Below are 110000 nucleotides of genomic sequence, written 5' to 3'. Positions count from 1 at the left end.
AACTAATACAGTGTAGTAGTTAACCCCTTAAGAGAAGAATTGCTTTGTATTGTCAGTGTTGTTAGGTGTATGAGGACAGAGGAGAATATGTAAAGAATAGGCCAGACTTTTCGATGTATGTGTAAGGTTAGGGAAAGTAAACCGTAACCAGAGAGTAGGATCCAATGTAGTACTGTCTGGCCGGTCAATGGACCCAATAACTCTCTAGCTGTAGTATCTCACTGGGTGGCTGATCCCTGGCTAACCTACTGCTAGCAGGTTGTACATGTCTGCTCCTTATTTTCTGTAAATTGCACACTTAGAAATTTGCATTAAAAAACGGTAAACGTCTGGCGACATTTATTCCAGGATTTTTACCCTTTTAGAAATTAATATATGGATGTAAAGGAGTGAAATTACGTTCACCAACCCGTAAAATATAAGAACAAAGTATGGTAAATTTCAGTCGCATGTATTTTACTGAAATACGACTGAGAACTATATTTTTAGAGAGAATTTCATATTAGAATTAAGTTTTTCAAACAGTGTAGTTAATCTTTTCAATTATTATTTCCAGATGAGGAGAAGAGGCTATTAAAGAAAGAGGGAATCACTCTACCAACGCACTATCCTCTGACCAAACACGAGGAGAGAGAACTAAAACGTATCAGGCGTAAAATTCGAAACAAGATCTCTGCCCAGGATTCCCGCAAGAGAAAGAAAGAATATATTGATGGATTGGAAGACAGGTGAATGAGTTCCCCTCTTCAGTTTTTTTTTATTATTACCATAATAAAATATTAGGGTCTCTCGAATTAGTATAAAACAAAATTATACATTTGCATTTGTCTCTTGTTTTATGTCGAGAAACTCATGATCTGATTAACTGTAATCTTGTATTTAAGTGGCCTAAAATAGTTCTTTTTTGTAATTAGAAACTTACTGCGTCTTTTTCTCAAAATTGCTGACAATGCCTCTTTTCCACAAAATAGCCAACATTGCATTTTCTCCCAAAATGGTTGAAATTGCCTTTTTTTTTTTTTTTTTCAAAAAATGGCTGACATTGTTTTATTCAATATGTCTGGCATTGCCTTTTTCCAAAATGACTCGACTTCCTTTTTTTTCCCAAAATGGCCGACCTTGCCTTTTTCGAAATGGCCGACATTGATTTTTCAAAATGGCCAACATTGTCTTTTTTCAAAATGGCCAATATTGCTTTTTCCAAAAATGGCTAACTTTGCTTTTTTTTCAAAATGGCTGACATTGCCTTTTTTCCTAAAATGGCCAACAAAATATGTTTAGGTAGTGAAGGTAACATAGAAATTGCCTATCTTTTCCAGAGTTAAAGCCTGCACAGAAGAAAACCAACAGTTGCAGAAGCGTATCCGCAGTCTAGAGGCGCAAAATGAATCCCTGTTGGTGCAGATGAGAAAATTCCAGAACGCCGTTATCGGCGGCAGTAATAACGGGCGTTCACAAGTGCATGCCTCCACGGCGCTTATGATGCTGATACTTTCAACGGCGCTATTTGTAGTCCCCTCTCTTAGGCAGGATACAAAGGTTTCAGACAGTGAACTGTCGCTGCCCTCAACTAAAATATCTAATCCAGGTAAGAAAAAACTTTCTCCTCTTGTTTTTAAGGTCCTATTTTCAAGAATTTGCAATATGTTACCATACAATATTGTGGTACTCTTTTACTATGTAATATCTTAAATGTTGGATTTTCAAGAATTTACAATATTTTACCATACAGTATTGTGGTACTCTTTTGCTGTGCAGTATCTCTACTTTTTGCCAATTGTGTGGAATTGTTCAGGTCCAGGAAAGTTTAAGCTCTGAACTTTCATAATTTAGAATGTTATTTGTGCTGCACAAATATTTTGTAATGCATTTTTTTTTTTTTTCTTTTTGTTATAAAGCAAACTAATGACTTCTCTTTTCAGGCCACCGTACTTTATTGGAAGCTGGAAGTGGTGCTATTGTCCCCAGTACACTAGAGGCTTTAGAGACTCTTGACGATGAAATGGCCTCTGATTTAGACAGCCCATTGGTTCAAGCACTTACCGATCATGATTACACTCCCGCCACAAAGCGCCAGCGTACACTCGCCAAGAACAACGGATATTACGTGCCACCTCTCGACGACTTTCCACCCCAGTTCACCAAGACCGATTCTGGTGGAGGTTTTCCACCAGATGATGGCTCTGGCTCTAAGATAGCAGCCAGAATAATGGATGCAGTCGTGGATCGCTCTGTTAATAACTTCTCCGATCCGGGGGGCAAGCACGGCAACCCACATACTGTCGTGGTAAATCTTGGGAAGGCTCAAAAGAGACTCAGAGATGATTTTGAACTGGAGTGATGATTTACTAAATGTAAGGTGCATTATTGTGTAATCAAGGTATTTTATCACCAGAGATGGGTGTATTCAACTTGGGTCAAACGTGTACCCAGTGAAGATTACCCTGTGTGCTGGGTGGGGGGAACCTGTCACAGCCACAGTCGCTGCCACCACCCTAGAAACCTCTCCAGGATGTTGGACTGGTCTAAGCCATCTTCAATTTCTCTATTGGAGGTCATTTTGTGTCGATCGGGGCAGTACGTATTTCTTTACTAAACTTTTGCAAGTTAGATGTTTCTAAAGGCTAAAGGGAGATGGCTGGCTTATGCAGACTCGTGGTATATTGTTTAAGCTGCACTGTGTGTGGGTGGTTATACAATCCCTGTAGTATAGTCAGGTGAAGGCTGAGAACTGGATGACCAAGGGCCTCGAGTTGATGCCCTTCCAAGCTCAATGGGAAGTCAAGAGTAGATCGTTTATGTCATGGGTTTTTTTTCGCTTTACTATTAAGTTAATAAGTTCCCTTTAATTTTTTTTTTTTTTTTGTATTTGTAAAGGTTTTTATTTTTCAAGGAGGAGTATTGGGTGCTGCTTTTGAAGACTCTGGTAAGCTGTATCGTTTATTTTTTTAAATTTTGTTAAATAATACTTAAAGCCTCTATGAATTCAGATGTTGAAGACATTGTTTTTATCAAGTTGAAATATTTTTAAAATTGTAGGTTATTTGATTTGTTAAGAGTACATACTGTATTTATATATATAAAAAAAGGATTTATTTGATTAGGAATTAGCATTTTATCACTACAGTATATTGAATTGTCCCAAGTTACAGAATTTAAAAGATACATGGTATTTCAGATGCATTTTTCCTCGTAGACATTTCATATTTTACTCTGATATGCAGAGCCTTTCCCATTTTTTTTTTCTTGCTACTCGCTACTTTTTGGTAGGACCAATGCCATGTTATACATCACATTCATGTTATCATTTCATTATTTGTTAAATTAAATGACATTTCACCATCATGTGCTAAGGAATCATATTTTGTAGATAAAATTGTAAAAGGAAATAAAATATATTTTAAGCAATGACAGAAGTGTGTTTCATGTCCTAATACTGATAAATAAAAGCTGGATGCTAATGTATTAAGCAAGATCCTTGAATTAGGTAATTTTGTTTGAATTACTGTATGTGTTAATTTCCATATACAGTATTTGATTCAAGGATATATCAAAATAGTTATTTTTTACCCTAGAGGTTCCATTTAGAAAATGGAGGGTACTATGTTCATTTTTATGAAGAGAAATTTTTAAAATTTATGCCTATTTATGCTGATGTTTACATGATCACGTCAGTTACTTGCATGTCACTCTACACTTTGATCCAAACATTATCAATATTTAAAGAATGTCAGGTAATAAGGAAAATCTAAAATCCATTCAAAAAAAGATTGTATTTTATGAAAAGTAAATTATAACAATGTCAGTGTTCACAAGGTCTGTACATTAGGCGTGAATTGTATTACCTATCATAGTTTAACATACTATTTAATTCAATCCTATTTATTTCTCATTACAATTATCATCAATTTAATGTTTTTTTGTAATAATAATCAATAATGAAAATATTTAAAATTATCCATTGCATTAACTCTGTGAAAATGAGTGCTGATAACTGACTCATGTTATTTTTCACAAACATTAGATTTTTGTGAATTGTCAGTCAACTTTCATTCTACATACATACTGCATAGCTTTGTATCAAAAGTACATTGTTTAACAAGGAACAAAATACTGCACAGTAGGTTTACATCTGAAATATGAAATGTAACCTACTTGTAGACTAAACACAACATATTTAAGGGTTAAAAATCTTTCTTGCTGAGAGAGAGAGAGAGAGAGAAAGTTTTGCCTATCTAGTATTTTCGTAGTTCAAAACACTTGTGTGGATCTACAAACCGTACATGTGTTGGTGCCCCCAACTACTCATTATAATCACAACTGCGTTCAACATAACCAGGTGGTCAGCTATAGCCTTTCCTTTCACACCACTCCTCTTACATTTACAGTAGTTGCCTTTTAGAACTCCATTGATTTTCCTCAATCTCAGTTTTTCCAAAATTTTGACTGCATTATCATGAACAGTACCTTCCTGTTATCCAGATTTTATTTGCTTCCTTTTCCTTTATTTACAGATAATACTCCCATAATGTTCCACTCCTTTGGGGCATTACCACTTCATCCTCCAATTTTATTGTTTTCAGGTTTTCCTTTATATCTTTTTGCTGTATTCTTGAGTATCTTGTTACTAGCTGATTCTCTCTCTAGTATTATTGTCTTTTAAGCTCTCCAGTGTATGCTAAAACTCTTCCGTGCTAGTCTTCTCCACTCTCCCCCTTTGACTGATGTGCTTGTTTTCCAAACTATTTAGGCCCTTCTACACAGAGGCTAATGAACGGCAGGCAGACACCACTACCAATTTTGTTGTATGGGTGACGATCACGAGTGTAGATGACACCATAGACGAGGTAACAATGGGCAAACCATCGAAGTGCCCATGCCCAACATTGAGGCACTGGATGGGTGCCTGATTATTGTCTTTTACAACTCTGACTACCCTCTTCCCAGCATCTGGCCCAAGTCATACGCTCGCCTGTCTGTGCCTATTGTCTGCCTTGGACTGTTTGATCTGGTAACACTTTCAAAGGGAAAGAATTACGGGCAAGTCAGGGTGCCCGCCCTGTATTTGCCCCTCGTGTGGAAGGGCCTTCAGTTTATTGATTTCCTTTGAAGTATTTCCTTCTGTGGTGCAAATCTCATCTTCCAAAAACAGGTCTATGTAAAATTTCACAATTTCACGCTTTGTAGATACTGTATTCAGTTAAATCCCTGACATCATGCTGGACTGCATACTCAATGGTTTCTTTATGTCCATCCATCTTTCTAAGTCCCAAAAGGCTGCTGCATTTACTATTTTCTCTTAATCCATTCTACTAGATTCTTATCTCCTTGTTTTCATGCCATTTCTGTGTAACATTCTTCTATTAGCTTTTCCTTTTAACTTTAATGGCCTTCTATTTTCCTTGAGTCTGCTAATTTTAGTGGTCTTTTTTTATTTCATCAACTGTTCCATACTCTTTATTCCTTGGTTTCCTTGTTTTCTGGGTTTCTTTTTGTGTGTAGCAATGATTTCACTGACTTTTTGCCAGCTTGTACAGTATACCTGTTCTTTACGCAAGCGTTTTCTTACACTATTTCAAATCATTCTACTTATTCATTTCCCTTTCAAATCTTTGATGGTCGAGTATGATTTTCTTATTGACATAGTCATTACCCATTCTAACTGTCCAATTCATGTCAATTCATTTTAAATGGCCCCTGTAGCATCCAAAACACCTGCTGGAGACATGTTAGCGTAATGCGTATCACCATACCTGGCCGTAGGTTGAATAGAGCACCAACCACCCATTGATATACTACCACTAGAGGGTTATCAGGTCCTTTGACTGGCCAAACAGTAGGCTTCACCCCCAACTCGGACCATCGCCAAGTCGGACCCTTACTAACTCGGACCGTACCTCCACCAACTCGGACCATTATAACCAACTCGGACCACAATATACCACCTCGGACCACAGTAGTGAACCAACTCGGACCAGGTTGATAAGATTATAAATTAGAACAATTGGTAAAAATAAATTGAGAACAGTGAAAGTCACACATATTTATTATTAGGAGAGTTATTAAAAACATGCAAATGTAGAAGCAAAAGACAAAGTAAAATGTTCAATAAAACATATTCAAATTAATAATCATACATTCACAGCAATGAAATGGGAAACAGCTTTTAGAAGGCTTTTACCCGATCTATGACCTAGAGAAAACTCCTCCCACAGTACGACTAGTCTTCCATGTTGCTTAGCATACTTTGTCTTTTGGTGGCGCAACACTTTTCCATCCTTTAAGAAATTTACATATAGTGGCACAAGCTTTGCTTCATTATACAAAAGAGATAGGAGAATGTAGAAATTAAGTTGACCTTTTCGTGATTTTCTGTTTAGTCTGTGGTGCCACCCTTCCACGTCGTTGTTTGTCCTGACACTCCTACCAAAAACACACCACGCTTTGGGTGGCCACATTTCGGAGGAAATCCAAGTATTGTGAATGTATTCTAAAAGATTTAAAAGTTGTTGTGACCCAGCTGCTTTTCTATAAAATCTTAAAAATAGTCCTTCTATGTGATCATCAGGTACGTATGGTAGAGAAAGAAGTTGTCTCACAAACTTATATGTTTTGGTGTCACTTGTGTATGCAGACTGAAGGCCAAATTCTTGGGCCTTCCTCCACACTGCTTGTCCCCAGTGAAACGCACAACCACGCATAACTACATCTGGGAACACATCTGGGATAGCCCGCCAAACACTTGCCTCAAAATCTAGAATTACTTCTTGTACTTTTAATTGTTCACCTAGGATTTCCTTAATTCTACTAAACACCTTTTTGTAATCTTTGCGTCTCTTACCTGACATTAAAACAAATACAAGAGGCATTTGTTTCACATTCCCATCATACTTCATGAATGCATGAATGCTAAAAAGTTGTGTGAAGGGTTGCCTAACAACTTTGAATGTCCCATCGACATACCACCTTTTTGCTTTAGCAAGTAACTGACACTGTCCTTCTGTTGCAAATACTAAGTGACGTCTATCCCCTACATGTATATCAAATTTAAGAAAGTTAGGTGGTATGTGTTCCTCACTAATCGCAAAACTCAAATCCACGGGTTCAGCAGGTCTGTTTGCTTGCCGCTTCCTGTTTGCTTGACGAGCGAGATTTATGGGGGCAGGTAGTGAAGCAGTAGGCATTGTTGGATCTACGTTTTCAAGGATTACTTCCTCCACGATTTCTAATGCGGGCCGAAACACATCCTCCATTGCTTTATCTTTAATTAATTTTGAAACCTTACTTGTGGTAGCAGGGCATGTTTCCGGTGGATGGGAATGTTCACTGGGCCCTCTGATAAACGAATTATTCACTTCCTTTATTATCATTCCACACTTAACATTTTTATTCCTAACTGCGCAACGCCAATGAACACCAACTGTTGTTTCTCTTTTGAATGTATATGAATAACCCTGACTGTCTACAAGTTTCTGTTTTCCTCTTTGTGATGACGCACACACTTTTTCATAAGTAATACATTCTACCAATGCTTGTGCCTGATCCTCGATTAAACATTCACCATTATTTACAGAGTCCTCGTTGATAAGATTATCCACCAACGCTTCATCAGGTGGATGGTCAGTGATACAGTCAGCAGTGTTGCCTAGTTTGGCTGTTAGGCATACTGTTTATTTTGGTTAGGCATACTCTGTTTATTTTGGTTGTTACAGCTTTTGGTGGTAATTATGCAATTATCCTGTAAAACAAGCTTGAGACAAACACAGAGAGAGAGGGAGAGAGAGAGATAATGCGTTGAGAAACAAGCTCTCTCTCTCTCTCTCTCTCTCTCTCTCTCTCTCTCTCTCTCTCTCTCTCTCTCTCTCTCTCTCTCTCTCTCTCTCTCTCTCTCTCTCAAAAGGATATAGTCCGTTTTAATCTTTAATTCCCCATCTTTTAAAAGAGGACAAATTCCTTTTGTTTTCATAAATTTGGTTGTTACAGCTTTTGGTGGTAATTATGCAATTATCCTGTAAACTTTAGATTGCGTGTTTGCTCGATGGTCCGAGTTGGTTTACATGATGGTCCGACTTGGCATTTCCAAAGTTTTTGACGGTCCGAGATGGTCGAGATAATGGTCCGAGTTGGTATTTCAAAATGGTCCGAGTTGGAAATGGTCCGAGTTGACCCTACCCCAACAGTAGTACATTAGACAACCCCCCCCCCCTTTGGTTATGGCTCATTTTTCCTTTGCCTACACCTACACTGAATAGTCTGGCCTATTATTCCCACATTCTCCTCTACCCTCATACATCTGACAAAACTGAGGTTACAAAACAATTCTTCTTCACTAAAGGGGTTAACTACTGCACTGTAACTGTTCAGTGGCTACTTTTCTCTAGGTAAGGATAGGAGAGAGACTTTAACTATGTATGGTAAGCAGCTCTTCTAGGAGAACACTCCAAAATCAAACCATTGTTCTCTAGTCTTGGGTAGTGCTATAGCCTGTCTACCATGGATTTCCACTATTTTGGTGTGTTCTCTTGCTTGAGGGTACACTCGGGCACACTTTCTCATTTCTTTCTCATACTATTCTTAGTTTTTAACTTGATATAATATACATGTAAGATCTAATTTAATGTTGTTACTGTTATTAGAATATTTAAAATTGTTCAGTACTTTTCTTAGTTTATTTATTCATTTATTTCCTTATCCCACTGGGCTATTTTTCCCTGTTGGAACCCTTAGGCTTATAGCATTCCGCTTTTCCAACTAGAGTTGTAGCTTAGCTAGTAATAATGATATTGAAAGAGTGGATCAAGTGGAAACCTTCCCAAAGAGTGTAACAGAATGGGCATATCGATAAACTAGACAAGCACTTTGAGGGTGCAGATCTCCGTGGCTTATTTCTCGAAACCAGCTCGCCTTTTCGAGAGTCAAGTTAGACCATAAGCATATTTTTCGGTCGACCTTGACCTTTGACCTAGGACTTTCAAAATTTGATAACTTCCACGTCTAAACATTGTTGCCAGGAAGTTGTTCACAAACAAACAGGTGAAAATGTAAAACTCTCCCAACTTCATTGGTGGAGGTAACTATGGGGTTGCTGTACTATTATATGTTGGCTAATATTATTCAACAAGTACAACATATATGTGTATATATGTATATATATGTATATACTGTATGTATATATATATATATATATATATATATATATATATATATATATATATATATATATATATATATATATATATATATATATATATATATGTGTGTGTGTGTGTGTGTGTGTGTGTGTGTGTGTATCTGATAGATTGCAAGAATAGTGTCATGAGAGATACCCCATAGTGAAGAAATTGTAATGCAATATGGAAGTGAATGTTACTACACTGTCCTGTAATTAAAGTGGTATTAATTTCTCTTAAATGAGAAATCTTCAACACGACACGAAATGTATTGCACGGGAAGATTGGACGAGTGAAAGAAAAAGTTTGATTTAAACGAAAACTTCATACAATGACAAAAGCACTCTGAGATAAGTTGTCAACCTTTTGCTTAACCTTAACCTTTGACCTAGGACTCTTAACATTGAATCATTTCCACGCCTCAATATAATAATTAATCCCTGAAAGTTTCACTATTATGAGTAAAATTGGGGCCAAGAGGTGATTCACAAACAAACAGGCTAAAACATAACCACCTCCCAACTTCGCTGGGAGAGGTATAAAACACTGAAAGTGCAGAACTCCGTCACAGCAGCTTATCTCTCGAAACCAGCTTGCATTTTCTAGCATTGATTTAGACTGTAGATGTATGTGAACTCTGTGACTACTATGTGCGAACTTGGGGTTAGGGTTAATTCTGTTGACCTTTGACTTTCAAAATTGAATCACTTTCACGACTCTACATAACAATTACCTGAGAAAGTTTCACTACTCTATGAGTAAACGCAAGAGCAATGATTGAAAGCAAACCAATGTTAATAAATATGAACATCTAACTGAGGCCCATTGTGTCAATAGGCGTAGAAGGAGATGATGATGAAATATAAATGATCCTACTATTTTCTTTAAGTCTTGGGGTTGTAGATCAATTAATTAATCTTATACTTTTGGCAAAATAATAGAGGATTAAATCTCCTTTATTGTTTAAAGAAAATACATTTTACACTCTTCTCTTTGTATCTATTATAATTTTCAGTCATAATGTATTTATTTTTATCATAACAAGGAGAAGAAACAACACAGAGGAGGCGTTACATAGGTTACGACTCGAGGTACCAAACACAATGCACTATTGTGTTTACAGGAAGAAACTAGACGCCACAACTATTAAGTTATCTACCAAGAATAGGAAAAACTAGTTTTAATTAATTTAAAGTTATTTACATCTTACTGTAGTTTTGAACACCATGCTTCAAGACGATGATTACGAGTCTGACACTAGTGATGAAGATTTTGTACCCGATGGTAAGGACAGATCAAATTTAGCGTAGGGTAGTCTACCGTATTAGATCCCTAAAGGTAATTGCTAACAATTTTTATTGATTTGTGTTACATCACAGTTACTGTAGCCTAGTGTTACATAGAACACTAGGACTTTATTATAGTTCCGGTGTGACGGTCTGAACGATCCCCTGGTCCTAGAATTCTCCTTACCATTGTATAATGGTTTTTTTCCGCCATTAGCTCGCTTCGCTCGCATGAAAATAAAAAATCAAGCTTGTATGTCTTGGTAAGCTTATATTTAACGTTGGTAATGTTAGCGTGCGCAGCTCAACATTACCGCTTGCCAGTACATATGAGCTTGATGTTTTATTTCCATGTGAGCGAAGCGAGCTAATGGCGGAAAAGAACCATTATACAATGGCAAGGAGAATTCTGAGACCGGGGGATCGTTCAGACCGTCAAACCAGTCAGGGAAACATTTTCTAATAAAACATAATAGGAATGTTTAGATCGTTGGGTCACTAATAATGCTGCTCGCATAGAAAACGACAAAAGGTTTTATTTTAGTGTTTTACAGGGCAATGTAACCTAGGAAGGAACCTTCTTCCGTTCGTAACTATAATAAAACCGTATTTTCTTTTTGAATTAATGTTGATTATTCACTTATTGGTCTTCGCTCTGCTGGGGTTCGTTGCTCTCACAATTAAACATTTGAGGTGTATGCATGATAGCGGCCACCTGTAGTTATGATGTCGGCTGACTAAGAATAGGCAGTGTGGGGGTGTCTCAGGGGGCATTAGCCCCCCCATTAGGTAAGTAGGTAAGGACATGCCTTGTAGGTTAGGTTAGGGGGAAGTACTGTTTAGGTTAGTTGGTGTTCATTTTTTATGCACGTGGGAGGAACTGGCCGCCAATATACAAAGGCTCCAAAAAAATTATATGATACAGTAATTTCAAGTGAAACTGAAATTCACTGTAAGAAATGGATGAGTGCTGGCTAGTTTGTCATTATTCTTTGTATGGTTAATGGGGTCTGGAGCATAATAACCTATGTAGTGATTGATTAAAATAACATCATTTCAATATCTAAGTCCAGTGTTTACTTTTGAAAATATGATGGTGGGATGTATGTATGGTGATGGTCTTGCTCTAAGTCCCTTATTTTCAACCCTATTGCTAAAAATATAGCAATCTAAGGGGTCTCGCAGCAAGCCATTAGGCCTCCCGTCAGCTAAATAGGTAGGGACATGACTTGTAGGTTAGGTTAGGTGGTGTTCTATGTATGTGTGTCATTTTGCAAAGGCTCCTGATGGTGTGGTCATGCCATGCATGCGTTGTATGCATAATATTTCCCCAGCACTTCTGTTTTTTGCATGATGTTTTTTTTTTTTTTTTTTTTTTACCAATTAAGAACTTCGAAATATTATGCACTATTTCCAGGATATTGTTCTACAGCAGCCATTTTTTTTCATTCCGCTTCAGGACCATCATAACTACTGTTGCAAGAAGACATCTCCAAAAGTGAAGTTCAGTCTATTTAAAAATTCAGTATACAGCATTTAATCAGAGGAAAATAGGGAATGCATTCCCTCTGTAGTTAACTTTTATGTGTACTATCAATTAATTCATAATCATTTAATTGCGCTACGTTAAGGCTTAATGTATTTAGCGTAGTTATTGATACAGTATCCGGGAGAGTACGTTGATGCCTTGGCTAATTTGGTCTTTTGACACATTCTTTAGGCCCTGTTGTGGCCGCCCAACAGTTGGTATAAAGACTCCTGCCCATACAGAACATCTAGCTTTGTGCTTTGGGTCACATTATCAGTTACATCTATCCTTTTGGGTTAAGCGTTGAATGCCTGATCTATTTCTCTTTTCCTATTCTCCCTTTCGTGGGAGTATCTTCACTGATTGGACACTCATGCAGATAAGCACACCATTACGGTTGATAATGTAATTAACAATTCCATCAGTCATATACTTTTGGCTGATCTACACGATTAAAACATTTCTCATGGGGCAGTGACACATTTTACTATTCATGAGCCACAAGAGGATAGAATGTCATGTTCCTTTTTCCTTATCAGGACTGGTCACGATTCACTTTGGGGACTTCCTCCCTCCTATGAAAGACTCCCCAATTAAATGACGAAGGTTTGTATCTGCTTGGGAATATGCTACAAATTTTTAATATAGTTTTTATTTTTCCTAGCCATACAAACTTGAGTCATTTTGGTTATATTACCCACCTCATTCACCCGGCAAGTCCCGACCAGAGATAGAGCGGGTGATCAGCCACATACATCAATGCACCAGTCTGTGTAGAAGGTCAGTGATGCAACCACACTAGATTGCCAGACCCCCGATAATTCTTCAACTGATCATAACAGGCTGAGTCAGAGATAACCTCAATTTAATGCCTCTGGTTTGTAAATTTATATCCAAGTAAAACATAAATTATATTAAAAATATGTAGTCTTGCTAGTTTGCATAAGAGCAGGGATACAGGTAAACTGGGGTCACTTGTATGCTAAAACCTTTGCTTAGGATGTGTCAACAACGATGGCTGTGCGCATCCCAGCCTTACTGATTCTTTCACATCGCTTGATCCTTAAAATATTTTATTTTTCCTTGTTTCCTTTCCTCACAGGGCTATTTTCCCTGTTGTGGCCCCTGGGCTTATAGCATCCTGCTTTTCCAACTAGGGTTGTAGCTTAGTAAGTAATAATGATAATAATAATCCTGTTCTGTGTCCAGGGCAAAATTTTTTTTAGAAATATCAATTGATCACCAATTTGTTTAAGTTCTGGTGTATTTTATCCTTGACTTTCTACTGTATTGAAAATTACTTATGAAATACTTCATCTGGAGCTTAAGAAAGTCAAAATCCATGAACACAGGCTATATCCAATGGGCTTCAAAAGGGTAATGTGATCAGGTCATTCAGTGTTTTGTTTTTTTTCCAGGTGCTGAAAGCGACCATGATGACCTTGGAAGTGAAAATGATGAACCTGAAGACTTTATTGTGAACGACGAGTCACAGTCGAGTAAAGTTCGTAAAAAGAAAGTTACCAAGAAGAAGAAAAACCCTTTATTGGCAGAGCTAGAAGAAGCGGATGAAACACAGTCGATCAAAGCTGATAGTAAAGAAGATGATAAAACTAAAGAAGTTGATAAAGCTAAAGAAGATAATATTTGGGCAGGTAAGGCAATTCACAGTATGAATTATTGTAGTGGTACATTTGGTAAAAGTTGGTAGGTATATGGTGATCAGTTGCAATTACATATTAAAGCCTAGAAACATTTTATTTATTGTGGTGGTAGAAGGGAACAAATGTCTATTAGCTTTTTAATGACCCAAGTTTGGTACTTGCACGTGTTGGAGCAGGTGAAGTTATGGCCTCTGGGGTTATGGACAGGTCAGGGATTTGGTACTGCAACAATTATAGTTATTCAAATGCCTTAAAATGGGTTACTAGAAGAGAGACTATTTAGCTATGGTAATCCCTTTGATTGAAGGTCATCCTTGATAAGATCCAAGAAAACTGAGTAGGTATGGTCATGTCATGAGAAGAGATGAACAGTATATTGGGAGGAGAGTGATGGAAATGGAGGTACAGGGAACGACAAGGAGAGGGAGACCAAAGCGAAGGTGGATGGACTGTATCAAGGATGACCTTCAAAAAGAGATTAACTGGTGATGAAGTGTGGGACAGAGGTAGATGGAGAATGCTGGCCAGTAACATCGACCCCACATAAAAGTGGGAAAAGATGGAGACAAAGAAGAAGAAGCAGTTCTTCTAGGAGAAGGACACTAAAATTAAACCATTGTTCTTTAGTCTTTTAGTAGTGCCATAGCCTCTGTACCATGGCCTTCCACTGCCTTGGATTAGAGTTCTCTTGGTGGGGATACATTCGGGAATGCTGTTCTATCTTGTTTCTCTTCATTGGATTTTTGAAGTTTTTATAGTTTATATGTGAAGGATTTAATTTAATGTTGTTACTGTTCTGGAAATATTTAATTTGTTTATTATTCTTTTATAGTTGATTTATATCCTTGTTTCCTTTCCTCACTGGGCTATTTTTTTCGGAGCCCTTGGGCTTATAGCATCCTGCTTTTCCAACTAGGATTGTAGCGTAGCCTAGCTTGTAGTAGTAATAATAATAATAATAATAATAATGGATAGCAATGTATGGTGATAAGTCCTTGGTGTTGAGTGCATAAGAAGACTGCTTGATATAGCGAAGGCATGCACTCTACCGAGTGTCCTTCTAGTTCTCTTTCTGGATCATGCATATTCTGAAGAAGAACTTTTAAACAGCATGCTGAGAGAAAGGGATTTACCATGTTTAATCCCAGGAGTTGCCAATGCTTAGTGTTATTGTTGCATCAACAGTAATTTTACTTGATTAGCAAAATGAAAACCAGGTACAGTATATTAGTTTGTAATACAAAATGTACTCTTAATTTTCAATATGCTTAAAATTTCTTATAGACAGCTAGTACCCGTGGCCACCTCCTACCCAGCGTCTGGTTAGGGTTACCACCTCGCACCAAAAGTTTCATTGGTTACCTTCCAGCTTTGCCGAAAAAATACATTGGATCCTTCTTTCTGGTTACGGTTCATTTTCCTTTTGCCTACACATACACTGAATAGTCTGGCCTATTCTTTACATATTCTCCTCTGTCCTTATACACCTGACAACACTGAGATTACCAAACAATTCTTCTTCACCCAAGGGGTTAACTACTGCAGTGTAATTGTTCAGTTGCCACTTTCTTCTTGGTAAGCGTAGATGAGACTCTTTAGTTATGGTAAGCAGCTCTTCTAGGAGAAGGACACTCCAAAATCAAACCCTTTATCTGTAGTCTTGTGTAGTGTCATAGCCTCTGTACCATGGTCTTCCACTGTCTTGGGTTAGAGTTCTCTTGCTTGAGGGTACACTCTGGCACACTATTCTATCTTATTTCTCTTCCTCTTGTTTTGTTAAAGTTTTTATAGTTTATATAGGAAATATTGATTTTATTGTTGTTACTGTTCTTAAAATATTTAATTTTAAATATGTAACTTCCCTGGTAGTCACATATATATATAGCTTAAATCCCGCGTTTCGATGCGGCACGACAGAAATTCAAAATTCGTGGCGATCGCCGCCATGACAGTAGGTGGTCATACATGAGCGCCATCACTCGTAGGTTATTAGAACCATTCCCAACATCTTCAGAAATTCTCTGTCGATGATCGTGTCAACACCTCGGGAATTCTTTTCGTGGATATACAGTGAACCCTCGCTACTTCGCGGTTCGACCATCGCGGATTCACCACTTCGCGGATTTTTTTCATAACCCATGTATATACATATATCGCGGATTTTCCAGAAATATCGAAAATACCGCGATGTGACCGATGGTGCGAGATTGGAGAAAGTAAGGAAAATTGAATCGTGATTGATTTTCAATATAAATGAAACTTTGAGGAGCAACAAAGATATCATTTGTTAGAGAGATAGAGAGAGGTAAGGAATGGGAGGTAGTGAAAAGTAGCCCACAGAGAGAGAGAGAGAGAGAGAGAGAGAGAGAGAGAGAGAGAGAGAGAGAGAGAGAGAGAGAGAGAGATAGAGGGGGGTTTAAATGTAATAAACAAAAAAATTTGATAGGTTATAACACATTGGTGCTTATGTAATATCAACTGTATACTGTAGACGGTTTGAATAAGTTAAGAAATGGTATAAATGATACTTTGTTAGTGTATTCGTACACACTCAAGAGCGGCAGCTAGATGACAGCTGATCTAATCACAGCCAAAAGTAAAAAAAAAAAGAAGTCAACAATAATCGATTTTTAAAACAAACCCGAAATTTAAAAACAAAAGTACACGCTTTCTTAATGTGCAATTAACTATTTAAAGAGTGGCAATTTTCTAGAATAAAATGATATTTCCCAAAAAATAGTGGTTTGCTGATGAAATCGGATGCCGTATTTTTAGCTATGATTGAAATGGATGTAGACTCGGCCTAATTATTTCGTTTCGTATTTAATTGACACTAAGAAAACTAATTTTAGTTTCTTCATCTAAATGTAAGTATTGTATAACACGAAGAGAGAGAAAGAGAGAGAGAGAGAGAGAGAGAGAGAGAGAGAGAGAGAGAGAGAGAGAGAGAGAGAGAGAGAGAGAGAGAGAGAGAGAGAGAGAATCAGCTGTTGTACTCAAATGGCGTGTTTTTGTTTCGTGAGAATTTCATCGCCACGACTTTAACAACAACATACTGTACTGAACTTTACAGTATTATACAGACTACTGTAATATGATAAAGTAAAATATTTGTAATCTATTTTATATGAAATGGGGCTATTTTTTTTTTTGTTTAAAATTTACATTTACGTATGTAAAACAACACTCTCTCTCTCTCTCTCTCTCTCTATCTCTCTCTCTCTCTCTCTCTCTCTCTCTCTCTCTCTCTCTCTCTCTCTCTCTCTCTCGTAGATTGTTTTCCTGCTTTGCTACGTATGTATGATTTTATATAGATACGGTAAATAATATTTGTAATAACATTTTATTAAAGCTTTTACTGTAATATCATTATTTATCACTTTCATCATGCACGTTAAATTCCTTAGTTTGTTTACTGAGCGTACTTTATGACGCCGTCGTTTCAGGCGGCGTCATAAAGAAAAACATTTCATTTGGAAGTCCTAAGAAAAATTAAGTAAAACATTAGTAATAACCAAATCAACATACTGTACTGAATAATCAATATAATCGATGCAAAAACTAACCTATACACAGATGTGTACACTAAATGCATTTGTTTCTTCATTATGATCAGAGATAAACGTAAACAAAACATTGGTTGCCATTTTTTATCGTGCTTTTTGGCGTGTTTAGGAAACGCATGATATAAAGTCGCCCTTAATATTTGTGCCTGTTTTAGTTTAGGGTACGTTAGTACATGCATTGAGTGTTCTGTACATTAAAGGGTAGTTTGTTAACAGTACTACGTACAGTACAAGGGAAGGTTTTAAAAGTCTGAATATACATGTTAAATAAATAGGTAAATATGGTGTCACTACTTCGCGGATTTTCACCTATCGCGGCCGGGTCTGGAACCTATCTACCGCGATAAACGAGGGTTCACTGTATTACTTTATTCTACAATTTGGTGAAGTACCTTTTGTCTGATTATTGTTAATAGCTTTCGCTGCCTTTCAACTATCGAAGATTTTATATAGGATAATTTTTTTGCGGGTCCAACTTTGACAGTTTAAGTGAACTTGATTTCATACAAAGATGTCCAGACCCAGTAATGGCTCTTCTGTTGTTAAACTTTGGTTGTTGGGCTAGACCAGCTTTCGAGCTGCTCTTTCTTCCCGCACTGTAATTAACAGGGAGCATGTATGTATTTGTTTTCGTTCCTTGTATTGAGGGATCAAATTTTTCCCCCCCTACTTTATTAACGAACAACTCTTAAAGTTATAATGGAAGGAAGACATTTTCTACATTAAACATTGTGATGTTACTATTTTGTAACGTAACTCTTAGCAGAGTGGAATGTGATTACCTTGTAGGAATTCAGTCCTTCTTGGTGATGAAGTCACAGTCATGTGACGTAATCCGTTTAGTATAACTTGCATTTTATGAATTATTTTCTTTCTTGCAAGATATTTTTAGAATATTAGCTTTCTAAGCATAAGTATGTTTATAATGTAAGGAAATATATTATTTTCAAGTATATATTTATCCTATTAGTATATTTCGCTTAGTTAATTTTCGATTTAGAGTTTTCTCGAGCGTACAGTCATTTTACGCTCGTAGTACGACTAAGAGAGATGTCCGATATTAAACGATCATTTTTGTTTCACAATACTTGTATCGTTATTTAATATTTCGCTTTTGAGAATACTATTATTATTCATATATCCTATTGTATATTCATTCTGGCCCTTGACTAAAGAGAATATTCTCTCACAACTGGCAGATCTATTATGATCTAATGTGAAATAGTTTAAAGAGCTAGTGTTCAATGGCACATATATTACGCAATGCAGTCAAGCAACGATAAGTAATACTCTTGTCAATCGTTTTTTGTTTTCCCAATTACTGGTATCGTTATTTTATATTTCAATTTTGAAAATACTAATATTAATCATATATTCTATTGTATTTTTTTTCTAGCCCTTGACGAAAGAGTATAATCTCTCGTACGGGTAGGTCTATTAAGATCTAATGTGAAATAATTAAAAGTGCTAGAATTCAGTGTCAGTGCAGTGGAGGGTGCGTTCGTTCGTGTCCGTCATAATCCCAGCCGGGGACCTCTTCCATGCTCCCCAACCCCTGGGAGAAGGAAAGTCGAAAGGCAAAAGGATATGGCAGAACTTGATAGCGAACGAACGTCCCCTCGAACGATCATGTTAACAATGTACAGATCGCTCCATCTTAATAGTAAAAACGAGGTTAAAAATGTATGCGTCTTCATCGAACGCAAAAATCGCGACGTGGTTGGAGCCAACCACTACGTTCTAAACCACGCAAGAGACGTGTGTCTCCTAATGATCCCTCCTGCAGTGACTGTGTTCACCGGAGGTGTTCCTTTCGGACTAAGACTACGTGACAGCACCGAAACAATTGCGTAAGACGCATTGTCCGTCGGATAAAGAAGGTGCTCAGCTCTCAACAATCGATACACGTAACTCGATTCAGATCGCGCACTAGAAGTATCGACAGTTGACGATACCTCTCAGCGATCACTACATAGTTCAGTTAAAACACACGACGCTCATTATGTATCTGATTTGTCAGTATTAAAGACTTGTATTTCGTCTCTGTTGACGCTTACGATTCTCGGGTACACAGCGATAGACCAAGAAAACGGTTTTCCTATAGTATCGGACACCATAGTTCTCCGATACTCAGCATTGCTCCCTCCCAGCGATCAGCTTGCGTTGCGGCAAGCGTGAGGATGGATGCATGCGGCAGTCTGGTCTCATCCTCACGGCAGTCGCAGACTCCAGTCTGGTGTTTCCTTCACGGCAGACACAGACACCAGTCTGGTATCTCCTTCACGGCAGACGCAGACGCCAGTCTGGTCTCTCCTTCACGGCAGACGCCAGTCTGGTCTCTCGGGAGAGATTTCTCACAACAATCGATACATACAAGTATCGACAGTTGACGATACCTCTCTGCGAAACGCTCCCTCGCAGTGATCAGCTCGCTTTGCGGCAAGCGTTAGGACGGACGCATGCGGCAGTCTGGTCTCTCCTTCACGGCAGACGCAGACGCCAGTCTGGTCTCTCGGGAGAGATCTCTCACAACAATCGATACATACAAGTATCGACAGTTGACGATACCTCTCTGCGAAACGCTCCCTCGCAGTGATCAGCTCGCTTTGCGGCAAGCGTTAGGACGGACGCATGCAGCAGTCTGGTCTCTTCCTCACGGCAGATGCAGACGCCAGTCTGGTCTCTCGGGAGAGATCTCTCACAACAATCGATACATACAAGTATCGACAGTTGACGATACCTCTCTGCGAAACGCTCCCTCGCAGTGATCAGCTCGCTTTGCGGCAAGCGTTAGGACGGACACATGCGGCAGTCTGGTCTCTTCCTCACGGCAGTTGCAGACACCAGTCTGGTCTTTCCTTCACGGCAGACACAGACGCCAGTCTGGTCTCTCCTTCACGGCAGACACAGACGCCAGTCTGGTCTCTCGGGGGAGATCTCTCACAACAATCGATACATAGAAGTATCGACAGTTGACGATATGCAGCAGTCTGGTCTCTCCCTCATGGCAGATGCAGACACAGACACCACGGCAGACACACATGCCACGGCGGACGCAGCAATCTGGATGCATGCAGCAGTCTGTAATCTCACAGCAAAGTGGATGCATGCGGCAGTCTGGACATATACTAGACGCATACAGTCAAGTTTTGTCACATGTCACCGTAGACAAACATTTGTCTCTTCTTTGCGATTGACTGGACGTGTTTCCTTGCCGCTCGCGGAAAACTCACGGCATTCGGTACTCATGCATTAGACTGATACCTCTCGGAGAAACATACAACAGTCTCAAGCGAGACCCATGATGGACTCATATGGTCGGGACTTGTCCTTGCAACAGGATAGACAAGTTTTTTATCTCTCCTTCACGATTTTCTGAACCCACAACTAACGCTCCCTCGCTTCACGCTGTTGACATACAACATGCTGGACGCATGCGTTCATAGATTTTCCCTCACATAGGTTTACAGATGTTGTTGCTCCCTTACAGCATGATGATCTTATGCTAGAAGCACTAGAACCTGTCTCTCCCTCGAACTTAAATGTGATACTTCTTCGCAACTGGACGATATCCGTCACGAGATTTCTTCCAGACAAGATGAATTATTTTGGAAGATAATAACTGTCACAATAACGAGGTTTTGTCCCCTACTCATTCGAATCAGAGAATCGATGTTCCATTAGCCGAATTAGAAGACGAATCTCAGGATTCATTACAGTCTACTAAAAAAGAAAAAAAAAAATGGTTCTGGCTAGATGGGTTAAGAGAGTTTTCTCAACCCTCAACCAATGGACGTTTAAGAGAAGGTTCTAGGGAAGGCCTACTTTTTCTTTTCCTCACTCAGGTCAACCATGAGCAAGTCGTAGTTTGTGGTCCAATTTTGAAATAGACCATCGGCTGAAGTAAACTTTTAGACAATAAAAATCTTCAGCCGTATGGACTGGACTCTCGGAACTCTCGCAGAAGCCACAGTCCCTAGGAACAAGACTCAGATGCATCTGTTTGCCTGTTTGGTTAAGGCCTGGAGGGATGTCCCCATCAAACTTTCCGCCCTTTTCATGGCAGGAGTTCTTAAAAAGAGACCTCGGAGGATTGCGACTGGAGATCAAGCTCGTAGATTCTCAAGTCAACAAACCGAATAGAAAAGTGAGACGTTTTATGCCTCCCATGTCGTCTATACCCCTAGAGCTGGCAACAGTCCACTCAGGGGACAAGGCAGCAGCTCTTTAAGAACAAGTGAGCCTTATGCTGTCAGCTTCATTCATAGTAATGTAGAGGTCACCTCATTGGAGAGGTCTTTACATCATACTTTTCCTAGTTCCGAAACACTCGGGAGGGATGAAAACCTGTTCTGGACATCAGTCCATTGTACACATAAAGGGAGTAAGGTTTCTTCTTTGTACCTGAACTACTGATCACTCAGAGCAGAATCACAAGTAAAGTGTCTGGTGGCTCTTCAAAGGTTAATGCCCTTAATGCAACAGTTAGGTCTGATGGTAACCTGGCCAAATCTCAACTAACACCCTCACAGAATTTAATTTTTCTTGGGATGATAGTCGATTCAGTTCGCGTTCAAGGCGCTCCGGAAATGTCGCAAGGACTTTCCCCTGGTGGTCACCCGGCTACGGTCGACGATCCCTCGTAGCAATCAGCACACGGTTTAGTTCGCGCACACGGCGCGCTTCATGTGTCTGGTCTATCTCAACTAGAGAAGTCGATTTCGTCCCTGTTTGACACTTACGATTTGCGACAAGGATCCTTGGATAGAGTCTCAGAGGAAATGACACATAAATATCAAAGATCTAGTGGCCATTCACCGAGCCCTGATTACTCACTTCATAGAAAGAGAGAATAACGTCAGAAGGGATCTTCTCAGCAGAAGGCAAGTTCTTACTGCAGAATGGACCCTACATCACGAGGTGTGCACCAACCTTTGGATGATTTTGGGGTCAACACTCGTTAGACCTCTTCGCCTCACAAATGACGTAGAGGTTTCTGGTATTTTGCTCTCCAGTACCAGACCAGGAAACAGTCGCACTGGACGCTTTTCTTCTGAACTGGAGAGGTCTAAATGTGTACCGTATATACTCGTGTAATGTTCGATTTTTTAAGGTCTATTTTTCAGTTAAAAAAGCAAGGGTCGAACATTACATGAGATATATATTTGAAAAAGTAAAAATTTCTGGCCCACCGGTAGGTAAACATAAGCTAGGCCTACGCGAACATTACCCTTGGCTATGCTACCTACCGGTAGGTAATCGTAGCTATGCTTACACGTATATAAGGCTACCTACCGGTAGATAAACATAGGCTAGGCCTATATATACAGTACTAACCATGTTCATTTAACAGCACGCATATTATTAGCATGGAACATATTTCCTAAACCATCATAAATAGTTTTTTCCGCTACGAGTAATGACTTTACCATAACGCAGCAGATTTGAAGCTAGCAAACAGTCGGGTTGCGTATGTTATAACGTGATATGGTTAATGAAAAAAAAAAGAATTCTTAAATAAGTAAATAATATGATATCCTATACTGTATGTTATTATTATTGTAATTAACACTTGCATTAAAATTACTGAAAGGTTAGCGAAAGAAAAAGTTGCTAACAACGCAACCAATACTCGATGTTTACATTTTCTCAGCTGTGCTCGTATGGTTAAAAGTTGGAATTATTCCTCGAATTTATCATTTATACCCTTTTTGTAGATATGCCAATAATATATACGGTAAAAATAGTTTCATTACTTTCATTATACATTTATATATTAATGTAAATCATTTCATGTGTGTCGGTGGTTATCGCACCTCAACCTAGACTAACCTACTGATAAACCAGACATAGAATTCAAGGCGTGATATTTATAACAGTAGTATAAGACGACCCCCCATTTTTAATGGTCAAATTTTGGAATATAGGGTCGTCTTATACGCGGAAATATACGGTAATTGATATTAATAATAAACCCCAACAAAATTTTTTAATTGAATCTACATTTTTTTCCTCAAAGTTCGAAAGCTAGTTTCGGTAACTCCAAACATTTTTGCGGCTTGAATGTTATTTGTCATTTCAGCGGCTGCAATAACTTGAAGCTTGAATTTTGCAGTAAATTTTTCTTATTTCTTGGTAGACATCTTGATGGGTTATGAGTAAATTCTTATTTATATATACTGTGATGAAAAAAAAGGATCAGCATAACGGGTAATTATAATTACCGTAATTACTGACAATTACTGGTAATGGTAATTTGTTACGCAAAACGTTTAACTAATTTTGTTTGCTACTTGTAGTGTTTGCTTGTTTTTGATAGCTATTAGCCGGTGATGATAATCGGCTGTTCGCAACTAAAGTGTTCGCTAGAAAATTTATGCTGAATACTCAATTGTTATTGTAAACAGATGTTAGTATTTAGTTGTTGTTCCAATTTGTTTTATACAATTGTTTGTCCCACTTAGGCATAACCCCTACTTTGTTGAGAATTATGGTATGCTGGAAATAAAAGACCATTGAGGCATAACCTCTAGCCTACTGCCAAAATCAAGACTCGAACATTACATGAGGTATATGATGAATTCATGATTTTGAAGGCAAAATAGGGGGGTCGAACATTACACGAAGTCGAACATTACACGAGTATATACGGTACTCTTTTCCTCCATTCAAGATCCTGGACAGAGTCCTGAAAAGATTCAGGGATTCGGCCAACGTCTGCATTACCATGATAGCTCCTTTTTTGGTCTATGATACATTGGGTTGTGGAGATGATGGAGTGGCTGGTAGATACCCCCAGATCATGACCACTATTAGGGTTGATTAATCTGAGTGGTACATATTTAGAGTGCGGTGCAGGAATAATAGATTTTCCTCTACCAATACCTCTATAACCAATATAGCAGAGTTTTCTGTTGTATCTACGTACAAAAGAGAAGCTAGCTATGCCTTGCATCAAGGGTTACCTCAGCATATTAACTTCTGTCTTTCGTAACCGAAACTTTGGCGTGTCAGGTAACAAGGACCTCTCAGATCTCATTAGATCTTTTGAGACAACCAAGAAGAAGGACAATCCAACCTCCTCGTGGAACCTAGATGTAGTCCTGGCCTTTTTAACCTCAAGTAGGTTTGTACAGTTGGACAAGTCATCTTGGAAGTATCTTACCAAGAAGACTTTTTCCCAATTTCATTGGTTTCAGTCAAAGAAGTAGGAGTGTTTAAAACCATCAGAAAGAAGATGGGCTTTAATGGAGACAATGCAATTTGCTCCCTTCAGCTAGGCTTTCTTTTCAAACATGAGACAGACAGCCTATGATGCTCAGTTAAAAAGCCCTCTTTCCCTTTATCAAAGAATACCCTGGCTTTTTCATTAAGGATTTAATAAGGGAAACTCCAAGATTGTGAGTAGGAAGTTTTCTCTATCCTTAAGGTAAAACCACACGAGGTTAGAACTGTCGCAATTTCTATGACTTACAAACACGATAGGTCAATGAAGTCAATTTTGGAGCATATTTTCTGACGAAGTAAATCAATCTTCACAGACTGCTATCTCAAAGATGTCCAGACCCAGTATGAGGATTACTATTCCCTGGGTCCGTACGTTACCTCCGTCTTCTTAGTTGGAGAAGGGTCTACTGCCTCTTCCCTATAACTTAATGTATACCCTTGCCTTTTTTTTCTTGTACTTGTTCATAGTTTGTTTGCGAGGGTTGTCGCAGCCTTCCGTCAGTTCTGATGCAAGTCAAGTTAGTTTTCATGCGTTCACAGTTATCTGTGAAGCTTGTTGCAGCCTTCCGTCAATCTGGGATGCAAATCAAATTAGTTTTAATATGGAGTAGGTGGTCAAAATCAGTATCCTTGGCTATGCCAGGTTTGCAAGGGTGGTGGTCTAGCTACTCTAAGGGTCGTGGACTTTGTGGCAGCCCCAAGAGACTTTTCAGCCCCCTGAGTGGATCGCTGAGTCTCTTAAGGAACGCAGGCGAAATGAGGCAGTATCATTGTGAAGCCAGCTTCCTTATCAAGTTGTAACGCCAGAATCAGTGTCCTTGGCTATGCCAGGTTTGCAAAAATGGTGGTCTAGCGACTCTAAGGGTCGTGTACCTTGTGGAAGCCCCAAGAGACTTTTCAGTCCCCTGAGTGGATCACTGAGTCTCTTAAGGAATGCAGGCAATATGAGCCAGTATCATTTTAAAGCCAGCTTCCTTATCAAGTTAGAACGCCAGACTCAGTATCCTTGGCTTTGCCAGGTTTGCAAGGGTGGTGGTTTAGCCACGCTAAGGTCGACGACCTTGTGGCAACCGCAAGAGACTTTTACAGCCCACTGAGTGGATCGCTGAGTCTCTTAAGGAATGCAGGCGAAATGAGGCAGTATCATTGTGAAGCCAGCTTTCTTATCAGGTTAGAACCAAATTGTTAGTACTACTATTGTAGTTATTAATAATTTTACGAATTCCCAAGGGGATGAGGTTTTCAACCCACCTCCAACTGTGTGAATCAGCTATATATATGTAACTACCAGGGAAGTTACATATTTAAAAATGGTATTTTTATTATAAAATAAATTTTTAAATATACTTACCTGGTAGTTACATATATAAAAGGGCCCTCCCTCCTCCCCTCTGAAAACAGAGACATCAAATTTCTGAAGATGTTGGGAATGGTTCTAATAACCTACGAGTGATGGCGCTCGTGTATGACCACCTACTGTCATGGCGGCGATCGCCATGAATTTTGAATTTCTGTCGTGCCGCGTCAAAACGCGGGATTTAAGCTATATTTATGTAACTACCTGGTAAGTATATTTAAAAATTTATTTTATAATAAAAATACCATTTTTCCCTTCTTTCCTTTCCTCACTGGGCTATTTTCCTTGTTGGAGCCCCTGGGCTTATAGCATCCTGCTTTTCCAACTAGGGTTGTAGCTTGGCAAGTAATAATGATAATAATAATGATAATAAGTAACGTAAGGTTTGTGTTAGTTAGGGAAAAATACAAATTATCTACAAATTTTTTATAATTGTATTTGTAATATTTTTTATTACAGATTTTCTAGCAGATGTGGATGAACCTCCACCACCACCCAAACCAAAACCTTCTAGTTGGGCATCATTACTGGGCAACAAAAAGGCATCAAGTAGCTCAAATTCTGTTACAAGTAAGTCCTTATTCAAATTCTGAAAACATGTATTCCTACAGGATAAGGTAAAATCAATATTTAGTGAAGTCTAAGTTATCAGAATACATTGAAAACATAATTTTAGACTAATTCGTACAGTATTTTTACTCTAGGTTTGTTTTTGTTGGGGAGAAATACAAATTATCTACGAATAAGGCAAAATCAATATTTAGTGAAGCCTAAGTTATCATAATACAGTACATTGAAAACATAACATTAGACTAATACATACAGTATTTTTATTTCAGGTTTGTATTAGTTAGGGGAAAATACGAATTATCTACGATTTTGTCACATAAAGAATTAAGAATGACTTTTTCATGATAGTCACTCATCTCCCATTTGTCGTCAAGTCGACACAATTCTGCTTCCACCTTACTGTCGATGCCACATTTACTAGGGAAAAGAAGACTGCTCTGTAGGAACAACTTCAATGAGAGATTAATGGATGAACACAAACTTGCTAGTTTTAACTCATTCCTTTAAAGTTCAATATAAATTTTTTTCCATCTGAAAGTCCCTGAGAAGGTGATACTTGGGGAAAAGCCTTTCCTTTTGTTAACCTTACTACAAGTAGAGTGTCTTGCTGCCATAGGCACTTAATATGACTCAGTTTCTCTTAATGAGAGATTTCTTCAGGATTTGTAGTTTATTTCAAAGCCAATAGTGGGAGTCATATACCCAATAATGTTTGGAACCTAAAAGATACTTATGTAATTGACATATCAGTACTTTGTGGCCAAAACTATTTCAGTTATTAAACTGTGGATGTTAGGAGGTTGGCTGATAACTTCTTGAAAAAGAACTTACAATTGTTAGCCAGTAAAATTTGAAGAAAATAGATAATAATTCAATCAATATATAAATAAGGGATTGACATCTTCAAAAACACAGAGCTATGAAATAATAATTCAATCAATATATAAATAAGGGATTGACATCTTCAAAAACACAGAGCTATGAAATAATAATTCAATCAATATATAAATAAGGGATTGACATCTTCAAAAACACAGAGCTATGAAAAACACGTCTGAACCTTCGCTGGTGCTAAGGAGGAATGATGGGAGAAGCATGGGTCGTGGTAGTGGTGGTGGTGGGGGAGGGGTGGGGGGGGGCAGTAGCCGTAGAGAACGGCACCTCGTAGTAACGGGTGATGTTGAGGAAGGAGAAGACTAATTGGTAAGGGACCTCTGGTAGTGGTTTTAACACGCCCCAGTTATTATACAGACACCCTATAAGAGTGAGCGAGCTGCGTATATTCCTGGCATTCCATGCAACTTTTTTCTCTGGTATATTTAGCAGTATTTATACCTTAGAAATGGAGCTATAAGGAGCATTTCACGGAGCGACACAGGTTGAGCCCAGAAATATGATTTTTTAAATTCATAGCCTGATTAGCTAGCAATTGCAGGAGGAAGGTGGGGGTGGGTTGCGAGGTGTCTAACCCAAATGATGTCAGACTAGCAAACTTTTAAGCTTTTGGGGCATGTCTGGTTTGTATAGTGCTTGGTTACTGTAGCCTACATGTGTGTATGCACAAGAATTTATATGCTTGTGTGATGCTCATCTTTTCAACAACACAAATTTTTTCTATGCGTGGATGTAATTCTCTTATATTCATTTTGATAAAATCTCTAGTGTGCTAGTTAACATTCAACTTATTTTACAGTAATTTATCCAAACAATTTTATATAAGGCTTTTCCACACATCATAGCCATAAGATTTTACAACCTATTTGATGAACAAAGTTAGAGAAAATTCTTGCCATTCTAAACAAACTTGTTTAAAAACTAAAGTGAAGTTGGATCACATTAGAAATATTGAAAACATAGCAGGAATTTATTTTAATCATAATTTATTGCTCGTTATAGAGGAAAGTTGCTTTAAACAATTTTATCAAAGGAAAATTGCAGTTTCTTGAGGACATACTAAAAGAATCTCTCTCTCTCTCTCTCTCTCTCTCTCTCTCTCTCTCTCTCTCTCTCTCTCTCTCTCTCTCTCGTTATAGAGGACAGTTTCTGTAAACAATTTTATCAAAGGAAAATTGCAGTTTCTTGAGGACAAACTAAAAGAATCTCTCTCTCTCTCTCTCTCTCTCTCTCTCTCTCTCTCTCTCTCTCTCTCTCTCATATGGAGGATATTTTCAAAAACACGTAATTTTAATCTATGCGTAGATGCTTTTCTCTATTTCATTTTTGAAATTTGATCAAAGTGAATGATAGGTGTTCTTAACAATCTGCCATATGCTAATATTGTTTACTATAGAGCACTATAGATGGCATGTACAACCATAGCTTACTAGGGGAAAGCAATTGGAGTGAGTGAGTGGAAAGTGTTTTAGATTTTTAATGATATACATAAAAAAGAGACCGATGTGCCAAGGAAGGTAGATGAACCGCTGGTAAGATTTTGAATGAAGTAATTAATTTATGAGCATGTTAAACTGATTTAACTTTCTGTTAAAATGTATTTATACTTCATGAGCACATTGTTTAATGTAATATGCTAAATTTTTGGAATATTAACATTAATAACAGAAAATAAGATAAAAACTGATTAAAAATGAAAGAGTATCACTACAACTGTATACTAAAACTTTTCTTTACAGTATCAGTACTGCATTATTATAATTGATAGGGATTATCAACTGATTACTTGTAAAAAGACCATACTAATTAGATGAAGATTTCTGTAATTTTTTATGACTAATATTGATACTTTGTAAATGTTTTACTAAGTGTGCCATATCCTCTGTACCATGGTCTTTCACTGTCTTGGTTTAGAGATCTCTTGCTTGAGGGTACACTCGAGCACATTATTCTATCTTGTTTCTCTTCCTCTTTTTATTTTCAGCTTTTTATCCTCTTGTTATTTTCAAGTTATATTTTATATAGAAAGATTTATTTTTCAATATACTTACCCGATAATCATGTAGCTGTCAACTCTGTTGCCGACAGAAATCTACGGTCGGGATACGTCAGCGATCGCTATATAGGTGGGGGTGAACACCACAGCGCCATCTGTGGTCAGGTACTCCAGTACTTCTTGTCAACACCACCTCAATTTTTCCTCTGTCGTGCCTCCGGCTAGACCTACATGGATACGCTGTTGATTCTGGAGTTATTGCTCACGATTTGGTGATGTATTTGCTCTAGAGTTTAGCCTTCGCTATTCAGGAAGCTTTATCATTAGCTTAGCAAGTTTTTGGAATTAATTTGATTTAATTTTTTATTTAATTTTGGTGACGAAGAGAGTATGAACTCTCTTTCGCTTTTAATGGCCGACCCTTCCCTTAGACGGAAGTGTTGGTGTCGAAGAGAGTATAGACTCTCTTTCTTAATTTTGCTTAACAAAAGTTATAGATTTATTTTATTTCTCTCCGCCTTTTATAGGCCTCTTCGATTACTTCCTTTTATTATAAACTTATTAAAATTAATTTTTATATTTGTTTATATTCGACCTTTCCTAATAGTAGGCGGTCTTTTCTTGGAACCGAAGTTAATTAACATTGAGCCCGTCATTTCGTTTTTACCTGTTAACATATTATGCTATTTTAATATTTTTGAAAGAATTTCTTTGATAGTCTCGTACTGTTTTCAAAGTTGAACTAACGTTTTGTTTTGTCTCTGCAGTTGTTGATGTTCAGAACGTTCAACTTGCGCTCTATCGTTACGATAGAGAGAGAGTATTCACGGTGTCACGTTGCAGTAAGAGTAGAACGATTCTAGCGTTTTGTTCATTCTTTCTTAGCTTAAATGGTTTTAATTCTAATAAAGGAACTTTTTATTTGGGAAATCTTTCAGTTTTTTTCCTTTAACAATAATATGTTTTAACGATATATATAATTGGGCTCATCTCTCAGGTTCTAAGTCAAGAGAGAGAGAGAGAGAGATAGAGACGGAGGGAGAGAGAGGAGGATAAACGTTTCGTTCAAGCGGGTAACGTTGTTATCGTTTTTGCTCTTCTCCCTAGTCTCTTTAGGGGAAGAAGGTAAACGTTTCTAGAGTTTTATTCTTGTTCTCAGGCTTTATGCGGTGAGAGATTTTAAACGTAGTTTATTTGATCTAGTGTTTAGTCCCACTGAATTATTTATCTTTCATTATGTTTTTCTGTTACATTGTAATACTGTTTTCGCAATTACTAACTTTTAATGAAGGATAGAATTGCGTGTTTCAGGTACAAACCACTTAAAGTTTCGAGTTCAGTGAAATAAGTGCAAACAGAAAATCAAAAGTGATAAAGTGATAAGCGCAAAGTGTTACAGTGTTGCGTTCGAGGGTTCGTCTGTTCGTGCCAGTTGTTCGCCTAGTCTGGGACCTCTTACAAGCTCCCAAGCAGGGGAGAAGTAACGTCGAAGGACTTATGGGTTCATCAGGCCTTGATCGACGAACAGACGTTTCCCTCCGTGGTTTCGGGTGTAACCAACTCACGTAGCCGACGTGATCACCCCACCCACACAAAGACGAGAGAGCCCTTTTATTCCTCGTCTGCGGAAGAGGTTTCTCGCAGAAACCATGGACCAAATCTTGCAGCTTTTAAGTGCAAGTCGGTCCCTTCCGCGCAAGTCCAACTCCTAGGTGGTGCCATTAGCACTGGGTCAGTTCGGACTTGCTGCAGTACGACAACTGCACACCTCCCAGAGAGGCAAGGTGGTATCGCAACAGGCAGTAACTCCGTCTGTTGCCGCACCAGCTGTTTTAGACCCTCAGTCTCAACGGACAGTAGCTCCGTTTGTTGTTGTCTTTCTTAAACTCTAGTGGTCTATGCTGCAGACAATGCAGTCTCAGCTTGCGGTGTTGATGCAGGAGTTTCAGGCAGAGAAGGTTAGCACACCTCCTCCTGCGAGCGCTCCTCCACCTCTGCGCAGTCCACCCTGCCAGACGTATGATGTTGAGGCTCCTCCTGCCTCCATGCGTGAGCTGCCGCATTGGGAGTTGCCAGGTACCAGCGCTATGCAGCAACCTCCACTTTCCTTGAGGCAGGAGCCTCATGCTATGCGGCAACCGCCTCAACTCTTGAGGCAAGAGCCTCAACTCTTGAGGCAAGAACCTCAACTCTTGAGGCAAGAGCCTCAACTCTTGAGGCAAGAACCTCAACTCTTGAGGCAAGAGCCTCAACTCTTGAGGCAAGAACCTCAACTCTTGAGGCAAGAGCCTCAACTCTTGAGGCAAGAACCTCAACTCTTGAGGCAAGAGCCTCAACTCTTGAGGCAAGAACCTCAACTCTTGAGGCAAGAACCTCAACTCTTGAGGCAAGAACCTCAACTCTTGAGGCAAGAGCCTCAACTCTTGAGGCAAGAGCCTCAACTCTTGAGGCAAGAGCCTCAACTCTGGAGGCAAGAGCCTCAACTCTGGAGGCAAGAACCTCAACTCTGGAGGCAAGAACCTCAACTCTTGAGGCAAGAGCCTCAACTCTTGAGGCAAGAACCTCAACTCTTGAGGCAAGAACCTCAACTCTTGAGGCAAGAGCCTCAACTCTTGAGGCAAGAGCCTCTCTCTGCGCAGCCACCTCCTCAACCCTTGAGGCAGACGCAACTCTTGAGGCAGGAACCTCATGCTATGAGGCAGCCGCCTCAACGCATGCAGCAACCGCATTCTTCACAGCATGAGCCTCTCTCTGCGCAGCTACCTCCTCAACCCTTGAGGCAGACGCAACTCTTGAGGCAGGAACCTCACAGGAGCCTCATGCTATGCGGCATCCTCCTCAAACCATGAGGCAGGAGCCTCATGCTATGCGGCATCCTCCTCAACCCATGAGGCAGGAGCCTCATGCTATGCGGCAACCTCCTCTACCCATGAGGCAGCCTCATGCTATGCGGCATCCTCCTCAACCCATGAGGCAGGAGCCTCATGCTATGCGGCATCCTCCTCAACCCATGAGGCAGGAGTCTCATGCTATGAGGAGCCTCATGCTATGCGGCATCCTCCTCAAACCATGAGGCAGGAGCCTCATGCTATGCGGCAACCGCCTCAACCCATGAGGCAGGAGCCTCATACTATGCGGCATCCTCCTCAACGCATGCGGCATGAGCCTCATCCCTTGCAGCATGAGCCTCATCCCATGCAGCATGAGCCTCATCCCTTGCAGCATAAGCCTCATCCCATGCAGCATGAGCCTCATACCATGCAGCATGAGCCTCATCCCATGCAGCATGAGCCTCATCCCATGCAGCATAAGCCGCACGCCATGCAACATGCTCTGCTTACCTTACAGCATGCTCTACATACAGCATGCTCTGCATACAGCATGCTCTGCATACCTTACCGCATGCTCCTCAGTCACACATCTTTGGTTGTTGCCAACTCACTAGACTGTCAAGCAGTTTCATAACGTTGCCTTCTAGTCTGCTGCTTTTGCACCAGTGAAACCCTCACTGAGAGAACTTAGCTTTTCTCGGATATGGTTCCTGTAGATGAGAAAGTGCTATTCTCCCTCCTTCTGATATTCCCTTGAGGACTCTGTCATTTGGAGAGGAGCCTTTAGCTGCTTAGCCTCCTATGGACCTTTGTTTAAGCATAACATGCTTCCAGGGAGGGTAATGGTTCCACTTCAGTCGCTAACCCCGTCTGTTACCACACCTGCTCCCATAGACCTTGAGCTTTGTTGCAAGACATGCAGTCCAAGCTTAGTCCTTGTTAGAGGATTTTTTGTTTACGGAGTCAGTGTGTCACTGGGAAGACGTTCAACAACCAGCAGAAGTGACTTGTTGTGACGCAGTGCGGCAACCTCAGCAACCCGATAAGGAGTTGTCTGTACGACCCAGACAGTCTAGACAGCTTCGGGTTGTCGCTGTACTTCCTCGCTTCCCCATGGTTGACAGTTCACAGACTGTGCAGCAGTACCATGATCTTGTGTCCGGCTCCGTCAGACGACTAGCTTTTAAGAGCTCCCACAAGTCGTCGCTGTCTGGAGATTCTCAGATGGACTATGGATCTGACCAAGGAACTGGGCCTCCTGGTCAATTTTGAGGAGTCCCAGCTCGTCCCATCCCAGACCATTGTCTACCTGGGTATGGATCTTCAGAGTCGAGCTTTTCGGGCTTTTCCGTCGGCCCCAAGGATCTACTAAGCCCTAGATTGCATCCAGAGCATGCTGAGAAGGAAACGATGCTCAGTCAGGTAGTGGATGAGTCTAACAGGGACACTTTCATCGCTGGCCCTGTTCATCGAGTTAGGGAGACGCCACCTCCGGCCCCCTTCAGTATCATCTAGCAGCTCACTGGATAAAGGACATGACGCTAGAGACGATCTCAGTTCCTGTTTCCGAAGAGAGGAGGTCTACTCTCACGTGGTGAAAGAACAGCTTTCTTCTCAAGGAAGTCTACCTTTGGCTGTTCAGAAACCCGACCGCCGTCTCTTCTCTGACGCATCAGACACGGGCTGGGGTGCGACTTTGGACGGACAGGAATGCTCGGGAACATGGAATCAGGAGCTAAGGACACTTCACATCTATTGCAAGGAGCTGTTGGCGGTTCATCTGGCCTTGATAAACTTCAAGTCCCTCCAGCTTAACAAGGTGGTGGAGGTGGACTCTGACAACACCACAGCCTTGGCTTACATCTCCAAGCAGGGAGGGACTCATTCGTGGAAGTTGTTCTAGATCGCAAGGGACCTCCTCATCTGGTTAAAAGATCGAAAGCTCACGCTGGTAACGAGGTTCATTCAGGGCGATATGAATGTCATGGCAGATCGCCTTAGCCGGCAGGGTCAGGTCATCCCCACAGAGTGGACCCTTCACAAGAATGTTTGCAGCAGACTTTGGGCCCTGTGGGGTCAGCCAACCATAGATCTGTTCGCTACCTCGATAACCTAGAGACTCCCGTTGTATTGTTCTCCGATTCCAGACCCAGCAGCAGTTCACGTGGATGCTTTTCTGCTGGATTGGTCCCATCTCGACCTGTATGCATTCCCGCCGTTCAAGATTGTCAACAGGGTACTTCAGAAGTTCGCCTCTCGCAAAGGGACACGGCTGACGTTGGTTGGCTCCGCTCTGGCCCGCGAGAGAATGGTTCATAGAGGTACTGCAATGGCTGGTCGACATTCCCAGGACTCTTCCTCTAGGAGTGGACCTTCTACGTCTACCTCACGTAAAGAAGGTACATCCAAACCTCCATGCTCTTCGTCTGACTGCCTTCAGACTTTCGAAAGACTCTCAAGAGCTAGGGGCTTTTCGAAGGAGGCAGCCAGAGCGATTGCCAGAGCAAGGAGGACATCCACTCTCAGAGTCTATCAGTCTAAAGGGGAAGTCTTCCGAAGCTGGTACAAGGCCAATGCAGTTTCCTCATCCAGTACCACTGTAACCCAGATTGCTGACTTCCTGTTACATCTAAGGAACGTAAGATCCCTTTCAGCTCCTACGATTAAGGGTTACAGAAGTATGTTGGCAGCGGTTTTCCGCCACAGAGGCTTGGATCTTTCCACCAACAAAGATCTACAGGACCTCCTTAGGTCTTTTGAGACCTCAAAGGAACGTCGGTTGTCCACTCCAGGCTGGAATCTAGACGTGGTCCTAAGGTTTCTTATGTCATCAAGATTTGAACCTCTCCAATCAGCCTCTTTTAAGGACCTCACATTAAAAACTCTTTTCCTCGTGTGCTTGACAACAGCTAAAAGAGTAAGTGAGATCCACGCCTTCAGCAGGAACATAGTTTTCACATCTGAAACGGCTACATGTTCCTTGCAGCTCGGTTTTTTGCTAAAACGAGCTTCCTTCACGTCCTTGGCCTAAGTCGTTCGAGATCCCAAGCCTATCCAACTTGGTGGGGGACGAACTGGAGAGAGTACTTTGCCCAGTTAGAGCTCTTAGGTACTATCTAAAAAGGTCATAACCTTTACGAGGACAATCAGAAGCCTTATGGTGTGCTATCAAGAAGCCTTCTCTTCCAAGGTCTAAGAACTCAGTTTCTTACCTATTCAGGCTCCTGATTAGGGAAGCACATTCTCATCTGAAGGAAGAAGACCTTGCTTTGCTGAAGGTAAGGACACATGAAGTGAGAGCTGTGGCTACTTCAGTGGCCCTCAAACAGAACCGTTCTCTGCAGAGTGTTATGGATGCAACCTATTGGAGAAGCAAGTCAGTGTTCGCATCATTCTATCTCAAAGATGTCCAGTCTCTTTACGAGAACTGCTACACCCTGGGACCATTCGTAGCAACGAATGCAGTAGTAGGCGGGGGCTCAGCCACTACATTCCCATAATCCCATAACCTTTTTAACCTTTCTCTTGAATACTTTTTATGGGTTGTACGGTCGGCTAAGAAGCCTTCCACATCCTTGTTGATTTGGCGGGTGGTCAATTCTTTCTTGAGAAGCGCCGAGGTTAAAGGTTGTGATGAGGTCCTTTAGTATGGGTTGCAGCCCTTTATACTTCAGCACCTAAGAGTCGTTCAGCATCCTAAGAGGACCGCTACGCTCAGTAAGGAAGATGTACTTAATAAAGGCAGAGTAATGGTTCAAGTCGTCTTCCTTACCAGGTACTTATTTATTTTATGTTATTTTTGAATAACTAATAAAATAAAATACGGGATACTTAGCTTCTTTGTTAACATGTATGCTGGTCTCCACCCACCACCCTGGGTGTGAATCAGCTACATGATTATTGGGTAAGATTAATATTGAAAAATGTTATTTTCATTAGTAAAATAAATTTTTGAATATACTTACCCGATAATCATGATTTAATTGACCCACCCTTCCTCCCCATAGAGAACCAGTGGACCGAGGAAAAAATTGAGGTGGTGTTGACAAGAAGTAATGGAGTACCTGACCACAGATGGCGCTGTGGTGTTCACCCCCACCTGTATAGCGATCGCTGGCGTATCCCGACCGTAGATTTCTGTCGGCAACAGAGTTGACAGCTACATGATTATCGGGTAAGTATATTCAAAAATTTATTTTACTAATGAAAATAACATTTTAATGTTATTATTGTTCTTAAACTTCTCTTGTAGTTTTTCCTTATTTCCTTTCCTCACTGGGCTATTTTCCCTGTTGGAGCCCTTGGGCTCATAGTATCCTGCTTTTCCAACTAAGGTTGTAGCTTAGCAAGTAATAATAATAGTAATGATAATAATAATAATGATAAATGCCATGTCATCCTTTATTGTTTTCATATTGCATTATATTATTACAGCAACTGTATCTGCAGCTGCCCCAGCCAGAACACAAGCCAAAGTTCAGGAGACCCCTTCAAAGTCAAATAAAGTCAAGATTACAAAAGTTTTTGAATTTGCCGGAGAAGAAGTAAGGTCAGATCACGTTGATGTATTTTGTGGTTTTTATTTAGCACTGCATTTTTTGTATATATGCATAATATATTATTAGCATAGTTACAAGGCTAAATGGAATGATTGAAAAGAGTTGATTATAGTTATCTATTGATTAGTGATTCTACATATTGATGAATCTTACCTTTAGGTCACATTGCTTGAATCTACAAAACGTGAGGTTTCAATATTCAACATTCAACCAAAGAAATTTTTTTTTCTTATATGCCCTCTTCCCCAACAATTGCCTAATGGGTCTAACACCCCTCAATAAATTTACGCCTGAGCGAGGTTACGTTAATAATAATGTTCTAGTGGTATTGCCATTATGCCCTTTGCACTCCCCAAGAGAGAATAGTTCACCAAACTTTTAATGGGGCTCCACAAAGAACTAGAAGAGTTGGAAGACCCAGGTCTACATGGCTGAGGACTATGAAGAGCGAAGTAGGAGATGATAAATGGAGAAGTATTGATTTAAAAGCTCCAGATAGGCGTAGGAGGAGATGTCGATAATGATATTGTTTGTTATTTTAAATTACTTTACTCCTGGGATATTCAGTTATGATTTCATTCTTATTATTGCCACAATAATAGTTTTCAGTATACGATTATACAGCTGCTTCTTTCCCACCGTCCTCCATACATTGAAGGGTCGGGGGTTTGTAATTCTGCTGAGTGTTTTTACAATTGTATGCCACTATGCCCTTGCAGTTATCAAACACAGTTATTGGCAGTGAGCTTATTTTTTGACATTGATAATCCAACTGCAAGGCAGCAGTTTCCACAGTTATTGGCAGTGGGCCTTCTAGCCTTTTGCTAGAAAGCAAGACTGCAAGGCAGCAGCTGTCCTTTTAGTCACTTTCGACGACTTGTATGTATCGTTTATCGTACAATTTGGAATTCTTAAATGATTGCCTTTGTAATAATTTCTTCAGCTCATGATGATACATTAAACTGCTTTAGAAATTTGGTGACCAATGTGGTAACGTCCCTGACTGGTGATCGCCAGACTGGAGTTCGGATCCCACTCAAACTAGTTAGTTCCTTTGGTCGCTGCAACCTCACCATCCTTGTGAGCTAAGGATGGTGGGTTTGTTGAAGCCTAAAGGTCTATCTTCTGAGTCATCTGCAACCATTTCTTGGCCTTTCTTGGTCCTAGCTTGGGTGGTGATCATATGTATATGTATATATGGTCAGTTTCTAGGGCATTGCCCTGCAAGACAATGCCCTAGAGACTGACCATTTATACATATGATCAGTGCCCAAGCCCCTCTCCAACCAAGCTAGGACTAAGGAGGGCTGGGCAATGGCTGCTGATGACAAAGAAGATAGATCTATTCCCCCCAAACCCACCAACCTTAGCTCACAAAGATGGTGAGGTTGCAGCGACAGAGGAAACTAACGAGTTTGAGTGGGACTTGAACCCCAGTCTAGTGTTCACCAGTCAGGGACGTTACATTTTACTTAACCAACTGGGGTTTTAGCTTGCCACCAGAATGTTTCCCTATGGTGAGAGGAATCTTTTTAATATAGTGCACATTGAAGTGTTTATGTATGGTTTGTTTTAGATTTTGATCCTGCTGTGTGAGCAATGATCTGTCAGTAATTTTAGCCTTCGGGAAGCATTGTAAATGTTATAGATGTTGTCTGAGCAAAGATCTAACAGTATTTTTACCTTTATTGGAGCGTTGTAATCGTTATAGATGCTATTTAAGCAAAGATCTAACAGTGATTTTACCTTTCCGGTAGTGTTATAGATGCTGTCTGAGCAAGGATATAGCAGGGATTTTACCTTTCTGGAAGCATTGTTAACGTTATATTGGCTGTCTGAGCAAGGATAAAGCAGTGATTTTACCTTTCTGGAAGCATGGTAAACGTTATAGAATCTGAGTGAAGATCCTCAATCCTTATGTATGTGGTAGTCAACTATATGTAATCCTGGGAAGATTCATTGAAATGAAAAGATAAGATATAAAAATTAATTATTTTAATATCTACCCAGATTAACATGTGTTATTAGTTGTGAATATTTCTTACAAGTTTTTCCCTGACTTCAGAGATACAGAAGAATACAGTGGATTGATGGAGGTGAACATGACTGTTCTTGAAATTCTAACCTCTTGGTGGATCAATTTGCTTTTTGTTTTTATTGTCGAGAGCCATCACTTTAAGATATGAATCATCATCATCTCCTCCTACGCCTATTGACGCAAAGGGCCCCGGTTACTTTTCGCCAGTTGTCTCTATCTTGAGCTTTTAATTCAATACTTCTCCATTCATCATCTCATACTTCGTGGTTCATAATCCTCAGCCATGTAGGTGTGGGTCTTCAAACTCTTCTAGTGCCTTGTGGAGCCCAGCTGAATGTTTGGTGAAGTAATCTCTCCTGGGGAGTGCGAAGAGCATGCCCAAACCATCTTCATCTACCCCTCATCATGATCTCGTCCACATATTGCACTCGAGTAATCTCTCTTGTAGTTTCTCTCTTATGAATTATATGAAATATTAGTAAGCATTGATATAATTAATAATCAATCCTAATATAAAAATTGTGCCATTTTAAAAGGTTATTTGGTTGTCTACAGAAATGTCAGTTGTACTGTATTTCAATGTAAATATTGTTTTACTGTTTACTGTATTTTGTTTTGATTTACAGGGTAGAGAAAGAAGTTGATGCTAATTCTGCTGAAGCTGAAAATGCGTTAGTTGAATCATCAAGTGAACCTGTTAAAGAAACTGGTAAAGGTAAGAACTTCTTTTTCATACCATGTCAATAGATATACAGTAGAGTCCCGAATTATGTGAGAATTTGGTCGATTAATTACCTCGTATAAATGGAAAATCGCTTATTTCGAAACACACAACTAACAGAAATAATTCCATTGCGGCCATGGCAACCAGCAATTTGCCTATTCAAATGTGTTTACTACCCATTTCCAATACTTTCTTTGTACTATACTGTATTTCTTTATAATATCAAATTGTTCTTTTAAATAAATCAAACATTTAATATACTTTAAAGTTCTAATAACTTGAAAAATGGTTAAAATTACAACCAGGATAGGTGTAAACACCATATATTTCCCGTTATAACACGACCCAAAATACAGACAAATTTTAATGTTTGTCATATCTATTGTATAAGACAACTGGTGAATAGCAAAACCATCACTCTATAGACTAGCTTTTGTTGTATGATTGAAAATCCAGAATTAACAAAATAAAGGCGATTTTATATCATGCGTTTCCTAAACACGCCAAAAAGCACAATAAAAAACAACCAATGTTTTGTTTCCGTTTATCTCTGATCATAACGAAGAAACAGATGCACTTACTCATCTGTTAGTTTTTGCATCGACAGCAATCTAATCAGTATTGATTATACAGTATGTTGAATTTGTTATTATCAATGTTCTAATTATTTTTTATTAGAACTTTCAAATAAAGGAAATGAATGCCATTTATGAAATGTTTTTCTTTATGATGCCGCCTGAAACGGAAACCTTCCATTTGTTTACGCTCCATCTTCGATCATAATAAACAAACGAATGCATTAAACACACATGATCTAAGTCATAACTAATGATATTACAAACATTTAGTAAACATTATGTTATTACAAATATTTTACTTACCGTATCCATATAAATTCCTAAATTCGTAGCAAAGCTGGAAATTTTTTTTTCCTTATGCATTTAATCCACAATAGCAAACTGCCGCTAATGAGAGAGTGATAACTTACAATAATTCTAAACTGTTACGAAAGATAATTGTCCTTTCCATATCCAAAATACTTTTCCTAACTTCAGTTATAAGTCAACTTGTACCCACCTCAATTATGGATCCATATGCAAAAAAGGTAAAAGAAGAAAGTACTAGGCCTATTTTTAAAGTCACCGAACAATTAGGTTACCGCTATAACATTCGATGTGAGAGAGAGAGAGAGAGAGAGAGAGAGAGAGAGAGAGAGAGAGAGAGAGAGAGAGAGATATAGAGAGAGAGAGAGAGAGAGATAGAGAGAGAGGGATGGTTTTAAAGTACTGAACAATAAATATGATAGGTTATAACACATTGGTGTTTATGTAATATTAACTGTATAGATGGTTTAAATAAGTTAAGAAATGGTGTAAACAATTCTTTGTTATTGTATTCGCGCGGAAGCTAGACATCAGCTGATGTGATCACAGCCAAAAGTAAAACAAAAATAAGTTAGCAATACTCGATTTTTAAAACACACCCGAAATTTAACAACATAAGTACATGTTTTATAATAGCGCAATTGACATTTAAAGAGTAAAAATTTTCTGGAATAGAATGGTGTTTCCTAAAAAAATAGTGGTTTGCGGACGAAATCGGTTACCGTATTTTAAGCTATGATTGAAATGGATGTATACACGGTATAATTTTTTCGTTTTGTATTTAATTGACACTTCAAGAAAACCGTTTTTGGTTTCTTCATCTATTTTTAAGTATTGTATAACGAGAGAGAGAGAGAGAGAGAGAGAGAGAGAGAGAGAGAGAGAGAGAGAGAGAGAGAGAGAGAGAGAGAATCAGCTGTTGTAATTGAATGTCGTGTTTTTGTTTCGTGTACCCCCTGAAGCGAGGAATTGATCGCCACAACTAACAATATTCATGTTAATTTCATTCTTAAACTCAAGTTGCCATATGTGAACTATGGTTTTATTTCTTACGGAGAGAGAGAGAGAGAGAGAGAGAGAGAGAGAGAGAGAGAGAGAGAGAGAGAGAGAGAGAGAGAGAGAGAGGGGATTTCTGCCATCAAATCTCTCTCTCTCTCTCTCTCTCTCTCTCTCTCTCTCTCTCTCTCTCTCTCTAGATTTTATTTTACTGTCTACTCTACAAAACCAATGTTTGCAAATCAAATGTATACTGTTTAAAATATGACAAAATATTGACGACTCGTTACCGAAGTTTAGGCTATTCACTGCCGATAAACGAACCCAGTCTACTCGTGAAAACCTTGAACGCCCAGAGGGAAAAATAAGGCTTTTAAATATACTGTACTAAACAAAAATAATGCTTTAATATACCATCATTAACACTACCATTACAATTATTGTAAGGTTGGAGAAAGATAAAGATTGCCAAGAACGTAACCACATTTCTCTTTACATTTTGTCAGCTGGACTCGCACAGTTAACAGTTGATTTCATTGTTGATGTGGAATTTTATCCTTAAATAGGCTATTCATTATGAAATTATGTTAATGAAATGTAATGTTAATATTGTTTTGTAACATTTATTATAAATCACTGTATTTAGGGCTACCAATATACTTAAAAGACAATAGATTTGATACATTTTGTAGTGCTTGACTCGCAAACTTTGAACAGCCTCGCAGATACAGAAAATTTATTTTTGAAAAATAGCGATCGCGGAAAAGGGGAATCGTGTAATTCGAACACGCTTAATTCGGGACCCTACTGTACCTATGTATATAAAGTGGTGCTTTCAGTCAATGTAATTCAGATTTGGAAAGCAGTTAAGATACTTGGACTGTAATTATTGGTTTGTTAAAAAAAAAATTAAGTTATATTGCCTTTTTTCCTTGCTACAGAATCCTATTCAGATTAATTTGTACCCAGACCTTCCTATGCCATCCAATAACTCGTTGCTATTTTGTGTGGCCATGAAATTGGAGCTTTACTTCTGTGTCATTCTTCCAGGATATAGTTGGTTTTTATGCTGTCACATCCATACTTAATTCCTATTTTGTTCCGTAACCGAAATACAAACCACGCTATTTACAAAGGGTTACCTTTTAGCGTAGCTGAAATGGCGAGCCATTAGAATTTAACGAGGGTGTATTACTAGCGGGGGGGGGGGGGGGGGGCGAGTGGTAGCTAGCTACCCCTCCTCCCCCTCACACACAGGTGAATACTCACTTTCACTTTTGGCTCGGACTGTGACAGACGTCTCTGTCTTGGTCCTCTCTTGGCAGCCATTGTTTGTTTTGTCTTTACTTAATCGCTTACTTTTCATTTACTCAATATATATGTAAACATGTTTTCATGTTTGTATATATATTTGAGTATAGAAATAAGTAAGTTTCCTTTTCAGATTTGTGTGTGTAGTGTACGATATCTACGTGGAGTCCTCGGCAGTTAGGCCACCACGGCGTAATTTTATGGGTGGCGATCGAGTTTGACTTATGTCTTTCTCTCTCTCTCTCTCTTGAGGTCGTTCACCCTTTTACTACGTTTTACTACGCCCTTGTAGCTTCCTTTCCGTGTGGGGGGGTTGCTACGCCCTACGTTTGTCTCAATTAGTTATGAATCTAATTGTAGTTGTTTTTTGTAGAACGATTCCCTTCGGGGTTTTCGTTCTTTCTTTAGTGTTCAGTCTTTTTTAAATTACATTATTACATAGTTACATAATTATAATTGTTATAATTCTGTTTTGGTTACAGCTCTCCTTCCGTGAGTGTAAGTTGTTGTGAGGGCACGTGCCTGTTGTGTAATTCTTGTTCCTTTCCCCCGGGATTCCTCTTCGGAGCCTTCCTGGGGGAATGAATGTGTACTAATATTTGTTTTATTTTTTTACAGTTACCGATCTAGTTCGTTTCTGTAATATGGCAACGGTGTGAGCTGTCTGGTTGAGTCCTGGGGATTCGGCTGTTGCTGCCTCCCCCCTTGTTTTTTCGTCAGGGGCGTGTCTCCTTCTACTGGAAGTACTCCCGTGTCGACGGACAGCTCTCCAGTTCATTTTAGAACTCTCAGGAGGCTTGCCTCCTTGGGCGGGTAACTTTCCTTCCGAGGGAAGTTTTTCCTGTCCAGGCTTGAGTTTTTCCCCTTTTGGGGGGTTCTTCTCTTGCCTTTTTTTCGTGCGACTATGCTCTTGGTGCTGAGCGGTCACACCTGCAGTTTCGCTCAAGGGGCTGGGCAACCGCAGGAGCTCCTCTTCGGAGGATTGCTCCTTGTAGGTCACTGGCTGACCAGTCTCTTCCACGAAGTGTTTCTCTTTCGTTCGCGAGAGAGTACACTCATAGAGACTCCTCTTCGGAGGTTTCTTCTGTTGCGGTTGTTGTTGGCCTCCCTCGCCGTAGGCCCACCGTCTGCCTCGTCGTAAGGGCCTCTCATCTCCCTATAAGGGTGCTTGAGGCGCCTTTTTGAATCTCCGTTTGCAGCCTACAACTCCTTTTTCTCGATCTTCCGCCTTGGTGCAGATGGACAGCAGTCTGATCTCGTCTTCCGACGGGCAACGGTCTTCCCGACGGACAACGGTCTTCCCGACGGACAGCGGTCTTCCGACGGACATCAGTCTCCCGGCGGACAACGATCCCTTCGGGGCAAAGGGTTGCCCCCACGGGGATTCTTCCCTTGCGTGTCAGGGTTTCCCTGCGTGCCCTTCTGCTGTGTTCTCTCCTGCTCAGTGTTAACACACAGGCGCTCTTCTGCTCATCAGCGCTCTCCTGTTCGTCAGCGCTTTCAAGATGATCATCCCTGCTGTTCCTGTTGGTTCCTGTTACGCGCCCTATGCGCCCACGTTCGCCCTCACGATCTAGAACTTCGGTTCAGGTCGGGGTCAAGGACTCTTCTTCTATGCACAGGCTTCCACGCGTAGCCTTCTGCTCGTCAGCGATCATCAGCTCGCCAGCGATCACCTGTCTCTCGGCGATCTCCGGATCGCCCGCGCGTGTTACAGCCGGCATGCCAACGTTCTCCAACACTTCTGAAGGAACATGGTTCGCCAGCTACTAGCGCACCTGCGCATGCTGATCGCCATCGCGCGACCCTCGACTGCGGATGCTGATCGCCATCGCGCGACCCTCAACTGCGGATGCTGATCGCCATCGCGCGACCCTCAACTGCGGATGCTGATCGCCATCGGGCGACCCTCAACTGCGGATGCTGATCGCCATCGCGCGACCCTCAACTGCGGATGCTGATCGCCATCGCGCGACCCTCAACTGCGGATGCTGATCGCCATCGCGCGACCCTCAACTGCGGATGCTGATCGCCATCGCGCGACCCTCAACTGCGGATGCTGATCGCCATCGCGGATGCTGCTCGCCATCGCGGATGCTGCTCGCCATCGCTGATGCTGATCGCCATCGCGGATGCTGCTCGCCATCGCGCGACCGCCCACCTGCGCATGCTGATCGCCATCGCTCGACCCTGGCATGCTGATCACCATCGCGCGACCCTGCGCATACTGATCACCAGGCGCATGCTAATCACCATCGCACGATCGCCCTCCTGCACATGCTGCTCGCGATCGGTCTCTTTCGCATACTGCTCGCCAACGCACAATCGCTCACCTGCGCATGCTGCTCGACCATCGCGTCGGCATAACACAACGCGCCATCGCCAACCTGCGCGTTAGCGCTCACCAGCTCACCACCGATCGCTTGTTGATCCATATCGCCAGCGGTCTTCCTCGCCCCCGCGGCAGCGCGTTTCCTCGCCATCGCGGTAACGCTTGCGTTCGCCGCCTCGGACTCGCTCTCATCCACCTGCCCACCCTCGCGACCGCTCGCCTGTGCGTCCCTGCGCGGCCGCTCACCTGCGCGTCCCTGCGCGGCCGCTCACCTGCGCGCCCACACGCCCACGTGCCTGCACGTCTACGCTCATGCGTGTCCGCGCCCATGCTCTCCAATGTTCGCCCACGCGCGAACCAACGGTTTTTCCATTGCGCGGACGGATGGTGTTCCGTCACGCGAACCTACAGTGTTTCTTCGCACAAACGTCGGCTTATTTCTTGCAGTATCCATTGCTCGTCTATGGGTTATCGCTCGCCGACCACCAGCTCTCGCCCTTCCTACCACGCTCGCCCTCCTTCTGCGCTCCTTCGCTCGCCTTCGTTTGCGTTACCGCCCATGGGCGCTTCCACGTTCGCCCACGCGAAAATCTTTGAATTTCCGTCGCGCGAGCTCCAGGGCGATTGCGACCACGATTCCCAATGGGGTTTTTCGCAGCCTGGCGAGTTCTTCTGGAGCGTATTTCCAGAACACGGCCTCACCCCGTAAACGCAGAGCATGGCACTTGCAAGAATAGGAAAAACTTAAGGGAGATCTGAGCAACACTCCTCTTTCCTGAACCTGGGTTAGCCCTTCCCCGTCATTCCCTGGAAGGATTTTTGGCGGGGGGGCTTTCCGTTCGAGATTTCTCCATCGGACAAGGGGTGACTGCTTACCTCTTCCTCTGGGAGCTTACCAGGTTCTTTCCCTCCTCGGTTACGGCCCGAGGTTTGGTTCAAGGAAGCTACAGGAAGATCAGGGGTACTTTCCTCCTCTCGAGCTCAGGCACCTTGGCCTTTCGTCGTTAAGTATCTAACTTGCGGACAAGCTCGATGTTGTACCATCTGGACGCGCTGACTGAGGGCTTCCTTCGGGTGTCTCATCTGTGGAGGTCGACGACCTCAGACACCCTTCCATCCTTGAGAAGAGTTTGTTTGTGCCCAAGGACAGAAACTTAGACAGCTGCTGTGCGGAGGAAATCGACTTCCGGTTTCACTCCTCCAAGGCGCTTTCTTCCAGACTCTGCAGGGCTCCAGCGCCCTTTTCTTTCAACCACGTCGGCCTAAGTTATCGGCTACGACAACTGGGACAAGGTGTCCAATTGCAGTTTCCTCCTGTCAGGAACAGATGGCACGGGAGACTCCCCCGGGGAGGCATAGTCCTAAAAGGAGTTCACGAACTCTAGGATTGCAGGTTTTTCGCTGGAAGGATGCTTAAGGTTACTCATCCGAATGACAGCTTTCCGATGCCCATTCCCGCACAATCTCTGTGATTAGCCAAGGATATCGCGCCTGCCGTCTCTGTCAGCGAATTCAGTGTCTCTGAACCTCTATGCCATAGCGTCAGCAGAGTTGCCCGGTTGGGCAGAATGATCCATACCTTAGGCGAAGGTCTTCCTTAGGATCATCGACGGCTTCACCCTGGCCCCCTCAGTCGATCCTTTCTTGTAAGGAAGGATCTGAGAGGGGATGTCCGTAGTCGACCTCTCAGCCCTGATCAAGTTTGTCGAACAAACTTCGGCCAGCGTAGACCAGCAGAATCGATCAGACTGGTAACGAGGCGACAGGACTCCTTAAACCCTGGATCGGAAGGATGGGTACTTTCAGTTTCCATTCCATCCATCTTCCAGGGTGCTCGTCGAATTCAGCCTAGACTGCAAGTATTCCTGCTTATGATGCAGTGTGGCTATCCCGCTGTGGCATAGCAGGTTTGTTTCCCCAGAGAACTCTCCCTGCCTTCCTCTTGGCCGCTCAGGTGCAGGCTTCCGCCTCCTCTGCTGTTTGGAGGGCTGGTCAACTCCGGTAGGCTCGGGTTCGACCTTCTTCAGCACCGGGACAAGCTTCCGGATGCTTACTATGAGTGTGGGCTCATGGTATTTTGCTTGGAGCCTTCTCTTCCTCTCCCTCAACATCTGGAGTATCTGGCCATGATATTGAGTCAACGGCCTTACCACGTTGGAAACCCCGCTTCTCGTCCGTCCAGCGAGGTTATGCAACGTCGGTACTTGGATGGGTGACCACCTGGGGATGCCAGATTCTGTTACCACATCCTCCGAGCCTTCCTTTCGGTTGACTGTGGCAAGACTGAGGAGAGTCGCAGTACCTGTTCTCAGTCAAGCAGAGCTTTCAGCCCTACCTTGGAATGTTTCCTAGTTCTCCTTTCCTCATTGACCCGTCTATAGTCCGAACGGTCGCCTCAGGATAAGTTCCATGTGGGGCGATCCAAGTTCCGGTGGCTTCAGGCAATGTTTAACCGGACTCCCTGGCCCTATGGGACCAGCGGAACTATTAGACCTGCAATGGGTGTTGACCTATGGAGCCTCTTTATGGTAGTGGATATTCTCGTCCTTTCCCCACATTCTTGATGCGGTTCTCGGACTCGTCAAAGGAAAGGGGGGGGGGGGGGGCATGTTCCGGTCCAGGCCTATGGTCAAGACCTGAAGGATACCTCTCCATCATTCAGGCAGGCTTAGGGGCCTTAGTCTGGCCCCTCTACAGATCCTACAGCTCCTGCCGAGTCGCCCCGTGCCCGTCGACTTCATGATTCTGGCGTATTCTAACCAGCAGGGGACGCATTTTCACACCTTCACATCTTGCAGTAGAGATACCGGGATGATTGAGATTCTCTCAATACCACCATTGGCTCTCTCGTTCCAGGCAGGGGAATGTTCTCTCAGACTATCCGAGCAGAGCCTCGTAGAGAGAGTGTACCTGGGGGTCTTTGACCTTGGGTAACCAGCAAGTGCTGGTCTGGGGGACCTGATCACGACAGCTTGGAACCTCAAGCTTCCGCTATTTTTCCCCCGAGACTCTGGCAAGATGCATTCCGGTGATGGTGGGACAACTTCGACGCCTGCGACTTCCCTCCTTTTTGTTTGTGGACAATGGGTCTCAACAAGACCAGGTTGTCTGTCAACCTTTCAATGGGAGAGCTCCACTGGGACTATGCGCAGAACGGTTTCTGGACCCTCTGCTTCCCCTGACGGAACTCCCGGGAGAGCTTCTCCCACGGCGCAAACTACTCAAGCATCCACACTGCGACATCTCTCCCGAACCTGGGCGTCGCTTCGGCTCTCGGCAATGAAGCCTGTCGCTCAGCCTTTCCCTGACCTTCAGGCTTAAAGGAATAACTTTTTCCTGCCCGCTGGACCTATCCTCGCTCATGCGAAGCTACGATCGTCCCTGCCCTAGTCGGAGGAAGACCTCCAACTTGGAGCATGGCTCGGACTTTTAGTGCTTCAAGAGATCTTCTCAAGACCCTTTACGACAGGCCTCGGATTGTATTCCGCCTTGGGTCTCCTGCTCACTCTGGCCACGGCCAGTGTGTAAGCAATCTTCTTGGTCTCTTACGACTCCCCCCTTTCTAAGGAAGAGGGGAAGGCAACATTCAGGCTCTCTCCTGAGTTGTTGGCTAGACTCAAAATCTGGGGGTCCCGGCCCTTCGGTCCGATTCATTCAAGATTTCGAGTCTCCATTCTGTATCTGATGTCCCAAGACCTTCTCTTTCTTGCCAGTAAAGGAATCAAGAGGTTAGCGCTGGGAACAGCTGCAGTTTGTCCTCAGTTGCAGCCGATTATGAGCACAAGGAGGACATGGGGGGAGAGTCACCAGTATACCTCTTCAGCCCGGACTCAAGGACATTCATCTCGACCTGTCTCCAAACCCTCCCCCGTCACGTCGCCCTACAGCACGATGTTGGATACATCGCAACGTCCCTCGCCTTCGAGTAATACTACTCTGTGACGCAGGTGCTACAAGCTGGAGTCTGGAAGCGTCTAATGACCTTCGCAGCCCGCTTCCTGCAGGGCGTGACCCACAGGAGTCTCGATACGTTTTCTATCGCTCTGTGGTGGCTACACAACAGCTGGTCTAACCTCAGGCTCCTTTTTGGACAGGTAGCAGAAGGTTGAGGGCATTGTTATCAGGTTTTAGTCTGCATGAACGAAAGAAGTATGTCTGGCCCTTACTTCTTTCTTCATCATCCCCTCTACGGGGAAGCAGCATCCTGGTCTCTGCATAGCTGACCTCCAACCTCTGCAGGTAAACCATGCTTCCTTGTGTTCCGAGTATTGAGTCAATACTGTGGCGTCCCCCATACCCTGACGAGGTGGTATTGGGAACGTCCTAACCCAGAGTTCCTTCTGGAACTCCAGGTCAACTGCCTAGGACGAGTCACACTTCTTCCTTCATACACAAGCTTACGTAGGCCACATCCGCAAGGAACTTGTGAGGTGCAGGGACTCCTTTTCTCGAGTGCGACTCACTCGGATTCTGAGTCCCCGGGTAAAGCCAAAGCCAGTATGGCTGGGGACTTTCCACCCTTCCTAAGGGGTAAGTCACCCTTTGTAAATAGCGTGGTTTGTATTTCGGTTACGGAACAAAGGACAAATTCGAAGATAATTTGTATTTTTCCTAACCATACAAACCTTAGTTATTTACACATATTTGCCCGCCAGCCCTGTCCCCCAAGACAAGTCCTACTTCTAAGTGAAAGTGAGTATTCACCTGTGTGTGAGGGGGAGGAGGGGTAGCTAGCTACCACTCCTCCCCCCCCCCCCCCGCTAACTAGCGCGGGGGTAATACACCCTCGTTAAATTCTGATGGCTCGCCATTTCAGCTACGCTAAAAGGTAACCCTTTGTAAATAGCTAAGGTTTGTATGGTTAGGAAAAATACAAATTATCTTTGAATTTGTCATTTTTCAATATTAAACTTAGCCGGTGATCATATAGCTGTCAGCTCTGCTGCCCGACAGAAAAACCTAAGGACAAAATACGCCAGCGATCGCTATACAGGTGGGTGTGTACATCAACTGCGCCATCTGTCGAGCAGGTACTCAAGTACTCCATGTCAACACAGAACCAATTTTCTCTCTGTCGTGCCACTGGCAAGACCTACTAAATACGCTGTTACTAACTGGATTTGTTTTCACAACTATTTGGTGAAGTACACTATTCTAGTTTTGAGCTTTCGCTATGCAGGGGTTTTATCTTCATCTCAAAACTTGAACTCGTTTTGGATAGATTTAATTATGGTGACAAAGAGAGTATGGACTCTCTTTCACTTTTAAATGGCCGACCCTTCCCTTAAACGGAAGTGTGTTTAGGTTTTTAGTAATTTTGCTTAACACGTTTTAGATCTATATATTTTATTTCTCTCCGCCTTTATTAGGCCTCTTCGATTAACTTTCCATTTATTATAAACATATAAAAATAAATTTTTATGTTTTGTTTATATGCGACCTTTCCTGATAGTAGGCGGTCCTAACTTGGAACCGAAGTTAATCAACGTTGAGCCCGTTATATCGTATTTAGCCTTTAAAGAATTTAAAACTTTTTAAATTTAATGTTTTATGAAAGAATTTCTTTGATAGTCTCGTACTGTTTTCAAAGATGAACTAACGTTTAGTTTTTTAGACTACGCAGTTGTTGACGTTCAGGACGTTCAACATGCGCTCTATCGTTACGATAGAGAGAGAGTGTATCACGGTTTCACTTTGCAGTAAGAGTAAACCGATTCTGACGTTTCGTTCATTCTTTCTTAGCTTAAATGGTTTAAATTCTAAATTAAAGGAACTTTTTATTTGGAAATCCTTTCAGTTTTTTTCCTTTAGCCAAATAACATGTTTTGACGATATATAATTGGGGTCTTCTCTCAGGTGCGAAATCAAGAGAGAAAGAGAGAGAGAGAGATAGAGACGGAGGGAGAGAGAGGAGAAAAAACGTTCCGTTCAAGCGGGTAACGTTGTTCTCGTGTTACTCTCCTCCCTAGTCGCTGTACGGGGAAGAAGGTAAAACGTTTCTAGGGTTTTATTCTTGTCCCCAGGCTATGTGTGGTGAGAGATTGTAAACGTAGTTTATTTGAACTAGTGTTTAGTCTCTTTCCCAGCCACTGAATTCTTTATCTTTATATATGTTTTCTGTTGCATTATACGACTGTTTTCGCAATTACTACCTTTTAATGAAGGGTAGGATTGCGTGTTTCAGGTAGAAATCAGTAAAAGTTTCGATTTCAGTGAAATAAGTGCAAAACAGAAAATCGAAGTGATAAAGTGATATGCGCAAAGTGTTACAGTGTTGCGTCCGAGGGTTCGTCTGTTCGTGCCTGTCGTTCACCTAGTCCGGGACCTCTTGCAAGCTCCCAAGCCCAGGGGAGAAGTAATGTCGAACGACTTATGGGTTCGTCAGGCCTTGATCAACGAACAGACGTTTTTCCCTCCGTGGTTTCGGGCATATCTACCCAAGATCGCCCCACTCACACAAAGACGAGAGAGCCCATTTACTTCTCGTCTGCGGAAGAGGTTTCTCGTAAGAAACCTTGGACCAAGGTCTTGCAGCTTATTAAGCGCAAGTCGGTCCCTTCCGCGCAAGTCCAACGGCCCAGGTGTAGCCACTGGGTCAGTTCGGACTCGCTGCAGTCTTCCGATGACTGCACACCTCCTAAGAGAGGCAAAGCGGTACCGCAACAGGCAGTAACACCGTCTGTTGCCGCACCTGCTGCTGTAGACCCTAAGTGGTCTTTGCTACAGTCTATGCAGACACAGTTAGCATCTTTTATGCAGGAGTATCGTGCGGAGAAGGTTGACGCTGCACCCGTTAGCCTACAACCAACCACGGTTGTGCGTACAGTAGACGCTGACGCTACCTGCTCCCGCACTCCGCCTGTGAGAGTTTCACCACCCATGCGCAGTGTACCCTGCCAGCCGCACGTTGACGTTCACAGACGCACGCTACCCTCCGTTGACGTTCGCGAGTTACCACAACAGGAGGGTGGAGTTAAGTTGCTTTGTTTTGACGCTGTGCTTCAACCTCCGCAACCCACTGTGGTTACCGCTACTCGCCCGCAGCAGACTAGTCAGTCAGGAGTAGAGGCTTCCCCACACAGCTATGGTTGTTGCCAGCTCACAGACTGTCAAGCAGTTACATGACGTTGCCTTCTGGTCTGCTACTAATGCACCAGTGCTGTATGTCCTCACGCACCTGTTGTGGTTGACAGTTCAGTTTTTGACAGTTCACAGACTGTCAAGCAGTTACACAACGTTGCCTTCTGGTCTGCTGCTAATGCACCAGTGAGACCCTCACTGAGATAACCTAGCTTTTCTCGGACAAGGTTCCTGTAGATGAGAAAGTGCTGTTCTCCCTCCTACTGATATTCCTTTGAGGACTCTGTCATTTGGAGAGGAGCCTTAAGCTGCTTAGCCTCCTATGGACTTTAATTAAATCATGATGATTTTTTAAGGATCTTCGTCCGGATCTTGTAACTGCTGCTCCTCGTTCGCCTAACGTCAGAACTTACACTAGGCCTAGCTACTTCGAAGCCGTTGTTGTTAAGCTAGTGCTCTCTCGCTCTCCTAGAGAGCGTTACGTTGGCTAGGCGACTGGTTTTTGCACCAGGAGGAGTTTTAGGGATACAGCCTTTGATTTCCCTTCTTTTAAACTGGCTTATAGAGCGAGAGTCTGATAGGACACGAGAGAAGTTCTCGGCTTGGGAGTTCATGCCTCTGCCCAGGTAGACTTCTCAATTCTGGTAGACTCGCCCTGGTGCCTAGCTAGGAGACGCTCCAAGTTGTTTACAGGTCAACTTCTCAACTTTTGTCGAGCCTTTGAAGTTTTGCTGTACTATTATGTCACACATAACAAGGCTTCCAGGGATGGTAAATGGTTCCGCCTCAGTCGCTAACCCCGTCTGTTGCCACACCTGCTCCCGTAGACCCTAAATGGGCTTTGCTGCAAGACATGCAGTCCAAGCTTGTGTCCTTGATAGAGGACTTAAATAAGGAGAAGAACCTTCTGGCCAACAACCTTCCAACCGGTTGGTTGTGCGCCCTGTTGACGCTGAGGTATCCTACTCGCGTCTGCCAGTTGAGGTGGTTCCTCCACCGATGCGACCCAGTGTGGGTTGCCAGTCGCACGTTGACGTTAAGCGACGCTCGGAGGTGGTTGTTGACGTTCAGTGTTTCACTAGGAAGACGTTCAACAACCAGCAGAGGTGACTTGTTGTGACGCAGTGCGTCAACCTCAGCAACCCAGTAGGGTGTTGACTGCACAACCCAGACAGTCTAGACAGTTTCGGGTTGACGCTGTACTTCCTCGCGCACCCATGGTTGTTGACAGTTCACAGACTGTGCAGCAGTACCATGATATTGCGTCCGGCTCCGTCACGCATCCACCAGTGCGACCGGATTCAGCGAGTCAGACGTTGCCCACTCCGTTGCCGTTTCCTCATCAGTTTCGGATGAGGAACCCTCTGATGAGGACGTTGCTGAATAAGACGATCAACCCCCAGTCCTGCTATCCATCCAGAAGATGCTGAAGAAGGAACGCTGCCCAGTCAGGCTGTGGATGAGTCTGGTAAGGACACTGTCATCCGTGGATCAATTTGTGTCACTAGGAAGACTACACCTCCGTCCTCTTCTATACCATCTAGCTTTTCACTGGAAAAAGGACAAGACGCTAGAAGCGGTCTCGATCCCGGTTTCCGGAAAGATAAAGTCTGGTCTGACTTGGTGAAAGGACTATATCAACCTTAGAGAGGGTCTTCCCCTGACTGTTCAGACTCCCAACCACGTTCTCTTCTCGGACGCATCGGACGTAGGCTGGGGTGCGACATTAGATGGTAGGGAATGCTCGGGATTATGGAACTCGAGTCAAAGGACAATGCATTTCAACTGCAAGAAGCTACTGGCAGTACGTCTGACCTGGAAAAGTTTCAGGTCTCTCCTTCAAGGCAAAGTGGTGGAGGTGAACTCGGACAACACCACGGCTTTGGCGTACATCTCCAAGCAAGGAGGGACCTACTCTCTGACATGGTACGAGATCGCAAGGGACCTCCTCACCTGGTCAAAAGGTCTAGACATTTCACTAGTAACGAGGTTCATCCAAGGCAACTTGAATGTCATGGCAGATTGTCTCAGTCGGAAGGGACAAATAATTCCAACAGAATGGACCCTCCACAAGGATGTATGCAAGAGACTTTGGGCCACCTGGGGCCAGCCAACCATAGATCTCTTCGCAACCTCGATGACCAAGAGGCTCCCAATATTTTGCTCACCAATCCCGGACCCAGCAGCAGTTCATATAGATGCCTTTCTACTAGATTGGTCACATCTAGATCTATATGCATTCCCTCCGTTCAAGATTGTCAACAAGGTACTGCAGAAGTTCGCCTCTCACGAAGGGACAAGGTTGACGCTAGTTGCTTCCCTCTGGCCCGCGAGAGAATGGCTCACCGAGGTACTTCGATGGCTAGTTGACGTTCCCAGAACACTTCCCCTAAGGGTGGACCTTCTACGTCAGCCACGCGTAAAGAAGGTACACCAAGGCCTCCACGCTCTTCGTCTGACTGCCTTCAGACTATCGAAGGACTCTCGAGAGCTAGAGGCTTTTCGCAGGAGGCAACCAGAGCGATTGCTAGAGCAAGGAGAACATCCACCCTTAGAGTCTACCAATCGAAGTGGGAAATCTTCCGAAACTGGTGCAAGTCAGTATCCGTATCCTCGACCAGTACCTCTGTAACTCAAATAGCTGACTTTTTCTTATATCTGAGGAAAGAACGATCTCTTTTAGCTCCCACTATCAAGGGTTACAGAAGCATGTTGGCATCAGTCTTCCGTCACAGAGGCTTAGATCTTTCCAACAATAAAGATCTACAGGACCTCCTTAAGTCTTTTGAGACCACGAAGGAGCGTCGTTTGGTTACACCTGGTTGGAATTTAGACGTGGTACTAAGATTCCTTATGTCAGACAGGTTCGAACCGCTACAATCAGCCTCCCTGAAAGATCTCGCCTTTAAGACTCTTTTCCTGATATGCTTAGCCACAGCTAAAAGAGTCAGTGAGATTCATGCCTTCAGCAAGAACATCGGATTCTCATCCGAAACGGCTACATGTTCTACAACTTGGTTTTCTAGCCAAACACGAGCTGCCTTCTCGGCCTTGACCAATATCGTTCGATATTCCAAACTTATCGTATGGTTGGAAATGAACTAGAAAGAGTCTTATGTCCTGTAAGAGCTCTTAAGTTCTATTTAAAAACCTTTACGAGGCCCGTCTGAAGCTTTATGGTGTTCAGTTAAGAATCCATCTTTGCCTATGTCAAAGAATGCTTTATCCTATTTTATCAGACTGTTAATACGAGAAGCTCATTCCCATCTGAATGAGGAAGACCAAGCTTTGCTGAAGGTAAGGACACACGAAGTTAGAGCTGTCGCAACTTCCGTGGCCTTTAAACAAAATAGATCTCTGCAAAGTATATTCGACGCAACCTATTGGAAAAGCAAATCAGTGTTCGCGTCTTTTTATCTTAAGAATGTCCAGTCTCTTTTACGAGAACTGCTACACTCTGGGACCATTCGTAGCAACGAGTGCAGTAGTGGGTGAGGGCTCAACCACTACAATTCCCTAATTCCATAACCTTTTTTAATCTTTCTCTTGAAATGTTTTATTATTGTTTTTGGGTTGTCCGGAAGGCTAAGAAGCCTTTCGCATCCTACTTGATTTGGCGGGTGGTCAAAGTCATTTCTTGAGAAGCGCCTAGATTAGAGGTTTTGATGAGGTCCTTTAGTATGGGTTGCAACCCTTCATACTTCAGCTCCTAGGAGTCGCTCAGCATCTTATGAGGATCGCGAGGCTCAGTAAGGAAAACGTACTTAAAAAGGCAGAGTAATTGTTCAAGTCGACTTCCTTACCAGGTACTTATTTATTTTGTTTGTTATTTTGAATAACTGCTAAAATGAAATACAAAATACTTAGCTCATAATAATGTCAACATGTAATGCTGGTCTCTACCCACCCCCCTGGGTGTGAATCAGCTATATGATCACCGGCTAAGTTTAATATTGAAAAATGTTATTTTCATTAGTAAAATAAATTTTTGAATATACTTACCCGGTGATCATAGATTAAAGGACCCTCCCTTCCTCCCCAATAGAGACCCAGTGGGCCGAGGAGAAAATTGGTTCTGTGTTGACATGGAGTACTTGAGTACCTGCTCGACAGATGGCGCAGTTGATGTACACCCCCACCTGTATAGCGATCGCTGGCGTATTTTGTCCTTAGGTTTTTCTGTCGGGCAGCAGAGCTGACAGCTATATGATCACCGGGTAAGTATATTCAAAAATTTATTTTACTAATGAAAATAACATTTTTGTAATATATTTTTTTTTTTTGTGTAAATCCAACAGTGAGTTGTATTTGGGTGTCAGCTATTTCCATATTTCCCTAGAGTTGCTGTATGTGTTGATTTCTTTGAGGGATTGATCAAATTTAATATATTTCATTGATTCAAGTTCCCTTTCTGGGGGAAATTCTTGCTTTAGTTCTTTTGTTTTCCTTTTCTGCTGGGATGGGATGTCAGTGTAACATTGTGTAATTCCCTAAGTAAAAGTATGCCTTTTATTTTCTATTTGCACTGTAATTTTGCTAATACCTCACTAATTTTGAATGTTGAATTCTAAGTTTTTTTAAACAAAGTCTCTGAAGCCTGTTGTTTGAGTAGAAGAGCACTTTTAAGTGAATGCCTTGCGCAGGCATTTGGATGAAGCCTCTTTGAGTGTTTTGGTTCTTGGCCATATCTGTTGTCTCTTCTATTGAAGTCTACATTTCTTTTAATGGTAATTCAGTGTTTGTGTGCAGCCTCCAACAACGAGTTCTTAGGTTATACCTTTAGGATGAATTGTAAGTTACCTATGTACAATACTCTTGCACTTCTGAGTACTTGTACTGTATGGCTCTACAGGGTTCCTTGTGTCCTGCTTACACCTGGTATGGGTACAGTACTTTATCTCCTAAAGATTCTCATGCACTATAGTTTTGTCAGTCACCGGAGTAAAATATGCCACGCCCCACTTATGACGTCATGGCATGCTTCCACCACTCGTGAGAGTTCCCACTCAGTGCCAGCATGACTTATGTTAAAAAAAAAATTCCAGTTGACTTTGCCTTATAATGTCTTTCTTCACACTTTTCATTATAATTCCTACAATTATCTGTCGCAGAAACATAATGCTGGTGTCTATAACTAAAGTTCAAACTATCAAAAATACCTGTGACTAATTATGTATAAGTGAATTTGTGGATCAGTATTGCTGACCTTACTGTATTATGCAGTGCTGTAGTATATATGCACATATTTAAAGTACAGTTATAGTAATTAAAGGTATATTGATAAGACGTACTATAAGCAAAATAAAGATCTCCTATTACAGTTCAGTACTATATTTGTAAGAGAGGTTCAAACACAATGCCCATTGATAAGAAGGGCCAACTGTATTGGTGTTGATATGGGGTATTTGATGGTTTTTATAATAGGAGGTTACTGGGTAAGGTGGGACTCCTGCACCACCATGAGTAGTTCCAGTCCCTCACTGTAGCTTACAATAATGCACGGGGTGGTTCCTTGAGAGAAGGATATAGAATAGTATGGAGATTCATGGTTTTTTCTTTTAGGTCAAGAAGTTCCTTATTTCCAGATATTAGCATTATAACTCCCAGGAATGTATTAAAATAATTCACTTATTAAAATTTGGTTCATCTGGCTTAGTCTCGGACCTGAGGATGCTAAACAATGAAGACTTTTATTAATGTTGAATGATTCTTTTGTGTTGTAAGTGAAGCAAAGATTTTCATGTACTGTGTACAGAAAATCTCGCAGCGAGGCATTTTGCGTCAATAGGTGTAGGAGATGATGATGATGATGTATACAGAATGGGTTGCCGTAACATATTTCCTTTTTTTAAATATAATGTATAGTTTCATTAAGTACTTTTATTTAAAAAATTTAAGGTAATTACAGTATATATGTGACGAGTGCTATTCCATGCAAGGGAAGAAGGGAAACTATAATTTAAGCTGTTCATTTCAGGAATGAAACGTCCGGGAGGATTTTCAAGTATATTGGGAATTCTGGATCAGAAGAAACAAAAGCTCACAACTTTAGAGAAAACTAAATTGGATTGGAATAACTTTAAGGCAGTTGAAGGAATAGATGAAGAGCTTGAAAGTCATAAGAAGAGTAAACATGGGTGAGTAGATCAACTTTTTATCATATAATATCAGTTAAGGTACACTCCAAAATCAAACCATTGTTCTCTAGTCTTGGGTAGTGTCATAGCCTATGTACCATGGTCTTCCACTGTCTTGGGTTATAGTTCTCTTACCTGAGGGTACACTTGGGCACACTATTCTATCTAATTTCTCTTCCTCTTGTTTTGTTAAAGTTTTTTTTTTTTGTTTATATAGGAAATATTTGTTTAGGTGTTGTTGCTGTTCCTAAAATATTTTATTTTTCCTTGTTTCCTTTCCTCACTGGGCTATTTTCCATGTTGGAACCCTTGTGCTTATAGCATTCTGCTTTTCCAACTAGGGTTTTAGCTTAGCAAGTAATGATACTAATGATAATAATACATACATACATACATATACCAAGGCACCTCCCCCAACCTTGGGGGGCAGCCGACACCAACAAATGAATCAAAACAAAAAAGGGGACCTCTACTCTCCACGTTCCTCCAGCCTAACAAGGGACTCAACCGAGTTCAGCTGGTACTGCTAGGGTGCCACAGCCCACCCTCCCACATTATCCACCACAGATGAAGCTTCATAATGCTGAGTCCCCTACTGCTGCTACCTCCGTGGTCATCTAAGGCATCGGAGGCAGCAGCAGGGCCTACCGGAACTGCGTCACAATCGCTCGCCATTCATTCCTATTTCTAGCACGCTCTCTTGCCTCTCTCACATCTATCCTCCTATCACCCAGAACTTCCTTCACTCCATCCATCCACCCAAACCTTGGCCTTCCTCTTATACCTCTCCCATCAACTCTTGCATTCATCACCTTCTTTAGCAGGCAGCCATTTTCCATTTTCTCAACATGGCCAAACCACCTCAACACATTCATATCCACTCTAGCTGCTAACTCATTTCTTACACCCGTTCTCACTCTCACCACTTCGTTCCTAACCCTATCTACTCGAGATACACCAGCCATACTCCTTAGACACTTCATCTCAAACACATTCAATTTCCGTCTCTCCGTCACTTTCATTCCCCACAACTCCGATCCATACATCACAGTTGGTACAATCACTTTATCATATAGAAATCTGTTTACATTCATGCCCAACCCTCTACTTTTTACTACTCCCTTAACTGCCCCCAACACTTTGCAACCGTCATTCACTCTCTGACGTACATCTGCTTCCACTCCACCATTTGCTGCAACAACAGACCCCAAGTACTTAAACTGATCCACCTCCTCAAGTAACTCTCCATTCAACATGACATTCAACCTTGCACCACCTTCCCTTCTCGTACATCTCATAACCTTACTCTTACCCACATTAACTCTCAACCTCCTTCTCTCACACACTCTTCCAAATTCTGTCACTAATCGGCCAAGCTTCTCTTCTGTGTCTGCAACCAGTACAGTATGATCCGCAAACAACAACTGATTTACCTCCCATTCATGGTAATTCTCGTCTACTAGTTTTAATCCTCGTCCAAGCACTCGAGCATTCACCTCTCTCACCACTCCATCAACATACAAGTTAAACAACCACGGTGACACCACACATCCCTGTCTCAGCCCCACTCTCACCGGAAACCAATCACTCACTTCATTTCCTATCCTAACACATGCTTTACTACCTTTGTAGAAACTTTTCACTGCTTGCAACAACCTTCCACCAACTCCATATAACCTCATCACATTCCACATTGCTTCCCTATCAACTCTTATACGCTTTCTCCAGATCCATAAACGCAACATACACCTCCTTACCTTTTGCTAAATATTTCTCTCATATCTGCCTTACTGTAAAAATCTGATTCATACAACCCCTACCTCTTCTAAAACCACCCTGTATTTGTAAGATTGCATTCTCTATTTTATCCTTGATCCTATTAATCATTACTCTACCATACACTTTTCCAACTACGCTTAACAAACTAATACCTCTTGAATTACAACACTCATGCACATCTCCCTTACCCTTATATAATGGTACAGTACATGCACAAACCCAATCTACTGGTACCATTGACAACACAAAACACATATTAAACAATCTCACCAACCATTCAAGTACAGTCACACCCCCTTCCTTCAACATCTCAGCTCTCACACCATCCATACCAGATGCTTTTCCTACTCTCGTTTCATCTAGTGCTCTCCTCACTTCATCTATTGTAATCTCTCTCTCATTCTCATCTCCCATCACTGGCACCTCAACACCTGCAACAGCAATTATATCTGCCTCCCTATTATCCTCAACATTCAGTAAACTTTCAAAATATTCCGCCCATCTTTCACTGTCTTTTCAATTCTTGAGCCAGCCTTCCTTACTCTCTTCACTTCTTTCCAAAACTTCTTATTCTCTTCATATGAATGACCCAATCCCTGACCCCACCTCAGGTCAGCTGCCCTCTTTGCCTCACGTACCTTGCGCTTTACTTTCACATTTTTCTCTCTATATTTTTCATACTTCTCTACACTATTACTCTGCAGCCATTCTTCAAAAGCCCTCTTTTTTTCTTCCACTTTTACCTTCACTCCTTCATTCCACCATTCACAGCCCTTCCTCATGCTGCCTCCAACAACCTTCTTGCCACACACATCACTTGCAATCCCAACAAAATTTTAATAATAGTAATAATAATAATAATAATAATAATAATAATAATAATAATAATAATAATAATAATAATAATAATAATAATAATAATAGTAGTTCATTTTAATATTAGCAGTAGTGGTTTTAAATGAGGTTTATATTTTTATCATTATTATTGTTATTTGTTAGTTTCTATTGCTGTTAAGAGAAGAATGCTCTGTTGTTTCTTAGATTTAAGCTAAAGGTTGTGCTGTACTTTATGATTACAATATGAAAAATGGTCTGTATTTGCAAAAAGAAGAAAAGACCTCTCTGATTTAGAATCCATACTGCAGGAATGTTTAATATTTGTAAGTAACTGTTCATTCTTAAAATTTGATAGGGTCATTGGTATTTTCTGTTAAAATAATAAGCATATCGATCATTGAAGGATAAACACATAATTTTTGTGAAGGTTAAAGTCAAATGATCATGGAAATCATTGAGACATCATCAGATAATGTATGAAGAAAAAAAAAACTGATAAGAAAATTGATTGATAATGGGCATCTTATTCTTAAGGTACAAAAATCATAAGATGATAAAGTAAATAGAGTATTCCTTTACCCAAAACTCTCCAAGTCACAATTGATATTAAGTATATTTTAGTCGATTTTCCTGTTTTTAATCTTTAGAGGAGGATACATTCACTTCAGGGCAAACCTTTAAGAGATATAATGAGGGAAAATTGTAATGTTTTAAACTTGAAAAAAATTATGCAGAGTATTGGGTTATATCACGAGCTTCAATTGATTTTATCAATTTATTTAATTTTCTAATCCCTTCTTAATTCACATTTAGATGTTATTGTATGAAAGTGGTCTGATTTATTTTATAAGTTGAAATTGATATAATGAAATCAAATAGTGCGAGCGTACAGATACAGTTGCTTAATTTGTATCATATAGCGCTGAATGGCCTTTAAAGGCCCAGTGCTTGGCTTGAGGCTTATAATCCTATCATATCCTATCCTGTTGTATGGAAGTAGTAGAGTAGTACTTAAATACTTGTTTGTTCCGTAACCGAAATACAAACCACACTATTTACATTGGGTTTACCTTTTAGCGTAGCTGAAATGGCGAGCCATTAGAATTTAACGAGGGTGTATTACCCCCGCGCTAGTTAGCGGGGGGTAGGGGAGTGGTAGCTAGCTACCCCTTCCCCTCTCACACACCGGTCAACTGCTTCACTTTCACTTTTGGCTCGGACATGGACAGACGTCTCTGTCTTTGTCCTCGCTTGGCAGCCATTGTTGTTTTGTCTTTACTTAATCACTTATTTTTCTTTTACTCAATATATATGTAAACATTTTTTCGTGTTTATGTATATATTTGAGTATAGAAATCAGTAAGTTTCCTTTTCAGAGTTTGTACTTGTGTGTGTAGTGTACGATATCTCCGTGGAGCCCTTGGCAGTTAGGCCACCATGGTGTAATTTCATGGGTCGCGATCGAGTTTGACTTCGGTCTTTCTCTCTCTCTCTCTTTGAGGTCGTTCACCCTTTTACTACGTTACTTTTACTACGTCTGAGTAGCTTCCTTCCCGTGTGGGTGGGGTTGCTACGCCGTAGGTTTTGTCTCAATTAGTTTATGAATCTAATTGTATTTGTTGATTTTTCAGCTTTGTAGAACGATTCCTTTCGGGGTTTTCGTTCTTTCTTTAGTATTCATTCATTTTTAAATTACATAATTACATAGTTACATAATTATATTTGTCATAATTCTGTGTTGGTTACAGCTCTCCTTCCGTGAGTGTAAGTGGTTGTGAGGGCACGTGCCTGTTGTGTAATTCTTGTGTTCCTTTCCCTCTGGATTCATCTTCGGAGCCTTCCCGGGGGAATGAATGTTAACTAATGATTTTTGTTTTTATTTTTCACAGTTACCGATCTAGTTCGTTTCTGTAATGTGACAACGGAGTGAGCTGTCTTGTTGAGGCCTGGGGATTCGGCTGTTGCTGCCTCCCCTATAGATCGTCAGGGGCTTGTCTCCTTCTCCTGGAGGTTCTCCCGTGACGATTGACAGCTCTTCAGTTCATTTTGGAACACTCAGGAGGCTCGCCTCCTTGGGTGGGTAACTTTCCTTCCGAGGGAAGTTTTCCTGTCCAGGCTTGAGTTTTTTCCCCTTTGGGGGATTCTTCTCTTGCCTTTTTTTTTTTCGTGCGACTATGCTCTTGGTGCTGAGCGGTCGCACCTGCAGTTACGCTCAAGGGGCTGGGCAACTGCAGGAGCCCCTCTTCGGAGGATTGCTCTTTTTAGGTAACTGGCTGACCCGTCTCTTCTACGAAGTGTTTCTCTTTCGTTCGCGAGAGAGTACACTCATAAGGGACTCCTCTTCGGAGGACTCTTCTGCTGTTGTTGCTGTTGGCCGCCTTCGCCGTAAGGCTCACCGTCCGCTACGTCGTAAGGGCCTCCCATCTCCCTATAAGGGTGCTAAGAGGCGCCTTTTTGAATCTCTGTATGCAGCCTGCAACTCCTCCTTCTTGACCTTCCGCCCCTGGTGGTTGGACAGCAGTCTGACCTTGTCTTCCGACGGGCAACGGTCTTCCGACGGACAACGGTCTTCCGACGGACATCGGTCTTCCGACGGACAACGGTCCCTTCGGGGCAAAGGGTTGCCTCCCAGGGGGATGCTTCCCTTGCATGTCAGGGTTCCCCTGCGCGCCCTTCTGCAGTGTTCTCTCCTGCTCAGTGTTAGCGCACAGGCGCTCTCCTGCTCAGTGTTAGCGCACAGGCGCTCTCCTGCTCATCAGCGTTTTCCTGATCGCTAGCGCTCTCCTGTTCTCCAGCGCTCTCCTGTTTGTCAGCGCTCTCCTGATGATCGTCGCTGCTGTTCCTGTTGGTTCCTGTTACGCGCCCTGTGCGCCCGCGCAATCTAGAACTTCGGTTCAGGTCTTGGACAAGGACTCTTCTTCTACGCACAGGATTCCACGCGTTGCCTTCTGCTCGCCAGCGACCACAGATGCGTCAGCGTTCGCCTGCTCGTCAGCGATCTCCTGCTCGTCAACGATCGCCATCGATCTGACACGCGTGTCGGGTCTCCTGGACACCATCAGTAGCGATCTAGCGCTCGCCTGCTGTGGACCACGATCTCCGGTAACCGAGTCTTGCCTTAGATCTTCCTCCTGCTCGCCAGCGCTCACCTTTACTTCTGTCCTTCTGTGCGCCAGCTTTCTTCAATCGCCAGCGCACATCTGCGCGCCCTTTCCTGCCACGCACCAATGGGCGCCAACAGTGTTCCGTCGCGCTAACCAACGGTGTTCCGTTGCGCGAATCGACGGTGTTCCGTTGCGCGAACCGACGGTGTTCCGTTGCGCGAACCGACGGTGTTCCGTTGCGCGAACCGACGGTGTTCCGTTGCGCGAACCGACGGTGTTCCGTCGCGCGAACCGATGAAACGTCGCGCGAGCCTACGGTGTTCCATCGCGCGAACGTTGGCTCGATTCCTGCAGTATCCATTGCTCGCCTACGGGTCATCGCTCGCCTGTGAACTTTCGAATTCCGACCACCAGCTCTCGCCCTCCTTCTGCGCTCCCTCGCGCACTTTTGTCTGCGCTCCTGCGTGCCCGCGCATGGGCGCTTCCACGTTCGGCTACGCGCAAACCATTGATTTACTATCGCGCGAGCGCCAGGGCGTTTGCGACCGCGATTTCTGTCGGGGTTTCGCAACATGGCCATCCTGGCGAGTCTTCTGGAGCGTATTTCCAGAACACGATCTTCACCCCGTAAACGCAGAGCATGGCACATGCAAGAGCTGGAAGAATCTTCAGGGAGGTCTGAGCAACATTCTTCCTTCCAGAACCTGGGTTAGCCCTTCCTCGTCATTCCCTGGAAGGGTCTTGCCAGGGAGCTTTCCGTTCGAGATTTCTCCATCGGGCAAGGGGTGACTGGTTTACCCTTCCTCTTCTCCATCTCGTGGAAGGGGCTTACCAGGTCCTTTCCCTCCTCGGTTGCGACCCAAGGTTTTGTACAAGGAAGCTCCAGGAAGGTCATGGGTACTTTCCGCCTCTCGGGCTCAAGCACCTTGGCGTTTCGTCGCCAAATTTCGAACTTGCGGGCAAGCTCGAGGTTGGACCATCTAGACGCAGTGACCGAGTGCTTCCTCTCGAGTGTCTCATCCGTGGATGTCGACAAGCTCAGACACTCTTCCATCCTTGGGAAGAGCTTGTTTGTGCCCAAGGACAGGGACATGGACAGCGGTTGTGCGGAGGAAGTCGACTTCCGTTTTCACTCCTCCAAGGTGCTTTCTTCCAGACCCTGCAGGCCTCCAGCCCCTCTTCTTTCAGCCTCGTCGGCCTAAGTTATCGGACCGGCTACGGCAGCTAAGACAAGGTGTCCAATAGCAGTCCCCTCCTGTCAGGGACAGGTGGCACGGGAAGCTCTCCTGGGGGGGCATAATCCTAGAGGGAGCGGCAGAGTTCACAAACTCTAGGATTGGCAACCCCCCCTTGCAGGTCTCACGCTGGGAGGATGCCTAAGGTTACTCATCCGGATGACAGCTTCCCGATGCCGATTCCTGCACGATCTCTGTGATCAGCCAAGGATATCGCGCCTCGCTCTTACCATCTCTCCGTCTCTGTCAGCGAATTCAGTGTCACTGAACCTCTATGCCATGGGGTCGGCAAGAGTTTTGCCCGTTTGGGCAGAATGTTCCATGCCTTAGGAGAAGGTCCTCCATAGGGTCGTCGACGGCTTCACCCCCCGGCTTCTTCAGTCGATCCTTTCTCGTAGGAAAGCATCTGAGACGGGAATTCTGTAGTCGACCTCTCAGCTCTGTTCAAGTTTGTCGAACAAACTTCGTCCAGCGGTGGAACAGCAGAATCGATCAGACTGGTAACGAGGCGGCGGGACTCCTTAGGCCCTGGATCGGAAGGGCGGGTACTTCTAGTTTCCATTCCATCTATCTTCCAGGAAGCTCTTGGAATTCAGCCTAGACTTAAGATGCGGTGTGGCGATCCCGCTGCGGCATCGCAGGTTTTTCCCCAAAGAGCTCTCCCTGCTTTCCTCATGGCCGCGCAGGAGCAGGCTTCCACCTCCTTCGCCTTTTGGAGTTCTGGTCAACTCCGGTAGGCTTGGGTTCGACCTTCTTCAACGCCGGGACAAGCTTCCGGATCCTTACCATGAGTGAGGGATCATGGTAATTTGCTAGGAGCCTTCTCTACTTCTGCCTCAACATCTGGGGTATCTAGCCATGATATTGAGTCAACGGCCTTACCACGTTGGAAACACCGCTTCTCGTCCGATCAGCGAAGTTAAGCAACGTTGGGCTGGTCAGTACTTGGATGGGTGACCGCCTGGGTACGCCAGATGCTGTTGCCTCCTTCTCTGAGCCTTCCCTTCAGTTGACTGTGGCAAGGCTGAGGAGAGTCGCAGTACCTGTTCTCAGTCAAGCAGAGCTTTCAGCCCTACCTTGGACCGTTTCCTGGGTCTCTTTTCCTCATTGACCCGTCTAAAGTCCCGAATGGTCGCCTCAGGATAAGTTCCCTGTGGGGCGGCCCAAGTTCCGGTGGTATCAAAGCAACGATTAACCGCACTTTCTGGCCCCTATGGGACCAGCGGAACGTTTAGACCTGCAATGGGTATTGACCTATGGAACCTCTTGATGGGAGTGGATACTCTCGTCCTTTCCCCACATTTTGATGCTGTTCTCGATCTCGTCAAAGAAAAGGGGGGGGGGGGCCCGCATGTTCCGGTTCAGGCCTATGGTCAGGACCTAAAGGATACCTCTCCATCATTCAGGCAGGCTTAGGGGCCGTAGTCTGGCCCCTCTACAGATCTTGCAGTTCCTGCCGAGTCGCTCCGTGCGCGACGACTGCATGGTACTGGCTTATTCCAACCAGCAAGGGACGCATTTTCATACCTTCGCATCTTGCAGTAGAGATACTGAGATGATCCGAGGTCCTCTCTATACCACTATCGGCTCGCTCATTCCGGGCAGAGGAATGTTCTCTCCGACTATCTGAGCAGAGCCTCGCAGATAGAGGGTACCTGGGGGGGGGCCGCATGTTCCGGTTCAGGCCTATGGTCAGGACCTAAAGGATACCTCTCCATCATTCAGGCAGGCTTAGGGGCCGTAGTCTGGCCCCTCTACAGATCTTGCAGTTCCTGCCGAGTCGCTCCGTGCGCGACGACTGCATGGTACTGGCTTATTCCAACCAGCAAGGGACGCATTTTCATACCTTCGCATCTTGCAGTAGAGATACTGAGATGATCCGAGGTCCTCTCTATACCACTATCGGCTCGCTCATTCCGGGCAGAGGAATGTTCTCTCCGACTATCTGAGCAGAGCCTCGCAGATAGAGGGTACCTGGGGGTCTTTGGCCTTTAGTAGCCAGCAAGTCCTGGCCTGGGGGACCTGATCGCGACAGCCTGGAACTTCAAGCTTCCACTGTTCTTCCCCCCCAGTCTCAGACCCCAAGACTCTTTGGCAGAATGCTTTCCGGTGATGGTGGGACAACATCGACGCCTGCGTCTTCCCACCATTGTTGTCTGTTGAGAATGGGTCTCAACAAGACCAGGTTGTCTGTCAACCTTTCGATGGCCCTGAGAGCTCCACTGTGACTATACGCGGAACGGTTTCCGGACCCTCTGCTTCCCCTGACGGAACTCCCGGGAGAGCTTCTCCCACGGCACAGGCTACTCAAACAACCACACTACAACATCTTTCACGAGCCGTGGCATCGCTTCGGCTTCGCGCCTGGAGACACTACGCCGCCTCCTCAAGAAGAGACAACCCGCTACAGTCGCGGAGCGGAGGTCGCGTGATCTGCGATAGTCATCCGCAGGGGTCTACGAGGCGAAGTGGAGAGTCTTCTGTGGTTGGTGTCGTGGGAGAGATACCTCTTCCCTTGAGGCCTCTTCTCCAGCAATAACGGACTTATTGCTTTTCGGCGGGAGGAAACTCCCTTCCGCTCTCGGCAATGAAGCCTGTCGCTCAGCCTTCCTCTGGCCTTCAGGCTGAAAGGAATAGACTTTTTCCTTCCCGCTGGACCTTTCTTCGCTCATGCAAAGCTGCGAACGTCCCTGCCCCCAGTCAGAGTGAGACCTCCTCCATGGAGCATGGTTCGGACTTTTTAGTCCCTTAAGAGATCTTCTCAAGAACCATTGTCAGGCCCCTGATCGTATTCTGTCTTGGGGGACGGTGCTCCTGCTCACTCTGGCTTCGGCCAGTGTGTAAGCAATCTTCTTGGTCTCGTACGACTCCGCCCTTTCTAAGGAATAGGGGAAGGCAACATTCAGGTTCGCTCCTGAGTTGTTTGCTAGACTCAGAATCTTGGGGTCCCGGCCCTTCGGTCCGGCTCCTTCAAGATTTCGAGTCACCATTCTGTATCAGATGACCCAAACCTTCTCCTTCTTGCCAGTAAAGGAATCGAGGGGTTATCTTTGGGAACAGCTGCAGTTTGTCCTCACGTGCAGCCGGGTTGGGAGCACAGGAAGGACACAGGGGAGAGTCTCCAGTATACCTCTTCAACTCGGACTCAAGGACATTCATCTCGACCTGAATCCAGACCCTCCTCCGTCACGTCGCCCTACAGCACGATGTTGGATACATCGCAACGTCCCTCGCTTTCGAGTAGTACTACTCTGTGACGCAGGTGCTACAAGCTGGAGTCTGGAAGCGTCTAATGACCTTCGCAGCCCACTACCTGCAGGACGTGACTCACAGGAGTATCGATACGTTTCTATCGCTCTGTGGTGGCTACACAACAGCTGGTCTAACCTCAGGCTCCTTTTTGGACAGGTAGCAGAAGGTTGAGGGCATTGTTATCAGGTTTTAGTCTGCATGAACGAAAGAAGTATGTCTGGCCCTTACTTCTTTCTTCATCGTCCCCCCTACTGGGGAAGCAGCATCCTGGTCTCTGCATAGCTGACCTCAAACCTCTGCAGGTAAACCATGCTTCCTTGTGTTCCGAGTATTGAGTCAATACTGTCGCGTCCCCCATACCCTGACGAGGTGGTATTGGGAACGTCCTAACCCAGAGTTCCTTCTGGAACTCCAGGTCAACTGCCTAGGATGGGTCACACTTCTTCCTTCATACACAAGCTTATGTAGGCCACACGTTTCCTTGCGGAGCAAGGAACTTGTGAGGTGCAGAGACTCCTTTTCTCGAGTGCGACTCACTCGGATTTTGAGTCCCCGGGTAAAGCCAAAGCCAGTATGGCTGGGGACTTTCCACCCTTCCTAAGGTGTAAGTCACCCAATGTAAATAGCGTGGTTTGTATTTCGGTTACGGAACAGATGACAAATTCGGAGATAATTTGTATTTTTCCTAACCATACAAACCTTAGTTATTTAGCTATTAGTGAAGTGAAGCAGTTCACCAGTGTGTGAGGGGGGGAGGGGTAGCTAGCTACCACTCCGCCCCCCGCTAACTAGCGCGGGGGTAATACACCCTCGTTAAATTCTAATGGCTCGCCATTTCAGCTACGCTAAAAGGTAAACCCAATGTAAATAGCTAAGGTTTGTATGGTTAGGAAAAATACAAATTATCTCTGAATTTGTCATATTTAGCTTGTACAGTACTTACAAACCTGAATGGTGAAGAGCTACTTTTAATCCCCCAGTGACAGAAACTTTTTAACACGGTAGTGTACTGCAATAGGAAATACACTGGAACTTTGACATACGATTGCCCTAATATATGAACGTTTTGAGATAAAACAAAAATTTTTCGAAAAAATATGCTTTGATATACAACGAAATATTTGAGATACGATTTTGCGATGTGATAGTTCTATAGGCGACCGATAGATGGCGTTCGGTCTGTTTGTTTGTTGTGGCAGTATCCTTAACACTTTGTTGTGTAATTCGTTGTGATTTTGCCTATTTTTCGTGTTATTTTGTGTATTTTATTATTTACCATGGGTTCCAAAGCTAAAGACAAAGCAGGTGACAAGAAAAAAAACCTAAAAAATTATCTTGAAAATGCAATAATGCTTCCAAAACGAAATAGAATATTTAGTGAGAGAGAGAAATATGAATGGTTTTCTCTCTCTCTCTCTCTGTAATAAATGAAATCTTTTTTTCTTTGCTAAATCTCTTTGGATGCTGTATAATCAAGCACCACAGAGCTAAAAACTATAAAATATCGTGCATCGACGGTAGCATGTCTTATTAATAAGGGAGTTATTTGATCCGAAAATTAAGGTTGACGACGGACTAGGCAGGGTTAATCAGCTGATTTGAATGTAAACAATGCATAAGATTATAATTCGCTATGTTTTTAATTATAAATACGATACTAAAATGTGAATATTACATGCATTATTATTGGATACAGTTAATTAAAACGCCAGTGAGAAACAAGGACGAAACAAAATGACAAAGAGACGAGACAGAGGGAGGCGGTAGCGTGCATGCATGTGTTCAGATTGTCTGGACCTTGCGGTAGCACATTCCCTAAGGCAAATCTACGCTAAATCAAATAAATGAGTGAAATCAATGAATTTGGGGAATGCGAGAAGGAATGAAAAATAGGAATGGGAATACAGTACGTGGAATGAGGGATAAGAATGCGTTTAGAATGATTAATTAGATAAAAATGACGAATGAATGCTAGAAAAGTGAAGATGAATAAAATAAAAATGACGAATGAATGCTAGAAAAGTGAAGATGAATAAAATCACGAAAAATAAAGAAAACCCAAAGAGTTGGCACGATAGGCCCAGACCTGAAAGTGATGAAAGTCAGGAAAGTGAGACCAAAAAGGCCAGACATGAAAGTGATGATGAGTAAGTGTTTACGTAATTAAAAAAAGTAAATAAAAATCAGTTTAGCAATGTTTATTCATTTGTGTTTATTACGTAGTTATAGTGTACATACGTAAATAAAAAGAGAAAAATCATTCCCTGCCACCCCTCCCTACCTCCTCCCCCTGCTGGCCTCACGTCATCTTTTGTTGTGTTAAGTAAAATTCCTTTCTTTTTTTTATAGATCTTATTAACATTTATTATCATTTATCACATTGTTATTACTTGTTTATTTGCGTATAAATTATGTATATTATATGTAATTTAGCTGTGTTTTGGTGTGGTTTCATAGCGCTAGAACGGATTAATACATATATTATTTTATATGGGAAAAAATGCTTTGAGATACAACTGTTTTGATATACAACGATGATAACGGAACAAATTAAATTCGTATGTCAAGGTTCCATTGTAATTGAAAGTGCTCAAAAATACTGGAAAAAGTGTTAAAACTGAAAATAAGATAGTCTGAAACTTTACAGGTAGATGTTATAAACGACATTAAAGAGATTGGATATTCACCAGCCCTAAATGGATTTCCCTTAAAGTTCTGTAGCTGGAGTCTGTTGTCATGGTCGTATGCAGAATTATGGGTTTTTTTTATTTTACTAGACGTGGTTGTGTTGTTTGATATATCTTTCAAGGAAACCATATGCATATACATTTATTATTATTTTCAATATACTATTTCTTATCTGTACCCTAAATGGAATGTTGTTTAAAGGAGATGAGGCAAGGAAGAGGTGGGCTGAATATTTTGAAAGGTTACTGAATGTTGAGGATAATAGGGAGGCAGATATAATTGCTGTTGCAGGTGTTGAGGTGCCAGTGATGGGAGAGTGATTACACTAGAGGAAGTGAAGACAACACTAGATGAAACAAGAGCAGGAAAAACACCTGGTATGGATGGTGTAAGGGCTGAGATGTTAAAGGATCTTCACAGCACTAGATGAAACAAAGAGCAGGAAAAACACCTGGTATGGATGGTGTAAGGGGTGAGATGTTAAAGGACCCCTTCCTTTAACATCTCAGCCCTTACACCATCCATACCAGGTGTTTTTCCTGCTCTTGTTTCATCTAGTGTTGTCTTCACTTCCTCTAGTGTACTTGATTGGTTGGTGAGATTGTTTAATATCTGTTTTATGTTGTCAATTGTACCAGTGGATTGGGTGTGTGCATATATTGTTCCACTGTTCAGAGGTAAGGGAAATGTGTATGAGTGTTGTAATTCTAGGGCTATTTGTTGTTGAGTGTGGTTGGTAGTGTTAAGAGGATTAAGGATAAGATGGAGGATGCAATCTTAAAAGTGCAGGGTGGTTTTAAGTGAGATAGGGGATGTATTGATCAGATTTTTAGTTAGGCAGATATGTGAGGAATATTTAGCAAAAGGTATTATGGTGTGCGTTGCATTTATGGATCTGGAGAAAGCTTATGATAGAGTTGATAGGTTTAAAGCAGTGGTTCTTAACCTGTGTTCGATCGAACCCCAGGGGTTCGGCGGAGGCATCAGCAAATGTAAGATTGATTTGCAATAAGGATTCATTATGTTTTTGTGTGAGGTTCATATTGTTGATTTTGTTCTTTGAACACAGTGGTTCTGTGTGCAAATGATGCATGGTTCATATTGTGCACTAATACAATATAGACCTATGTCTTGAATTTGAAATATATGCTGATATATTTAGTTATAAATTTCTTTTTCTTTTCCTATTCTGTTTACCTATATTATATATATATTTCCAACTATGAAGAGTTTGATGAGTGTAAATATGACACTTGTGGGGTTCAGTACCTCCAACAAGGTTAAGAACCACTGGTTTAAAGGCTACTCATGAAAGGCAGAGGCAAGGGAGAGTGACATTGCCCTATCAAGCAGGACAATGCCCTAGAGACTGACTATATATACTTATAATACTGTAGCATAAAAATCACAATTGAACAAATTCATAATTTCACCATCGAGATACAACCGTGATAAACCTCCTCCTTCATTCTATCTCTGCATCGGTGTTTGACAGTAGAATCATAGAATGTTCCTTTTGCCTCCCCACAATTTCCACCAATAGCAACTTTTATCAATACCATGTTTTTAGTAGATTCTGGTATTCAAAGAAAGTTTATAAAAAGAAAATTATATTGCATGCATCCGGAAACAAGCTTCTATCGTTGACTTTAGCGGGTGTTGTTATTAGATTAACACTTACTGTTACAATATTTTATAATCTCCTTATTTGTTAACCTTATTTATTGACAAAACCTATATATCTTAGGGAGAAATTTAGGTTAGTAAATAAGTCTTGATTCACATTACGTGGCAATTATTTGAAAACTATGGTGATATTCAGACAAAAATACATTCAACCGATCAGCTATTAGAAAACTTTTCCAAGCGAAAAGGGACCCCTGTGAGTCGGTGCAAATCTGCCTCGCTAAAAAATATGACTAGTGATTGTCAAGAGGATAGAATTTTTTTTTTTCATTTTACGACTAGAAAGACAAAAAGACCTTGGTGTACTGAAGCCAATTGTATTGCCATTAAATCCCAGATTATCTGTATATTGCATTAGAGGCCTATGCCCATTAAAAAGAAAGAAATCGGGAAATTTTTAGGTTAAGGATACATGTTGATGTAAAACCAGGCTTTCAAGAGAATAGGAATTTATTTGCTATTTTGAAACTGTAAAGACAAAAAGACTGGTGTACCGAAACCAAGTGTATTGCCATTAACTGCCAGATTATCTCAATGCTGCATTAGAAGCCAAATCCCATTTAGGGTTGTGGTGGCTGATGTGGTAACGTCCTTGACTGATGAACGCCAGACTGTAGTTCGAGTTCCGCTCATACTTGTCAGTTTCTTTGATCTGCAACCTCACCATCCTTGTGAGCTAAGGATGGGGGTCCATGAGCAACCACTACCTGGCTTTCCATGGTCCTAGCTTGGGTGGAGAGGGGGCATAGTCAGTCTCGAGAGAATTGTCCTGCTTGATAGGGCAATGTCACTGTCCCTTGTCCCTGCCATTCATGAGCAGCCTTTGAAAACCTTTAAAAGGAAAGAAATCAAGATATTTTTAGTTTTAGGATAAATGTTTATATAAAACCAGGCTTCGAGAGAAGGAATATGAACATCAGGTGAATATAAAAATTAATTTTATCATTAAAATTCCATTTTTCCAGACCTTTGATAATTACTTATCTTTTTCAGGTACTTGGAAAAGAAGGATTTTTTAGAAAGAGCTGACCTGAGGCAGTTTGAAATTGAGCGTGCAATGAGGATGAACAAAAGGTCAAATAGATGAATGGCACTAGAAATATGCCAAAAATATTTTCATTCAGATATTATTTTTTATTTTTTAATCATTTGATTTTCAAGTATAAATATGTCTAGAAGTAATTTCTGATATTAAGGAGAAATTTCTAGTTACATGGGTAAAAAATTTCATGACCATTCCATGTGAATATGCTTTTAGGAAATATCGCTGTGTAGATTAAAAGTATGAATGCCATTATTATAATATTCTGATTTATACCTTAGTAATGCATCAAGTACACCATGCTAACAAATATAGCATTCTATGTATGTTCGTATATAGTGTTACAGTCGAGTGCCATAATTATTAACATTTCATGTTGGGGTTTTACTCCACAGGATTGTAGTTACCATTGGTCCAATAAGTATCAGCACCCATCTGGATAAATGTTTGGACAAAATTAGCTTCTCTCCTATTGTGCATCTGGATATTGGAATCCAAGGCCTATTCTGGAGTTGAGTGCCATTGTCCTGAATATTATAAGTTTAAAATTTAATGTCATATTTGGATGCTATTCTTACTCCAATGGTAATTTATAATACAATGGTAAAAATATCTAATGAAATGCAAAAAGATGTATATATGTGGTTTATTGATTATGAGAAAGCCTTCGATAAAGTGAAGCACACAAGGTCAGTCCTAATGACCGAGCGTTGACCCCACTGAAATAGGCTCTGAAAAGGTTAAACGAGGTCTAGGTCTTCTACACCAGCACCATAGATCCAAGGATCCTAGCTCTTTTAACCAGTCTAGATGAGTTAGAGGCAGGGGAGTAGCCTTAGTAGTTTCAAGGAGGCAAAGGGCTGGATGGTAAGCATCTGGTGAAACTGATATCGCCTCCCGAACATTGACTCTGATCCTCCCCTCACTCAGAAGCCAACAATATCATCTTACTGTCTGACCTTAAAAGAACCAACTCATATGGGATGCATCTCCAAAACTGCTTCTTCTGGAGACTAGTCTTCAAGCTCTCAGTTCTGAACAAGTTTGTACTACAAACTACATTCAAGATGGAGACAGTGAGCACCATACAAGCCCCCATCAGAACCATGATCTACTGTACATGCTCTCGTTAGACCGGAGGGATACATGCTTCCACATAATAATACATAGGTCTTCCAGGAAGTTTCTCAGTTTCGTCATCGGAGGGGAGGTATATCAGTTTGAAATCCTCTGCTTTGGACTGTCAACCACCCAAGTGTTCCCTCATTCTCATGTCTCTGCTTGGATGCATGCCAACGTAATTCATCTACTTCGATACCTAGAGGATTCACTGATCTTGTCTTCTTCACAGAACCAACTCCTTCAACAGCATGGCGAACTTCTCTCTTTTTGACATTATCTATGGATCATGATACATTTAGAGAAGTCCAGTCTCAAGGCCAAGCAGAGGATGGAATAGCTGAGAATGCTGATACATACCCATGGGGAAGTGTCAGCAGACTCTGGGGAGAAGTACAACCCTTCCTGCTTAGCCACAACTTCTGCAGTTCTGCTACCTGTCATCCCAGGAGAAGCTCATGTCACAAAGTCATTTGCACCAGCAATCTCTTCAGTGGCACCTTTAGAGACATTGGCCTGCAGAAAACTTAGTTCCTGTAGTACTCTGGTGGTTGGAAAATGACATTGTCTTAATAGAACCCCCTGGAATACTCACCACTGGAGATCCTTGTTTTGAGACGCATTAAAGGAAGGCTGGGATGCTGATTGCCTGGGAACATTGGTCCAATCTACTGAAACTAATCGCACCACTATTAACGCTGTAGTTATTTCAACATCTGATTGATAGGCCACTCAGTAACAATGATGAGCGATAACACTATTGTACTGGCATACATCAACAAGCATGGAAGAACTGCTTCTCAGCACTATTGCGAGCTGGTGAAACAGACCCACTTATAGGTAGCCATTGCAGTAGATCTGTCATCAAGGTTCATTCTGGGCAAGAAGAGCGTGGTTGCCGACAGAATCAGTCTCCTTGAACATGTGTCAGTGCAGAATGCACTCTTTTAAGCTTGTGGTGAAAAGTCTTCTAACTTTATCGGGTTCTCCAGTAATGGACCTGTTCACGATCCTCAACAAAAAAAACTTCTTATCTACTACTCACTGGTCTCGGATCAGGCAGCAACATTTGAGGATGCCTTCCAACACCCACAAGGACAACCTCTACACTTAAGCTATGCTTTTTTTCAACATTCTACTTGATCAGAAGAGTAATCAACAGAGTTATTACTACTCAGAATGACTTTATTGGCCCTAAAATGACCACAAGCAGAGTGAGACCCAGACCTTGTGAAGCTACTGTCTTAGGGTCCCATGGAACTCCCCAATTGGCCAAACCTGCTGTGCCAACTACGCTTGCAAACTCAGCACGGTGACATCCCTGTCACTTCTGGTGGAGGTTGTCAAGCATCTCCTCTAAGTGAGAGCCTTTTCCGCAAGGAACTGCCTAGACGTCTGAATATCTCCCAAATCTTCAGCAGCAACCTACCAAGACATCTTCTGCTGTTGGTGCCATTCAGTCTCTGCCATGAAAAACTATTATTCAGCCTCGAGCCAAGTTTTCAGACTGAAGAGCCTGGACCTCCCATCTTGTCCTGCCCTTCAAGAGAACTCAGACTTCCCACTTGGAACACCAAAGTCCTCAGATTGCTGAAGATGGTCCCATGTGAACCTTTCAAGCAGGCCTCTGATAGGGACCCAACTTTGAAGATGGTCCCATGTGAACCCTTCAAGCAGGCCTCTGATAGGGACCCAACTTTTAAGACAAGTTTTGTTGCTGACCCTGGCTTCGGCTAAATTAGGTGGAATGCATGGCTTGTTCACTTACGGTTTCTCTTAGGGATGGAGGAAGGACTCTCTTACCAATTTCATTGCTAAGTTATGATCCTGTCCTGCACAACCCTAGGTTTGAGACCCTTGTCATCTCATCACTCTGGGGTTAACAGAACATCAGGACCAGTTATTTTCCTCAGTGAGGCCCAGAAGCATACCCATCACTTCAGACCGCAGCTCCAAAAGGTGTAAGAGGAAAACCCCGAGAACACCATCTACGAGAGTGCAAGAATAGTCGCCAGGTGAACCAGCAGAGCAGAATTATGCTCGACTCATGCAGCCATGGGAGTAGCAGCTACACTAGCCTTCAAGAAGAACCTGTTAAGAGCAAGTGCAGGAAGCAGGAGTCAGTAAATACCAGACAACCTTCACAGCCCATTACCTAAGGGATTGTAACCTAATTCCTAATATACATTTTCCCTAGGACCTGTGGAGACAACTAGCTTAGAATTATGTTTTTAACATCTCTAGAGAATAAGATTGAGAATTTTAATAACCAGTTCCAGGTCCTCTGACTAGAGAAGTAGTTGCCAGGTTACAGAAGAAGTTGAATGCAATTGCCACACTTTTCACCATGATTTGACACAAAATTAGTTCAGGTCATGACAAGGTTGAATTATGTTGTATTAAATAACAGGATGTTGCTGGAGGACCCTTAATGGCCACAGAGTAGACAGTATACTAATAAGCTGATCAAAATTAATGGTATGTTCAAAATCTGTCCAAATAAGAGGATCTAATCTCCTTTTCTGCCATTCAGGTACGTCCATTTCTGAACCTTGATTATCAATTATATGAAAGATGAAAAATTCGGAGATAATTTGTATTTTTCCTAACCATACAAACCTTAGCTATTTACATAGGGTTTTACTTTCAGCGTAGCTGAAATAACGAGCCATTAGAATTTAACGAGAGTGTATTACCCCCGCACTAGTTAGCAAGGGGGTAGGGGAGTAGTAACTAGCTACCCCTCCCCCCCTCACACACCGGTGAACTGCTTCACTTCACTTAGAGGTAGGACTTGCCTTGGGGGACAGGGCTGGCGGGCAAATATGTGTAAATAGCTAAGGTTTGTATGGTTAGGAAAAATACAAATTATCTCCGAATTTTTCATTTGTTCCGTAACCGAAATACAAACCACGCTATTTACAAAGGGGTGACTTACCCTTAGGAAGGGTGGAAAGTCCCCAGCCTTACTGGCTTTGGCTTTGCCTGGGGACTCAGAATCCGAGTGAGCAGCACTCGAGAAAAAGTGTCCCTGCACCTCGCAAGTTTCTTGCTACGCAAGAAACGTGCGGCCTACATAAGCTTGTATGTAGAGGGAAGAAGTGTGACTTGTCCTAGGAAGTCGACCTGAAGTCCTTTAGCTGGAATTCTAGGCTAGGACGTTCCCAATACCACCTCATCAGGGTATGGGGGACGCGACAGTATTAACTTAATACTAGGAACACAAGGAAGCATGGTTTACCTGCTGAGATTTGAGGTCAGCTATGCAGAGAACCCAGGATGCTGCTTTCCCCAAGAGAGGGGAGGATGAAGAAAGAAGTAAGGGCCAGACATACTTCTTTCATTCATGCAGTCTAAAACTGGAGTTAATGCCCTCAACCTTCTGCTACCTGTCCATTAAGGAGCCTGAGGTTAGACCAGCTGTTGTGTAGCCACCACAGGGCCGATAGAAAACGTATCGAGGCTCCTGTGGGTCACGTCCTGCAGGTAGTGGGCTGTGAAGGTCGTTAGACGCTTCCAGACTCCAGCTTGTAGCACCTGCGTCACAGAGTAGTTTCTCTTGAAGGCCAGGGACGCTGCGATGCCTGTGACATCGTGTGCTCTAAGGCGACGTGACGGAGGAGGATCTGGATTCAGGGCGTGGTGGATGACCCTTTGAGTCCAGGCTGAAAAGGCATTCTTGATGACCCTCCTCTCCGTCCTCCCTGTGCTCCCAAACAGGGCTTGCACGTGAGGACGAACTGCAGCTGTTCTTTAAGGTAACCCCTCCGACTCCTTACTGGGCATAGTAGGAGAAGGTGTGGGTCATCTGTTACAGAACGGAGACTCGAAATCCTGAAGGAGTCAACCGAACGTCCGGGATTCCCAGATTTTGAGTCTAGTAACCAACTCGGGGACGAACCTGAACGTTACCTCCACCTATCCTCTTGAATGGGCGACGTCGTACGAGAGACTATGAAGTTCGCTGACACGCTTGGCTGAGGCCAGAGCGAGCAGGAGCACCGTCTTCCAAGACCGGTGACGATCAGAAGCCTGGCGTAATGGTTCGCAAGGAGATCTCTTAAGAGCCCGAACCATGTTCCATGGAGGAGGTCTCACTTCCAACTGGGGGCAGGTAAGTTCATAGTTTCGTATGAGCGAAGAAAGATCCAGCGAGGAGGAAATGCCTATTCCTTTCAGCCTGAAGGCCAGGCTTAAGGCTGAGCGATAGGCTTCCACCGCCGAGAGAGAAAGGTGCATTTCCTCCTGCCGATATACAATAACTCCGCTATGCTGGAATAGTGGCATCAAGGGGAGAGGTACCACTCCCACGACACCAACCACAGAAGACTCTTCACTTCGCCTGGTAGACCCCTGCGGATGACTTTCGCAGGTGTCGAGACATCCGCACCGCAACTTGCTGCGGAACGCCTCTCTCTGTGAGATGCTGGATGGTCTCCAGGTGTGAAGCCGAAGCGATACTACGGCTTGTGGTAGATGTCGCAGTGTGGTTGTTTGAGTAGCTCATGTCGTGGGGTAAGCTCTCTCAGGAGATGCAGAAGATCCGGGAACCACTCTGCATGACGCCGCAGCGGAGTTATCAGTCATCGACAGGTTGACCGATAGTTTGGTCTTGTTGAGCCCCCTTCTCAACAGACAGAATGGTGGGAAGATGTAGACGTAGATGTTGTCCCACCGTGTAGGAAGGCATCTTGCCAAAGTGCCTTGGGGTCTGGGACTGGGAGTAGTACAGCGGCAGCTTGAATATTCAAAGGCTGTCGCAAACAGGTCCACAAGGTCAGGACTTGTTGGCTACCAGGGGGGGCCGAAGACCACTCGGTACTCTCTATCTGTGAGGCCCTGCTCAGACTGACGGAGAGCACATTCCTTTGTCCGGAATGAAGCGAGCCGATATGGTATTGAGTGGACTTCGGTTCATCTCAGTATCTCTACTGCAAGATGAGAAAGTTGTCGTTCACAGAGTGACTCGCCAGGGTCTGTTGGAAGTGTTGAAGGGCCAGAATACGGCCTTCATTCCTAGCAGATTGATGTGGAGATACCCTTCTGGTACCGACCATAGGCCTGATTCAGAACGTGCCCCCCCCCCCCCCCCCTGTTTTGACGAGTCCGAGAACAGGATCAAATTCGGGGGAAGGACGAGAAGATCAATTCCTTTGCAAAGGTTCCCGTAGGTCAACTACCACTGCAGGTCCATTCGTTACGCAGGTCCCAAAAGGGACCAGAATGTCCGGGGGACCGTTGTCTTGATTCCACCGGGACTTAGGCCGCCGAAGCAGGGATCTCATCCTGAGGCGGCCGTTGGAACTAGCCTGACCAAGGAGGAAAGGTGACCTAGGAGGCGTAACCAAGGTTGGGCTGGAAGCTCTCCTCGTCTGAGGAAAGGTTCTGCGACTCTCCTCAGCCTTGCTATCCTGTCATCTGATGGGAAGGCTTGGAGATTGGAGTCTAATATCATGCCTAGATATACCAGTTGATGAGATGGGAGGAGAGAAGACTTCTCGAGAATTACCATGATCCCTAGATCTTGGCAAAGTCCCAGAAGCTCGTCTCGGTGTCGAAGAAGGGTCGATTCCGAGACTACCTGGGTTAGTCAGTCATCCAGAAAGCGAAGGAGACGGATGCCGCTCCTGTGTGGCCATGAAAATAACAGGGTGAACATTCTGGTGGACACCTGCAGTGCTGTGGAGAGATCGAAACAGCACCTTGAACTGGTATAACTTGTTGTCTAGGCTGAATTTCAAGTACTCCCTGGAAGACGGACCAGTGTGCACATGAAGACTTGTGGTCTCACTACAAGCCTGATTGACTCTGCTGTTCCACGCTGAACGAAGTTTGTTCGACAAACTTGATCAGGGCTGAGAGGTCGAGACAGGTTTCCAGCCTTCCGAAGCTTTCTTACAAGAAAGAGTCGACTGAAGAAGCCGGGGGAGGGGTAGCCGTCGATGACCTTTTGGAGAGCATACTTCTAGAGCATGGTCTCCATTCCTGCCCGAAGGGCTAGCCCCCTTTGCTGAACCCATGGGATAGGAGCTCAGCGACGCTGGATTTGCTGTCAATGGTGGTTTATTGCCTCCCCAGGAGGACTTCCCGCCCTTCTTGTCTCTGACAGGAGGGGGCTGCTGTTTAGTCACCTTGTCTTAGCTGCCGGGACGGGTTCCGATGTCCTAGGCTGATGAGGCTGTTGTTGTTGAGGCGCTGGAGGCTTGTAGGGTCTGGATGTAAGCGCCTTGGAGGAGCGAATCGTGATTCGACTTTCTCCACCTCTCAGCTGTCTGTTCCCCGTCCTTGGGCTCAAACCAAGGTCTGTCCAAGGGTGGAAGAGTGACTGAGCTTGCCGACATCCATGGTTGGGACTTCCGAGAGGAACCTCTCGGTCACTGCATCTCAATGCTTCAACATCGAGTTTGCCCACAAGTTCGAAACTTGGCGAGCCGGGAGCAATGGTGTTCGTGCCCGAGAGGAGGAAAGTTTCCATGGCCTTCCTGGAGCTATCCTTGGACAAATTCTCGGATCGCAACAGGATGCCCAGAGATCCAAGCCAGACGACCAGCCACGAAGTGGCCCGCATGGCACACTTTGCGGCTTTCACCTGGCTTAAGATCTCCGAAAACGAGAAAGTCACCTGCCGGGCGGAGAATTTCTCGAGAGAAAAACTCCCTGCTAAGTCCCTTCCACGGAAAGGTGGAGAGGAGGGGCTAAACCAGGTTCTGAAAAGAAGGAGAAGAATGTTGCCCAGACCTCTCTGAAGATTCTTCCTGCTCTTGCACGTGCCATGCTCTGCGTTTACGGGGTGAAGATCGTGATCTGGAAGTACGCGCTCCAGAAGACTCGCCAGGTTGCCCGTGTTGCGAAAACCCGACGGGAATCGCGGTCTAAATCGCCCTGGCGCTCGCGCGATGGTAAAACGTAGGTTCGCGCGTGGGCGAATGTGGGCGCGCAGTCGAAAGTGCGCGAGGGTGCGCAGGTGGGGGCGAGCGCTGACGGTCGGGAGACCGATGGTGCGTAGGCGAGCAATGGCGCGTAGGCGAGCGATGGCTCACTGGCGGGAATCACGCTGGCGATTGCGCGTTGGAAAACCGTTGGTTCGCGCGCGGTCGTAAGGGCGAGCACAGGCGGCCAGGAGACCGATGGCGCGTAAGCGAGCGATGGCGCGGCTTGGCGAGTGATGGCTCGTAGGCGGGCGAAGGCACGTTGGCAAGCGATGGCGCGTTGGCGAGCGGTGGCGCGTAGCGACTGATCGCGTACAGGAGAGTTAACGCGTGGGCGCATAGGAAACCTACGACGATTGAAGCATTGGCACGTTGAAAATGCTTGCGCGTAGGAAATTGCTGGCGCGTAAGGAGAACCCAGGGGTGCCTGTGAGGTGTCTTCTGGGCGGCGCGGTGTGAAGTGGAAGCGTGCTGGCGCGTTGGAACTGGAACCGCGCGTTTGGCGCGAAACTTCAGAAGGGCGCTGCAAGTCCAGAAGACCCTGTGAGCGCCTGTGCGCTAGCGTAGGAACTTCTTGACCTGCGCGTGACGAGGCAGGAACCAGAAGATCGTAGGAGCGTAGTTTCGTGGCCAGACGATATCGGCGAGGGTGCAGAACCAGAGATATCGTCGGCGAGGAAGCGAAGGAATAAATTCCTTGCCTGCACCCAGATCCGAAGATCGTGGGCGCGTGGGAGAACGTTGGCGCGTGTTGCGCACATCAGGAAAGGGAGGGCGCAGATGCACGCTGATGGGCAGGTGAACGTGGAGTTCAGTGAAGAAATAATCTCCCTGCCTGCGCCCAGATCCGGAGATCGTGGGCGCGAGGGCGAACGTTGGCGCGCATTGCGCACATCAGAAGAGGGCGATCAGATGTGCGCCGGCGAGCAGGCGATCGTGGGCGTTCAGGAGACCGTAGGCGCACATGGCGCGTAGCCGCACAGAAGGTCTCAGAAGAGTTGGCGATCAGGAGATCTACGGCGAGACTCCGCTACAGGAGGTCGCTGGAGTGTTGATTCAGCAGGAGAGCATTTGTGAACTACTGAGGTTGCACAGATAAAACCTGGCACAAAAGGGCCTTACTCACACCGTGAGATAAGCCCTTTGCCCCGAAGGGACCGGTGCCCGTTTGGAAAACAGGGAGGAGTGGTGCCCACAGCGCTTCTGCGTCCAGGAATGGAGAAGGAAGACAAGAAGATCTGGCAGGTGTCGGAGATCGCGAACGAACTGCCGACAGGAGAAGCGAAGCAGCTGCAACGGTCTGTTCTCGTCGAGGAGGATCATCTGCGGCTGAAGATGAAGACGACCACGGACAGGAGCACCATCATCAGTCCTCCGAAGAGGAGTCTCTGTTAGTGAGAGACCGTTAGTGAGAGACCGTTGGACTCAGCTGCCCCCTCGAAGGATGTTCGGAGGGGGAAACTGAGCCTTCAGCAACAACAGCAGGTGAAGGCGCTCTAGGGCCGTTGGATCAGCAAGCTGACCATAAAGAGCAACCTCCGAAGAGGAGCTCCTGCAGCTGCTCAGCCCCTTCGCTCAGCACCAAGAGCATAATCGCACGAACACCATGGTCCGGCCTTGCAACCGCTCAGCCCCTTGAGCATGGTTACAAAAGCGGTCGCTCAGCACCAAGAGCATAACCGCCCGAGGACCAGAAAATATTAAGGTAAGAGAAGTTTCCTCCCCTGAAGGGGAAAAAACTCATACCTTGGAAGGGAACCTCCCTCGGAAGGAAAGTTACCCACCCATGGAGGCGAACCTCCTGAGCGTTCTAAATGAACTAAGGAGCTGACAGTTGTCACGGGAGAACTTCTAGGAGAAGGGAACACGCCCATGACGAAGTCGTAGAGGAGGCGGCAACAGCAGACTCCCCAGGCCCCAACAGGACAGCTCTGCTTCGTTGGCACAATAGGCAAACGAAACACTAGATAGATAACTGTGAAAATAAAACAATTAGTTTACATTAATTCCCCCGGGGGAACTCCGAAGAGGAACCCCTGAGGGAAAAGAACATAAGAATTACGCACCAGGAATGCGCCCTCCTCCCCCACTGACACTCACGGGAAGGGGGGAAGGCGGAGAACTGTAACAAAACAGAATTATAACAATTATAATTATGTAATTCATCTAAGAATGTTCACTAATAGTAAGAATGAATGAACCCCGAAGGGAAGCGTTCTACACAGAAGCTGAAAAGTTAACAAATATAATTAGATTTCATTAAAAATAATTGAGACAAAATAAACGGAGTAGCAACTCATTCCGCAACGGGAAGGAGGCTACCGTAATACGTAGTAGAAATAAAAGGGTGAACGACCTCAAGGAGAGAGAGAGACCATAGTCAACTAAACTCCCATGTTCCCTACGCTGAGAGACCAAGTTCCCCGTAGGGAAGGAGGAACAGCGGGAAGCAGATAATAAATAAAGTCCAGCGATGACGATTCCCCACGGCGCACGCCGAAGGGAGACCGAAGGACCAAGGGAGAGATCGCGACCCATGAAAAGTCACCGTGGGGGCCTAGGACCACACGGAGAAGTTGTCGTACAATGAGTGGACTTCCTACACACACACACAGCACAAACACTGAAAAGGAAACTTACTGTATTTCTATACTCAAATATATACATAAACATAAGAATGTTTACATACTTAATTACTTACTTTTCTTATACTTAATATATAAGACAAAACATTAATGGCTGCCATGCGAGGATGGGACAGAGACGTCTGTTCATTGTCCGAGCCAAAAGTGAAGTGAAGCAGTTCACCGGTGTGTGAGGGGGGGAGGGGTAGCTAGCTACCACTCCCCTACCCCCTTGCTAACTAGCGCGGGGGTAATACACCCTCGTTAAATTCCTACACACACACACAGCACAAACACTGAAAAGGAAACTTACTGTATTTCTATACTCAAATATATACATAAACATAAGAATGTTTACATACTTAATTACTTACTTTTCTTATACTTAATATATAAGACAAAACATTAATGGCTGCCATGCGAGGATGGGACAGAGACGTCTGTTCATTGTCTGAGCCAAAAGTGAAGTGAAGCAGTTCACCGGTGTGTGAGGGGGGGAGGGGTAGCTAGCTACCACTCCCCTACCCCCTTGCTAACTAGCGCGGGGGTAATACACCCTCGTTAAATTCTAATGGCTCAACATTTCAGCTACGCCGAAAGTAAAACCCTATGTAAATAGCGTGGTTTGTATTTCGGTTACGGAACAATTATAATTTGGAGAGGTAATTTTCCATAACTACAACAAAGAAATTTCACATGAACCCCCTTAATGGCCACTCTACAGCTTAGACCTAAGTATTTATAATGTATTTAGTGCCATTATAATCTGTTGAGACTGAATTCAGCACTAGAAGACCTGGATAGACTTTAACCTTAGTTAACATGAGCTAAAAACGCCAAAGTCTCACATAGGTCATCAAAAACTAGTCCAGAAATGGCAATGTGGAAATAATTAAATTTTTGGTGAATTGCTACCACCATTACTGTAAGACATTGCTGAGCCATCTGGGTGGTGTATATACAAAAAATTGTATTATATTTACCAATGAGATGCACATAAAAAATTGAGTTGGACAATAATTCATAATAAAATAATGGCTAAGAAAACTTTTGCCTTTAATTAACAGAACAAATAACAAACCAATGTAATAATCACAATCACCAGTTGTTTCTTACCTCACAAAATCTCTAAAGTTAAAAATGCAGAGTACAGTACTGCACATCTACAGTACTTGGGGTAATTAATTTACCAACACAAGTCCTACTGCCATTACCTGATAAAAACAACACAATAACTAAAACTTAATTTTTTAAAAAAATTGTCGTATTATAGTGCTGTATAAAATCAAATTAATTCTCTTTTCATCCATTTGCTGACATTTTACTTCATTCAAAATTAATATTCAAACAATAAAATCTTTAAAACAGCTCTGCACAGTTCTTGCCTGTGATCATACCTTCTCAAGGGTAATAGGGGAACTAGGTACAGAGTTGAGCATGCCAATCACCAAAAAGAACTTGCTCTTCAATCAGATATTGATTGGTATTTTAAAAATTGAATTAAAAAACTCATTACCATAAAGAATACCATTAGCATTATGAACATAAAATACTTACAGAATAGTCCAGACAAAGTAACAAACATCTACCTTCCATGAAAACAATGATTAAAAATGATGTAATTTCAGAAACATAAATATACAATATTGTACACTACTCAGGAAAAAAAAAAAATTTAAATAACTCTGCACTACTTAAAAATTTTGCCTTTCTCAAGTTTCTGTAATGTTGCTAATTTTTTCTTTACATAAATTTCCTTTTAACAATTCATGAAATTTTGACAGTGACAGTATAATAAGTATAGTATTGTACTCAAACAAACACTATAATGTAGTACCAATTATCTAATTCTTATTCTATTTAAGATATATCAGTCTATTAAATATCTACTGAGTAACATCTACATTACATGAGTTCAATGAATATTAGTAACAACAAGTAACAACTACAGAACAAAAATGTTTTTTTTTTTCATTAAAATGTGGAATGAAGAATATAACATGCATAATATGTTTATGACTTGAATTGAGGCTTCATTTAAAAAAAAATCAGCAGCTATAGAAATGAAACTTCTGTATATCATTTCCTTGAATCTACAAGGTAAAATTCAACCAACATAAAGAAGAAATCCACTCTAGATGACATTCAAATTTATTGAACAGCCATCCAAGTGTTTACGACAATTCTACAAGGTTAAACTTCTCTTACCCATATGGAATAACAAAATCTTAATTAGAGTGCATCCATTCTGGACAAATAATATCAGGGGTAGTACAGTAATATAACAGTGATGGCATAGGCACTGGAAAATTATGAGAAATCACTCTTCAAAGAGTTTCTCCACCTCCTCAAATATTTCCTCGGGACTTTTCCCAGCATCGATGGTGCGTACCAGACCCATTCCTTCGTAATGCTCAATAATTGGCATGGTAGCATTCATGTAGGTATCAAAACGCTTCTTCAAAGACTCCATGTTGTCGTCAGAGCGGCCTGACCCAGCAGCACCCCGGTCTAGACAACGCTGAGTGCACACCTTCAAAGAAATTAAGTAATTACTTTCCATCAATACTCTGGTCGATGAACCACTGGTTGAATAAATGTATAAGAAGGATAAGATCCAATCTATAAGCTTACAAATGTATTGAACATATGGAGAGTTTGAATTAACACATACAGTATTACTATTAATAGTATTTACAAATTCCAAAAAAACCTTAAATAAAACAAATTTTCAAAATGCTTAGTATCTTTCTTAACTAAAAATCCAGTCTCTTAATAGGAGTTTATGTTTTCAGCTTGGTTGGAACTTGGATGTAAACTTTCTAAAAAGTTGTCGATAGTTATGCGAGTGGGGGGGGGGGGGCAGAGAAGCCTCTCAGTAAACAGAGTATTTACTTTGACTTCCACCTAGGGCTTGCAAGGTGCTTGAGGTGGGAAGAGAAACTTAAAGGACATGGGTTTCTGCAATTGGAAAAAATACAAATCACTTTTCAAATTTGTAATTAGTTTCTACGCCAATAGAAACATTCGTTCATTAATAGGATACGCTTCCACTGTCTTGGGCTAGAGTTCTCTTGCTTGAGGGTACACTCAGGCACACTTTTCTATCTTATTTCTCTTCCTCTTCTTTTGTTAAAAGTTTTTATAGTTTATATAGGAAATATTTTAATGTTACTGTTCTTAAAATATTCTATTTTTCCTTGTTTCCTTTTACTCACTAGGCTATTTTCCTTGTTGGGATCCCTGGGCTTATAGCATACTGCTTTTCCAACTAGGTCTGTAGCTTAGCAAGTAGTAGTAGTAATAATAATAATAGGTGGGATGAAGCCCCTATAACCAGACTGACTGGTTTCAAATCCAGGTATGTTGACAGACACTGACCTGATAGAGGTGGTGGAGTATTGATTCCTACCACCTCCCAACACTTGACAGAGAGTTCTAATGGGTTACGCTAGGTTTCTATCCACCGACAGTCAGTCTAGGAAAAACCTACATCCTTAGAAGGATATGATGTCACAATGTTTGGTCAATTAGGCATAATGCATCCTATATTCTATCCAATCTCCCCTTCATAAGGAGGATGGTGGAGATACTTCTATAACTAACTTACATAGAACAGTTGCTCAGTATGGAAGATTACCTGCATCAACATTCGATTCACTCCAAAAAATAATGGAACCCCCACTGCACACCAAGAGAGGAGGAAAAGGGCCAGCTATCTCTATCATGTAAGGAGTTAGGTAAGAGACGCAATTTGACGAATCTAAAGACTTTTGGGTATACAGTACTCCCATGGATAGTGGATTGTAAAGGTTGCCTGTGGCAATTCCAGACTCTGGCTTTTAGCATTTGTGGCACTGACAGGTTCTTCCTGAAGGTTATTCTGGCTTTGTGTGGTTGTGTCTTGGGTGGTCCACATGAAACTAGAACTGAAAGCATTAATGTCTCTCCATATCTCCAAAAAAGGAAACAGGAAGGCAAGTCATTTTTGCCTGCTAGTCACCTTTGTAGGGAGGAGGAAGAAGAAGGATTGAAGTCTTTGCTGCTTGGATTCTAGGTCTTAGTCACCAACTAAACCAAGGCAATGAAGATCTATCCTTCAGAATCGATAGTGACATAGGAAAATATACTATATACCGTTTTCTTACCCGCCTGGCCGGGGCTAATCCGAGTTTAAGCGGGTGTGATAAAGAGACCTGAGGACTCGATAAAATGCTCAAAGCGGCATGAGCCCTTAGGAGGTAAAGACTGGACCCCCATGTAGTATCATGTAGTCCCATGTAGCATATGAATAAAGGGCAGTCTCTACCTAGCACCCAAGCCATCAAGTCCTGTCTTTTAATCACTGCAACCTCTTGCATATTATATCATGGTGGCAGCGTGGTAACGCACCCCACGCCATTCCATCAAAAAACCCGGACCATAGAGACACTTTACATACCTCTCCTGTCCGTAATAACTGAGAAGAGGACTCATAATCAGCCAGAGTTTATTACCAGCGGCTGCAGATGACGCTATTTTCACCCAACAGCAACTAGACAAAGACTGTCAAACCGGTCCAGATAACAACCATACATAACTTATATCGTCAGGATATGGCATAGAATGGACATTAGTGCACCGTGATTACAGTGAGAATAGTGAAGAAAGTTGTGAATAAATTACTTACAAGTATTTTGGCCATTGTTATCTGCGCACTACTTCACAAAATGAGCCAAACAAAGACGTACATTCAGCAGTGTAAACAAAACTGAAAACCGTGCCGACTACCAGTGACAAATATTTGTAGTGATTTCCAAACTCTTATTATATGTCTCTCTTTGTGAACCGTAAACTGTGTTATTAATCCAATCACTATCTATCTATTGTGTAACACCCTCTCGAAACCAAATCCAATCATGGCCCAGGCTAAATGCCCAAGTATGGACTGGGCTCACCAGCCCCTGGCCGAATCATTTCGTGCATTCAAGGCACGCATGAACTTATACCTCGAAGACCAGGAAGTCACAGACCCGGGCAAGCAAGCAACTAAAATTAAAATTGACCTCGGCGATGAGGGCATGAGGCGAGCGGCCTCACTGAACAGGAGCAACGTGTGCCTCAGAACATAAGGAGGCTTATTGAAAGTGAGGTTGATGCAACGGTCAAAATAAATTTCCGAGTTCACCGCCTCGAATTTGCAAATACCAAACAGAAACCTGCTGAAACAATCAGTCAATTCCTGGCCAGACTCCGTGAAAAAGCGATAAAGTGCAAGTTTGAAGACAGAGAACTCAACGAACAACACATCGAAATGACCATACAACGGACACAATTCGAAGAATTTCGGAAAGAACTCCTAACTAGACCGAAGGGCTATGCTGTGAGCAACGTTCTAGAGAGAGGTCGGGAATACGAGGCCATTGCGGCCTCCACGGCATCATTACGCTCCATACAGATGAGCTCTGAGAACACAAGTACAAGCCATACCAATGTGGATGCAATTCGAAGGGAAAGCAACGAGCCACGGAACAAACTACAAACCACAGACAACCCCTGCTGGAACTGGGGGCTTAGCCATCCCATAAGGTCATGCCCCGCTTACAATGACAGATGCAGTGGTTGTGGCATCAAGGGGCACTGGAAAAAGATGTGCCGCAAAACTGATGGAGGCAGAACAATGCCAGGAGACAACACGCAGCAGACACAACGTCATAGCAAGACAAGAGGGCGCTCCTACCGACGGCCGAATCGGGCTCCTAACCACAGGCAACACGAAGTCATGGTTAATGAAAACCCTAATCTTGATGAAGAAACAGATTATATGCCAAACTTCGACATGATAACGATATCCGACATAGGAGTGGCACCGAAACGAGAAGCATTCTCAAAGCTCATGGTCAAGCATGAAAACCCCCCAGCCTATGGGCCCCTGAAACTCAAAATCGACACAGGTTCCGGTGGCAATACGCTGCCCTTGCGGACATACAAGCAAATGTTTGGTGATGCACCCACCAGCCTCGTACTATCCCCAGAACCGTCAGTAAGACTAACATCATACAGTGGCGACAATATTCCCTGCCTAGGGTCACTAATGCTCAGCGTTCGCAAACTCAGCAACCCAGCATTCTCGCAAGAAAAGTTCTTCGTGGTCGATGTGTCTGGTCCAGCCATACTTGGCCTTCCATCATGCCAAAAACTCGGTATTGTGGATATCAATGTCAACGATGTTACTGGAATACCTGAGCAACCAAGCCAACAAGGCCCTATTAGGTCAGTCGAACAACTAAAAGCGCAATTCCCAGCACAGTTTTACTGTATCGGCAAACTAAAAGAGCCTGCGATGCTCCACCTCAAGGATGACGCGATACCTTTCTTTGATCCGCCCCGTAAGGTGAGTATCCACCTGAAGCCCCGCATCAAGTCCGAACTTGACACTATGGAGAAAGAGGGGGTTATCAGACGCGTAACGGAACACACAGACTGGTGTAGCAGCCTTGTGTATGTCACAAAACCCGATGGAAGCCTACGGATCTGCCTGGACGCCAAGCGGCTCAACCAAAACCTCAAAAGATGTCCCCACAAGATTCCCACTCTAGAAGAGATCAACCCGGTATTCTCCAAAGCGAAAGTGTTTTCCAAGCTAGACGCCAAAGCCTGAGGCTACTGGAGTATACCGCTACACAAGGACTCACAACTACTGACAACATTCCGAACACCACACGGCCGGTATTGTTGGACAAGGCTACTATTCGGGCTGAATGTAAGCCAGGACATATTTCAAGCCAGGATGGACTCCATCATCAAGAATCTCCCAGGTGTTGTTGGCATCGCTGATGACGTGGCAATATGTGGAAAAGATCAGTCGGAACACGACAAAAACCTGATGGGGTTTATGCAGCGTGCAGCCCAACACGGACTCAGCCTAAACTCGAAGAATTGCTCCATTTCAAAACCAGAAATCGAGTTTTTCGGAACACGCTATACCAGCAAGGGCATGATGCCAGACCCGTCAAAGGTACACGACCTGCATAACATGCCGTCACCCTCCAATAAAGAAGAACTACAGAGATTCCTGGGAGTAATGCCTTACCTCAGCCCCTATGTACCACATTATTCAGCTCAGTCACAAAGACTTCGAGATCTGGTCAAGGAAGATGTGTCCTTCCAATGGGAAGAAGACCATGAATCCACCTATCAACACCTGAAACGCCAAATAGCGCCATCAAGCACACTGTCTTACTATGACCCAACTCGACCTGTGGCTCTTGAAGTCGATGCATCGCAAAAAGGCCTCGGGGCGGCCCTCATCCAAGACGGGAAGGTAATAGCATTCGCCAGCAAAGCCCTGACACCAACGCAGGCAAATTACAGCAATATCGAGCGAGAGGCCCTTGGACTAGTACACGGTGTGCAACGATTCCATACCTACCTATACGGAAGAGACTTCGAAGCTGTCACTGACCACAAACCCCTCGTTAATATCTGGGAGAAGCCACTGATCAGTGCCCCACCTAGACTACAACGTCTCTTCTTGAAACTGCAGGGGTATGACATGAGGGTCAAGTACAAGGAAGGACGAACCCTTGTACTCTCTGACGCCCTATCACGCCTTCCTAACCCACAAAATGACAAGGAAATCCCTTTGGATACACGAGTGGACGGACTGGAACTAGATGACATCGATGTGATATCAGTTGCACTCATAAAATTTGGTCCCCAGATTTTGGAAGAGGTCCGCCATAGGTCTGACACCGACCCAGGCTGCGCACTCTCAAGCATACTATCATCGAGGGTTGACCTAACTCAGTAAAAGGCTGTCACCCCGATATCCGCCAGTTTTTCTCATACAGAGAATGCCTTGCCATGGAAGACGGAGTCATATTCAAAGGGCGACAAGTTATCATCCCCAAAGAGGTCAGAGGCCGGATACTGGACCAGCTCCACCAGTCCCACCAAGGGATCACAAAAACACAAGCCCTGGCACGGGAGTGTGTATTCTGGCCCAACATCGCAAAGGATATAGAGGACAAGGTCAGGGCATGTGACATATGCCAGAAGTACCAGCCCCAGCAAAGTCCTAATGAAACCACGCATCATGACATTCCCCCAATGCCCTGGTTCAAAGTCGCTTCGGACATCTTCCAAATTGGCCACAAGACATATCTGATCACAACTGATTATTTCACAAAATTCCCAATAGTCACCGAACAAAAAAACCTGTCATCTGAAAGTGTGGCCAACCACCTCAAATTCCTGTGTTCGCTGTTCAGATGCCCCAAAACCCTGGTTTCAGACAACGGACCTCAATACACGGGAGCAGCCATGAGGGACTTCACAAAAGCCTGGGGTACTGAGCACATCACATCAAGCCCACATTACCCTCAGTCCAATGGCTTCGCAGAGCGCGCAGTTGGAACATGCAAGGCGATTATCAAAAAATGCCTTGAGACAGGCGGTGATATGCATACTGCATTACTCCACTTACGGGCCACCCCGATCGACAATAAGACAACCAGCCCCGCAGAGCTCATGTTTGGTCGCAATGTGACCACTGACCTACCAGGCCGATACGAACCACATCTCTCACACATCACGACCCGCAACCACCTCCAGGACCGCCTAGGACCAAAAGCGGACACAACGGCACTTCACAGACCTCCAACCCGAACAACCAGTCCGAATATTCGACAAGGCCTGCCACACATGGGTGCCAGGCAGAGTGGTACGTAAGTCAGAAGAACCCCAATCATACATTGTGGAAGCCCAAAACGGAGCGTGCCTCAGGAGGAACCAGTCCCACATCCGTCCGACACCGCTCGCGACAAACACAGAACCGTCCAACACCCGGAAGCAGGCTCCAGCATCATCAGCACAGCCTCCACCACGACCCACCGATATATCGCTGCCGCCACCTAGTGAGACCGAAATAACCGACCAAAGACTCGCAACTAGTGATAACACTACAGACCCGACAGCGGTGTATACCAAGTCCGGCCGGCTGGTGAAAACCCCATCCAGATATATTGAAAGTAACGCGGTCACATACCGTAAACTCCCATAAAGTGTTAAGTTAAATCGTAATATACAACTCCCACCCCCTTCGTTTCATGACCGAAAATTCTGAGAGGTCGTTACCAGAGTTTGAAACTCAAGAAAAGTTATCAGTCTCAGGACTGATAAGTGATTCAGAATAATGAATTTTATTTGAGAATTTACGAGTCTCGGACTGGAAAACAGGCTCCATTTCGAACACTGTCATTACATGTGTATCAGGTTTCCATTTTGTTTTAATATATTTTGGGTGTTGTTGTTTGCATCAAAAAAAAAAAAAAAAAAAAAATTATAATTTGCCATTTATTTTCATATTTATGACTGCCCTGCTGTAACCAACACTATTCGGACCAAAGTCTGCAAAGATGATAGCTATTATGTTTATATTACTATCCACAATCACAAATTGTACTATGCATGTTTATTGAGAAGGGATGAAAACAATGGAATACGTTTGAATATGGAACTTTTATCATTTATCTCTTTGTACTTATATGCCAGATTAGTTATTATGTGTAATCAATTCTTTGTATGTGATAAGGGGGATGTGGTATCAAGTAGTCCCATGTAGCGTATGAATAAAGGGCAGTCTCTACCTAGCACCCAAGCCATCAAGTCCTGTCTTTTAATCACTGCAACCTCTTGCATATTATATCACCCCACGTAAGAGTCTAGTCAATTCTCCTAAAAGAGTCCAGGTCAGAATCCAAATTAAACACTTGGATTGGGGACTGAAAGGTATCTTTACTGCAGGAATTGAGGAGCTTCCCAATGAAGGAAGAGATGAAAACAGCTAATTTGGGGACCATTTGAGATGTGGCTGCTTTGGAGCAATCAGGATCCTTCTAAATCTATATGTCCTCAACCAGGTGTTAAGGTATCAGAGAGACAGTCTATGACTGGGTGAATCCTAAAAGTTTCTTATCTACTGCATGACAAACAGGTCTAATGATGGCGAAAAACTAAGCGTTTCCCTCATGCAATGATCCAGGGATAGCCTAAAACCTATATGCTGGGACAGTTGATTGAGTGTTTTCTTAAATACTTCTCTTGCCTCAAAGAATTTTGTGCAACTTCATTGTCTTCTGCTCACAAAAGTGCACCTGCTTGACATGAATGGAAGCATTATCAGCCATTATCACTACCAAGCACCCAATCAAACCCTCGTAAAACTTGCAAAGTAGAAGCAAGTGCGTTCCTTCAGTCAATCACATCCTCTAGACAGCAGGAAATCAGGCAAATTTCTATTCCTTCTCTGCTACATTGTTGGACAGTAGATTCTAAGAGCAGAGGAGAAGGCTACTCACAAAGGAGTTCGTCATGCACTTCTATGCAAGAGGGAACTCTGTTAGTGAACCAGCAAAACTTGAGGCACTAACGGAGCGATCATTGGGAAGGCAGCCAAATGAAACTAGCCTTGTTGATGGGGAAGTTTTTGAAAGCACTGTCTTAGTAAATCTAGAAGGCAGTGTAAAAACACTCATGTTTACACGGTTGCTATAAGTGTTTGCCAGGAGCCCTGTAACTATCATTTTATAGTGTTCTCTTGATATTTCACCATCTGTCTGGGATTCCTAATGAATATTAATCAATTTATTGTATCTTAATCCAAAGATGACGACAAGAGGCAGGGTGCTTGTCTTGATGCTAAAGCGATTCCCTTGTAGGAGGGTAAAAATGGGCAATAACTGATTAAAAGTGCTCATGAGGCAAGCATGAACACTTTGGGAGTGGTAGCCAGTCTGAAGAAGACGGCTTTGAATTGGCAGCTACTTTTCCAAAAGACGAAGCAGAAAAAACCTCCTGTAGGACAAAGGGAACTGATAACATCTTTGGGTACTTGCCCTTTAGGTATACAATGACGGAATGGTCATCATTCTAATGACTGACCTTACACTGCTAGCCGTGGCCTACTTGAATTGGGTCTGGGGAACCAATCAGGAAGACTGGTGACTGGTTTCCAATTCCCAGGCGACTTCAATTCGTAAGAGTAGATGATAGGAGTCCGTAAACCTTATTGGCATTCGTAATGTCGACTCCACTCCTGCCAGCAGGATGTGAGTTTTGGTAGATCACAGGCAAAATCTGCAAGCAGGTTCAGAACGTGTTGTTCATACTAAACGGTGTGTACACACTTGTAGAAGCTTCAGGAATCGTTGAATTCTGTGACCTTTCTGGCTTTCCTTCTATCTCTTTGCCTAGAAGGTCAAGCTCCAGGTGAATGAACCGAGTGCTGTCCGAGCTTTTTCAGGTGATGAAGATCTTGTAGTAGCCAACAGGACCTGTAGGTTGATAGATTATTTTAGATATGATGGGATCTTGGAAGTAATCATTAAAGGACCTGGACCCTTGGCAGTAACTGATGATGTTCCCTCTATGGGAACCAGGCTTCAACTCTTGTAAGGGATGTAACTCTTAACTCCCTTGTCTGGCAAAACAAGAATTTTACTCCTTTTCTCTGGGTTTGAAATGGGCATTGGGACATCTGAATGGTTCATCAAGAAATCTTGTTCTTGGTGTTTGATTGGATCAAATCTATGTATTTGCTCAAACTTGGGCTTTGACAAACCCTGGGTGTGTAGTGCAGCGCACGACTGTGATCCCTCACCTATCGAACCTCGATGTAGCTTGGAGGCTTGTCAAGTAAGTAGATTCCGTGGCACCTGACTTCGATGTCAGGACGTTGTGCCCTCATGAAAATTAGATGAATTTAAATATTTAGGATCAACTAGATAGTGATGATGGGTGCACAAGGGAAGTGAGGAGGAGAATTTGAGGTGGGTAGAATGGCTGAAGAAATGAAAATGTTGAGGTTCTCACTGGGGCTAATGAGGAAGGACAAGATCAGAAATAAATTCATTAGAGGAACTGGACGTTTCTATTAATTTGGAAAGAAAGCAAGGGAAGCAAGACTAAGGTGGTTCAGGCACATGACGAGAAGGGAGGATGAGTATATTGGGAGGAGGATACTAAGCATGGAACCATCAGATAGGAGGAGGAGAGGAAGGCCAAAGAGGAGATTTATGTATTTATTAAGAGAGGATATGAGGGCATTTGACATGGAAGAGGAGGATTCAGTAGATAGAAGTAAATAGAGACATAATTCGCTGTGGCAATGTCTGGATGGGAGAAACTGAAAGAAAAAGACAGTTTGGTATTTGTGTAGGAACAAATAATTATCTTAACTGGTATAAGGTAAAATACTATGTAAAGACTCACTTCCAACTTGCAATTGAAGAACAAAACAAATTTAAGATTAACTTTCTCTCCCATCTGTTTATTCCAGCCTTCTAAATTATTTTGATTACGTGGAAAGCCGTCAATCAAGAAATTGTCCTTTTCAGATTCCTGAAAATAAGCAAAATTTAGATTATAAAATACAGCTACAAAAATAGATTTAATCTTCAAATATTCCACAGAATTTTCATTTCAGAGCAAAATTCCTTAGGCCAATTCCGGTGCTTTATCTAAAAACTATCTGTAAGAGAAAAAAAACTAGTTTTACAGGAAAATATTAGATCTACAAATGTATTTGTAAAGCTAATTGATGCTTATAGCATCTTGCTTTTCCAACTAGGGTTGCAGCTTTGATAATAATAATAATAATAATATGACAAATTCATAGATAATTTGTATTTTTCCTAACTATACAAACCTTAGCTATTTATTAGGGGTTATTCTTTCGCAGAGCTGAAATGACGACCCATTAAAACTTAGTGAGGGTTAACTACCCACACCGCTAGTTAGCGGGGGATGGGGGGGGGGGGGGGGGTAGCTTGCTACAACTCCCCGTCACACACCTTTGATTTAGCTCACTTTGCTTGGAGGTAGGACTTCAATGGGGATAGAGCTGGCGGCAAGTTTGTATAAATAGCTAAGGTTTGTATAGTTAGGAAAAATACAAATTATCTACAAATTTGTCATTTGTTCCGTAACTGGAATACACACCACGCTATTTATTAGGGGTGACCCACCCATTAGGAAGGGTGGATGTCCCTGCCAATCTGGCTTTTGGCTTTACCCAGGGGCTCCTTCCCTGAGTATATTAGTACTCAAAAATAAGGAGTCCCTGCCCTCGCTAAAACCTTGCTATGCAAGGTCTGCGGCCTTCGCAAGCTGTGTGTTGAGACATGCAGAAGTGTGACTGTCTAGGTAAAGTTATTCCGAGTCTATTGTAGGAAAAAACTTAAAGTAACCAAGACTTTCCCAATACCACCACGCCAGGGTATGGGGACGCAACAGTATTAGCTTAATATGACAAATACGGAGATAATTTGTATTTTTCCTAACTATACAAACCTTAGCTATTTAATATGGGTAATTACTTTCGGCGTAGCTGAAATGACAAGCCATTAGAATTTTAATGAGAGTTTACTACCCCACCGCTAGTTAGCGGGGGTGGGGGGGGGGGTAGGGAGGGTAGCCTGCTACACTCCCCCCTCATACACACCTGTGCTGAGTTCACTTTGCTTAAAGGTAGGACTTCACGGGGGATAGGGCTGGTGGGCAAGTTTGATTAAATAGCTAAGGTTTATATAGTTAGAAAAAATACAAATTATCTCCGAATTTGTCATTTGTTCCGTAACTGAAATACAAACCACGCTATTTAATATGGGTGACTCAACCCTTACATAGGGTGGAAAGTCCCGGCCATTACTGGCTTTTGGCTTTTTGCCCGGGGACTCAATACCTGAGTGTGTCAGCACTCAACAGTAAGGAGTCCCTGCACCTCGCTTGCGCCTTGCTCTGCAAGGGCTGCGGCCTACGTAAGCTTTGTGTGAAAGTATAAGTGTGACTCATCCTAGGAAGTTGACCTGAAGTCCTTTAGATGGAAACTTTAGGCTAGGACTCTCCCAATACCACCTCGTCAGGATATGGGGACGTGACAGTATTAACTTAATACAAGGAACACAAGGAAACATGGTTTACCTGCAGTGGTTTTGAGGTCAGCTGTGCAGAGAACCCAGGATGGTGCTTTCCCCAAGAGAGGGGAGGATGAAGAAAAGAATAAGGGCCAGACATACCTTTTCTTTCATGCAGACTAAAACCAGGTAACAATGCCCTCAACCTTCTGCTACCTGTCCATTAAGGAGCCCTAGGTTTTAAACCAGCCGTTATGCAGCCACCACAGGGCCGATAAAGAACGTATCAAGCCTCCTGTGGGTCACATCTTGCAGGTAGTGGGCTGTGAAGGTCGTCTGACGCTTCCACACCCCTGCTTGTAGAACCTGCGTCACCGAGAAGTTCTTCTTGAAGGCCAGGGACGTAGCTACGCCCCTGACATCATGTGCTCTAGGGCAACGTGACGGAGGAGGGTCTGGATTCAGGGATAGATGGATTACTATACGAATCCATGCTGAAATACTGTTCTTGGTAACCCTCCTCTTTATCCTCCCAGTGCTTACAAACAATGCTTGCACTTGGGGACGAACTGCAGCTGTTCTTTTCAGATATAGCCTCAGACTCCTTACTGAGCACAGTAGGAGATGGTCTGGGTCATCTATTACAGAACGAAGACTCAAAATCCGAAAGGAGTCGAACCGAGGGTCCGGCACTCCCGGATTCTGAGTCTTAGCAATAAACTCGGGGACGAATCTGAACGTTACCTCCCCCCATCCCCTTGAATGGGCGATATCATACGAGAGACCATGAAGTTCACTAACTCGCTTGGCCGAAGCCAAAGCTAGTAGGAACACCGTCTTCCAAGTCAGGTGGCGATCTGAACCCTGGCGTAATGGTTCGTAGGGAGGTCTCTTAAGAGACCTGAGAACTCGAACCACGTTCCATGGAGGAGGTCTCAATTCCGACTGAGGGCAGGTAAGTTCATAACTTCGTATGAGTAGGGAAAGTTCCAGCGAAGAAGAAATGTCCATTCCTTTGAGCTTGAAGGCCAAGACTGAAAGGCGCATTTCTTCTCGCAAATACACGAATAACTCCGCTATTGCTGGAATAGTGGCATCAAGTGGAGAGATACCCCTTCCACAACACCAACCACAGAAAACTCTCCACTTTGCCTGGTAGACCCCTGCGGATGACTTTCGCAGGTGTCCAGACATCCTTAACGCAACTTGTTGCGAAAATCCTCTCTCTGCGAGGAGATACTGGATAGTTTCCAGGCGTGAAGCCGAAGCGAAGCTACGGCTTTGTGAAAGATGTTGGCGTGTGGTTGTTTGAGTAGCTCGTGTCGCGGAGGGAGTTCTCTCGGAAGTTCCGTTAGGAGTTGCAGAAGGTCCGGAAACCATTCCGCGTGATGCCATAGCGGAGCTATAAGGGTCATCGAGAGATTGACCGATATTCTGGTCTTGTTGAGTACCCTCATCAGACAGAACGGGGGAAAGGCGTATACGTCGATGTTGTCCCACCGTTGTTGGAAGGCATCTTGCCAGAGTGCCTTGGGGTCCAGGACTGGGGAGCAGTACAGCGGGAGCTTGAAATTCAGCGCTGTAGCGAACAGATCCACAGTCGAGGAACCCCACAAAGTCAGGACTTTGTTGGCTACTAGACGATCCAAAGACCACTCGGTACTCACTATCTGAGACGCTCTGCTCAGACTGTCAGCGAGCACATTCCTCTTGCCTGGAATGAAGCGAGCCGATAGTGGAATCGAGTGGGCTTCGGTCCATCTCAGTATATCTACTGCAAGATGGGATAGCTGCTCTGAAAAGGTACCTCCCTGCTTGTTGATGTAAGCCACTACTGTGGTGTTGTCGCTCATCACCACCACAGAGTGACCCGCCAGGTTTTGTTGGAACTGTTGAAGGCCAGAAATACGGCCTTCACTTCTAGCAGGTTTATATGGAGGCACTTTTCTGATTCTGACCACAGCCCTGAGGTCCTGTGGTTCAGAACGTGGGCCCCCCACCCTTTCTTTGAGGCGTCCGAGAACAGCATCAAATCCGGGGGGAGGACGAGAAGATCCACTCCCTTTCGTAGGTTCTCGTCTGTCACCCACCACTGAAGGTCGATCCGTTCCGCAAGACCCATAGGGATCATGACGTCCGGAGAATCGCGTCCTTGATTCCACCGGGACTTGAGTCGCCATTGCAGAGATCTCATTCTGAGGCGGCCGTTGGGAACTAGACAGGCCAAGAATGAGAGATGACTGAGGAGACGTAACCACGATTGGGCTGGGAGTTCGTCTCGTCTGAGGAAAGGACTTGCGACCTTCCTCAGCCTTGCTATCCTGTCGTCTGATGGGAAGGCTTTTTGGAGATTGGTGTCCAAGATCATGCCTAGATATACCAGTCTTTGAGTAGGAAGCAGAGAAGACTTCTCGAGATTTACCATGATCCCCAGATCTTGGCAAAGTCCCAGAAGTTTGTCTCGGTGTCGAAGAAGGGTTGACTCCGAGTCTGCTAGGATCAGCCAGTCGTCCAGATAACGGAGGAGACGGATACCGATCCTGTGTGCCCACGAAGATATCAGGGTGCTGTGGAGAGACCGAAACAGAGCACCTTGAAGTGGTAGATCTTGTTGTCTAGGCTGAATCTCAAGTACTTCCTTGAAGACGGATGGACTGGGATCTGGAAGTACGCGTCCTTCAGGTCCAGTGTGCACATGAAGTCTTCGGTTTCACTGCAAGTCTGACCGTGTCTGCCGTCTCCATGCTGAACGGAGTCTGCTTGACAAACCTGTTCAGAGCTGAGAGATCGATGACTGGTCTCCAACCTCCAGACGCCTTCTTTACAAGAAAGACTCGACTGAAGAAGCCTGGGGACCCGTCAACGACCTCTTGGAGAGCGCCCTTCTTCAACATGGTCTCGACTTCTGCCCGAAGGGCTTGCCCCCTTGCCGATCCCATGCCAAGGGAGCTCAACAACACTGGATTCGCTGTCAAGTGAGGTAGAGATGTTATGAACGGGATGCAATATCGCTGACTGATCACGGAAATCATCCAGGAATCGGCCTCGAGATGCTGCCACCTGTTTGCGCAACTTTGAAGGCATCCCCCCACTGGTGGACACGCAGGGGGACTGCCAATCCTAAGCGTTTGCGGCCTCAGCCACTCCCTCTAGGATTTTTCCCTCCCCTGGAAGACTTTTTGCCTTTCTTGTCTTTGACAGGAAAGGGCTTCGACACCGTTGCCTTAGCTGCCACTGCCGGTTTCGTTGTCTTTGTAGGGCGAGGTTGTTGGGCTGCTGGAGGTTTATAGGGCTTCGATGTTAAAGCCCTATGTAGGAGAGAATCCTTGTTGGACTTCCTCCACCTCTCAGCCGCCTGTTCCACGTCCTTAGGCTCAAACAGACTACTCCCTAAGACGGAGGAATGTCTGAGCCTGCTGACCTCGGTGCTGGGGACCTTCGTGTTGAACCTCTCAGACACCGCATCTCGATGCTTCAAGATGGAATTAGCCCATAAGTTCAAGACTTGATGGGCTAGAAACTCGATGGTACGAGTGCCTGAAAGAAGGAAGGTCTCCAAGGCCTTCCTAGTACTCTCCTTAGACAAGTCCTCGGATCTTAGCAGGATGCCGAGAGACCCTAGCCAGATGTCCAGCCACGAAGTTGCCTGCATGGCACATTTCGCTACCTTCTCCTGACTGAGGATCTCCGAGGCCAAGAAAGACACTAGCCAGTTGGAGTGTCTCTCTAGAGGGACTCCCCTGGTAAGCTCTTCCACCGAGTGGTATAGGGGGAGAGGTAAACAAGACTCCTTCATGATCTCAAAGTACCTCCTCTGATGGACATGAGGAGGAGGGAGGAGTTTGTTGCCGGCGCTGGAATGGCTGGAGGAGGCAAGCTCGGAGAGCTGGTTCTCGACCTTATCTCTGGCACTCTTAACTCCCTGGGACCAAGGCAAAGCTGCACTGGCCTTAGGGGGCTTCTGAGTACCAAAGACTCGGTCCAGAACCGTGTCCTTGCCCTCTCGAGGAGGAATCTCCGGATCCGCGAACCCGTTGAGATTCCTCATCAGAGTCAGAACATGCCAGAATGCATGCTCCGACTCCTGAGGCTCTCCTCCTGTTGGACTGGCAGCAGTCTCTCCTGTCCCCAAAGGCTCTTCTTGGGAGGACTCGTGGACGTTCTCTGCGGGCTGGGCTGGCTCTGGTCTAATCCTCGAGGACGACTTCGGAACCGTCTTAGAGTCCTTCGACTCCCTCCTGGGAGGGATACAGGACTCCAACAGAGATGGTGGGAGGCTCTTCTCCACCTCCACTCGAGAAGACTTCTCAGCGCGAGGCAGGGTTTCTCCCATTGGTGCGATGGGAGAACGCCTCACCTCACGTGAATTCCCTGAGGACGGGAAATCCTCGTCTAAAGGGGAGAGAGAGAAAGTCTGGGTGGGGGGAGGGAGCCTTCCTCAAAGACTTCCGAGGAGCCAGTTAGCCCTAGGAGAAGTCACCACGTCATCTACTCCTCTCTTCCTCTTCAGGGGGGCCGAGACTGCCGCTGATTTGAGGCCCAGTTCAGAGAAAGCGGGCTTAAAAGCCTGCACAACCGCTCTGACTAGGGACCCAAACCAGGGCTGCCGACTTTTGCTGTCAGAGACTCCCTCTAGAGGGAAGGGGATCGTTCGATCGCTAGGAGTAGAAACCAAAACAGGGTCAGCCTGAAAAGAAGATGTAGAAGGAAAGTTCCTGGACCAGTCCGGAGTCCTCCCTCCCTCGGCGAGTGCGCTATTTTGGTGCTTGCGGGGGGGGGGGGGGGGGGGGGTCTCGCGTTGGCGCTTGTTCTTTAGGATTTTGCCGGGATCGCGCGCGGGCAATCGTTCGCGCGTGCGTGCGGGGGCGATGGCGAGGGCGCGCACGGGCGGGCGGTGGCGCGCGGGCGAGCGGTGGCGCGCGGGCGAGCGGTGGCGCGCGGGCGAGCGGTGGCGCGCGGGCGAGCGGTGGCGCGCGGGCGAGCGGTGGCGCGTGGGCGAGGGTGCGCATTGGCGCGTAGGTGAGCGATGGCGCGTGGGCGAGCGATGGCGCGTGGGCGAGCGATGGCGCACAGGCGAAGGAGCTCATGGGCTCGTGGGCGAGCAGGCGAACGATGGCGCGCAGGGGCGCGTTCTGGAGATTTCAGATGGCGCGCAGCAGGCTGGATAAGCGTTTGCGCGCGTGGAGGCGATTGCTCGCGCGCAAACGCGCAGGATCCCGTAGAGCCCGTAAGGGTGATACCGTTGGGCATGCGTGCGCTGGGGATATATCCCTTGCGCGCGGGCACGCAGGAGGGCGCTCATCAAGAACAGAAGATCTCGCAGCCGCGCGATGGAGACTGCGGGCGATGGCGTGTAAGCGAGGGATGGCGAGCAGGCGGGGTCCGATGGCGCGTCGGCGTTCGGTGGCGCGTTGGTGAGCGCTGGCGAGCAGGGGAAGAAGATGTCTTCCCTTTCACGTCCAGATCCGAAGATCGTGGGCGCGCAGGAGATCGCTGGTGCACAGGAGAGCGCTGGCGAGCAGGAGACCGTGGACGCACATGGCGCGCATCAGGATGAGGGTGCGCGGTGGCGCGCTGCCGAGCAGGTGAGCGTGGACGCACAGGAGATCGTGGGCGCACAGGTGAGCGCTGGCGCGTTGTCTCAGGAACAGCAGCACGGGCAGGAGATCGCTGGCGAGATGTCTCTGGAACGGTCGGAGAGCGCTTGCTCGCAATAGCGCGCTGCCGCGCAGGAGAACGTTGGCGAGCAGGGGATACCTGGCACTTAAGGGACTTACACACAATGTATGTAAGTCCCTTTTGCCCCGAAGGGACCATTGCCCGTTTAATAATGGGATGGGTGGACGCCCACAGCGCATCAGCAGCCAGGAACAGCGACGGCAGGTAAGAAGGTCTGGCAGGAGATGGAGATCGCGAACGATCTGCGGAGAGGTCCAGGGATGTAGCTGGAACGGTCGGTGAAGGGCGAGGTTCCTCTGCGGCGGACTGCGTAGATGACGAACCGAAGAGGCGCTTCCTAACACCCTTGTGAGGTGAAGGAAGGCCTTGACGGCGAAGGGGAAGGCGAGCTTTACGCCTTATACGCCCTCTGGGGGCAGTAGGCTGACCATCAGCAGTCCTCCGAAGAGGAGTCTCTGTTAGTGAACTCTCCCGAAGGGGAGAATCGCCTGCAAGAGAGACCGTAGGACTTATTTCCTCCCTCGAAGAATGTTCGGAGGGGGGAACTAAGCCTTCAGCTACATCAGCAACAGGAGCAGAGGTTTGAACACTCACATTGGAAGCCTCTGCCATAACAAAGTCGACAATAGACAGAGGATCAACCTCTGCTACCGTCGGCTACTGTTTGACAGCTGCTCCCAACCTGATTATGTCAAACAGGGCTTCCTTGGAGGGCAAGCCCTGAAGCCCCAAGGAAGCCAAAAGCTGCAAAAGATCATTATTAGACACATTAACATCAGACGATACAATTAAATCCTCCCCCGGGGGAGGAGGAGGAGCTGCCTCGCTATGGGAGGCAACTCCCTCTCCCAAACCCCGAGATCGGTCAACAGAAATGCAGCCTACACTACCACTCGACGGCCTCTCGGGAGAAGCCGATGGAGTGAGAGCTTCGGAGGAGGTTTGGGCTACGGAAGAAGAGTCCTTAGGATTTTCTCTCTTCAAAGAAACCTTTGAAGGAGAAATATCCCGCTTGGACTTCTTCTTACGGCGTCGGGAAAATCTCTCCCACTGGGAGGTAGACCACTCCCTGCACTAACCACATACATTATTACTAACACACCGTTGGCCCCTACAATAAGGGCATAAGGTGTGTGGATCGGTGTCGATTGCCGACATATAAGTCCCACAAGGACGGTCAGGTAACCTGGGACACTTTCGCATCGCAGAGGCCAACTTCACAAATACTCTGAGAAAAAAGAAAAAGCAAACAAAAGATTAACAATGGCTGTCAGAGTAGGCGAGGGTGACAGCGTCCGTCTAGCACCCGAGCCGATAGCAAAGTGAACTCAGCACAGGTGTGTGTGAGGGGGGAGGGTAGCAGGCTACCCTCCCTACACCCCTGCTAACTAGCGGTGGGGTAGTAAACCCTCGTTAAAATTCTAATGGCTCGTCAGTTCAGCTACGCCGAAAGTAATTACCCATATTAAATAGCGTGGTTTGTATTTCAGTTACGGAACAAACTAGGTACACAAGGGAGCATGGTTTACCTGCAGTGGTTTGAGGTCAGCTTATGCAGAGAACCTAGGATGCTGCTTTCCCCACGAGAGGGTAGGATGAAGAAAAGAATAAGAGCCGGTCAAATCTTTTCATTCACGCAGACTAAAACCGGGTAACAGTGCCCTCAACCTTCTGCTACTTGTCCAATAAGGAGCTTGAGGTATACAAACAGCTGTTGTGCAACCACCACCGGACCGATAGAGATCGTATAGAGTTCCTGTGGGTCACGTCTTGCAGGAGAAAGGTTGTGAAAGTCACCTGGAGCATTCACATCCTTTCTTGTAAAAACCTGCGTCACAGAGTAATCTGCTTAGAAGGGCCAGGGGCATAGCTATGCCCCTGACATCGTGAGTCGTCATGTTGAGATGATGTTTTGGTGATCCTCCTTTAATCTCTCCCAGTGCTGGTGACAAGAGAAGTGACCCAGGTGAGCTGTTGCCGTTCTCTTAAAGTAGAGTCTCATACCTTACCCTGAGTACAGTAACAGATGATCTGGATCGTCCGTTACCGAGTGGAGACTTGTGTAGGATCCATCACCTCTGGAGATTGTGTCTGGCGACATACTGGGGGAGGAAACTGAACATTGCCTTTCGCCCTTCTCATTAATGGGCGATGTCGAAAGAGAGACCATTAAGTTCCTTGACTTGTATGGCTGCTGTCAGAGTGTGTAGGAACATTGTCTTCTTAAACCAGGTGAAAATTTGCTGCCTAGTGAAGTGGAACATAAGGAGGTCTCTTTAGAGACCGGAGAATTTGAACCATGTTCCGAGAGGGAGGTCTCAATTCTGACTGGAGAAAGGCAAGTTGTAAGTCCGTATGAGTTAGGAAAGGTCTAGCGATGAGAGGACGTCCCTTCCTTTCAGTTTGAAGGTGAAGGATCAAGGTTAAGTGATCGTCATTACCTATTGAACCTGAAAAGGGGGTCTTTTCCTCTTGCTTATACTCGAGGATTTCGCTATTGCTGGAATAGAGGTATCGAGTGGAGAGAGACACTTTCCCATGACACCAACCACACAAGACGTTATACTGCCTGGTAGACTGATGCTGAGGAATTCCTCAGATATCTAGATAACCTTTTCGCAACTTATTGCGAAAAGCCTCTGTGGGAGAGGAGGTACTGGGTAGTCTACAGGCGTACAATCATAGCCAAGCTATAGCTTGTGGTAGGTGTCGAAGTGGGTTGTCTGTGATGTGGAGGGTTCTCTTGGAGACTATTAGGAGCTGCACAAGGTTTGGAAACTATTCTGCGTAATGCCATAGCGGAGCTAGGAGAGTCCTTGATAGGCTGACCGATGTTCTAGCCTTCTTGAGTGCCCTTCTCCAGACAAAACAGGGACGAGACGTAAACGTCAATGTTGTACCCACCGTTGTTGGTCTGTTTTTTGCCAGAGTCTTGGGGTCTAGGGCTGGAAAGCAACGGCAGCCTGAGGTTCAGGGGCGTTGCGAACAGATCCCTAGATGAAGGACCCCGTAAAGATGGGACTTTGTCGGCTGCAAGGTGATCCAAAGACCATTCGGTATACCTTATCCGAGATGCTGAACACAGATTGTCAGCGAGCACATTCCTCTAGTCTGGAATGAAGCGGGCTGATAGTGGCACCGAACTGACTTTGGCCCATCTAAGTGTTTATACTGTTAGATGGGAAGAGGCTGCACGCAAGTTCCTTCTTGCTTGTCGATGTGAGCCTCTATGTGGTGTGTGGTATTGTCGCCCATCACATCACTGAGTGGTTTGTTAGGAACCGATGAGGCTGCTGAACGACCGGAAAGTTGGCCTTCATCTCTTAAGAGATTTAAGTGAAGGTACTTTCAGACTCTGTCCAGAGGGCTGAGGTCGTGTGGTGCAGCACTATGGTCCCTCCTCTCTTCTTTTGATGTGTTCTAAGCACAGCATCAAGTCCGAGGGGTGGGGAAGGATGAGAAGGTTATACCACTCTGTAGATTCTCGACTGACACCCGTCCCTTGAGGTTCGTCCAAACTTCTGGTCCCATGGGGGTCAGAATATCTAGGGGATCGAGGGCCTGATTCCAATCGGACTCAAATCACTCTGGGATGGGAGTTCTCGTTTTGAAAAAGTTTTATGGAGATTGGTGTCTAGAATCACTCCCAGATACACCAGTCTTCTGGGAGGGAAGTAGGGAAGACTTCCCCAGGTTTACCTTGATCACTGGATCTTGGTAAAAAGATTTCAGAAGTTCCGGTGCTAATGCAAGGTTGCCACTGAGTCTGCTAAGGTCAGTCAGTTGTCCCGAAATGGAGGAGACAGAAGCTGATCCTGTGAGAACAGGATGGGTGTAGTGGAAAGACCGAAGCACAGTGCCCTGAAATGGTGTTTCTTGTTTCTCTAAACTGAATCTTCCAACCTTCCTAGATGGATGGTTTGGGCCTGGAAGTAAGTATCCTTTAGGTCCAGTGTGCAAATGAAGACCTGAGGTCTTAGCCCTCGTCCGAACTCCAACATGGTGTGGACATCGACCCAAAGGGACATTTCCTTGCGGATCCTTTCGCATGGGAGATTGTTGACGCTGGGGTGATTGGTGAGCTAGAGATCAGCAAGCTGACTATGGTCCCTCCTGGTTGGTCAGAGATCTGCAAGCTGACTATGGTCCCTCTTGGTTGGTCAGAGATCAGCAAGCTGACGATGGGCTGGTCAGAGATCAGCAAGCTAAGTTCGATGATCGAAGAAAGATGAGCTGCCCATCGGTGATCTAGTGATCAGCAAGCTGATGACTGGTTACTGACTAGCAATCGGAGATCATTAGTCATTGGAGGGACTAGAGGTCAATGATCACATCTGAGCTAGCAATTGGCGATCTGGTGATTGGCGAGCTAGCGATCAGCAAACTGTGATCTAGAGATCAGTCTGTTGATGCTTTCTTGTTTGCTGACGGTGGTCTGTCAAGAAAAAACTTCAGAAGAGACAGGATTCTCCGTTTTGATTCCCCTTGGAAGATGGAATCTTCGGAATCTTGAATCCTTCTGTGAAGCCTCTTTCCTCTTTCCCCAGCGGCCATGTTATGCGTTTGCGGGGAGAGGAATGGAGCAATGGTGACCTATCCAAAAAGTTTTATTCTTTTTTGCCTATGCGCAAGTGTGCAGGAGAGTACTGGAGCGATGGCACACAGGATGATGCTGGTGCTCAGTTTCTGCTGAAGTGTAGTTTTCGATGAATGCGCAGAAGAATGCTGGAGAGAAGGCAAGCGCTGGTGCGCAGGTGAGCACTGGCTGTTTGGCAAGAGCTGGCGCATTGGCGAGCATTGGATCTGCGAGCACTGGCTCTTTGGCAAGAGCTGGCGCATTGGATCTGAGACCGCAACTGCGCAGGAGAGCGCTGGTTTGAGAGCGCGTAAGAGCGCTGGCGAACAGGCAAGAGCGGGCTCTTTGTGAAGAGTTGGCGCATTGGCGAGCGCAAGTGAGCAGGAGGGTAATGGATATGAGAGCGCAGGTGAGCGCTGGCGCGCACTAAGGCACTATGTAGAGTTTTGTGCAGTCTCCCTAGAATGCGCAGAAGTGCGTGACTGGTTGCGCAAGGGCACGCGATTGCGTGGCGCCCGCGCGTAAGAGGGCTGGCGCGCGGAAGACTGTTGGTGCTAGCGCGCACGGAAGCAATGGCGCACATGATAATGTTGGCGCGCATTGATGGCGACCGTAAAAGGTCCACGGAAGAGTCCAGGACCGAAGTCTAAAGACTAACTGCAGCGTAAGGTTGCGCTGGTAGGTCGGCAGGTCAGCTGGCAGGACGATGAGGAACTGGGATGTGCCCTTTGGAAGGGCGAACATCCACCGATGGCGACCATTAAAGGTCCATAGAAGAGTCCAGGACCGAAGTCCACGGACTAAGCTGCAGCGCAAGGTTAGGCTGGTAGGTCTGCTGGTAGAACAATCAGGAACTGATGATGCCCATGAGGGCCGGGAGACCAGCAAGCTGACCTTAGCAGTAGCGATCCTCCGAAGAGGAGTCTCTATGAGTGGCCCCTCTCGTGAGAGGTGATCACTTCAGGAGAGACTTGCCTAAGACTATGCTCCGTCCCCAGAAGGAAGAGAGACTCAGCAAGGGGGGGAGTGTCGTCTAGGCGAAGACAGCAACAGCAGTCGGAGTCTGTGAAGTGATTAAGATGCAGGCAGTTCTCCCTCGGAAGGGGGAAACAACCTTACTCGAAGATGAAGTCCTGATAAGGTGTTGCCACAGTTGTACTTCTGAGAGAAGGGATGACGGCCATGATGGCCGGTGGATCAGCAAGCTGACCTTCAACAGTAGCGATCCTCCGAAGAGGAGTCTCTATGAGTGGCCCCTCTCGTGAACGAGAGACATGAACACTTCGTAGGAGACTTGCCTAAGACTATGCTCTGCCCCTGAAGGAAGAGAGACTAAGCAAGGAGGGAGAGTAGTCTGGGCGAAGGCAGCAACAGCAGCCGGAGACGATGAATTTATTAAGATGTG

General features: G+C 44.1%; 3 protein-coding genes and 1 pseudogene across 5 annotated transcripts in view; 3 read left to right on the top strand and 1 right to left on the bottom strand.

Annotated features, from left to right (window-relative positions):
- Positions 1-3413, top strand: part of LOC137654771 (uncharacterized) — a 55828-nt gene extending 52415 nt beyond the window's left edge. For both annotated transcript variants that reach the window (XM_068388712.1, XM_068388713.1), the window contains 3 exons: positions 557-728; positions 1320-1588; positions 1923-3413. In XM_068388712.1, coding sequence (XP_068244813.1) covers positions 557-728; positions 1320-1588; positions 1923-2341 — 860 coding nt within the window. In that variant the 3' untranslated portion in view covers positions 2342-3413. The remainder of the gene's footprint in view (positions 1-556; positions 729-1319; positions 1589-1922) is intronic.
- A 6856-nt stretch (positions 3414-10269) lies between these two features.
- On the top strand, positions 10270-74034 carry Yeti (yeti). The gene is made up of 7 exons (XM_068388711.1): positions 10270-10454; positions 13403-13639; positions 26258-26368; positions 36524-36638; positions 39313-39401; positions 57991-58150; positions 73725-74034. Exons 1-7 carry the CDS (start codon positions 10397-10399, stop codon positions 73816-73818), a joined length of 864 nt encoding a protein of 287 aa, XP_068244812.1. The 5' UTR covers positions 10270-10396; the 3' UTR covers positions 73819-74034.
- On the top strand, positions 65974-66091 carry LOC137654840 (5S ribosomal RNA; annotated as a pseudogene).
- An 11450-nt stretch (positions 74035-85484) lies between the features above and the next one.
- The window catches only part of Cmpk (cytidine/uridine monophosphate kinase Dak1), a 68945-nt gene continuing 44429 nt past the window's right edge, over positions 85485-110000 (bottom strand). For both annotated transcript variants that reach the window (XM_068388709.1, XM_068388710.1), the window contains exons 4-5: positions 96698-96826; positions 85485-86978 (exon numbers count right to left, since the gene is read on the bottom strand). In XM_068388709.1, the coding sequence (XP_068244810.1) occupies positions 86766-86978; positions 96698-96826 (342 nt within the window). In that variant the 3' untranslated portion in view covers positions 85485-86765. The remainder of the gene's footprint in view (positions 86979-96697; positions 96827-110000) is intronic.

The sequence above is a fragment of the Palaemon carinicauda genome, chromosome 15 (genome assembly GCF_036898095.1).
Source record: "Palaemon carinicauda isolate YSFRI2023 chromosome 15, ASM3689809v2, whole genome shotgun sequence".
Taxonomy (NCBI): domain Eukaryota; kingdom Metazoa; phylum Arthropoda; class Malacostraca; order Decapoda; family Palaemonidae; genus Palaemon; species Palaemon carinicauda.
This window is presented reverse-complemented; position numbering and strand designations above follow the sequence as displayed.

Coding starts and splice junctions, on each gene's coding strand:
- Yeti (XM_068388711.1), top strand. CDS start 10,397: ATGCTTCAAGACGATGATTACGAGTCTGACACTAGTGATGAAGATTTT. Junction 10,455..13,402: donor TGAAGATTTTGTACCCGATG/GTAAGGACAGAT, acceptor TTTTTTTTCCAG/GTGCTGAAAGCGACCATGAT. Junction 26,369..36,523: donor TAGCTCAAATTCTGTTACAA/GTAAGTCCTTAT, acceptor ATATTATTACAG/CAACTGTATCTGCAGCTGCC.